At 52.6% G+C, this 129,261-nt stretch overlaps 1 protein-coding gene and 2 long non-coding RNA genes across 3 annotated transcripts; all 3 read right to left on the reverse strand.

Annotated features, from left to right (window-relative positions):
* Positions 1-13,292: 13,292 nt before the first annotated feature.
* Positions 13,293-27,113, reverse strand: LOC111937519 (uncharacterized). Its single transcript, XR_002868659.2, has 2 exons — positions 26,990-27,113; positions 13,293-13,829 (listed from the first exon to the last, which is right to left on the reverse strand). It is a non-coding gene; the product is annotated as an uncharacterized LOC111937519 (long non-coding RNA).
* Positions 27,114-39,257: 12,144 nt separating this feature from the next.
* MGAT5B (alpha-1,6-mannosylglycoprotein 6-beta-N-acetylglucosaminyltransferase B) lies at positions 39,258-104,551 on the reverse strand. Its single transcript, XM_086857736.1, has 17 exons — positions 104,317-104,551; positions 97,659-97,771; positions 78,995-79,139; positions 67,799-67,911; positions 66,655-66,728; positions 65,046-65,216; positions 64,101-64,265; positions 63,333-63,502; positions 54,671-54,802; positions 53,742-53,875; positions 52,578-52,708; positions 50,168-50,323; positions 49,415-49,561; positions 47,922-48,038; positions 41,690-41,764; positions 40,979-41,253; positions 39,258-39,877 (listed from the first exon to the last, which is right to left on the reverse strand). Exons 1-17 carry the CDS (start codon positions 104,382-104,384, stop codon positions 39,679-39,681), a joined length of 2,385 nt encoding a protein of 794 aa, XP_086713862.1. The 5' UTR covers positions 104,385-104,551; the 3' UTR covers positions 39,258-39,678.
* A 1,425-nt stretch (positions 104,552-105,976) lies between these two features.
* Positions 105,977-111,401, reverse strand: LOC111937520 (uncharacterized). Its single transcript, XR_002868660.2, has 2 exons — positions 108,229-111,401; positions 105,977-107,065 (listed from the first exon to the last, which is right to left on the reverse strand). It is a non-coding gene; the product is annotated as an uncharacterized LOC111937520 (long non-coding RNA).
* Between the last annotated feature and the right edge of the window lie 17,860 nt (positions 111,402-129,261).

Consider the following 129,261-nt stretch of genomic DNA (forward strand, 5'->3'; position numbering starts at 1 on the left):
GGAAGAAGCAAAACCAACCAAACCAAAACCTTAATCCCAATTCACACCGGTGCCTTTCACCCCCACAAGAGCCCAATGCAGATCTCATTTTTCATGTATTGGAGAATACTTGGGAAATAAATGAGCAGTTTGCTCTGAAATCCAGAGCAGGGCTGGCACAAAGGCAGTCAGGGTGATCCATCCCTTCCCTGAATTACTGAATTAATGTGAGGAACACTGATTTCTTCAGGTACATGACAGCCAGCTCAGGGCTCAGTTTCCCCTTCTGCAAAATCCCACTGCTATTTTCTTCAGAGCATGGGTGTACAGAATCATTTAGATTGGGAAAGACCTTTAAAATCAAGTGCAACCACTAACCCAGCACTGCATGACTGGGTATCAACTTTTAACTGTGCAAATCTATATAAATACATAGATATAGATATAAATAGGTATAGATATAGATGAGATATAGATATAGATATAGATATAGAGATATAGATATAGAGATATATAGATATAGATATAGATATAGATATAGATATAGATATAGAGATAGAGATAGAGATAGAGATAGAGATAGAGATATATAGATGTAGATATAGATATAGATATAGATATAGATATAGATATAGATATAGATATAGATATAGATATAGATATAGACAGATAAAGGTTTAATCATGGAAGCAGAGAATCATTTAGGTTGGGAAGGACCTTTAAGATCATTGAGTGCAACTGTTAACCCAGCACTGCATGATTTGATATCAGCTTGCTAATCTATTTTATTTATATAAAAAGGTTAATAATATAATTATATTCCATAATACAATTATGGAAGCACAGAAAAGTTAAGGTTGGAAAGAACCTTAAAGATCATCGAGTCCAACTGCTAACCCAGCACTGCAGGGCTGGGCATCAGCCTGCAAAGCTGTCTCTATGTCTATAAATGCACACACACACAGAGAAATGCTATTTATAGTGGGAAAAATGGGAATTTCTGGCTATGATGCCAGGACAGACACACTCAGAAGGGGTCACAGCATTGCAGCCTGGAGCTGCATTTCCTGAGTTAAACCCAAGCAGGAGGCAGGACAAGCAGCCAGGAAACAGTGCCTGGTTTGAGGTGACAGTGGGTGCTGGATCCCAGTGGATCCTGTGAGCCCCAGGCTTTTCCATCATTCCACCCAGACTGGGTGCAGATGTTTCATTTGGGCAGGACACCAGCTGGGGCCACTTAAGCTGCGTTTTTGTGGTTTCCCTGAACGGGGTTTTAAGCATTGCAAAGCCCCTGGTGCTGCTCAGGTTTATCCACCACCCCCTGTCCTCTCCCAGGCTCAGCATGGAGCAAACCCCACAGCAGGGCAGTCCTGCTGGCACCCAGCTGCCAGCCCCTGCTGCTGCCTGGGGACCTGGGCACAGCCAGGGGGGCAGAGGGGGCTCCTTGGGACAGGGAAATGTCCCAGCATCCTGGCTCAGAGATGTCACCTCGTCCCCTGCAGGACAGAGCTTCCCAAGGGTGGAGAGGGAGCTCAGGGGGTTTGTGCAACACCAGGGCTTTTAGCACTTGGGGTCTGGGCTCTGGGCTGGTCTTTGGGGAGCTCAGCAGGGAGTGCCAGCCCCGGCGGGGTCTGCAGGGCTGGAGCTGCAGGTTCCACGCCTGGTGTGACACACGGGGAGCCCACGCAGCACAAACCCTCCCTGCCTCTGAGTCAGCGAGAAACACGAGCACAGCTGAGCAAATACCATCAGCACACGCGCTTATTAATTGGGTAAACCTCATCTTCTGCTGTTTGCAGAGCTCTTGCAGGGAAGGTTCAGCAGCTGGGGGGTTATTCCTCCTCACCCCCCTGCTCTGGGTGCTGCAAGTCGTGTGAGGACCTTGCTGCAGCAGGAATTCAGGGAATGAAGGATGCCCATGACCCAGGCAGGCTGCATCCTGCTGCCCCCAGTGCCTCAGTTCCCCCAGTGGCTATTCCAGCCACTTCCAGTGCTGCTCTCTGCCCATGTCCCTGTTTGCCCAGCATGTTTTCCCAAGCACCAGCCCAAAGGAGGGGTGCAAAGGCAGCTGGAGCAAACCCATTTCAAAGGCTCAGGGAAACATTTGCAGCCCTGAGCATTTTCTCTGCATGCAGCACCCAGCACAGTGCTCGCAAGCACCCTCCTGCTCTTCTCTCTGCCCCCACTCCCTCTCCAACCTGAGAGCCCCTCATGACCCAAAAAGATGGACAGTGGGCTGAGAGCTGAATGGAGCAGAGAGAAAACCCTATAAAAGGTCCATGTGGCAGGTAAAACCCTATGGACTGGACTCTGACACTGCCTGGATGCCCCACAGCACCTCAGAGCTGGCAGGGGAAGCTTTTCCTGACTGTGAGGGGACACTGGACGGTGGGAGAGTCAGGAGCAGATGAAGCAGGAAAGGATGGAGATGCCAAGATTCTCTCTCCAGGAAGGTCCCACCCAAGGCACAATGAGGCACAGATCAGGATGGGTTTAGGTCAGAGCTCCCAGCCCTGAGCCTGGGCCCTGGGATCACTTCACAGAATTGTTTAGGCTTCAAAAGGCTCCAAGATCATTGAGTCCAACCTTTGCCTGATCTGCCAACCAGACCATACCACTGTGTTCCATGCCCAGCTGTTTTTTAAACATCTCCAGGGGTGGTGAATCCATCACCTCCCTGGGAAGCCCATTCCAATGCTTGGACACTTTTCCCATGAAAAAACTCCACCTGATGATCAAGCTGAACCACTGTCTCAGTGCTAAACAAAAACATTGTTAACACTGAGCTGCTTGAGCTGAGGGCTGAGCTATCAAACCTTTTTCCTCTTCCAGAGCCTGGAGATGAGGAGAGGGATCAGGAATTTCAACCCCATTGTGCCCAGGGGTGGGAGGGGGTGAAGGTGCCAGAGCAAAGGGGAGAGACAGATCCCACCTGGAACATCTTTGCTGCACCAAAAAGTGCTGTGATTGATGTAAATAACAGCCGGGAAAGTGTTAAAATGGGGTTAAAAACTTCCCCCACTGGCAGCCTGGGGCTGGCATCACCCTAGATCAGGGCAGGGACTGACTGGCTGCAGCAGGAGCATCACCCCAGGGCTTTAACAGAGCAATTCCCTCCAGGGAGAATAGCACTCACCCAGTGCTGACCTCTTACCAAGTCTCTTTTTTTCCAAACTTCTGCTTTCTTGAGTGTGAACACCCCTCAGCCCTCCACACAGAGGGAGGACGTGTCACACACCTGGGGACAAATCCCAGAGCTGCCACCTCCTGCAGCCCAGGAAGGAGCTGATCCAGCCAGGCTGCAGGCCTTGCCTCACTCCTGCAGCCCGGGATAAAACACCCACCCAGCCCAAAAACACCCACCCAGCCCAAAACCACCCCCGAGCCCAAAAACACACACCCAGCCCAAAAACACCCATCCAGCCCAAAAACACCCACCCAGCCCAAAAACACCCATCCAGCCCAAAAACACCCACCCAGCCCAAAAACACCCACCCAGCCCAAAACCACCCACCCAGCCCAAAAACATCCACCCAGCCCAAAAACACCCATCCAGCCCAAAAACACCCACCCAGCCCAAAAACACCCATCCAGCCCAAAAACACCCACCCAGCCCAAAAACACCCATCCATCCAGCCCAAAAACACACACCCAGCCCAAAACCACCCACTGAGCCCAAAAACACCCATCCAGCCCAAAAACACCCATCCAGCCCAAAAACACCCATCCATCCAGCCCAAAAACACCCACCCAGCCCAAAAACACCCATCCATCCAGCCCAAAAACACCCATCCAGCCCAAAAACACCCACCCAGCCCAAAAACACCCACCCAGCCCAAAAACACCCACCCAGCCCAAAAACACCCACCCAGCCCAAAAACACCCATCCAGCCCAAAAACACCCACCCAGCCCAAAAACACCCACTGAGCCCAAAAACACCCATCCATCCAGCCCAAAAACACCCACCCAGCCCAAAAACATACACCCAGCCCAAAAACACCCATCCACCCAGCCCAAAAACACCCACTGAGCCCAAAAACACCCATCCAGCCCAAAAACACCCACCCAGCCCAAAAACACACACCCAGCCCAAAAACACACACCCAGCCCAAAAACACCCACCCAGCCCAAAAACACACACCCAGCCCAAAAACACACACCCAGCCCAAAAACACACACCCAGCCCAAAAACACCCACCCAGCCCAAAAACACCCATCCAGCCCAAAAACACCCACCCAGCCCAAAAACACACACCCAGCCCAAAAACACCCACCCAGCCCAAAAACACCCATCCAGCCCAAAAACACCCACCCAGCCCAAAAACACCCACTGAGCCCAAAAACACCCACCCAGCCCAAAAACACCCACTGAGCCCAAAAACACCCACCCAGCCCAAAAACACCCACCCAGCCCAAAAACACCCATCCATCCAGCCCAAAAACACCCACCCAGCCCAAAAACACCCATCCATCCAGCCCAAAAACACCCATCCATCCAGCCCAAAAACACCCATCCAGCCCAAAACCACCCATCCAGCCCAAAAACACCCACCCAGCCCAAAAACACCCATCCAGCCCAAAACCACCCGAAACAGCGGGAACTGATCTGCCAAAATGTGAGTGGAGCAAAGCAAGACTTCGCTGCTGCTACCAAGATGCCAAGCCCCAGTGCCTCTCCCTCTGATGCTATTCAGCTTGACAATGTCTTTTCCAATAAACTCTCTGGCTTTCCAGGCCCTGTGCTGTCTGGCATGTAATACTTGGGCTGTTAGGAGATGTTCCATCCCCGCTTTCCTCTCCTGCTGCTCACCTCAAGGCAGCATTGGGTGTGCATGCTCCAGCCAGCCGGGGTCAGGGTGGGAGCGGCAGGGCTCTCACGGGGCTCAGAAGTACCTTGGGTTCCTCTGAGGGTGGCAGGAGACCAAAACTGCTTTGTATGAGCCCTCTGGGATGGGTGGTGCAGGAAAAAAGGATAAAATGTGTCTGGGGAGGGTTCAGCCAGCCCTGGTGACACCCCCTGAGTGCGTTTTGTCTCTGCCTTGGCTCGGTGTGCAGGGAAAGCACAAGCTGGCTCTATCTCAGACACTCATTTCCATTGCTGCTGGGGCCACGGGGAGCCTGCAAAGCCTCTGCACATCTGGGCACGAGCCTTGTCCCTGCAGAGCCCATAGCATCCATGCATGGGCAGGAGCCCTCCCAGGCTGGAGAAACCCAGCTCTGTGACTCCTGTGACAGCTCCCACGGGCTCTGGCCCCGGGGTTTGTCTGGACAAGATGTTCTGGGACACAAACTGGACAAAGGGACAGCGGCAGATGGGACAGGGAACACGTCAGGCAGTGTGGGATCAGCTTGTTCCCCACAGAAACCTGTTTGTCTTGCGAGCATCCCCTCCACATTCCCAGCAAATGCACAAAAGCTGCAGAGCTGCCTGACAAGTGATGAATTTGGCCCTGGCCTAAAAATGTCACTTGATGTTCTCCTTCCCCATGACAAACGTGCTGGGGTTTGATGGTAATCAAACTGGGGGCAGAACTCACAGAAGCTCCAAACACAGACACAGCAACCGAACTGTCCAATAAAATCTTAACCCTTGATCATCCTCGCTTTAGAGAAATCATTCACGTTTTTTTCAAGACAGAGGAAATAGAAATTCCTTCATTTCAAGCAGCTGCTGCGTGGCCCAGGCCAGTGGTGAGGCAGAGGCAGCTCAGAAGCCCTGGGGAGGGTGGACAGGGCTGGAAAACCTGGAGCAAGCAGCATCCAACCCCAACCTGCTGCCCCAGCCTGGAGCCAGTGCTGAGAGTCACGGGATGAGCCTCGTCCTGCTGATTCAATAATTGAACATGATTGCCCGCTCAGGTCATGGCCAACACCCATCACAGCAACATCAGCCACCAGGAGATTCATTTGTTAATGAGGGAGGGAAATAACAGCTCAGTTCTGCTGGCAGACATGGCCCTGGAGCTCGTGGGGCTTGCATGGAGTGAGCTGGGAGCAGAGGGCACCGGGACCAGCCCTGGGGGCTCAGGTTCCTGCTGGACCTGGTGATGGTTGGTTCTGATGTAGCACTGAGGGTTTAGGAGAGGCTGAATGGGCAATGTCCCTGTTCCTGTTCTCCAGCTCTGATTAATGGGGTTTGCTCCCTGCACCTCATTACCTGATCAGGGGGAACAGCTCAGCCACTGCTAAGGAAAAACAGTGAGCAAGCAGAAAGAGAAAAATGCCTACAATAGACCTTTGTTAATAAAATCCATGACAAGGATAATAAATGAACCTTTCCTCAGCTGTCTTTCCTGTCCCAGAAACCATCCCTTGCTCTAAAGCACCAGGGAGATTTTTCTCTTTTCCACCACTGAGAAGGTTCAGCTGCCTGGCACAGCAGGATTTTTTCCCAGCTTGGAGAAAAGCATCTGAATCTGATCTCAGAGACTGGATCCTCATAAAGAGTGGAAATCTCTGATCAGCTGCCACTCCTCATGGGACATCCAGACTGAAAAGGAATTGTTTTGAGGGATGTAGATTTGGATGTTGTGTATTAATTCTTCCTGGATGTTATCAACGTGGTAACAGTGAGGTGGCATCCAGAAGCACATCCCACATCCCTGGGCTGCAGGGGGGAATATCCCTGTGTTCTTACACAAACAAAGTGAAAACCACAAGTTGTGTTTGTATATGTGCAAAATCTCACATTCCAGTCCCTGAGCACTGGCAAGAACCTGGATTTGCTGGAGGTGTGGGCCAACATCCCAGGGATGTCACCCTTGGGGCTCTGGGATGGGCCACAAACCCCACAGACAGCAAACCCCTGGGTCTGCCATGCATTAATCAAGATGCACAGGATATTTCCATGGGAATTAATCAGCCCATCAACCACTTGCAGACAGAGCAAGGGCCCAACACCCCCAATAACAGCAGCAAACCCCTCTCACCAGCCCTGGCTCATTGCACACCCCTGTTCCACAAGCTCCCAGGCTTTGTCTCTGTTGGCACTGCAGGGACACGTCCCTCCTCCAGCCCCAGCACGGTCCAGGCCACAGCACAGTGCCACCAGAACCCAGAGCTTTCCCTTCCCCAGGGCACAGGCAGGAGAATCCACCCTGGTGCTGCAGCCCTGTGCCCCAGCTCCCCTCATCCCCCATCACTGCTGACACTGACACCAAAGGCAAAACCTGCCCAGGACCATTTCCCCCTCTTGTTTCCCACTTTCATTTTTCATTTTCATTTCCACTTTCCATTTTTGCCCAGCCCCTCTCTCTGGCAATGTGCTCCCACCGAACCGAATTTGGAGGATCAGAGCGTTTAAATCCATTTCCACAGGATGGATTTAACTGGACAGGTTTTGCTTTAAACTCAAGTACCCTCCTGGGGATTCATTACCAAAATCCATCCACTTCCCATTTGTTGCTAATGGGAGGGAAGATGAGTTTTGAATAATTAAAAGGTGACTCCTCAGTGCCTGTGGCAGGACAGAGCACACAGGATGTGCTGCTGCTCTGCCCCTGCTCCAGGATCCCAGCCCAGCCCCTCTGGTCACCCTGTAACCCTCCTAAACCATTGACCAATCCTGCAAGCTCCTTAAATATTTACTGAGGCTCCTCTAAACTATTTAGGAACCCCTACAAAACCCCAAACTATTTACAGAAACACAAACTGTGTCAGTGTTTCACAACAAAATAAATTTCTTCCTTATATCTAGCCTGAATCGACCCTCTTTTATTTTAAAAACATCATTCCTGACCCATCCCAAGCCCTGCTAAAAAGTCTGAATCCCACAAACTCCCAGCCAGCTCCTGTTTGCAGGACACGAGCAGGATCCTGGCTGGGACATGAGCAATGCATCAGGTGCACATCAAACCGAGCACCAGGGATAAAACTGAGATGAAACCAGACCTAAAACAAAAAAAAATCACAGCTTAAATCTCTTCCACATTCCGGTCTGGAGCTGCTGGATCTCCAGAGGGCTGGGCTGCCCAGGCACATTGGATGGCACTTGCTTCCCCTAACAAGGGCAGGGGGGAAAGTGACGACAAATTCCTCCAGTTAATTAAAAACCCCCACTTCAACAACATAGGAGAGCTTTTGAACTAATTTATGAGCGTTTATTCATTTTGTCCCGGCACAATCTCTGTGGAAATGTAAAATTCAGCTCCTGCATGATTTTCTCTTTGCATTGACTGGAAGGAGAAAGAACGAATAGATTCTGCTAAATTAATTATCAGCATTGATTTCTTGCCTTTTTTATATTTTTATCCCAAGACAGAGCCCTCAGTAACTTTGAAGAATCTCCAGCACTCAGGCTTGGAAAATTGATCTAGCAGTTTCTGTGAAGCAGCATTTCCAAGCTCCCCTTCCTCAAAATACACTCTAAATGTTAATTTGCATGCTCGAAAGGAACCAGGTGATTTGTCATTATATTTGCCTCTTCTCCCAGATGTAGCTACTCGTTCCCTTCTTAATTGATTTTCATATTTAGATTCAGTTCTAGGGAAAGTAATTTGGGGACTGAATTGGAGAGAGAATTAATAGCTGACAACAAATGGGAACTTGGATGGGACTTCATTAGGGGCATCTGAGTGCCCAGACTGGGCCTCTCTTCCTCCAGCACTTTCATTTCCATCATCTATTATAAATCATTATGGTGAAAAATAGCTACAGAATAGAGACTCCTTGCTGCTTTTGCAAAGCTGAAGTGAAAGCTGCCAGATAAGGGGGAAGAATTTGCAAACATTCATTGGAATAAAAGGCCTGGAGGGTCCTTCCTGGCTCCATCCATCGTTGCTGGTGGGAGATCTGGTGTGCAGGAGCAGGGGATCCCTGCAGCCAGGCCCAAAGTACATGGGCATCATCCCCAGCTGGGTGTGATGTGATGTGGTGTGTGTCCCCAGTCAGTGTGTCCCCAGCACGGTGTGATGTGTGTCCCCAGCACGGTGTGATGTGTGTCCCCAGCAGGGTGTGATGTGTGTCCCCAGCACGGTGTGATGTCTGTCCCCAGCAGGCTGTGGTGTGTGTCCCCAGCACGGTGTGATGTGATGTGTGTCCCCAGCACGGTGTGATGTGTGTCCCCACCAGGATGTGATGTGTGTCCCCAGCAGGCTGTGGTGTGTGTCCCCAGCAGGGTGTGATGTGTGTCCCCAGCAGGCTGTGGTGTGTGTCCCCATCCAGGTGTGGCCTTGGGGTGTGTCCCCATCCAGGTGTGGCCTTGGGGTGTGTCCCTACCTCTGGCTGCAGCCATCAGGGTCTGATGGGGAGGGGACAGGAGCCCAAGGATGTGCCAGGGCTTTCACAGCAGAGACCCCGTGTCCCAAGGGCACCCAGGGAAGTGCAGCCACAAAAAGCAGCATGGAAATCTCCTGGGATAATGGCACACACAGGACACACAGCAGTGCTCGAGTCCCTCCCTGCTCAGGGACATCAAAGCCAGTGGGATGTTCATGGTGGCCAAATTCCCATGAACTTTGGCTGGGAGAAGCTTGAAGCCCAAGACCCCCTGGTTCAGCTGGGCCCTCCTGCCCCTGGGACTGCTCTGAGCATCCCAGGGCAGCTCCCAGGGATGCCACAGCCCAGGAAAGGCTTTGGCAGCCTCACCCATCCCAGAGCTCTCCCAAGCATCACTTTATTGACAGCCAGGAGGGCACCAGGCAGGGCAGCAGTGCTCCAGCAAAGCAGCAGAAGTTCCCCAGCTCGATAGCTCAAGGAGCTGCACTTCCACTCCACTTCCACTTTTAACAACTGAACTTTTAAAAAATAAAAGAAAAGGCATGCCCAAACCAACCCATCTTTTAAGGAAGAACTGGGAGGTTTTTTCCACCAGTAGGTTTGGTTTTAGGGCTGCTCCAACCCTGGCAGACTGGAGAAAGTTTCATCCTCTCTTCTAAACACAGTTAATTCTCTTATAAATTAACTTACACAGTGTCACAGTACATTACCTCACCTAGGAACGTTTTTATTTTGAACTTGCTGTGGCTGATGAATGGAACAATGCATGGATTTTCTCTGGGGGTGTTTTACCCACAATGTAACTTATTTAAATACAGCTGACTGCAGAAGAAATAGCTCTTCTTAAGCAGGGCCCGGGTCGTCCAGTGAAACCCAGATAATGAAGAATGGTTTATGGCAGAACTGTTAAATCAGCAGCTCTTGTGCAGAGCGGCTCTGGGATTTCCTGAGATCACGGGAAGGTGCCAGGCAAGGTGCCATGGACCAGCAGCTGGATGGAAAGCAGGGGACACAGGGGAGTGGCACGAAGCCACCTCAAGGGGTGACAACTCTGCTGAGCTGTGACAGTGACGATGTCCCTGCCCAGCTGCTGTACAGGGAGCTGTACCCACTCTGGTGGCTGGTGTCATTTATTCCAGCATTTTATCCCTCGATGCTGTTTGTTTGCAGAAGGGGCCAGGAGGCAGAGCAAGGCAGGTTCACTCCTGGCTGTGTTTGCTTTCCCCCGTGCCTGAGCCATCAGTGTGAGCCTGGGGTCTCCCCACGTTTCCAGAGACAGGATTCCACATTTCCAGAGCAGACGTGTGCCAGGGACACCGGTGCCTCCAGCAGCCGGGGAAAGCCCTGGGCAGGGGGATAAACCCCTCAACCCTGCCCTGCTCACCAGCAGCGCCTGCCTTCGGCCTCCGCCCTCCCCCAAAGGAGAAAAGAGATGCAAACCCCATTTTACCGCTCTCTGAGTCAGGGAGGGGCCATTAACCCTTCCCCACCCAGACACCCTCCCCTGCAGGCCAGGTGCCTCCCCCAGCTGGGGTTTCCATGCTGGTCCCACCCCATCTCCTCCCTTTCCAGCCCCCCATCGTGGGGCAGCGCCGTGCCTCAGTTTCCCAGCCGTGCGCTGTCACAGCCCCGGCGGTGACTTGTCACACGGCCACAGCACAGCGAGAATCTCTGCTGAGGGAGGTGAATCCGAGTGTGCAGGGATGGGCAGAGCCGCAGCCGGGCACAGCCGGAGCATCCCCGGCGCTGTCACCCGAGCCGGGCTGGGACCGTGCCGGGCCCCGCAGCACAGCCCGACAATTCCTGCGGGTTTTCCTGCAGGAGCCGGGGATGCTCGGAGGTGCCGGGCTGCCCAAGGATTTCATGGAAATTCCCCCTGCGCTCGTCCCGCTCATGCCAGAGCCGGCACAGCCCTTTAACCTCATCCCGCTCGGCAAAGCTCGGCTTGAACCACCCCATGCAGAACTGCCCCTTGTCCGGATTATCTCTGCAGGGACCATCCCTCCCGTCTTTAACAAACATTCCCTTGTCCTCCGGTGCCAAATCTGCCCCGAGCTCCCGGGACGGGGCAGCAGCCGCCGCTTCCCAAATCCCTTCTTAATTATGAACCATGAGCGCTTGAAAACCCGACCCGAGGTGGCTGCTGTTGACTCATCCTCTCTTTAATTGCTTGCAAATATTGCACTGTCTCACAGTGTGGGTTGTAAATTACCAGCAAATAAAGTGTGGAAGCTGTTTTACAGATAATATATTGTTTCTTGGGAAATTTTGGGATTCAATGGATCTTCCTGCTGAGCTAACAGCCCCTTTCGCTGGGAATTCGGCTGTGGGGGTGCTGGGATGGGGATGCTGACCTCTGGCTGGACCTTGCAGGTAGGAAGAGCCATAAAGGGTGGGGAAACAAAAGCTGATGGAGGCATCCAGCCCATCTGCTGTGACAGTGTTGGTGCCACTCGCTGAGAGCCCCAGGAGTGCCAAACACTATTTATCAATATTTCCCAATACCCCCTAAGGTGAGTCTTTCTGAAGATTTGAACATGAGGGTTCATTAAGTGACTTCAAGTGAAAAAAGAAAAAAATAATAAAAGATGCCGTTCAGCAGTGCAGATTTCCCCAGAGGCTCCTGTTATTATCGTCTTCCCAGTTATGAGTGATTTATTCTTAATGTTCCTGGCTTGGCATACACTGCAAATCATTGTTCCCGTTGTGAATCCACTGCAGCTCTCCTGGGACGATGGGACACAGCCACCACAGGTGCCAGCATCCCCCTGCCTTCCCCAGCAGTCCCCAGGGCAGCACCCCTTGCTGGTGTCTCTTAATCCTGGGGGATTAAAAGTTATTCAGGAATTGTTGAGGTGGAATTTGGAGGTCTTTGCTGCGGGGTGGGGAAGCCTTTGGGTCACCACATCCACAGCTGGTGGTGACCCGAGGCAGGCAGGGCTCCTGCCAGCAGCCAGCCCTGCCAGGAAAATCTCCAAGAAAAAAATGTTGGAATTGCCCCCAGATTTAACCTCAGTTGTTAATTCCCAGCTCTGGACTCTGAGCGAGTCTGTCCATCACCAAAAAGCATCTTAAATCAATTCCCATCTCTGGACTCCAAGGACATCTCTCCATCACTGAAATGCACCTGGCCCAGGGGAAGGTGGTGGGAATTGTTTGGAAACCTGAGGAAAGGGGATGGAAAACAGAAAACAGCAGCCACCTCTCTGGAGAGGGGCTGAGCACCTTGCAAAATCGATGGTGGCCAAGCAAAGGAAGGAAATGGTGCCTCCCTCCCATGCCTTGAGCTGTTGGTTTGTTTTCCAGGCACAGGATCAGAATTACAGAGTTACAGAGGGGCTCAAGGCTGAGCAAGGCAGCAAAAATCCCAGCAAGGATCTGGCCCTGGCACGGGCAGGTGACAGCTCAGAACTGCAGCAGGATCTCCAGTCACATTAAAATGACAAATTTCCAAGCATGAAGCGATGACTTGGATGTGCTTTGTGTATGACTAACAGAAAATTAGATTTCACATTGTTTCTGGATCATTCTCATAGTCACCCTGGGAGGAAATGGAAGGAATTCTTTGAAGCAGAGCTTGCCCTCCCAAGAAATCAAGGTTATTTCAGGGGTTTATAACTTCCTGTCGGCCATCAAAAAACAGGAGGCAAAATCCACAGCAACCTCAAATATCCCCACTGCGTCCCTCTGATTACCTAGAAAAGGCAAATCAAGAGTTAAGAAGTGCTACAGATTTTTTCCCAGCCTTCCTCCATAACTCCACAATGAAGGATAATTAATTGATGAAGGCACTTGCTCTGCAAACTAAAATTAGCATTTTATATTTTCTTTCAGTGTGTGCAACCTGCAAATTCTCAGGGATTCCAGGGGCTGCTGCTGGGGGATGGATCCTGGGCAGGAATTGGGCAGGGATCAGTCCTTCAGGCCTTTCCACAGCAGCTCGTGGAACAAAGGAGGATTTTCCAGGATCAGCCAGTGAGTTTTGCTACATTTCAACTCCAAGTGTTCTACAGCTCCCTGAAAAGAGGTTGTGCACAAGTGGGGTCAGCCTCTTCTCCACATAACAAGCACTAGGACAAAAGGAAAAGGCTCCAAGTTGCACCAGGGAAAGTTTATTTCAATACTAGGAACAATTTCTTCATGGAAAGTGTTGTCAGGCATGGGAATCACCATCTCTGCAAGAGCTCCAAAAATGTGCTGAGGGACATGGGTGAGTGGTGAGCAGGCAGTGCTGGGTTAATGCTTGGACTCCATGGGTTTGGAGACCTCTTCCAACCTTAACAATCCCGTGATTCCACCCTGAGCATCACCAAGGAGGGAGAAGTGTCCGTGCTCTGTCAGTCCTGCATCGCTGACCTTTGGAGAGCGCTGCACATTCCCCCTGCTCCCCATCCCCTGCAGACACCTCCTCTGGGGACTGCAAAGGGAAACCACAGCTCCTGGGACACACAGGGAGGAATCAGATGGATGTTTACATCCAGGATGATGGATGGAGAGACTGAGGTTGTTTTCTGGGCTGTTCCTCACCCAGCATCTCCTGCAGAGCTGTCCCACACCAACTCTTGGAAAACATTACCAACCCCTCAGGAAAAGCCTGGTGCAGCCAGCAAACCATTTCCTCCACCAGAAATACCTGGAAGAGAGTAAAAGAAGTGGAGAGGAAGGAAGCTGTAAAGCAGAGGAAGCTGGAAGGCATTCCCAGCCTCGGCACAGTGACACTCAGGACTGAGAAGGCATAAAAGAGTATCTGGTCTTTGTTCACCCCTGGAGCCACAGCGCTGGCAAAGATGAGCAAAAACAATAAAAATTCCACCAGTCCGAGGTTTTCCTGGATGAGGGTTGAGGCTTTTCTCAGTAAGAACTCTGGATAGTGTGAAAATAATAACAGAGAGCATTTTTGTTGTCTCCAGGGAGGAAGGTGCATATGAAGGGGGTTTTCCTGGTCGGGCTGTGCTGGCAGCCCTGGATACAAAGAGCTGCCACCCTGATTCCAAGAGCCACCTTGAAGGAACACTGGAAGGAAATGTGTCCTTCCCTCCTTCCCTCTCTCCTTCAGCTAATTCTATATTTCTCTTTCTGGCTGTGCTGCAGAATAATGAACGTGGGTGATTTGCCATCAGATAAATTGCACACCATTAGCTGCCTGTTTAGAGACCATATTTCCTCTTTGTGATGAGAGCTCAATATCTTCCCAATGAATTATGACTTAGAGATCTTCTAGACCTGGACTGTAAGTACCAAGCAATTACTGCACCATAATTCCAGGGTGTAATTCCAGGGCTGTTCACCTCCCTGCTGCACAGAGTCTCTGAAACCTCCTCAGGTGGACTGCAGGAAGCTTCTCCAGGTTTAAAAGAATGGCTCCATGGCAGCTGTTCCCAGCAGCTCCCTTTTCCCTTCTCCTTTTCCCCTGCCCACCGAAGCTCAGTGGGCTCCAGGCTTGCACTTTGCAATAGGAGTGGGTTCAAATCACAGGAAAGTGGCCAAAAATCTTTTGCCTACACATAAATTAAACTCTGGTGCTGCTGCCTCAGGGTGCCCAAGCTCCCCTGGAGGGCTGACACAAACCTCCCAGCCCAGCATCCCCAGGGATGCAGCCCTGCAGTGCCAGCTCCAGGGCCTTGGGCAAACACCTCCCTGCTCAGGGCTACCTGCCCTGCTCTGCCTTGGGGTGGCTACAGAGAGCAGAGGCTGGACAGGGTCAGAGAATAAAGTGGGGATTTATTAAAGAGAATAAAGTGGGGATTTATTAAAGGCCTTCAACAGATACACCTTGGGCAGTCAAAGCCTCCCAGAGGCTGCACCCAAGCTGGATGAGGGTCATGAGTTTTTCAGGCAGAAATAAGTTTGGTCCATTTACATATCAGGGATTAATTCTCCAATTACAGCTTCAGGTAATGAAGTCATATTCCCCCCAATTCACTTTTGTTTGTACTTTTCAGGGCCTGAGGCTGTGGTGTGTCCTTGGATCTCAGGCCCAGAGGGATTGTTTTGTCTGACCAAAATGTGAGGACAGCAGCTGACACTCTGTATGGGGTTCAGAGGTATGCACTAATGCAGTGCAGGATCTGAAAAATAGAAAAGCTAAAATCCTCAGGCATCAGCACAGCAGAAAGAAAACCCTTCCTTCCCTTTAGGAAAATCTCTGTGCCCTGGGACATGAGTCCAGAGCCACATTTACATCTTTAATAGGAGCGATTATTGAGCTCTGAGCTCCCAGCCCAGAGCTTGGGGTGGTGGAACCTTCCCAAACCCTGCTGGGAGCAGGAGCAGGGCCCAGCTCTGGCAGCAGCTCCCAGCAAACAGCCTCATTCAGGGATGATGGATAATATTCATTAAGGAAGAACATTCCTGGTGAGCAATGAAACACCAGAGTAACCTCAGAACAGACAGATGGGTGGTGAGCACCACAAACCCCTGATTTACCAGAGCTTCCCCTTCAGTAAAAATTATAGAAATGAGCTAAGCAGGAAACTTCTTCATTTTCTCTTTTTTATTTTTAACAGCTCTTCTCACTCCTGACATCACTGAACCATCAGGCCTTGGAAAGTCTCCCAAAAGGATCAAGTCCCTGACAGGCTTGGTGGGGTGACCCCAGCTCTTCTTGGCTGAGGAGTTGCTTGTTTGAATCAAAATTGTTCTGTTCTCCTTAATACTTAAATTCCAGGGAAAGGACCCCATTCTGAGACAAACCAGGGCTCAGATTTTTCTCTCTGTTTTCCTTCTCCAAGAAAAAAAAGTAAAAATTAAAAAAAAATATTCTTCGCAATGAATTTCTTTTTTTGAATGATGAAGAAACAGCACAAACCTACAGGAGATATTTCAGCCTCCCAAACTGCTGACGTTGAAATGTATCCAGGAGACCATACTGTGAGTATTTTAAATAGATCAAATAACCCTGGCTTTGCAAAGGCAGATTTTTGTGTCCCAGGCCCCAGGCAGGTGGAATTCAAGTGAGTTCGGATGGAGCATTAATAGCGTGTTAATAAAGCCTCGCCAGCCCCGCTCACACTCTTCAAAGGCACTCTTGTTTTTGTACTGTAATTGTCCACTGAGAAATGACAAAACAAACAGCAATTACTGTGCAAAAGGGATTTTTAAAAAAATGATGCCAGTAGGAGCGGAGCCCGTGGAGCAGCACTGGTGATACACACACACGAAACTGCTGCCAGTTGCTGGGAACTGAAGCACAGAAGTGCCTTGTTTTCCTCTTTTCCTCTTTTCCTTCTTTTGCCTTTGCTCATTATTAGATTTTTGCAGCGGGAGCGATGCCCAGGGATGGAGGCAGATGGTGCCTCCGCAGGCAGACCCACGAGGAGATCCCAAAACATCCCAAAACATCCCCAGCTTGCCATGGGCACCGGGCTGCTCCTCTGGCATCCCTGAGCTCCCCAGAACTGCATCCCTGGACATTCCAAATAATTCCTCCTCACCCAGAGGCCATTCCAGCATCAGCCAGCGCAGGATGTGCCCTGAAACAGCTCCAGCCTCTCCAAAAAGGAGATCTGGCCCACCCTGGGGGTGTTTTATTGGCATGATGCACATAATCTGTTATCTTTATTAGCATGACCCTGGCCCTGCTTATGGGCAATCCGTGGAATTTTTTTCCTTGAGATAACAAAACCTCCTGGATCTGCTGGGCAGGAAAGTGCTGATAACAGCACAGGGCCATTTATTTAGTGTGGGATTGTTACAGGAGAGCCCGAGCAGGCAGCAGTGGGCAATTACTGTCGGCTCTGACCTGCAAATGGGGAAAAATTCCCCTTCCCGGGAAGGAGAACGAGAAGTTATGGACTGGACTCAGTGCTGTGGCAAGGCAAATAATAATAATAATTCTCTGTGCCTGGAAAGATTGAGGGCTGAAGTGTTCCCTGCCTGCTCTGCCACAGCTCTCCACCTTTACTTTTGGACTGTTTCCAGTTTCAGAGTGGTTTCTCTTTACCTGAAATACGCTTTTATTTTATTTTTAAATTAAAAATTGAGTTTGTTGTTGAGATGCACCCTCCTTTAATTTAAGCAGCTTGTATAAAAACATCAGGCAGCACAAGAGCGCTGTCAGCTCTATAAAGAAGCTTTAAAACCATGGAAGTTTTAGTGGTTGAAGGGGTGGATCCAGCACCTCCCAGCATCCCTACCCTCCAAAACTGCAGCCTAAATAAATTCCTTCTGCATTAACATATCCCAGTAATTTAGTCATTGCAAACCCTAGGAACTGGGAAAAGTGGCAAAGCTCCTTTGCCTTTTCCCGCCTGTGAACAAATCCTAAGTATTATATTCATTTTAAACCCATAAAGAGTATGAAAAGTGGGAACAAAGCACTTATCTCCCTCCTGGTGGATAGTGCTTATCTTGTTTAGGAAATCAGCTTTAAATGAAAGCTCAGATAAGCTAATTCTTTCATCTGTGGCTAGCACATTTTAAATAGTTTTATTTAGCTAATAAAACCTATTTTTGATACTGGTTTTTGGGCATCTTAAATTGATGATCAATTTCCATCTAAATAGACCATGGCACGTGGTGTGAGTCCAAACTTAATAATCATCTCATAAAGAAAAAATGCATCATTCCCTATAACATAATAAAATGCAAACACAAGAATTGCTGTAAATGTACATTAAGCTACATAATTGCTTAAGTAACCTCCCACATACAAAATGGGTTTTTTCTGTTTAGCAAAACAGAGGAGTTTTAGAAGAATCAAAGCTGCAGGTTGGTGGTTACCAATAAAGAATCAAATTATGGGAATAAATAAAACACACACATGAGAAACAAGATTAAAAGCTGGTAATTTAAACTAAGCTTTCTGCTTTGCTCATTCAAATCATCATTAAAAGAGGTGGCTGAAATAAATCATCTCTGGAGTTTTCAGCTCTCGACTCCTTGAACCGCAGGAAAAGGCTGGGAGGGGTGAGCAGCAGCCCTGGCACGCTGAGGGACTCAGCTGGAAGGGGAGGGATAGGGCAGGGGACTTCAGGATGGAGCTGAACCCTTGTGGATGACAAAACCTGAACTACAGGTGCCCAGAATGGATGAAAAAATCCAAATGACAAGAGCTCAAAGCTGCCTAGGTCACTCAATCCTCCCCAGTCCCAGCTCCATCCAACACCACATCCTTGGAAAGATATTTGTCCCACAGCTGTTCCTGAATCCCAGGGTCCAGGAGAGAAAGCTGGGATGTGGGGAGAGGCACAGAGGAGCAGCAGGCTCACGGCTGAGGCTCAGTTTGGCTGCACATCCCGCGATGTTCAGGCACTGATGGGTGACCCAGAGCCCTGGAGCTGGGAGATGAGATCCTGTCCCCACTGCAGCCACAGGATCCTCCCCTTCCCGTGGTTTTTAGGGGTAGGATATTCAAGTTTTGTGGGAAAATGTTAACAGGGTTCCTCCCAAATCAGCATCCCACAAGCAGGATGAGGTGGGAAGGAGCAGCAGGTGTGTGCCAGCCCCACAGCAGTGTCCCAGCTGGAAATCCATCCCTCCTGGGTGGGACATGGATCCACCTCCCTGCTGCCAGTGCTGTTAGGATGCTGTGGGGAGCCCAGGGATGCAGGATCCCAAAGTCCCACAGAATCACTCATAACAAGACCCCCTGGCACCTGGACCTGCCACCACCTGGGGTTTCCCACTGTGAAGCAATGAAGGCTTCACATCCCCCCATGCCTGGCTCCCGTGGTCCTCCCCACTGCTCTTGAGGACAAGGAGTCCCTTTGGAGTGGATGGAGAGAAGTCTGAAGAGAGAATTTTGAATTTTAGCAGGATCTGGGGCATCCCAGAGGGCACACAGGGTCAGGGTGGGGCTGGCTATGGCAGCATCCTGGGAAGGCACTCAGGAAAAAATCCAATTCCTTCCTGGCATCTCTGGCTTTGCCTCGCTTGCAGAGCACTCCCCAGCAAGCCAGAGCATCTTTCTTCCACAGGAAACAGAGAAGCTCAGCAAAATCTAGCAATAATGTGTTGTTTTCTATTCCACTGCTCAGCGAGGAGCCTCTGGGGATGGCAGGGAGGGAAAGGGACCTCAAAATAGCGGCAGACACTCTGTGCAGTTGGAGAAGCTTTCCAGAGCACAGAAATCCTGAAATAGAGCAAACATTCCCCTTCCCTATTCCTGTTCCAAGGAAAGGGCTCGGGTGGGAGCAGGGTGAGGTGCCCTGTGTTTTTGGGAAGAGCTCCCAGCACTGCTGGGAAGCGGCAGGAGGATTTGGGGGGCATCTCCCATTGTCAGCCAGCTGAGGGACCCCAGGGTCACATCTGGGGGAGTGGGGACACTGCAGCTCCCCCACCCACATGTGGCACAGCCTCCTGTCTTGGCATCCACTGCTGCACCCAAAGAGGCCTTTGGCAGAGTGTGGGGAGAGGCAATCTCTGAGCAAATCACCCTGGCCAGAGAGAGAAATCCTGAAAACGCCGCCTTCTTTCCTGGGAGCCACATTCCAGCAGCCAGGCTGGCTCCAGGAGCTGAGCATCTGCTGGCTTAACCGTGGGACACCAGGGTCTTGGAGGTCTCTTCCAGCTTTAATGATCCCACGGCTCGTTAGCAGCACAGGGCTGCTCCAGACCCTCCGTGCTTGGGGACAGCCGGGTGCCAGGGCCACCATGCCCACAGCAGTCACCCTGTGCCCCAGGCTGACCCCCAGGACCCCCCAGGGCAGGCAGGACCAGTCTCCAGCCCCATCTGAAACCCAGTGCCTGCAGTGGGAGCACACAGAGCTGTGCCTGCCCTGTCCCCTCCATCTGTCCCTTGCCATGGCTCCAAAAGGAGACCTGAGCTCCATCCCTGGTCCCCATCATCCTCCTGCCCCCAGGAAAGAGAGGAGATGGCTCCAGCCAGCACAGGGAAAGGTGCCCAGTAGCCAGGGCTGTGGGTGGGATAATGGAAGCATGAGGAGAGTCTAATTCCTTCTGCAGGAGCACCCTGCAGAGATTTGGTGTCTGGGAAGGGTCAGAGGCCCCGGGAGGGAGCAGAGCCCACAGCTGGGTCTCTGCTCCAGGAGCTGCTGCAGCTTTTGGTGCCTGCCTGACTCCAGCTCTGGCCACATCCTAGCTCAGTCGCTTCCAAGTTCTTCCCATCTCCTTGTTAAACCAAACTGGGCATCAGCTGAAAGCAGCAGCACCAGCACCAGATGTCCCAGGTCCCACACGAGCCTTGTTTGCCGTATGAGGCACCAGCTCAAGGCTTTCTTTGTCTTGCCAAGAACAAGTGCTAAGGCAAAGCACGGGCCTTGTGCTGCCAGGAGGTACAAATTGGCACCCTTTAGCCATCCCCAAAATAGCCCAAACTTGTTTGACATAACAAGGTGATTAAATCAGAGTGAGAAATTCTGCTGCTAGAAGCCAACAGGACACGGTGACATAAAATGAGTTTCAGATCTCAGCTCAATTAGGGGAGGGATGCAGAGGGTTTTGGGGAGGGGGGAACATCTGCAGGGGCTTCCCAGAGCTCACTGTGCCATGCCAGCAGTGCCAGGCTGGGGCAAGCAGGGGGTCTGCATGCACCCACAGCTCCGAGGGCTGGGCAAACACAGAGATTGCCTGATATGCCTGATTCCACCCATTTTCAGCCTCCCCACCTCGTCAGGGCGTGTGAGGACACCCTGCCATGGGTCAGTGATCTGCCACCCCCTCCCACACCCACTGCCCACCTGTTCTGCTGCTGCCACACTCCTGCAGGAGGGACTGGGTGTGTTCGAGCTGCTGTTAGCACAGATGGGTTGGGCTCTGTCGGCAGAGAACATTTTGGCAGAGTTTTTGCTTCTGCCTCACCAGGCAGGGGGAAAAAAGCCAGGAAGATGCTGCACAGCAAATGGGTCCAGTATGAAAGGGAGGGAATTTTCCAGGATGGTGGGAAGGACCCAGCCAGGCTCCCAGGCTGGAGCAGGAGAGCAGCTCCACAGCACAGTGCAGAACATCAGCCAGGTATGAGCACGTGGTGAGAGCTCCAGAACCCCACCTGCTCCCAACATCAGCTGTCCCAGGGGCTCCCCAAGATCCCAGGGGACATCCCTGACCCCCCAGCCCTGCACTGCTTGGGGAGACCCTCAGGGACCTGCAGAGCTCACCCAGGCCATCTGCCCCATCCCCCCGTGCAGACACTTCCAGCAGACTCCTGATGACCTTCACAGGGTTGTCTCAGCTTGGCCAGCTCTGTCTCCGATGATTTGGAGCCTGTCTGGTTCCTGTCATGCAAATGGAGGGATGCTAAATCTTTGGCCAGCAGTAATTCACAGCCAGACAGCGCAGGGACTGAAGATAACCAAGGGCTTTGAAACCCAATAGTCCCTGAACACTTTCAGGTGCTGCCTTTGCCTTTCTATCTTCAGGCTTCAGGGACAAATAACTCCTCACGATCTGTGTTCCCGGCTCCTCTCGCCTGAACTCCGGAGAAGGATTTCAGTCAGGTCTAGCACAACGCGTGGCCATTCCTCATAAAATTACTTTCATTCATTTATCTCCATTCTGCCTTTTCAAGTCCTTTCCTTGCGTGTTACTTGGGCCAAATTCCCAATTCCCTGAATTTATTATCGCTATAAAATGGTTGCCTGCTCCCCAGCATGACCTAGACACGCTCCCCACTGCGATGCTTTAAAGGCCTCCGTCTGTTCCTATGGCAACTGGGGAAGGAGGCAAGCGCTGCAGCCAGCACGGGGATGGATCCTGCTGGATGCTGCCGTCCCTTCCCGGCTGCCAGGAGCCCCCAGCCCCACCGGGGGATTCACAGGGCTGCAACAAGCAGGAACACGTTTTCCTGGGCTTTGCTGTCCCCTGCTCACCTCCTGGCGGCTCAGTGTCCACACGTGGTGGAAGGAGCTCAGCTGGTCCAGAGGGACACGGGCTGAGGCTGGGGTGGGATGGAGAGCCCGTGGTGCCATCCAGCTGGGCTGGTCACTGATGTCCACTCTGCTCCAAGGAGACACCCCACACAAACACACTCCCCTCAAAGCAGGCAGCTCTGCCCCAAAATCTGCTTCTGCAAATCCTACTGCCTTCAACCTGTTGATAGACACGGAGGCCTTTCCTTTCATTTACTGATGTTATTCTCTTTTAATTCTTTATTAATCAATTCCCACATCAGCCACTCCATCAGCTTGCCCAGGATGGGAGTGGAGCTGACAGGCCTGTAATTATCCAGGTCGTCTCATTTATCCTTTTTAAACATTGGCAGAGATCTCACCTGGGAAATCAGCGGAGCAGATTCAGTTCTTGCTTTTGACACAGACATGATTTTTTTCTCCTCCTGTGATGGGTCCCAGCCCTCAAGCTGGGGATCCTGTGGGAGCTGCCAAACCAGCACTTTGCACACTGCCATGGGCACCATCACTGTCTCCTGCAGCAGCCCAGCTTTCATTTAAAGCTGGGGAAACAGCAGGGAAGGGCTCCCCATCCTCCCTGCAGCACAGGGGCTGGTCCCTCTGCTGCTCCCAGAGCAGCTCAGCTCCAGGGAAGGCAGATCTCAGCTTTCACCACATTACACAGAGCATTTCCTGAGCACCCCTGCTCCAGGAAAGCTCAGGATGTTTCCCCCCATTTTCCAGTTTGAAAAAAGCTGTTCAAAAATGAAACAAATTTTAACAAGTGGGGCAAATTGGATTATTTCCTTCTGGAAATAAGCCAAGAGGAGCTACAGATTTTTCCACTCTGGGTGGTCCTGAGCTGATGTCCTGATGTGGCTCAGGGTGACAGCACATGGGAACATCCCCACAGCTGACCATTGGGAAGGTGAGGGGCAGTGACACTGGGACCAGCAGCCATCCCACAAGGATTCACAGCTGCTGAGCTCTCCCTGGTCCATCAAAACCCTATGAAGCTCCACAGCCTCCAAGAAAATGAGTGAAACAACTTTTGCAGGCAGCAAACAGCCGTGCCAGGGCTCCTGCAGCAGGTAACTTACAACACCTATAAATCTACGTGCAGCATCTTCTGCAGCCTGGCTGCTTTTAACACCCATCAAAAAACACTGGAAAAAGTGAAAGGAGATGGAGAGGGGAGGCAATCCTCTGGAGACGAGCCCTGGCTGCGTGCAGGGGCAGCAGCACATTCACACACCCCCGTTGCCTCTGATCCAGCTCGCCTTTGCTTCCAATTTTACACTTAGGAAGGATGCTGCTTATTCAGGCAGAGCCTTGAGCAACTGGCCCAGCCCCTGGGCTCGTGCTGCAGATGGTGCAAAGCACTGGAGAGGTTTGGGAAAAGCTTCCCCTCCTCTGGCAGCCGTGACACACTGCCAGCACAGAGGGGCAGAAAAGCCTCTGCTCGCTGCCATCTGGCAAACAGAGCTCGGGGAGCCGGGGCTGAGGTGAAGGGGAAAAGAATTTCTCTGTTTGCTCGCTTGTAGGAAGGAGGAGGAGGTTAAACCGGGGGCAAGAGCCCGTTTGCCAGCCTGGCAGGGAGCGCTGAGCATCGCTGCTGATCCCTGCTCACCCCTGCCACAGCTGCTCCCTGAGGAATGATGGAAATCCAGCGCTCCTTGGTGCTGGGAGGCACTGGGAGCGAGGGCAGGCATCACCAGACTCCATCCAGCCCTTGTTAAACCCCCTCTGGGAAGCAGCTTTATACCAGAGGATTTGTGTGGGATTGCTGCTCAGCAGCAGAAGGGTTTGTTCTGAGCAGGGGGATAGCAGGGGATGAGAAAACATGGCATTTTAAAGCCCAAGGCTGCCCGGGGCTCCCTGGCATTTCCCTCTTGCTGCTGCTTTGTAATCCCGGTTTGTGCCTCCCAGCAGGTCCCAAAAGCAGGGAGGCAAAGGGCAGCTGGATGTGTGGAGGAGATGATCCCTCAGCGAGGATGCTCTGCAGGGACTGCCCAGCACTGCTGCAAGGAGGGATGGAGGCAGCAGCAAACCCCACAGCAGCCTTTTCCTGCCAGGAAAGCTTGGAAAAGGCAACAGCCTCCAAGGAAGTGTTTGTGTGCACGGCCTGAGAGAGGAAGCTCAGAGCTGCTCCAAGGAGGCTGGAATTTGGGTCAAAGAGGAGATCCAGTCAGCTGCCTGCCTTCCCCACACCTCAGGACAGATTTGGAGGGTCCTTGGGCATGGGAAGGGATCCTTGTTCCAGGGCATTTGTGGGAATGGTCCCATCCAACACAGCCCAGGTGAGCGGAGCCAGGGAGCCCACACGGAGCTGGCAGGTGAGTGGCTCCACTGCCAACGCAACAGGGACATCTCCCTCTGAGATTTCTGAGGGTGGCATTCCTGCCCATGCTCAGGCTACCTCGGTTTTCACCTCTCCTGGCTCTGAGCTGCTTTCCAGCTGACCCTGGGGGCTCCTCTCCCTGTTTGCTGCCTTCCCTGGCCTTTCCCCTCAGCGCTGGGGTGCTCCCTGGCCAGCGACACGAGGGGATGGCTGGAGGCACCAGGGACACCAGAGCTGAAGGAAGCCCACTAGGATCCTCTTTGGCAGAGCCCTTGGCAGGGGAGGGAGTGCCCAGCCCAGCCCAGAGCAGCTCCACCAGTGCCACAAGCCCAGCTCAGTTTGGAGAACCACCCTGTGAGCCAGCACTTCCACAGCTCCCTGTTCCCTGCACGACAAACCCCACCACAGCACGCACAGGGAGCCCACTGCTGCCTGAAAGGCCCTGAAAAAGCTTTGTTCAATACCTGTGTGGTTGTTAAAAGGCCTGGCATCGATTCTCTCTGCACATCCCCACCAGCCCGGCCCTCCCCGGCCTCCCAAACCCCGGCGCTCCCTCTGAGGGCAGCAGTTTATGTAACACACTCAGTGCATCCAAACCCGGCACAGAAAGGCCTTCTGAGCACACCTAAAGCTGCTTTTTCACCAGACACAGGGCACAAGCTACTCACAGGGATATTACAGAGGGTGCCCTTTGCTCGCAGGCCCTGGCACTACCCAGCAAAATTCCCAGAAATTCGGGAGTGCTGAGGATTTAATGGCTGCAGGGACGAGGCTGTGAAAAATAAATGGGCTTTGTTTGGTAGCTTCCTGCCACTTGTGGGAAACAAAGTGGTTTCAAACACCACAGCTTTTAAAGCTGGGTATTTTTAAAACAAAGAAGTGAAGGAGATTTCCAGCTGACAGCGGAGAGGCAAGATGAGCTTGGGAAGAGCTGGGGAAGGAGATGGAGGCTTTGGAAATGCTCAGCCCTTCTTCCCTCCCACAGCAGCAGTGGGAGAGAGTGTGAGAGCCTTCAGCTTCACAGGGTTTGCACCACAGAGCTCTGTGTGGCCTTGGGTGGGATGTGACCCCCATGAATGCCACGTCCCCGAGGTGCTGGGGGTTTGTGCAGGAGCATCAAGGATTTTGGGCAGGAGCAGAGGGGTGTGTGGGGTGAGCATCACCCCCCTCACCTCAGGCTGGGATTTGGGGCAGGATGAAGAGCCTGGACCTGCAGCAGACAGCTGCTCACCTGTGGATACACAGACCAGCAGCCAGAGGAGGCATTTCCCTTATTTACAGCAACTTCCCAGGACCCCAGGTCAGAACTGAAAGTGGTTGCTTTTTGAGAAGCTATTTAGACCTCTAGAGAGGAGCACACACCATCTCCACAAATTCCAGCTATGTGGAGGGCAGCAGGATCAGAGAATATGTCCTGACCACGAATTCATCAATCTCTTCAGGAAAGAATCAATTTTTATGTGCTCGTAGCTGTGGGGATTATTGTTGACCTTGTGTGATCATAAATAGAAGGCACTTTTGGCACAGCCCCTGCTTTCATCTGGCTCCTCTTTATCTTCCTCTCTCTCTCTCTCTCTCCACTTCCCCATTTTTGGAAGGTAGCTGCCTACTTTGCACCTGCCTACAGCAATCTCCTTTGGAAACATCCATGCATCTTTATCTGCTAAAGGCAGGATCCTATCAGAGAGTCACAGAGTGGTTTGGGTTGGAAGGGAGCCGAAAGCTCATCTCATTCCACCCCCCTGCCATGGGCAGGGACACCTTCCACCATCCCAGCTTGCCCAAGCCCCTTCCAGCCTGGCCCTGGACTCTTCCAGGGATGGGACAGCTGCTCTGGGCAGGCTGTGCCTCCCCACCCTCCCAGGGAGGAATTCCTTCCCAATATCCCATCTAACCCTGCCCGCTGTAAGTGAAGCCATTCCCCCTTGTCCTGTCACTCCAGGTCATTGTCAAAGGTGCCCTTGGTGCTCCTGGGCTCCATCTCCATGGGGGACGCAGTGTTTGGGCTGACATGGGCAGGACAGGTGGGGCACAGAGCAGCCTGGCACCTGCCCCCAAACCCTCCCCACGCCCGCCTTCCCCTGCCCACAGCTCTGCTTTCTGCCAGGCTGCACCCACAGACTGATGGCCCTGGGCTGAGCTGGCTGCTGAGCTGGGAGCTGCCAGAACAGCTCCACAGCTCTCCTCTCCTCCCCAGCCCCTGCAGGAGGACAGGATCATCAGCCAGACCCATCACAACCACCTTTAACTCGCAGAAACTGAGACAACAGCAAGCCAAGGGCAGCACGGGAGCTCAGCCTGGGCTGGGGGCTCAGGGCCAGCGTTCTTTGGCTGCATTGCCATTGCTTGGCCTCTGCCTGCTCAGCCCAGGGCTGCCTGTTCCTCCTTCTCCAGCACCCACCCAACCGATGGAATACAGCAATTAACCCAGCCTCTCCCCAGTGGGAGCTCACAGCCCTCCCTGCTGCTCCAGGCAGCTTCAGAGCACAAGATCACCCATTATTGTGCATCCTCTGCTCATCTCCACCCACACCTGAGTCAGCCTGAGCTTCCCAAAACCCAGGGACAGGCTCCTCCGCAAGGCAGCTGGGGCAGGGCACTGCTGTCATGCCTGTGACCTGGGGTTTCCATCCTTCCCACACATGAGGACACTCTGGAGCATCTCACCTCATTCCTGGGAGCATCACAGCAGCTTTCAGCTCCGGGATGAGCCACGAGGCTGGATCGTGTATCCCACAAAGCCTTCCCCCTAGATCCCTCAGCAATGAGGCAAGGCACAGGTTCTGTGAAATCACTGATGGGGAAAGAAAAAATAGAAAAATATATTTTACAGACCCATCTCCTGCACAGGCAGGCAGGTCTTTGAAAGCTGGAATGCCTTGTAAAATCTGGGTCAGTTTTGTGAGATTATTTTGAAGGAGTGAAAAATCATTCTGACAACATCAAACTACCCCATTTTGGCATTTTTTTTTCCCCTCTGAATGAAGTGCCTTGGAATGACTTTTAGTTCTTTATGATCTAGTGAAGTTAAATCAAAGTCAGACCCGAATAAAACGCCCCAAATGATTGGTGACAGAGCTGTGAACTCTGTCTCTGGAGCCAGCAGGGAGCAGCTGGGTCTCTCACCAGGCCAGCACTGCCTCAGCTCATGGAGCCAGACACCTGAATCACCCCTTCCCTGTCCCCTGCTCCTCCTTCAAGCCAATTCCCTTCTCTTTCTGGACCAGAGAAACACAGACCAGGGAGTTGTGCTCCCATCTGGGGGCTGCTGCTGGACTCTATGGGATGGGAATGAGAAATGTTTGCCTTTCGGGAGAGCAGCACCCCCAGCTCGGGGAGGAAGCTGGTTACACCCTGTGCCTCGCAGGGGACACTGCCCTGTGCCCCAGGGAAGGTCCTGCTGCCCCACCACGGGCAGAATCCCCCTCCCATTCCCACCATCCCAAGTGATGAGACCCACCTGGGGACAGGGACAGGTGTGGCAGCACGGTGTGAGAGCCCTGGGCACCACCAGGATCTGCTGCTTCAGTGGAGATCCCACCTGGACCAGCCTCATCCCTTCCCCACCGCCCCCTCCCAGGAGTGACCGACCCCGACACTGCTGTGACCTCCCTGAGCAAGGGGAGGCTCTGGCTACTGCAAAGGGGGCAACGAGGCCACCCCATGGGCAGTGGGTGACCCCAGACCCCTCAGGGTGGGCAGGGAATCACCCCAGACCCCTTGGGGAGGGCAGGGGATCACCCCAGACCCCTCAGGAAGGGCAGGGGATCACCCCAGACCCCTCAGGAAGGTCAGGGGATCACCCCAGACCCCTCAAGGAGGGAAGGGGATCACCCCAGACCCCTCAGGAAGGTCAGGGGATCACCCCAGACCCCTCGGGGCTGCAGCTGCCCGGTCTGTGTGAGACCCTGCTCCTGCAGAGAGCCCCCAGCCCTCTCACGGCCACCAGCTCCAGCCCCCTCCCCGTGCAGCTCATCAGGCTCTGGATGGGAGGACAGCAGACAGAGCAGGTGATAATTTCATTTCCCTTGCAAATGAGCCCACGTTCCTTCTCCATCCCCAGCACCTCATCAGCAGAGCCATCATCCCCACCCCACTCACTTCAACTCATCCCCCAGCCCTGACAAAGCCATTCCCACCTCACAGGAGCCCTTCTCACCACCTCACTGCAGACAGGTTTGCTTACCAATGAAGTTATTACGGTTAACTATTAATATTAACGAGAACAACTTGCTTTTCCAGCAGACAGCGTTCCCTAAACCATCAGCCAGCAGCGGCTCCTGGAGCAGTGTCCATGGACAGGTGGCTCGGGATGGGATCATGCAGAGGGTGCCTTGGACAGAAAAGGGGCTTTGTGGATGTGGGGAAGGGGCTGAGGTGTGAGATGGGGGTGCAAGAGACTGGAAAACCCCAACAGGTCCCATCCCAGCCCAAGGATGCCCCAAATCCCCTCACAAGGAATATTTTATCCCATTTCCTCATCCCTCGCCTTCCTCCATTGAGGCTTTCCCAACCCCACTGCCACCCCACGCAGGATGGGGGTCCAAAATCAGCCAGCCCAAATCCACAAGCTCTGCTGAAGCTCCAGCTGCTTTCAGCAGCTGTATTTGCTGTTTTTGCTGTATTCAGCATCCCTGGGAGCTCTCCTGCTCCCCACAGACCATTCCCCATCACAGGCATTTTAAACTACACCGTGCTGGAGCAGAGTAATTAAAAGCAAGCCTGAAACCTTCCCAGGGAACTGAGAGCGAAACCCCGGCTGCAGAAAACTCCTGGAAACAAAACCTGGGAGCTCCTGAGTCCCCTCCTGGTCAGAGGACTGGATGGGGGCCACAAGGAGCAGCCACTGGGTGATGGTGTCACCTCCTGAGGTGCCACCTGCCCCGGGATCCCCCTGGGGTTAATGCTCAGACCCCAATGGCACCAGCTCAGATCCCAGCAGTCCCCAACCTCCCCGAGAGCTGTGATCCTGCCCTGCCTTGGCTGGAAATACAGAACTGAGGGGAGGGCTTCCTTCTGCTCCCCCCAGCTCTCCTCACCCTGACCCAGCCCTCTGGTGCCCCCCTGCACCCCTGAGCCCTGACACAGCAGAGATGGGCTCCATCCTGCCCCCAGCCCTCCTCCCTGCAAAACAGGGACCAGGAAAAGCCAAGAGAACCAGCAGGATTCAACCCCACTTTCCTTAATTTCTGTTGAATAATTAAACCCTGGGAAGTTAATACTTTCTGCTCAAAAAACACCAATTCCAGTGTTTGTAATTACTGTTTTATTGAAGCATTAAAAATTAAAGGGCATCCTGAGGTTACAGCGAACATGAGAGCTGTGTTCATCCCCAGCAAGGGCAAGCTGAGCTCTTGGGTACCAGCCCAGCACAGCCCCTCAATCTACCCCCAAAACCTGGGAGCCACAAGCCCTGCCCAGCCCAGGCTGCCTCCCTGAGGAGAGAACCCCCAAACCATCTCCCCTGTGGCTGTCAACACCCCCCAGCCTCCCCTCAGGGCACAGGAGTGGGGATATCAGCTCCCAGAGGAGCCTCAGGCCCCCCAGCCCTGCAGCCAGGGTCACCCCAGAGCCCCCCACCTGCAGCAGCACAGCCCAAACCTCACCTCCAACAACACTTCATGGGCTCCAGGTGCTCCCACCCTTCCTGCACCACGGCATGGGCTCACTGGAGGCCAGGCTGGCCCCATCCTATCGTGTCCAGAATAGGGAACAAGGGTGGAAAGGTGTTTCTGGTACCTCAGCTGTGAGGAAACCTTTCCTCCCCTGGGTCTCATGAGCTCCCATCGCTCTGCCATCGATCCATCCCAAGGGGAGTGAGGGTTTGCAGCCAGAACATCTGCTGGCCCTGCAGGGCATGTCTGGGCTGGGAGGATGCAATTCCCCCACCCCAGAGCAAGGGGACACGGCCAGTGCTGTGTCAGGGCAGAAAATAAAGGGTTGGAAATGCCAGGGAGGGTTTCCATGCTCGTGGAATGGGGGAGTGGGTAGGCTGGAGAATCACCAGCCCTGGGGAGGTGCTCAGAAGTGCACATGGAGGATCCATCTGCCAGCTGCTGGATGTGGGGAAAGAGGGGAAAGGGTGCAGAGCTGGGCAGGAGACCCTCAGACCCCACCACCCCACGTGTGCCAGCCAGGGCTGTGCCAGGAGCAAAGCTGGAAGGGCCAGAGGCATCCTGGAGGTTTGAAACTGCGTGGCCCAGGGAGTGTGGCCCGTGGGGAGGGTGACAAAAGCCACCTCAGGACACTCAGTGTCCCCACTGAGGACACCTCCCTCTCGAAAAGCAGAGACTCAGCCCAGGGGTGTCGTGGTCTCTCCTGCTTTCCTGAAGTCCTATTTTGGGAAGCAAAGCAAACCCAGACAGGAGATGCTTTGCTGGTTTTGGGTGGGGAGGGAGAGCAGTTCAGTGCTGTTCCCATCACCTCAGAGCTGCCAAGCCTCCCCCATCCCTCCTGCCAGCCCTCATCCCAGTCCTGCTCTTCCCTCCCAGCTCCTCTCGGGAGGTGCCCGGTGCTGCAATTCCACCCTCGGCTGCTTTAGGGCTCCTCTGCAGTTCCCAGGCCTGGCTGCTGGCAGGTTGTGTGGCTGAGAGCCAGAAATACCCAGCAGCTCTGTCCCCACCACATTCCCCCAGTTTGGGCTGCTCTCTTCCCCACTTTGGGGACTTGTTACTCCAGCTTGGCCCCCCATAACCCATGTGAGGGGTGCAGTGGGGATCAGCCCTGCTCTGGAGCACCCCCAGCCATCCCAAGCCACATGGATCACCATCCCAGCACCCAATGCCCCCAGAAACTCCAAACTGGTTTCCATGGCAGTGAGTTTCCAACGCTCTCATCAGTCTCCATGGCAATGCCTCTTCTCACTCCCCATCCAGGGCGGTGGGGCACTGCCAGGGCTCCCCAGTTCCCCCAGCAGATCCCCAGTTCCCCCAGCAGATCCCCAGTTCCCCCAGCAGATCCCCAGTTCCCCCAGCAGCTCTGCCCTGCCAGCAAGCCGGTACATCTCTCTCCAGCTGCACCGACGGCTCCTGTCGGGTACCTGAGCAGGCGGATCGGCCTCAGCTTCCCACAAACTCCAGGAGAATCCAATTTCCTTCCCTCTGCCCGCCCCTCACCCCCATCCCTGCTGGTTCCCCACTGCTGTCTGCTGTTCTGGGGCTGCCTGGCAGGTACTTGGCGCTCTCCCAAGCCCAGGGTTGCAAACCATCCCCGCAGTAGCAGAAGGAGACGAGCTTTGTAAAAGTGACGCACGGCAGATGCAGATTAATTTTATTTTACAGTCCTGCTGAGGCTTTTGAGCGAGTCACCGATACGGGACTAAAAATACCACCAGGGGCCTCGAGTTTTTATTTTTCCTGTTCAACAACACTTACAACAAAAACACCCAGCCAAAATAGCAGCTACAAAACCGGCTGAGCCCCCGGTGGGCGGTGGAGGAGCTGGGGGTGGGCAGGTGAGAAGGCTCTGCCTGTGCTGGGGCGGCCAGAGGAAGAGGAGGAGGAAGAGGAGGAGGAGGAGGAGGAGGAAGAAGAGAAGGAGCATTGCCCTTCCTCTGCAGCAGAACAGGCTTCCAAGGAAGATAACCCCAGGATCTGTGGTGCACAATTCCCTGTAGCTTTGGATGATGCTGAGCCAAATGTAAGGAGCAAAATCCTCTGTTTTCTGTGCTGCTGAATATTGGCAGTGTGATTTTGTCAGTGAATTTGTCCTTCCTGGGGTATTTAACGGAGCTTTGTCTGACTGCTGTGATGCAGCCAGGGCACTGGGCATCCAAAATTCCCTTGTGGCCATGCAGGGAGCCAGCCTTTGGGGGGAAGCCTCTCCAGGAGTTCATCTTTCAGCCTCCTGGCCAATTCTCAATAGAGCATTGGCAGCACCTTTCCCAGTGCCCAGGGAGGAGTCAGGCACTGGGGATATTACATCCCACGGCTCTGGAAGCAAAAGGTAACAGCAAAGCTGTGCTGGGATGCTCCCACAGGAGCTCTCTGAGCAGGACAGGGGTGCAGGGATGAGGTTTAGAGGTTCTGCTGGCTGGGGTTCAGGGAGCAGGAGTGAAGTAAGGAGGGTTTGGAGGCAGGGCTGGACACAACCCTGAGCTGGCCCTGGGATCCAAGGGGTCCAGAGCCTGTCCTGTGATCCAGAACAAAGCAGGAGGAAAGGGCTGCTCCCTGTCCCTGCTGAAGCCACCTGGCACCTCTTGGTTCACGTGCCCAGAAAAAGGAGGACAAGCAGATGTTCCCAGTCAGGCTCTTTGCAGCACAGAGCAGCAGTGGGGAGGTCTCTGAAATGTCCCTGCACTTTGGTTTTCTGGTAGGAGCCTGCTCAAACAGGAGCACGAGCAGCCAAATGCAGGGTGTTCTTGGAAAAGTGGTGATGATGAAATTGAGTCAGGGGGTCACTGGGTCACACAGTGGTGTCCCCAACCTGTCCCCCACCCTGGGGAGCAGCAGGGGACAATCCCCTCTCCCCAGGGGACACCCGGGTGGCAGCTCTGGTGTCACAGACACATCACTGCCCGTCCTCCCCTTTATGAGAGACAGTGCAGCTGTGGCTCGGGGGAGAGATGATCAACCATTATAACTCCTATTACAGCTCCTAATTGGGATTAACTTGGTGACTTAATTAAGTGTGGAAATCTGCCGCCTCCCACTTTTCTTTTGTGAAGTTCTTGCTCCCAAGCCCAGTCCCGGCCTGGCCACATCTGGGCACAGCTGGAAGGGCAGAGGACTGGCCCTGCTGTGTGGTGCCAATGGCACTGCTGGTGACAGCCAGAGGGGCTCCATTCAGCACCCAGCCACTGCCACAGTCTGACACAGGTGCAGGGATGGCAAAGGGTGGGCACAGGAACCAAGAGGGCTCAGACCTCAGTGCCAAACATGAACAGCCTTTGCAGAGGAACAGGGATGTCACAAGAGCCTGGGGACAGCTGAGGAACATCTTGCTGATGCCCAGAGGGTCTGGTGGCTGAGGAACCTTGCAGGTAAATCTGGTGGAACATCCTCCTTTGTTTCCAGGGCAAAGCATGCAAGGAAATCCCGGTGTGCCAGACTGGTGAGAGTGGGGAACGTGGGGCAAAGCACACCCAGGGGTCAGTGGGCAGCAAAGGTGCAGGATTGGGAATGTCAGGAGAGGGAGAAGCAGCAGTTCCAGTGCCCTGTGCAGCAGCCAGGGGTGCCTTTCCCTGAGGAAAACATTGCAGGATCCCCCCCACCTACAGCTTCTGTATGAGAGGAAGGAGGGATTTGTCTTTCCAAACAAGCTGTGGGTCTGCTGGTAAATAAAACTAGCACTGAGAGATAAAAGAAACAATGGGATGGATTCCACTGATTGATGAATGAAAAAAAGATGTTTGCCTTTACAAACAAACTGTAGGTTTGATGATAAATGAAACTGGATATTGAAAGATGAAAGAAACAATGGGGAAGCACCATAAATTCCATAAGAATTAAAAATTAAGAGGGAGGGTTCTACATTAGAGGGGAATCTCAGGTATCAGGCACTCTGGGAAGTCTGTGCCTCTCAAGTGCCTCAGCCAGTGGGGAAAGAGAGAGGGACATGGCCAGGAAATTGGTATAAAAAGGAGGCTGCATCCTCCAAAAACTGGAGAGACCCCAGGGGAATGGCCCAAGGCCTCTCTGTTTATTTGAATAAAGTTCCAGGACTCCTCTGTCTCCTTTTTGGACATGAACCTCTGGTGTTTGGGGATTCATTTTCCAGACATGTAGAAGGACATGGGTGGGTTCCTGTGGGTTCAGAGGAGACCACGGAGATGCTCCAAGGGCTGGAGCCCCTCTGCTCTGGCCAGGCTGGGAGAGCTGGGGGTGCTCCCCTGGAGAAGAGAAGCTCCAGGGAGAGCTCAGAGCCCCTTCCAGAACCTGAAGGGAAAGATGGGGACAGACTTTTTAGCAGGGGCTGTTGTGCTGAGACAAGGGGTGATGGTTTTAAACTAAAACAGGGTCATTTCAGATTGAATATAAGGAAAAAATTATTTATAGAGAGGGTGTTGAGGCCCTGGCACAGGTTGCCCAGAGAAGCTGTGGCTGTCCCTGGATTCCTGGAAGTGCTCAAGGCCAGGCTGGACAAGGTTTGGAGCACCCTGGGGAGTGGGAGGTGTCCAGGCCCATGGCAGAGGTTGGAATGAGATGAACTTCAAATGTTCCTTCCAACCCAAACCCCACAATTCTGTAATTCCCATCTATCCCAGCACTGTCCAGGCCTGCTGTGCTCCCTGTTCCATGTACAGATCCTGCCCTGCTCCCACTGCTGCACACAGCCAGACAGCTGGCAGAGCTGCTGGAGCTCCCTATTATTTTTCTCAGCACTCTCCTGAAAATTAATTAATTCAATTAATTGATTAAATAAACAGTCCTCCACGCTTGGTGGCTCTGAGCCAGCTGTGCACGGTGTCGAGCTGCAAGAGCATCACTCATTCCCAGGCTGACTTCCCACATCAGTCCCAGTGACTGCGAACTGGGGGGATCTGGGAAGGAATCAGGGATGGTGAGTGAAGGGTTGCAGTGCAACAATCAGCAAAAAGCTGCACACAAAGCTCTGGAGTGGCTGCATTTCCATGCAGGTTGTGAAGCCTTCCCTTATTTCTTAGTGATGCTGTCAGATGCTTTGAATCCTTGGATGAAAGGCACTAAATTAGGACAGATCGTTATTTCCTGTTTTCTGGTTTATATTTAGAGAGAAGCTGATACCTCTGGCAGCTCTAACATTAAAAACAATCTTCTCTCCTGTTTCTAACAGGTCTCTACTGGAACCTCAGCTCCAGAGGGTGAAGGGTGGTGGGAGCCCTCTGAGAGATGGAGAGGACATGGGTTGAACACCCAGCAGCCCTTTTCCTCTGGAATTCCAGAGCCAGCAGCCAGGGCTTGGGAATGGACAATTCATTTATTTGCTTTTTCCCTCCTGATACCCTTTTCAGGCAGCAGTGGCACCTGTGCCAAGGAGCCCTGGTTGGATGCCAAACCCCCCCCAAACATTCCCCTCTCTCCCCATCCTCCCCAAATTTAATTTCTCCCCCTCTCCAGAGGGTCTGGATGCTGAGGGCTGGGTTCTGGCTCAGCTTCCCCTCTCCTGGGCTGGGGGATGTCCCATCCTGACCCCTCCTCAGGCACCTGCAGGAGAAGCTGCTCCCTCAGCATTTCTGCTCAGCTCTGGCCATGGCTCTTGGTGTTTCTCTGCCTGCCTCGGGGGATGCTATTGAATGGGCCTTATCTCTCCCGAGAAAATATTGATCCCGAGTTTTAATGGCTTTCCACTAACGAGCCACAATGAGTGTCACTGGGCACTGCTGCTGCAGCTGATAAAAATGGGAATGCTCAGCCCCACAGCTCTGAAAAGGACTTTCTCCCCCAGTCCACGTCCCTTCTACAAGATAAAATAAAATAAAGGATGAAAAAGAAAGAGGAAGAAATAAAGGCAGAAGATTTTGCTGCTCTTTTCACCCAGTAAGTCTGAGGACAGATTTTCAATTTGTTCACTTTCTTTACAGCTCTGGATTTGCCACAGGGAGGGAGAGATGAAGGAAGGGGACAGGAGATTAAATGCATTCTTTTATTTTGGGAAAGTCATCCTAAAGGGGGAAAAAATAATATTAAAAAAGAAAAAAAAAGTAGGAAAACCCTGACATCAGGGAGACAGGACTCAATTAAAGCAAGACCTTGAAATACATGAGGCAGCAGCACCGAGCACGGGTCCATCAGCCATCCCTGTCAGGCTCCGGGGGCTGTGTGGCAGCAAGATCCATCACCTGGGGAAATAACCATGGTGCTTACATCTTCAGCAGCTCCTTGATCTGCTGATAAACCCGTTAGGGGAAATAAATGGGTTTCTCCTGCCCGGACCGTCCACATCAGGGATGCGATTTGCAGTTTTACCCGGCCGCTGATAAGCCGAGGATCAGGAAGGAAAAGCTGCTTTAAGCATTTGCTAATAAAGCCCCAGATAAGAGTGGAGCAGCCCCAGGACCTCCCCAGGCTGGGATTTTACTGCCCCAGGTTGGATTTACAGCCCCAGGTTGGATTCACAGCCTGGTCCTGCTCAGGCCCTGGGGGACACCAGGGCAGGGACCAGCCATCCTCTCCCCCAGCCCCCCTGCACGGGCAGGGCTTGGTGCCATCAATATTCAAAACAGAGCAGAGCAAAAAACCCCAATCAACTCCATAAAGAAAGTTCTGAGTGGAATTACTTAGAAGAAGAGTGAGGCTCAGAAACATAAATCTCGCTCCTGGCTTCGTTTCTAGGTAAGGAAAATGGATTTCCAGAACAATATCATTCTTTTGATACGCCTGTCCTGGTTTCACAGCTGCCAGAAAACAGGATAGGAAACAAATCCAAGACATTCCAGGAGGTTCTGCTGGCTGGATGCCACCAGAGATGCCACCAAAAGATGTGGGACAGAGATGTCCCACCCTGAGGGACCCCAGGGGCTCCCCATGCCCCCACTTCAGTTATTAAACAAACTGTCCCATCCAGCAGCATCAGAGAGTGCAGCTGACAGACAACTTATTTCATTTTGTTTGGGTTTATTCACAGTTTTGAGACCATTTCCTCTTCTTTTCCCCCTCCCAACTGGGGATTTATTCTTTCCAATTAGCTGTGGGCATCAGAACCTCTCTCACAGGGCAGCAGCTCTGCTTCCCTTCAGATCTCTTACATGCTCCTGCTTAATAAATTGTGAATTTGATGTTTGTGTCCTCAGATCTCCCTTCCAAATGGAAATGTGTCCTGGCCAGAGACCAGGCTGCTCAGGAAAGAGTTTGGAAAGGCAGTTGGGATGCCCAGTGATCACCAGGCACAGCCAGGGCAGAGAAAAGCATTTCCAGGTGACAAAGTCCCTCCAGGAGCTGCTGCTGACCCAGCAGCTCCATTCCTTGGTGCCACTGTGCCCCTGGCACACACACAGCCCCCACGTAACAGATATTTTGATGCCAATTCTGCACCCAAAAGTGATGTTAACACCCAGCACTGGCATTCCCAAGGCAGCCCAGCCTGAAGCTTGCCCTGCCATGGGGTTTTACAGACCAAGGCATGTGGGATGCCCCAGCAGCCACACTCTGGTCCCTGTTACATCCAACAGGCACAAGTGATGCTCCATCACCAACAGGCAAAGGAGAAGCTTCTTCCCCAGGCAGCCCCTCAGCACTGATGGGGCAGAGACATGACAGGCAATAGCAGAGCCTCACTCAGCCCCATCACCCAAATTTACAGGCTGACTTGAGTTCCAACAAGGTTCCAGACAGATCATTATTTCCCATGACAGCGGCGAAGGTGAGCCAGCCACCTTTTATTTCAGCCTGGAGAAAAATGCTCCTGCCAGGGGATAATTTGGGTTCTCTGCAGTGGGAGGCAGCGCTGGACTGCTGAAAGGTGAAGGCTATTTTAAAAGCAGCTGAGCAGAAACAGTGGAAAAAGCTGCCCAGGGAGCTGATGTATAACAAGCGCTGCCTCACGAGGCATCCCAAGCCTCTCAGTCTTTAAAACTCACTTAGACTTCCTATAAAATCCAGTTTTATTTTGTGTTTACAGCCCTGGGAGGTGAACTGCTGGTGGTTCCTGCTGGCAGACCCCCCGTGCCTCTCCCAGCCCAGCTGCTGCCCACCCAGCACTGGCAGCAGTCTGTGCCAGGGGATGCTTTGAGGCTGAGATGAAAGGTGCTGTGGAGCGGTGCTGCTGCTCAGCTCTGCGAAGAGAGGCTTGTGCTGCTTTTATTTAGACACACGCTGGCTGCAAGACACAAAAATTACTTAATCAATCCTTCCCCTCGGCTGGCGTCAGAGGCAGGATGGAGGCTGCCCACGCAGTTTGGAGCTGAGGGTGACAAATTGCTCTGGGATAACGGCAGCGTCTCCGTCCAGGGCAGGATGTGGCCAGGCTGACAGGGGGGGTGCCCAGAGGACACAGCACCCTGTGGTGACACAGCAGGGACACGGGGAGGACAGGCTGGATGTGCCAGGGGGTGTGGCACAGCTCCAGCGAGTGGCTGGGGCACAGGGCAGACCTCATGCACTCATCCTGCCTCTGCTCTCATCAGTCTGTGAGCCAGAGGGGACAATCCTGCCAGGGATCCTGCGGTGCCAGATCAGGCTGCCACCCCACCAGCCTCCCTCGCCAGCCACGCCAGGAGCAATCCCAGGAGCAAAAAAACATTTCCAGCCCCTGATTTTCCAGCCACAGGTTTTATGACCTGCAGGAATCTCCCCTTTCAGCCTCGCAAGCAGCAGCAGGGCTGAGCACCAACCTTACAGCAACACCTTGCCCTGGTGAGCAGCCCCACAAAAACAAACCAAACCAAAACAAAAACAAACCAGGTCACCCCAGGCAGCACCAACCCAGCCAGGGGACGTGCCAGGAGGGGAAACTTCGGCAGTAGGGGGGAAACCCCCTCAAAGCAAGAAGAGCAGCACTAAGGAAAGGGAAGAAGCAAAGAGTTCTATGGAAGATGGTTGCTTGGAGCTCACCTCTTGCTGTGCTGGCAATATCTGGGGCACACAGAGTCAGGATGTTGCTCTTTAGCTGCTCTGCCCTTGGATTCCCACCAGGAATTCCTCCCCTCTGCCCACTCACCTGAATCCCGAGCAGCCCCTGTGCCCTCACCAGCAGCTCCCACCATCCCTGGGGGGATGTTCAGCTCTGTGCATGGCCCAGCAGGGTGAAGAGCAGCCTGGAGGCTGGGGGGGATCACTTTGGGCACCTCTGCCCTGCCTGAGGTGCCCGCAGCTTTCCCAGGAGCCAGCCCCATCCCACCCTTCACTGTCCAGCCCACACTGGCTCTTCCTGGGGGTACCAGGGAATGCTCCTGGCAGTCCCCAATGTGTCCATCCAACCCAGCCACTCCCTCCCCAGCTCCACATCCACAACAGCCACCAGCATCACCCCTGCCCCCAGCAGTGCAGCTCTCTCTGCCCAAGAACTCCCACAGAAGGGCTGGGTGTGGATTCCCCTTTAATTTACCACTTGTCAGGGGGAGGGTTAAAAAAAATCAATAAATAAAACAACTTAGGATGCTTGAAGAAGATGAAAACCCTGAAACTGCAGTCTGCTGGTGGCTTGTCCCATTGCCAGAGGAGGGGAAGGGAGTTCCCAGCCCCTCTCTCCCCACCACCCCATCCCAGTGCCACCAGGTCCAGGTGGGTTCGGATGCGGTCGGACGACGCTCCTTGGGAAGAAAATGACTCCAGAGTTCAGGCCATGGTCATTCACAGTTGGCTGGTGGATGAAACAACCCCCAGAGTCCGACAGCCCCGGCTCAGCCACCGGCAGGGACCCGTCCCAGCTCCTCGGCCGCCGCAGAGTTCTGAGGAGAAGCCACGCGGTGCCGGTGCGGCAGGCGCGGTGTGGCCGGCCCGTCACAAGCAGTCCCTGCACAGAGCCACCTGTCCTTGGCGGAAATCGCGGCAGGGACACAGGCGCCGGTACTTGGCGTTGGAGCCGGCGCAGCTGAAGAGCAGTGGCTCCTTCTGGAGGTAGCACTCGTGGACGTTCTCGGCCACCGCGGGGTACAGATGGTTCATCTCGTACTCGGTGCTGTCGCAGGTGATGCTGAGCCTGGGGGCCAAGGCAAGGTGGTCAGGTCAGGTGAGGGTCTGCCGGGGGGTCACTGAAGGGTTTTTGTCTCTCCTGGGGAGGTTCCTTTGCTAAGGGTGGGGCAGGTCTTTGCTGAGCTCTGTTTGCCACCCCTTGGCTACACGTGAGTGCTCGTCACCAGCCCAACACGCCACGCAGGAAGGGGAGACCCTGGCAACTCAACCCTGTAGCCCAGAGACTGCCCCAACCCACAGATGGCTCAGAATCACCCACAAAACCCCACCCAAATCCTAGGAGCTGGAATCATTGATCCTTGTGGGTCCCTTCCAGCTGATGATGTTCGATGGCTCTCTTACAGCCCCTTGCTGACCAACAGCTCTGTCCTCTCTCTGTGGACACCTCCTATGCAGATAACACTCCCTGGAAGGGCGAGGGGATCAGTGAATGCCCACATGCTCCCCGTTAGCTGGGATTAGCCACAAAACTGGGCTGGGCATCAGCAAAAGCCCCGAGGAGCAGCAGAAATGCACAGCGTGGATTTTAACAGCCCTCCCCTCCCAGACAGAGCAGCAGCACCGGCACTGCCCTCCCACCAACCCTTCCCAACTGACAAGTCCCTGAGTTAGCTCGGTTTAAGGTCTGGAGGAGGATGTGCAGGGGGAAGGAGTGAAAGGCAGGCCCCAGCTCTAATTTATCCTATAAAAATGTCAGCGGGACGCGCGGCGCCTGCCTGACCAGCGTGACAGCACCGGCAACGCTCGCATTTTAATTGCCCAGAGAGCAGCACGGAGCCCAGTGGCAGATTTATACTCTATTAAAACTTCACCACTGTGTGTTCAAAATGCAGTTTTATAGAGAGAGACATTAAAAAGGAGAGGAAGGGGAGAGAGCATGTGGGAGGTGAAGAGGAATGGGGTCGGAAAGAGGCGGAACCGTGGTTGGAAACGCTGTTGTTGCCTGCTAAAGAGTGAAGCTGGGCCCTGACTTGGGCATGAAGGCTCATCACTGGGATTTTGGGAGGGGGAACGTGAGGAAAATGGGTGCAGGGGATGTGGGGAGCAAAGGGAACATTGTCTGTCTGGTGGCCCTCCCCACAAGCTCACTGAGAAGGCCCCAACTCACTGGAGAAACACCTCCTCCTTGTTGAGGAACCTGAAGAAGGTGGGCTCGCAGACCAGCCCGTGCCGCCGGCACGTCTCCGTGCACGTGTGCTGGGGCTCCGACACCCACACCTGCAGCGAGGCCACCGGGGGCCACGCCTGGGGAGCCCTCCCGGCGCTGGGGGACCACACCAGGTGGGTGGAGTTGGGGGACAGGGCCAGCAGGCTTGGAGAGCTTTGCATAGCAGGAGTCTTGGTCTTGGGAGACGGAGGAAGAGATGATGTGGTGCAGAAATCCTGGTGGCAGAGGAGATAATGGGTCAGCACCCTGAGATGTTAACAGCAGGGGAGGGAGGCCACTGGTGGGACAGGAGAACAATTGGGGTGATGACTTTGCTCATCAGGTTGAGATCATTTGCATGCAGAGATGGCATCTCCTGCTGTGGGGGATGAACCTCTTCTTCTCTCACCTCTTCTTCTCCCACTGCTGCCTTATTCTCTGCAGCAGAAAGGCCCTGACCCAGCCCCAGCACCCCCAGGAATCCTCCACCAACCCCCAGCACCTCTGGTCCACAACAAGCCTCCCCCAGCCCCATCTCCTGGTGCTCTCTGCAATCAGGGCACAGCCTGCACAGTGCCCATGGCAGAACAGGGATGCTCCCCAGGGAGAAGAGGGAAAGCTGGCCAGGAGGACAGAGATGGTTCCCCAGGGAGGAAAGGGATTCTCCCCAACCTGGTGCTGAATGTAGGCGTGGATCCGCTCCAGCATCCCCTCGCAGGTGTACTCATAAGGCAGGTAAGGGTCCACCTGTGAAGGGCAAGAGCAGAGCACAGGCAGCAGCTGGGGACAGCCTTGCCCTGCCCCTGAGACAGCAGAACCTTGGGCACGGCTCCCCCACCCACCAGAGCCCACAACTCTTTGGTGTCTGCCCACCAAAGCAAGCAGGGAAGAATCCTAGGGCTGGAGAAACCTCATAAAGTGATAAAGAGAGAGGAGTACATTGGGTTCAACCTACTGGTGCAAATGAAATCACTCTGTTCCACTTTAGTCTACCTTCTCTCCACTTTTAGTGAGTTATAAAATCAAATCAGTTTTCATCCAATAGGTCACTTCAAACTAAGCACAAACTGTTCCAGCCCAACAAACACTCTGCAGCTGTGGGCAAGGGTGGAGCAATCTTAAAATACAGGGGAAGAGGTAGAATTGGAAAAGATGCCAAGCTAATCCAGAGCAAGAGCATCTCGGTGCTGCCCCAGGTCTGGTGTGGCATCCTCTGCTCCCCTGACCACTCAGAGAGGAGGCTCCAGGCTCCGAACCACAAAACTGGCCAGGAAAGGGCTGTGCACAACCCAGGGAAAAGCATCTCCCTTTTCCCACTGCCATGTCACTGAGGGTTTGCTGCCCAGTGCAGGTGGCTGTGGTGGGGTGGAAGCCGTCGTCTCTGCCAGTCCCAGGGGCTTGGTGGTCCCTGCTGGCACTGCTGGGATGGGGCAGGAGCTGGGTGAGCACTGGGATGGAGCAAACACTGGTTCCCACATGGATGTCAGTGCTGTCCCTGCACTTCCACGTCCAGAACTGCTATTTACAGAGTCAGCAGTGCTCTAACCATGGGATATTTTCAGTGTGGGTTACAAAATGCTCCTGCTCTCCAGGAGACTCTGCCTGCCCTCCCTCTTCTGCACAGTGGCTCAGCAGTGTCCCCACATGAGCTTGTCCATGGCACTGTGGTGGCACAGGTTCCAGGGCAGCCAGGAACAGCCAGGAGCAGCCTGGAATAGCCAGGAGCAGCCTGGAGCAGCCTGGAGCAGCCAGGAACAGCCAGGAACAGCCAGGAACAGCCAGGGGCAGCCTGGAGCAGCCTGGAGCAGCCAGGAACAGCCTGGAATAGCCAGGAGCAGCCTGGAGCAGCCTGGAGCAGCCTGGAGCAGCCAGGAGCAGCCAGGAGCAGCCAGGAGCAGCCTGGAGCAGCCAGCCAGGCTCCCTGCCTTCAGCAGGACCAGTGCCTGCCCCCAGGCCTGCAGTGATTTTCCCCATGGGAAGAGCACTGCCACAAGGGCAGTGATTGATGTCTCCCTTCCCTCTGGAACAAATTATTTTTTAAGGAACTTTCTGCCTTGGGAAGACATATTTTACCACAGTCCCTTATTTTTCCAGAGAGATGTTAGATGAGGTGCAGGAGGTTGGTGCATGGAAGGGGCCAGTCCTGGGACCTCCTTTCCCCTTGTGCATCTCTGCAGAGCTTTTATTCAGAAGGATTATAAGCAAAACCACCCAAAGATAATTAATCCAGAAAACACTGATGCTTCTATTTTCTGAGCTCTGCACCTCCAAAATAGCTATTTCCTTTTGAAGTACCTGTCAAAACCAAGCTCAAAGGCTCAGTCTGCTGAGAACCCTCTAAGCATCTCCCTGCCATAAATATCCCACCTGAGATCTCAGACAGGCTGGAAAGCACAGCTGTTTCATCTAATTACAGATGTGCACGCTAATCAGGGCTGACACAGTGACAGGCACCAATCCTGCCTCTGAATTCCTGATGGGCTCTCAGTTAACTGGGGCAGAGCCCTCTCTAAGCAAAATTGCCTGTCTGGGTTTCAGAGCCAGGCTGGGACTGCGTGGCACAGGTTTGGAGGAGACAAAGCACCCCTTGCTCAGCATCACCAGTGCTCAGTTTCATCTCACCCCTGCTTTCATGGGGGGCCTTGCCCCTTTGCCAGGCACAATTCCAGAAGCAGCCTCGTCCCCCAGAATGCTGCAGCACCTCACACAGCCCCTCCTTGTGCCTGCACATGTTTCCAGGGGTGCAATCCCACCTCTCCAAGGCTCCCAGGGGCTCTGTGGGATCCCTGGGCAGCAGGAGTGGGCTGGAGCCCACTGCAGCCCCTGCTCCTCCAGCCCCTCTCCCTCTCAGGGGTCCCCCAAAGGCTCTCACTTCCCTCTGCTCCCCTCTCCAGGTTTTGTTAGGATTCAGCCTGCGCACTCAAGACTGAGAAAATGCCAATTTTGAGAAGATAATTGTTTAATTAAGATCTGACAGGCTCGGCCTCTTCTCAACAGCCAAGCTGTTAATGGCACTCCTCATGGGGAGCTCAGGATGTCCCCAGAGCCCTGGGAGGGAGGAGGAGGAGGAAGAGGAGGGGGGTTCTGAGGTGGGGATCACTGCATCCCACTGCAGGATGATGCTGGCATGGGAGGGAATGGAGGGGTTGGTAAGATGGGTTTTGCCATCCTTTCCTCAGGTGGGGAACACAGAGCCAGAGCTTCCCAGCCCCAGTGCTTCCTCCGTCAGCCAAGCAGGGAGTTACTGGTGCCCCATGGGGCTGCCACTACAAGAGCCCTGGGTTCAGAGCCTCCAGCTGGAAGGGAATATGAGGCCTCCTTCATTCAAAAGATAAAGAAAGAGGGGCGGAAAAAAACCTGAACGTCATCAGACAAATAAGTAGAAAAATAATGCAATTCTGTGCTGGCACGTAACAGCAGGCTGGAACATTTTAACCAGCTATTTTCACTGTGATGTTTAATGTGCCGCTCTTTCAGGCATAGTCTGAAATGTATAATTTTCCATTATAGTCCTGTATGTTTGACTTTAATATAATGAAGCCTTCTCCCTTCACTACACCAGAATATTGGGTCTATTAAATTGCTTGTGCAAGGACTGGTTTTGACAATGGGAAAAGCTGAAGGCCCAGAAAATGGTGGTGCTTGCAAACCTCTCTCCTTCTCCAGCCTCTAACCCCAGGATTAGAGACAGAATCCATCACTGGGACAAGCCTCCAGCATCACCTTTCCCAGAGGGACACCACCCCCTGTCCCTGTGCTGAGATTTCATCTCTGGGGTAGAGGGGTTTGGTGCTTCCCTGGTTTTAACTTTCCTCATAAATAGGTCAGGGATGCAAAGAATCACGGAAAGCCAGAACTGCCCCAAGTGAGATGAACAGCAGAGACACAGCCTGCCAAAAACCTTGCCCAGCAGCTGCAGGGCGACCTGGAATGGGTGTCACCTCCAAAAGGATGAGATAGGGCAGCACAAGGGCTGTTCTTGGGGAAAAAGAACACAGATTGCAAACCCCAGCCACGTCCCAAGCATGATTCAGCTCTGCCTCCAGAAGGAAGAAGTTTCTTTCAGGCAGAACTGGGTTGGGAGGGACGCCGGCTGCATCCCAACTGCTCTGTTTGCACAAAGGCAGCAGCCAGCCCTGAGCCTGGGGAGCTGTGCCAGCCCAGCAGGAGCTGTGGGAGGGCACAGCCTGCCCCGAGCTGCAGCCCTGCGGGTCAGCAGGAGAAACTGGGGTGCTGCAGTGATGCTAAAATATTGCTGAGAGCCAGTAAACCCCCCTCAGAACAAAGCAGGGAGAGCTTCTTGTCAGCTTGACCACACCAGAGTTACTGGCAGCTTCATGAACCAGCTCCCAGATTCCCAGACAGGCTCTCAGCATCCTGGTTCCCAGCCCCTGGTCCCCAGCACAGCTTCCAGCTGATGGCAAAGCCAGTTTTCCCACAAAATCCCATATCCCCAAAAATGTCTTACTGAGTTCTGGCCTAGAAGATGCAAAACATCTCTGGGATATGTGATTTTACGGTCATACGACAACAAAAATCCCCTAAATAAAATCAATTTCAGGTCACTTTTCAATTTCCAATGTTTTCATCCATCAGGGAGAGGGAAAATGTTGTGTTTCAGGTTCAATCTGTCTGAGTTGGTGAAGCAAAGGGAAATGCATCATTTCAGATCCAGCATTCCTTTCAATAAATTGGCAGGGTATTTCCAAACAAAGGCAGGCAGATGGGAAACAAAACCATAGTATTTCATTCCAGTAATTTTGAAATGAAATGTTTTGACAGAAAAAAAAAATAAATTGATGTTGGTTATTCTGAAACACAGAAAAATTTATTAGATATTCCAATAACAGAACACCCCATTTTGCCTTCAGGGGGGAAAAAAATAGGAGTCAGTAAAATAATTCCTCCAAATTCCAGTAACTGGTTGGGAACAGGACCACTAAATTGCCCAGCTACCATCTTTCTGCTGCTCCTCCTGTTAATGCCCTTGCTTTCAATTCCTGCTGTAACAAACAGTATTTTAAAGACAAGATACCCATGGACTCCTGGAGCCAAAGCCCATAATAAGGCTTTTAAACCTGTAAGGTAGGTCAATTTTTAGGCTTAATTGCCTTGACAACATCTCTAATAAAGCAGGCCTTTCTATTTAAAAGATAAAAAGGAGGTGGGGGGGAAGGAAAGAGGCTGCTGTAAGTTATTCACACTCACTGCCTGCTCTGCTCTGGGAGGATTTATACAATGTCTTTGAAACCCCAGGGAGGGGAGTTGTGGATGTTGGTGGGAAGGACCTCGTGTCACAGAGCAAATGGGGCCTCAGTGACTGGAGTTGTTCCTTTGGGGCAAATTTAGGACTCCCAGCAGCTGAGGGTAATTCCAGAGGCTGGGATGCTTCCTGGGAGGGCACTGCAGAGGGGGTCCTGATCCCAGGGTGGGAATGAGGAGAAGAGCTGAGACAGGAGCTTGATTTGGGGCAAACCCCCTTTTTTGGGTTGGGCACAGCAGCAGCAGCACACTCCAGTGAGTGCCCAGTTCTGGACACCAGCTCCTCCTGCCCAGTGCCCATCACGCCACCAAACCCTTCCCTAAAATCCTTTCCAGTTCTTTAATTTTTAACCAGACCATTAAGCACCTAAATGACCTGGTGCACATCCAGCCAACACTGCAGCAGCACAACACAGCTGCCCAGGAACCAGCACAGCCCTTTCTCCATCCTCAACCTCACCATTCTTTAATTAGTTTAACAGCACCGCAGCACCAGGCTTCACTGTTTGCTTTCTTCTCTTCTGGAAAAACTGAAAATTCCCTTCTCTCTCCCAAAACAGCTCCCAGCCTCCCGCCCACTGCAATTCCTTCACTTCAGGGCTGTCTCCAGCCCAGATGGTGGAGGGTCAAGCTCTGACAGCCTGGCAGCACAGCAGCAGGGATGTCATTATTTTTAATTTCATTCTAATCGAGATACAGGAATGAATGTGCAAAACAACAACTGTTTTCCTACGTCGGGTTTGATCAGTCTTTACAAACTCACGGAGAAAATGAGAAGAGCTGCAGTAAATCACCCTGGAGGAGGTGACATAGGGTGATGGCACAGCCACATTACCTGAATCAGGTCCCCAGATTGCCACAGGCACCCATCTCTGCAGCTTCTAATGCAGGGGAAGCAAGGATGAGCCTTCTCTGACCAGCATCACACCTGTGCCCCCAAATCCCACCCAGCACCGTGAACCCAGGGTTCCACAGCACATCCCTGTCCTCCAGAGAGGATGGCTCAACCCAGGAGCCAGCAAAATGGCTATCAGCACTTTCCTCCCCTCCAGGAAAAGTGATTTGAATAATTTGGACAGCTTGAAAGGCTCCTGTCACAGGGTGGGAGGTAAATATTCATGAGGGAGTGTTTCTGGAGTGGGCACAGCAGGAATGCTGCTTTCCCTGGGGTTCTCCCCTTCCTTACATCCCTCACAGAGGCAGCTCCTGAAGTTATTCCCATCGATTTGCTCTATCCCAAGGTAAGGATCAGTGAAATGGGGGAAAGGCAGGTGCAGAGGGCTGCAGCTCTCTGGGTTTATCTTCGTTATCACAGCAGCTCCCAGAACTGCTCTACACCTGCAGCAGCCTCAGCCCCTGCTCCCAAACCTTATCTCAGCCTCCCCTTGCTCCAGGCCTACCCACAGGATTCCCAGGGGATCCCTCAAAGGCACAGCTCTGCCCTGGGGAAACACCTACAGTGCTCCTGCCAGAGCAAGGTGGGAGCACGTGTGCCCCTGGGGCTGCAGGAAAGGATGAAAAAACCCAAAGGAGAGAGGAAAAGAAATTAATGTCTGAAAAGGAGAGCCAGGCTCCAACATCTGCTGCTGCTTGTCCAAACCCAGCAGCGGGGAGGTCACCCCAAAACTGCTCTGAGCCATACCTGGGTCCTCATGATGGTTTTGATGGCAGCTTCGAACTCCTCAGAGTTGTTGTAGTCAACAGTCCACACGTGGGGCTTCCCGATGAACTCTTCAGCATAGGGGTGTTGGGAGGACACCTGAAACACAGCAGTGCCAGCTTTGCAATCCCTGCTGGAACGGCTGCTGCTTCCTGCTGGCAGCTGGGTGGCAGAGAGGAGCAGCAGCCTCACAGCCACACTGGGCTTTAACACTGCACCAGGGAGTGCTGGAGGAAGGTTTCCTCTGAATCCAGGTGCTCCCCAACCTCAGGATGATGTGCTATAACTCCCACTGGGTTGGGATGCCCCATTCCCAGCAGCACTGAGTTCCTTTTGCAGGCTGGAATATCTCCATCTTGGTAACACAGGAACAATTTAACCCTGACCTCAGCCACTCTGTGGGTCTGGATGGTAAAAACGCACCAAAGCAGGAAAGGCCTGTGAAGGCACCACATCTCCCAGCTCTAGAAACAAGGCAGGGGGAAAATTCATTGCCACTGAAGGCTGGGCAAGTCTGGCACTGGGAGATAGCAGTGCTGGAAGCTGCATCCCCCTGATGCCACAGGCAGCCCACTCACTGGCACTCCACAGGTACTGACATCCTTCTTCTCCCTGGGCTGCCCACCCAGCTGATTTTTGGGGATCTGCCTCTTTAGTGTCAGCCCTGAGGTGTCTTTTCAGCCCTGCTCTCCCCTGGGAAGGGAAGAGAGAGGTTGCTGAGCAGAGGAGGTGTTTTGGGGGCACCACAAAACATGGCAGAGGGGCCTGAACCGCTGCCAGCTGCAGGAGAAGAGCTGTGTGGTTTATCCTCCTCATTGCTGTCCCTCCTCATTTCTTTCCCGACAGATTGATCACCTCCTTCCCCTCTGGCACATGAACACCCTGAGGCATTTCACAGCCCTCACCCCGGCTGCCAGCCGGCTCCAGGCTGAGGTACAGCCCCAGCCCCTCCCGAATGGGTGTTAACTCCTAATTCGGGGGGTGCAGGACAGCCCAGTCCAGCTGCACAGCCCCCAGCTCGGCAAGGGAGCCTTGCTCTGCATTATCCACTTTATTAATAATAAAAGAGGCAATTTTCTCAAGCCTTTAAGTTTTAAAGAGTTCCTGCTCTACTTAGATTGAATTCCCAGCCATGGGCAAGCCTGGAGGGATTTCATAGCCCTGCAGGTCCTGCTGTCCCTGTGGGCACAGAGGGATGAGCAGGGGAGCATCATCCTGGGAGCAGGGTGTGGGGGATGATGGATCTGGGCTGGTGAGGAAGGGTCTGCACAAGGCTCCTGCACCACCTTCTCCTTGGAAACCCCAAACCTACAGCAGAGCCCCTTCTCCCCGAGGCAGATCCCCAGACCCCTTCAGCAGACATCCACAGAGGAAATCTTACCGAAGGAAAAAAGCACTCTCAGTGCAGCAGCTGCTCTTCCCCAGGCTGGCCCAAGCCCAGGGGTGGCTCCATGCAGCCCCCACACCACATTTACCTCTCTGGACGTGGGTTTCCCGCGGAAGAACTCGTGGTTGAGGGAGCTGTGGGGAGGGTTGAACCGCGCCTGCAGGAAAACGCAGCCGTTGGCGATGGCCTCCAGCGGGGCCGGGCCCTCGTAGGGGAACCCAAAGCCAATGAAGAGCTGCAAGGCAGAAACACAGCGCTGCTGGGTGATTGTTCCCCACAGGGAAAGCTCCCAGATAAACCCATCAACATCCCCTCTCTGCTGCTCTGCTCCTGCACACCAAACCTCTAATGGGGTTCGATAAACTGGGCTCAAAATTCCCCCTTTTCCATCAAGCACAGCCATGGGGTGTCCAGGAGCTGCAGGTTCCTCCACGGTGCTCACAACCATCACTTTGGCCCTGCATGGAGCAACTCTGCTTTGCCAAAGCTGTTTGGGCTGGTAAATCAGGAATATTTCCTCCAGGCACCAGCTGAAGGCAACAGGGATGCGCCCACACCCACACACTCCAAGAATCTCGTTTATTTTTATCACAGCTATAAGGTGGGAAAGAAACTCCTCACCCCACTCAGCAATAAATGAATTAATGAGGAAACTTGTGCTCTGCCTGTGGACAGTCTGCAAGGAGAAACTCATCAGACACATCTTGATCTGAAATGTGTTCTGCTCGGTTCCTGCCTAATTATCCCAGCTGAGAGGCTCGTGGTTAATTATCCCAGCTGGGAGTGCCTGCAAGCCGGGGAGGAGCACAAGGAATGGAGGTCCTGGGATGCCCTCACCCACCTTTGCCTTCCTCAGCAGCTGCTGGAACTCGTGCTGGGGCAGCAGCCCGTGGTTCTTTACGAACGCCGGCACCTCGGGTGGCCTCTGTGTCTCGTAATAAACCGTGCCATGGATCTCCATGTACTTGTTGAGGATGGCCAGGAACTTCTCCTTGCCCTGGGGAGGAAGTTAGAGATGTGAACTACACCAAAGGATGGGTCTGACCTCCCCTTCACTGTTATGGGGGGGGGTTAACTCTCAAAATGCTGTCCCAGAGCACCTGCCATGCTTCAGGCAGACACACAGCAGGGCAAATTCCCCACCCTCCCCTCCTCATTCCTTGGAAACACATCCTGGACTGCCCCAGGCTCCTGGAGAGCCTGAATGGCTGCAGGATCCATCACTCTGATCAAGTTCCTGCCTTCCCTGTCCCCTTCAAGGGCAACTTCCACTCTGGAGCTGCTGAATTAAAGGCTTCAGAGGGTTCAGAAAGAAGTCTGCAAAGACCAGAGCTTGCTAATAGCCTCTTATTCCAAGCAACAAGTTCCAAGGATTTTCTCATTCAGATTTAATCCTGTTTCACCACCTGGAAAATGAAGGGGGTCATCAATTTTCTTCTCTTGGAAGCTTCCCTCCTTTTGCTCCAAAGCAGCCTTTCATTTTAACAATTTGTCCGCTGCAGATTTTTTTTGCTTGAAAAAACCACAAAGGGGCCATCCTTTGGATGCTGAATTTTCCAGGGCTGCTACATCCCCAAAAGAGCAAAGACCAGGGGGAATAAGGAGTTATAAATGGGGAATTTGAGAAAACCCTGTATGTTGCCTTAAAGCCTCCTCAAATGCTGCATTTCTTCCCTCAGCCATGGATCCCTGGAATTCTCCAAGGCTCTAAGGCTTTCCCAGCTTATTAAAACTTCAGCTCCTTTTGTGAACCAGAGGCAAGAAGTTCAGAGGGGTAGGAAATGAGAAATAAAGGGAAGGGAGGTTTAATGAAATGTTTCTAAATGTCAAAAACATCCTGCTTTGGAGGGGGTGTTTGGCCCAAGGCTGTTAAGTAAGCACCTGGCTCCAGGAGATGGAGGTGGTCTTTGTCTTTCTAGACCTTAAAATCACTCCAAATAAGGAAAGAAACCCTCTATTCCCTTTTTTATTCCATGGAGTGATAAGATGGGAAGCAGAGGCCAGGCAGCCTGGCCTCAAGGAACCAGCAAGGCCCAGTCCCAGCCTCTTCACCCAGGAATAAATGACCCCAAATATGCAGTTTGGGGAAAACTGATGGTGTTTGTGAGTTCTGACTCAAAACAGCAAATGCCTGTAGCACTCAGGGTGGAAGGAAATGTCCATTCTGGGGTTTAACTCTCTTTAGTGCCTTCCCAAATTACCTTAACTAAGCTCCAAGGAAACTTCTGGATAAGAAAGGGCGGGGGAATGGTAGAAAAATAAGACAAGATGTTGCAGTTCTCCTAAAATGAGATTTAGTGGGTTTCAGTAGGGCTTTCAGGGAGGCCCCCAGCCAGGCAGAGGCAGGGGGGATTTGCTCTCAGACCTGAGGAGTGATGGAAATCCCACAAACACCAGTGAAGAGGAGATGGTGTGGCTGGATCCTGGCTCACCACAAGCATCCCTGCTAATTAGCAGCTGCTAATCAGGAAAGCTGGCAAGGAGAGCAGGTACAGCCCCCACTGCATCAACCCACATCAGTCCCAGCAGCTCCAGAGGACCAAGCCCACGTCAAGGCAAAGTCAACTCCGACAAAAACCTTTTCTCTCCCGAGAAGAGGCGCAGAGGCAAAGCCCAGCAGCAGCTGGTGTGGTACAGTACCTGCAACTGGAGCAGCCCCAGGCGGTGCACAGAGGGAAAAATAGAAATAAATCAACAGACAATGAGAATTAGCTCCTTTTTACAGCCCTGCAAGGAAAAGCAGCTTGCTAGCTCTGGATAAGATGGGGGGAGCACCATCTGGAGATGCAGGGGGATGTTTTGGGGGCTGGAGGGGCTGTCCCTATGCAGTGACCCACCCCTGTCCCCCAGCTGCTCCAGGCTTGGGGAGCACAACCCCTTTTCACAGAGTGCTTGAAAGCAGACACAAACTATCCCCATCATAATGCAGCAATCACTGCAATTAATTAGTGACAATCATTATAATTAATTAAACAAAATCATCGATATGAAATCCTCAGCCTCAAAGCTTGCTGGGAGGAAGCATCACCCAGAGCAAGGAGCAGGGAATGGCATCCCACCAGCCTCTCCCTGTTTGCTTGGAGGCTCTGGATGTGTCACATCATTCCCCCAGGAGCGGGACAAGGACAATCCTCCACGAACACACCCAGATCTGCACCTGCACAGCTCGGGGTGAGAGCCAGAGGCTCCCAGCTCTGCCTGTGCCTACCCCTGCCTGCCTGGCTTGTCCCCACCAGCCCAAGGTCACCCACCTTCCAGATGCTGGCCTCCTTGCCGTACACCACGGCCATGCTGCTCACTTTGTTGGCCTTGATGAGCTGTTTCTCGGTCTGGTTGAGCTCCTCCGACACGAAGCCCATGAAGGAGTTGTCGGGAGTGTGAGCTGTGGGCACCAAGGGGAGGAGACACGTGGCTGGACAGTTGTTTTTTGGGATGTCCCCAGGACTGGGGATGCAGCCTGAGATGAGCCCAGCTCCAGAGTTTTGTTGGAGTATGGAGGAAAATGGAGCTTGAATCCCTGTTCAAGCAGCTCATGAAATCCAGGATTCAGCCCCACTTGAGCAGCTCTTCACACACTGAGGTGTTCTTAAGGCTGCCAGAGGGGCTTTATCCAGCCAGGAAAAAGCAATGCTTGAGTAACCCAGCAGCCGGTGGGACAGTGGGCTCTTCTCAGACCTGCACATCTCCCGTCCATGCCACAGGCTGCTCTCACATTCAGGATCCCAGCTGAGAGCAAACCAGGCTCTGTAACCAACACCACCCCAGCTGGAAGCTGCTGGCAGTGCCCTGACAGTGCTGGAGCAGTGGAAGGAGCCTGGTCTCTCTCCCTGGATCATTCTGTAGCCCAAGAGGTGGCCCAGCAGGAGCTCCCTGTGGGCAGGGGAAGAAGGAGCAGAGCCAGGGAGCACAACACTGCCCGAGCTTCACCTCATGGAGTATCTCAGACCCTCAGAACCATCCTGGCAGGCCCCCACTGATGCCTTAAGTTTTAGCTTTTACATTTCTCAGATCCTGTCCTGCATTAGGGTATAACTCTGAATTCCAAATAGAGTGTTAGTAAGCTCTCTTCACAGTTTGGTCAGACAGAACAATCCTCCCAAGCTTCAATTCAAGATTCAAGGACACTCCACAGCCTCAGGCCCCAAAAAGTATAAACAAAAGTGAATTGGGGGAAGCAAACTGGGGGAATATGACTTCATTACCTGAAGCTATAATTGGAGAATTAATCCCTGATATACAAAAATACCAAACTTATATCATGACCACCATCCACCTTGGGTGCAGCCTCTGCCAGGCTTTTGCACAGCCCAAGGTGTATCTATAAAATGCCTTTAATAAACACCTACTTTATTATTTTAATCCATTTTAACATCTAGGCTGTGCTGTAGGCAGCCTGTCCAGGCAGCAGCACTTACGGAACATGGTCATGAACTGGGTGGGCTGCAGGTTCCAGTAGCCCCAGTTGGTGCGGTAGCCGCGCAGCGTGGCGTACTCCTCGTGGTTGTAGGCCGGCTCTGTCCCGAACGTGTCGATCACCCTGACACGGCACCTGAGGAGCAGACACCCCCTGAGGACATCTGCTGTCCCCAGGAACCCCGTCCCTCGTCTGCAGCCCGAGCAGAGGGGTCCCAAGGAGCCCTTCCCAACGCTGCTCCCTCCCTGCAGGAGGATTTCCCTTCGCAGGACCCTGCCAGAATGATGAACCTCCCAAAGGATTATTAATGCCTTTCCCAATATCCTGGGAATGCTGAGGCAGGCACTACCAGCACAAGGCTGAGGAGAGAAGAGGAACAACAAGCAAGGGAAGAGCAAAACAAGCTGAATGCAAGAACAAATGCATTTATAATAAAAGCAATAACGCAGCTTGTCATTTTTCTCTCTAATAAAATTGTGTAGGATAGTGGAAGAGATGGGAAAAAACATAATAAATAGCAGGTCTATCAGCACTAAATTAAATCGCAGATTTTCCTGGCTGGTGATGTACCAGGGGACGATGACATTTGTCTTGATGCTCAAGGAGCCGGGGACAGGGCTCCTTACAGATTCCCAAGGCTCACACTCCCCTCCTTGCTGTGCCCACCCCTGGCTGCAGGAGTGGAGTGAAAGCACACATCAACACACTGCAGGCACGTGCAGGGTCTGGTCTTTCCCCAACTCTCTCTCTTTTAATGAGGTTTTATCCTAAATATGTGAGGCTCAGAATGCCTTGTGCCCTGGCAGCAGGGGACACAGTAAGGCACTAGCCAGGCAAAAATCAAACATAAAATTGGATTGGTCATTAGCATTAATCTTTGCTTGCTAATTAATGAAATGGAGAACAAGAGCAGGCAGTGGCTTTGCTTACCTGTATTTCTTAAAGGAGAGCCCCATATGCTGCTTCATCTGCTGGAGGCCGTGGTAGTCGGTGTAAATCAGGTCGAAAGGCAGAGGACTGGTCAAGGGGCAGTTCCCCCGTCCTGGAGGCACCCCTAAGTGACTGGGGAGAAGCAGAAGGATCAGCCCCCAGCACCACCAAAGGCCTGCAGCACAAACACTGCTTTCCCTGCTGAGCAGGAGCCATCCAACAGCTGCTCTTTGATGGAGGGGAACACAGATGGTTCTCCTCCCTCCGGTTTTTATTTCCCAGGCCAAAGATCTGGAGAGTTCTGGTCCCTCCCCATCTTTGCACCTGCTCCAGCTGAGTTCCTGCTCCTCCCAGATGGACTGTGAGGCACAGCATTCCCAGCCAGGGCTCACCAGCATCCCATTCACCACACACCCTCCCTTGGACCTCTCCTGTTGAAGACACCAGATTTCGTTTGCTTTCATTGCAGTCACACCAGTGACAGACTTGTAAAGCCACATCTTTCCTCTCCTCTCTGCCTGCAAGGCTCCCAGCTGAGCCTAAAGCTCCCTGTTCCCAGATCTACATCCCTCCCAGAACACCCTGGAATGTTTTTCTTATTCCACTCCTTACCCACCACATCCCAAAGCACTCTCAGCTTCTCCTTGACTCTGCTGGCAATGCTTGTCCTTGGATGTTGGGCACATTTCATTCATATTTCTCACTTTTGGTCCCATCTATGAAATAATTCCATAAAACAGGGACAGCTGGGCCCTGGGTCTCACTCAGGGGGTTTCCAGCCAGTTCCTTACAAACAGCCACACTCAGCCCTTCTTCCCTCCTCCAGTGGATAAAATGCATTATGAAAATCCAGACAAACTCGACTGACTGCAATCTCTTTATCAAGACCATCAGTTATCTCACTTCCAGGGTGAGATGTGATTAATCCAGCAAGATACAGGGCTGGTAAACCTGTTGTGTGTCTCCTTCAATTTCCAATTACCTCTGTGAACTGAAGAATCCCTCTCTCCAAAGCTGTTCCACCAAGTGTACCACTGATGTCAGCCTGACAGCCCATCTGCTTGTCTGGACCATGTTTCCTCCTTCTCAGAAAAAAAACCCCCCGTGACACCTTCCAGCTTCAGCAGGTTTCTCAAAAATCCATGTTGCTTGTACTTGTGATTTCCCAGTGCCAGTTTGCTCAGGGGCTGATTCACTCTGCAGTTTTAATGCTCTTGTATTTTGTTTTTCCTCCTAAAGATGATAATTCTTCATCCTCATAATTCCACTCACACACAAAAAGCAGCAGCATCCTCATGGAAAACCAAACTGCTGAGCTGATTTGGTCCACCCAGGCTGTCTCACTCCCACCACGCAGTTGTCCCGTTTTGTTCTCAGTCCTTCCAACAAGGCTGAGGAATTCCTGTTTCATTTCACAAGTCTGAGCTCAGAAATCTCACCCTTAGCTCCTGCCTGCCAGGACGTCTGTCTTTGTTTTCTTCTGGGCTCCTCACTTACTCCAAACCCCTCTTTAGAGATGGGAATTTATCCCAGCCATGCCTGTAGGTATTTTCTTTTCTTTAAGGAATAAAAGTTCTGCTCTGGTTTTACACTCCCAGGCTTTGAATCTTTTTTTCTCTTACTGGTTCTCTTAATTTCTCTGCATTTTCCATTCTGAACCTGAGAATTCCCTTCCCAGCCCTACCTGGGTTTATCTGTTCCTCAGCTGAAGCACAAATGGACCCACAGCCCCACAGTCCATCCTCTGAGGAGCACTTCCATAAGGTGCTCACCCCTTGCTGAGCCCTTCAGCATTTCACCTATCAGTCCCATGGATGTTTCCAGAGGAAATCCATGGCTTTCCCATCCAGGGACACAATCATCACAAGGATTTGCCCTCCAGTCTCTCACTAACATCAGAAGGGGCCACACAGGGCCAGCTGACCATAAGAAATATGATAAAGGGCTCTTGGTTGGCTTCTGTCCACACCTCCCTGTTCTTCTGAACCTGATCTGGTGGAAGATGCCCCTGTTCACTGCCAGGGTCTGGACCAGAAGACCTTTAAAAAGTCTCTCTGAACTCAGACTTTTCTATGATTCCTTTCCTATGATTCTGATGTGGTTCTGAGTCCTTGAGCACTGAGCACCAAGATCCAGCCCCATCCCAACCTGACACTGGTGAAGGGTCACCCCAAACTCCTGACCATGCCAGGGACTCCAGAAAATGTGTAAATGTGGAACAACCTCGCTGGCCAAAGCCAGGAAAAAGAGAGAATTTCAATTTAAGATGAAGAGCTGCTTTTGCAGCTGCTTCATTGCTCTTGTCACAAGGAATCTCAGCAGCAGCTCAGGGCGGCCTGGCCGGGGATGCCGCAGGGGGAACAGGTTGCAGTTTTGTCACTTTTATGCACAATTTTACACGACAGGACTGATTGGGAAGATGGCAGGAATGGAAAGGCTCTCACCTCCCACAGCCACCTCGGTACAATAAATAGGGCACCAAGGAGACACAACCTCCCGGGAAGGCTGAAGGGGAATTTTTAAGCCAGGATTTTGTAGAGATGGAATTCTAAACAACACATTTGCTCACACAATGCTGCTTTCCCCTCAGTCATCAGACAGTGATTTACACCAGCCCGCACTGTGGTGGAACCAATCCATAAACCTTGTATTTAACTAAAAATCCCCAAACCATTACACTGTGCTTGCAGCACACACCATCCTCTAGCTGGTACATGTCACACAAGCCACTGCACTACAAAATAATCTGTAATTTAAGGAAGCCCTAACCAAGCTTGACGAGGGGCTGCAGGAGGCAGCAATTAGTGTAACTCATGCTGAAGCCTCCAGAAAAGTTCCCACAAGTTGGGGAGAGCAGGTCTGACTCTCCCAGCTCCCATCAGCACCGCAATCTGCCACACATCCCCTCTCCAGGTGCTCAGGACTTGCCACATCCATTTATACTCTGTGCCATGGCTACGTGGCTGGAATAGCTCTGAGAGCTCTGAGAGCAGGAGCAGTGGCTTTGAGCAGAACATCTCTTCATTTTACCCCCTTTATCCTCCCTAAACACTTTATAACCACTGATTTTAATATTCCACTCATGCAAATCCAGCCTGCACTTCTGAGATGGGGGTGGGGGGAGAATTTTTTTTTTTTTATTCCTCCTTATTTAAACATTCTTTATTCAGGCTTTCATCATTTGCCAGTTAAGTCAACTAATTTTCTACTAAACCCAATTTCACTCATGGTTGGAGTGCAATTTCCCTGATTTTTCCTCGTGCCATGTACTATTAATGGCGCTTGAAATTACGTAAATAAAATTGATGAGCGCAAACGCCTCCTTCGCAGCCCAGGGACCTGCTCTGGAAACCACCCGATGCCAGCCCCTGGGGAAACCTCCCCTCCCAGACCAGCCAAGGGTGGTGACCAGTTCAGCACCTCTGGCTGGCCATCCAGGGGCTCATCCCATCCCCAATCCCAGATCAGAGCGTCGGCGGAGCCCTGGCTTCTCTCCGCGAGGGAGCAGCCGGAGCCGCTCCCATCCAAGCGGATGCCGCGCTCGCCTCTCCGCCAGCTGCCTCCACCAGCTGTGCCTACTCCAGAATAAATCTCCAGCAGCTTCTTGTCCTGCTATTTTCCTCTCAGAGGTACTTTAATCAGCCAGGGGACCATCCCCTCCCTGGGCACGGTGCAGGCGCTCTGGAGTCAGATGATGCGGGGTTATCTTTACATCCCATTGACCTATTTTCAAATTAACCCAACGTTTCTTTCCGCATTATCGCTCCTGGTGCTGAGAAGTCCAGCACTGAATGGATCTCATGGGCATCTCCTGGCAGCCTGGGCCAATATTCTGTATTATATTTAATTGCATTTTCTCTGCCCACATCTGCTGCCATCAGCAAAGGCTGAGAACAGAGCAGGGATCCTGTCCTCGCTGCTCCCTCACCTTTTCCATGGCTGTGAGAGCCCAGCAGGCACTGGGATGTTATCCAGGGGTGAAAGGTGTCAGAGCCAGGCCTGAGCAGATCGCAGGGGTCTGTGACAACCCAATCACAACCAACAAGTGCAAATCTAAGCCCACAAAATGAACATCCTACTGCCTGCCCTCTGCTCTTCCCCCTGCTGGAATGAGCACTCCCTGGAAAGGAGGATTTCCAAGCAATTTCAGCACCTGCAATGGTTTCACTTTTGCAAGGTGCACCTGGACTGTTTCTCTGGTCCATCATTGATCTTGTATGACACAGCCCCATGCAGGGGGGAAGTTCTGTTATCCATTTATTTATTTCCAGGACCTAGAGATGCACAGGATGGTGCCAGAACAAACACTTCTTTGTGGTTGTGGATTCAGCAAACATGAAGGAACTTCCCAGGAAAGGAGAAATCAATACTTGGATTCCTGCAGGGAGCAGCAGAAACTGAGCACTAACATGCTGGTGGTGCCTGGACAGACCCTGGGACTGTTCTGCTGTCACAGGAGCTCCAAAAAAAAGAAGAAATTCTTCCTTGTGAGGAAGATGAGGCCCTGGCAGAGGCTGCCCAGAGAAGCTGTGGCTGCTCCATCCAGGGGAGTGCCCAAGGCCAGGTTGGACTCGAGTACCAGGAGCACCTGAAGCTCTGTTAAAGGCTGAAGATTCCTCCCCACCAGTGCAGAGCTGATCAATCCACAGCCTCTCTGTGCAGCTCCATCAGGATCACACGGATCTGGCCACTTCTGGCTGTTTCCACGAGCAGTTCCTTTCTCTCCCACACAACAGCAGGACTGGTTTTGCCAGCTGGCGAGGGGAGTGAAGCCAGAGCCTGGGCATGGCGCAGGTTTTCATGTGAACAGATGCAAGACAGAAAGATGGCTTTTATCTGCCAGGAGACAATTAGAAATGTGCTTTCTGGACGTCGTATTTCCATCTGAGCTGCCCTTTTTGCAGCCTGAGCACACCTCAGTGAGAGTGGAAAGTGCAGGAAAATCGCAGCTCTTGCTGTGTGCCAGGCACTGAGAGGAGAGCGGGGGCAGTGGGAGCAGAGCCTCATCCCACCACAGCTCCAAGGCTCCATCCAGCCCACCCCAGGGAGGGTGGCTCAGCATCCAAAGCACACACTGGCCACAGCAGGGAAAGGGCTGCCAGCACCGGATACAGACACGTGCTTCAAATCCAGCGCTTTGCCAGGACCAGAATTAAGAGTCCAGAACTTGACACAGGAGCAATTAAGCTCCGGGAACACTTTGTAAAGCCCTGACCCCAAGAGGCATCAAATCCCATTTTCTTCGACTTTCTGTCCTGCTTTATGAGCAGTTAATTTCGAGGGGACCATTGAGAAAAGCACATTTCAGCGCTTTTCTGAACTCCCCAGCAGCTCACAGCTGTGCAGACACTTCTCCCCCAGCCTCTCCCTTAGCCCCAGAAAAGCAGTTGGACACGCCAACATGACCACTCCCATGGCTCAAGGACCAGGGAAGGATCTGGAGCTTCCAGGGGTGCCCCTTGTGCTGCTTCTCCCAGGGAAAAGGCTGACAGGATCCTTCCTGCCTGACCCCAGGGCACAGGTGCTCCAGAGGAAAAGCCTCAGCTTATTAAAGCTTTTTTTTTGCGGGCACAGCCATTGCTCCAAAGCGCTGCTTGTAATTTTCCAGCATCTACTCATGAGCTGCCTCATTACCAACCCAGCTCAGAGCTTTCAGGCACTTCCCACTCCTCCCCTAGCAAGCAACAACACCAACACTGGCCTGGTTTCTCACCTCCCTGAAAGCACTTTTGGGCTACCAACACAGCACCAGGGGTCTTCAGCAAGATTCAAGTGTTGGCGTTCACATTTGGGATGTTTCTTCCCTCCCTGCTTCAAGACAAGGCTCAAAATGCTGCTGGCTGCCCACCCAGCACAAATCTCAGAGAGAAAACAGCTCCTGGCTCCCCGCTCCAGCTCGGCAGTTCATTTTCCTCCTGGGAAGATGCACATAGAAACACGGAATGGTTTTGGGTTGGAAGGGAACAGATAACTCAGTGTTTCACCCCTTGACTCTCCAGAGGCACCAGAAGCAGCTCACAAATTCACTGGGGGTTCAAAGGAGAGCAAACACCTGCGCTTAGCTCAACAACAGGAGAAGAAATAGCCCCTGGTAGGACTCGGCAGTGGAATTCACAGATCTTTAAAGTCGGTAGTGGATAAAAGATAACCCAAATAAAGTGGTCCTGGAAAACCAGGGCGGAGCTCTGTGGCTGTGATCTCAGACCTCGCAGGGATATTTGGACAGTGCTGAGCTGGGGATGAAGCCGGCAGATTCCCTGAGCTCCTTATCTTTGTTTCAGGTTAGCATCAGTCCCTAAAACAAAGGAAGAACCATTTGACACCCCTGCCCCTCACTGCTGGCCAGGGAGATGTGCCCAGCACACAGGGTCACACTCCCAACATGTTTTCACCCCCAGCCCTCCATCACCAGCTTTTTTGATCAGGGCCTTACTTCCCCTCCTTCATATTCCTGATCCTCAGCACTCCTGATCCAATCCAGACCCAATCCATGCACTGCTGCATTGCAATCAATACAGATGCTAATCATGAACAACTCTCAGATAACCGCTGGCTGAAGTGTATGCAGGCAAATCTTCCAGTGATCCCTTGCCAGTGATCAATACATGCAGAAAAATCAGCTCAGAAATTTGGAGAGACAAAAAAAAAACCCAAAAAAACCAACACATCAGGAGAGAGGTTAATCTTTGCTGAATAATTTATGGACTCCAGTGAAGGCTTTGCTGGGTGGGAGCAGCTACAGCTCCCAGCCATGAAAAGAGCAGGGGTTGCCAAAGAAAAATACACAAGGATGGATTCAACGTTTCACACTGCTGGAGTAAAATATCCCCAAACCCACCCCAACACTGCTGCCTGTCCTGCTGCAGGGCCAGCAAGAGACACACAGCGTGGGAGAGGACAAATTCAGGCCCAGTCTGCAGAGGCACAAAGCTTTGCTGCTTCAGGAGGGTGCAGAAGGCAGGAGGGATAAGGAATCAGAGTCCCCGGGCTGACGCTTCCCCGTGACAGGGATTTAGCTTTGCTGCATCCCTGCAGCCCAGCTCCAGCCCTTTGTGCATCTCTGGCTCTCTGCAACCCCTCCCCAAAGCTGTGGCCACAGGTAAAACCCCCTCCAGGCTTTAAGGAAGAGCCCAAGATTAACTCTTAGCAGGCCTCAGGACTAATTACACACGTTCTGCTAAGCCTCCCAGTCACTCCTGGTCAGGCAAAAGCTTTTTCCAGCACTCCTTAGAGGCACCAGCCCAGCAGCAGGAATGTCACTGAGAGATCTGCAGGCACCAGGATTGCTGGCACCACTGGCACCCCTGGCACAGAACCTCTGCCCCTCGTGACATCCCATTAAACCATCTCTTGATGGGCTGCACCAAGGTGCCAGTGGCGACCCCCCAGGTGCTGGGCTTGGTCTCCAAAGGGACAGAGGGGATGTGGTTCCATCCCCAGGTCCTGTCTCACCCCAGCCCATCAATATGGAAGTGAGCACTTGGTGTGTGTGTCCAGCATTTGAAACATCACAAAGCCAGGCACAGGACACGTGCTCGGGGAGGTGGGGACACTTTCTGGGACACAGAGAAGGGCAAGATGTGCAGCCCCAGCCCGGCTCACACACTTCCCATCTCAGCTACAAAGGGGAAGAGATGGCATCTCTAGGAACACATCCAAATCCACGTCCCAAGAGGAGCTCTCATCACTGCCAAGTGACCTGGAAGCTCCCAGGCTTCTGGCAAAGGCAAAATACTACAGGCACAGGGCAGCTGTCACCAGAGTCACTTGCAGAGGAAAACGGGTGCTGCAAAACCACCCCGTGAGACCCCGGCAGCTCCTTCCCCTCCCTGAACAACCACCATGAGGTTTGTCATTAAAAACACAAACAAGAACCATACAACAGCAACAACACAACCCTCCCAGCCATTAGTTCCTTTCATCCTTGAGTACATGGCTATCATTTCGTACATCATTCCCTCCTCTTTGAGGAGATGCTGCCTCTTGCATTAGGACCAGGTTGGTTTTTTTTTTTAGTTAATTAGTTAGGAGCTAATTCCATTCATTAATTCGGAATGCTTCAGAGACTGAGTTGGGGGTTTTTGTTGTTTTTATCCAGGATTGTTGGGGTTTTTTCACTCCCTTTTCAGCATGGCTCATTATGTGGCCAGCGCTGGCTTAGCATCTCCCAAAGCCTGCCCAGTCCCCGAAGAAGCTTCAGGCTCTTCTTGATTTCTAAACCGTCTAATTTGCAATTTCCCTGGTAGTGGCAGGCAGGCAGGCAGGCAGGCAGGAAGGCAGGAAGGCAGGCAGGCAGGAAGGAAGGAGCCCAGCAGGGAGCATCCCTGGGGAATGGGGTGGGAAAGGGAGTTTTCCCGTGGCCAGCTCCAGGCAGGTGTCAGGGGACACAGGTGATGCTGTGTGCTGGTGATGCTCTGTGTGCTGAAGCCACAGAGCAGAGCCCCACTCCAGGTATGTCCACATCAGCTCCATGCAAAGCATCACTTCACACCAGTCCTTCCCACTTTCCTAGGATGTCGAAGGATGGGATCTCTCCTAGCCATGGTGCTGGTGGCACAGTACAGCACCAGCCCTGTCTGAGATGCAGGTGGGCAAAGAGCCTCCCCCAGCCTTTTTGGACCTGGTGCTTCCACCTAATACCTGAATGCAACCCAGCACCCACCTCTGCAGCTCCTTCAGGGAGACCGTGACCCTCAGGCTGTGTCCCAGCATGAAGAGGGCAGCCAGGATGTCAGCCCACTGCACCATCTCACCCAGAGGGCCTCCCTTCAGCACCCGCGGGCTGAAAACATCCCCTGACTCCTCTGTCAGGAAGCCAATATGGATCAAGATCTGCAGAGACAAGGAGAGGGATCAGCACTGGGGAAAGGGACAATTTGAGTTTTCCAGCCCAGAATGACTTATGGGATGAATTTTTGATTCCCTCCAGCTCCTTGGCAGGCTGTAATTACTCAGGAAGCTCAGTCAGGTGTGCAGACAAATGATCTATGTCCAATTAGCACAGGCTCACTGGTCAGAGCTTGGCAGCTCCCTCTGAGTGCCACTCTGTGTCCCAGGGCCTGGTTCATGTTCTCCATGTCCATCATAGTCTGAACCATGGGCTGGAGCTGGATTTCCCAGCACACAGAGGCCAAAGGAAAAGGTACAACAAAAACACCAACAGGAATGCCAGCAACCTCAGCTTATCCTCAGAGGACCTGTCAGACTCTAGTGGAACTGGATGCCATCTCCACCCACCAGGACCCATTTCCAAAATCCACCCCATTGCTCAGCAACACCAGTCCTGCCACATCCCAAATGCCTGTGGTAGGGTGACAGACCACCCCTACAGACCCACACACTTCCATAAACAGATTTCCTCCCAGCTGGCTCCCATCCCAGCTGTCCCCGGGCTCAGCTTCCCCCTCTGTTCCCTGAGAACCCCCCGTACGTGTTTCTGGTCCCGCTGCCGTCCCGCCAGCTTCTGCTCGAGGCGCCGCGCCGCCCGCAGCCACTGCTGGGCCAGGTGCCGGATCCTCTTCTTCATGAAGCTCAGGGACTCCTTGCCCGTGCCGATGAGCTCCAGCAGGCGAGCCAGGTCCCTCCGGAATGCTGCCTAGGGAAGGAGCACGCTCTGCATGGTGAGTGTAGGGAAAGCGGCTGCCAGAGGAGTCCCTGGGCTGCCCAGGGTATTTGTCCATCTCAGCAGAGGTGATCTGAGTCCTTCCTGCTCCCCTGGAGCTGTCACAGCTCCTCCACTTCATGTCCCAAACCCCAGAGGGATCCCACTGCGCCCAGGGCTCATGAGAGCCTGATTCCTCAGGAGAGGAAAGGTACGGGAGTGTTGGAGTGGGTCCAGAGGAGGCCACAAAAATGATCGGAGGGATGAAGCATCTGTGCTGTGGAGACAGACTGAGGGAGCTGGGGGTGCTCAGCCTGGACAGAGAAGGCTCCAGAGAGATCTTTTTGCAACCTGTCAATACTTACAGGGGCTTATAAAAAGACAAGAACAGACATTTTAGCAGGGTCTGTTGCAACAGGACAAGGAGCGATGGCTTTAAACTAAGAGAGTTGACTCAGACTAGATATAAAGAGGAAACTTTTCATGGTGAGGGTGATAAAACACGGGCACAGGTCACAAAGAGAAGCAGTGGATGCTCCATCCCTTGAAACATTCAAGGCCAGGTCAGGCAGGGCCTGGAACAACCCATTCTACTGCAAGGTGTCCCTACCCATAAAGATCCCTTCCAACACCAACCATCCTGTCATTCTATGAAAAAAACCCACGAGAGGCATCATGGCCCCGCTGACACTGATGTTTATTTCCAGCAGCCTCAACACCAATGCCTCCCCTAAAGCCCCCAGCCCAGCAGGAGCCAGGCTGGGCCCACCTTACCTGCACCCGCGGCGGCGGCGGCGGCGAGGGCACGGCCACCGTCCGGTTTCGCCAGGGCAGGGGGGGACAGAACCACTCGACCTCGCTGAGGTAGATGAGGAAGGAGCACTCGGTGCCATCCACGCCAAAAAACGCATAGCAGGGGTCAGAGGTCCAGCGGGCCCTCATCCACTGCAAGGGGCAAAGGAACACGTGGGGCTCAGGGAGGAGATGTGCCGGCCCTGCCAGCTGCCACTGCTGTGGAAAACCTCTGATCTCCGTCCCCTTTCTCTGTCTGGGGGATAAAAATGAAGGGCAGAGGGTGGAGAAAGGGCTGCAAATACAGCCACGGGCTGATGTTCACCCCTCGGTGCCTTCAGGGAATGCTGGGCAGAGGAAGAGCCAGCAGGGTTTGCTGGGGACTCCCTGGGTTTCTAGCACTGGTTCCATTCTTCCCTGAGGGCACAGCCATTGATCCCCAGGAGATGATGGGCCACAGGGATTTCTTCTGGCTGGCTTTGCTGGGGAGCTGCTGATCTCATCGCCCCTGGAGCAGCAGGGCAGGGAGACAGATCTGCCAGCAGTCCCCAGGGATGATTTCACACTGAGGAGAATAACCAGGGACCAGAGCAGCGATTTATCATCCCCCACAAAGGCTCTTGCCAGCCTCTTCCTAATTCAACTACAAAAACAAATCTGCTCAGGGACTGGTTGCTGTGCCCAATCTGTAAAGCACAGCAATCACCAGGAGGGGAGATGGGATTACAGCCTTCCACAATTGCATTACACCCTGAATTTACTCAAATCATGGAAGGAAAGGATGGCTAACACCCATGGAAGTGAAAAATCCAGCCCCCCTCCAATATCATTTTCTTATACCCTTCAACTTCTTCTCAGGGAGACTCAACCCTGCAAAAGAGTGAGCTTGAAGCAGGTTGGGAAGAGGAGGGAAAAGGGCGATGCTTTTAATTAGCTGATGTAAATGTGCTCTCTGACAAAGCCATCATGCTCTGGGCCAAGTGCCAGGCTGCATTCTGGTGTGAAGAGCAGGCTGGGTGAGGCAGGACATCCGATTTGAGATGGAGGTCCTGGACACCTGAACGAGGTGCTGCTCTGGGCAGTGCTGGGCTTGTTCCCCAGACACCAGGGAATGCTCCAGATATTCAGAGATGATGTGTCAGAGCTTTCTGCTCACTTTGCTTCTGGCATTAAACACACAAACTGCAGGCAGGGAGGGCTGCAGGCAGAGATGCTCTCACAGCTGATTCCACTGCATTCTGTGGCTTCAGTGCTTTGTACCACTCCAGCTAAAGGTACATTTGGGGAGGGAATTATTGGGGGAAAACAACCCCATTTCTGTAGCAAAGGCTGCCAGAAAAGGTTGGACACCTCCCTTGTGTTTTCTCATCAAAGCACTGCCCTGCTTTGCTTTCCACACCTTTGGCTCTGCTCTTCCTCCGTCAATGGACTGCACCTTTCCAATATTAACAAACATTCTATTCTGGAAAGCATCCCATTCCCCATTGCCCTTCCCAGTTTAGCCCCCAGGGCCACTGCTCTGGGCCCTTCCCCTCCCAGCAGCTTCCATCCCAGCCAGAGACCCTCTCCCAGTCAGGGAACCCCAACTCACCTCCACCTTCCCAGCACAGTCGGGGTACTTGGGGTCCCGGGGCACCTCACACTGATCCCTCCTGCCTTCCATCACTGCAGAGAGACAATTTGGGTATGGGGAGAGCTGGGGTGTGACAGAGGAGCAGCTAGAAATGCTGTGAGGAGATTGGGATGGGATGGGATGGGATGGGATGGGATGGGATGGGATGGGATGGGATGGGATGGGATGGGATGGGATGGGATGGGATGGGATGGGGCTGGCAGCCCCCAAAGATGTTCCTTGATGCCACAGGTGTGCTAGGAGAGAGCCCCATCCCACTGGATGGAGCAGGACATCAAGATGTGAAGCAGCTTCAGCATCCTTCCCAAATCAGAGACAAAACAGAGGAAACCACCCTGCTTCAATGCCAGGAATGTCCCCCTTCCCTAAATCTCAGAAGGTCCATTTCCAGCACTTCCCTGTGCCCTCTGCCTGGTCCAGACCCCAAGTTCCACCTATCCCCACTCTTGTAAGCAGGCTGCAGGATCTAGGGAAGTACTTGACAAGTTTACGCTGTAAGCTTGATATAAAAGCTGTCCTGCTGAGCTGCTGTCAGAAGACTCATCCCCCAGGGTGAGTTCCAGAATAAGCCATAAAGTGGCTAAAAAGGCATCAGGATCTTTTCTCCTCCCATGGTTGGGTGAATAAATGCCACCACCCCTCCTCTAAGCCCTCCTTTGCCCATCATTGAAAAGCTTGAGGTGCAAGAGGCAGTGGGAGGATCTCCTGCCTCAGCCCCAAGAACCATGCAGCCATGTGGGGAAACATCTGCAGAGCCCAGCTGCCCTCCCAGCAGTGCCACAGTGGGATGGAAATGTCTCTCCTGGTGCTGAATCCCAACCTCTGTGAATTTGGATCCAAACCACCAAATTCTTCTATCAAGGTGCCTGTGCTGGCACCGCTCCTCACCTTTAATTTCACATTTTCCCTGGCATTTATTTCTGACAGCCACTCAGATTTGTCACCACGTGTCCCCCCCTGGCAGGCACGAGTTTCCCAAGGAAGGAGCCTCAAGATCAGCCTCCATTTCTGGGACTTTTACCAAATTTGTCATGGTTGGACCTTCCCATGGGCACAGCAAAACACACAGGGGGTTTGGAGTGGGGACCCCAGGGCCACTCACCTTTCCCATTCAGGAGGCTGTTCCGGAGAATCTGATCCACCTTTATTGCAATGTCTGACACGTTCTGAGCTATGGCCTGGATCCTCTCCATCAACCCAGCTGCTGGCTGGAACCTGGGAAAGAAACCAAATTAACCCTGAGAACTTGATGTCTCCCAGTGGTGACACTCAGAGGTGCTCAGAGAGAAATCCATGCTCCTGGAAGCTGCCAGCAGGTTGAATTTAGCTCCAGGGTGAAACATGGGAATGCCTGGTGCAGCATTTAGCAGGCACCAGTCACTTTCTTCCAGAAGTTTTGACTGAAAACCTATTTGAATCAGTATTTTATACATATTCTGCCATTTTTTTTGCAGTGTGCTGTTAAACATGGATCCACCTGTGCACTTTACGTGGGGAAAATATTAAACAGACCGGCAAAAAGATGTTTTTTCTTATTTCAGATGTGCTGTGTTTGAAAATCCTCTGCTGTGATTATTTGCCTTGCAGTAGGAAAAAAAATGGAGAAAAAGAATAAAAATACAGGGAAAAGAAGGTAAAACTGAGGAGGGCTGAGGAGGTTTGTGGGCTTGAAGCAGAGTGATGAAAAACAAACAGGACACATGGCTGTCCTGAGCCAGCCCATCCACCTAAGGTGGGGATCAGTTTGTCCTCCCAAGGAACAAGTGACAAGACAAAACAGCCTCAAGTTGCACCTGGGGAGGTTTAGATTGGAGATCAGGAAAAATTTCTTCACTGAAAGTGAGGCCAGGCATTGGAACAGCCTGCCCAGGGAAGCAGTGGGATCATCATCCCTGGAAGTGTCCCACAGATCCCCAAATGTGTTTCTCAGGGACATGGGCTCAGTAGTGCTGGGTCAATGGTTGGACTTGAGGATATCAGAGGTGTTTTCCAACCTCAGGGATTCTGAGATTCAGGTGGGAGGACTTCCAGGACCCCAGCAGGGAGCTGTGCAGGGACAGGGAGCTGGGGCTGAGCTGGGGATTGCAGCTCCAGCAAAGCCCACAGGTACCTTCCACCAAGGCTTGAGGTCAGACCGCAGCAGCTCGGATAGCTGCATGTGCTTCCATGGAATCAAACCTGGAATCAACACTGTCCTGGGTGAACAGCACCACTGAACTCATCTGAGGAACACATTTTGTAAACTGAGCCCTGTAATAAGGCTGGAGGTCACTTAAAACCTGGAATAACCTGGAGAAGGGCAAAGAGAACTCCATCCACCAGCAGTGGAGCCCTGCCACTCCAATGCCTCTCCTGCCACTTCCACCACAAACAGCCACCACGTCTCCAGGAGTTATCCCAGTAAATAATTTCCCCTCCTGCAGCGTTTGGGTCGTAAGTTTTCCCTCCCGCTGCCACCGAGGTCGTTTTAATACAAGGGAATGTCACATACAGTGAGCAAAACCAAAAGGGCTACCTTGAATACTCGTGGCACAAAAAATATGTGCTGATGTCAGGTCCTTCGTGGTGAAGTTTTATGTTTGTTCTCCAGCAGATCACTGAACCCGAAGGCTGGGATTTAAAGTACCTCTGTCCTCAAGGCTAAAAAAATCCTGGTTTTATGAACCGACACTGCTTCGGCTGTTGATTTAAAGTCCATTTGCCAGCAGCGAGCAGCCCACATTTTTCCTTCTGGCATGGTTTACGACCATCAATATTCAGGCTGCATATCTCCACAGGGAGCCACTGATCTTGGGCTTTTAAGAAATAATAATTAAATGCAGAGGACACCATTGCCCCCGAGTCACTACCAACCTTTGCAGAGAATAAACCCCAGGTATCCTGCTGTAACTGCTGCAGCAGGGAGGCTGCTCGTGAGGCCCTGGGAAAATATGGGCACAAAAATAACCTGAGATAAGCTTTGCTTGTCAGCATGGCTCCGAGGAGATAAAATTGTCCTGGTCTGAAAGCTCTCAAACCCCCATTTCTGCAACCATTTTTCCACCAGCAAGCAGCCATCAGGCCCTACAGGTGATGCAGAGGCACTCAGTAAACACCTGGGATGGGCAATTTAGGAGAAAATATCACATGGATGCAGTGAATTTAAAGCCAGTGAGCCCAAACTTCTGTTTCAACAGGAAAGGATGTGAAGATGCTCTCCAGGTTTCTCCATCACTCATGGCAAGGAGAGAGGATGGGCACAGCCACGACAGCACTGCTCTCACCCTTCAGAGTACTTAAATTAGCTCACAGTCTGGCTTCTGCCTCTTCCCAGAAGGTATCACAGTCCTCACTTGCTCCCAAACACAAGGAACCAGGTGAGCCTCAAAAATCAACAGCAGCCTCAGTCCCCACCTCCTCAGTGATGACCTCCAGACCTCAGCTCAGCCAGGGCTGAGCACTGGGCAGCCACAAAAATGCTCAAACAAAAATCAGGATCGTTGTCCTAAATAAATGTTTTTTTTCCAGCTCAGCCTTGTCCTGCCTGGCAGCCACAGTGCTGGGTGATGGAGCTGGCCCAGGCTCTGTGCCAGCTTGCCCATCTCTTCTGAAGCTACAGCTGCTCCCCAAACACAAAGATTTCACCTCAAAGCCCTTAGATGCAAAATGTATTTCTGAGCATCACACTCCAGTCCCCCAAACAAGCCAGGCATCGCATGAGCATCACAAGGCTTTCCCCAAAACACAGGATTACTCGAAAATGGCACTAAAAATATCCACCACGACTCTTGGAACATACGAGAGGGGAGGGAGAAAGGTAGAAAAGTCTCTTTGAAACACAGAACCAGGCTCAGATCTCCCATGCTCCTCACCCTTGCATGTCAAACTGGCTGCCTGCAAACCCTGGTGACTCTGAGCGAGGGATTTCACAGCAGGGGAGGAGAGCCACGCTCCCAGAGCATTGCTGGGTCCCAGTGTTTGTATCTGCTGGGTAACAAGGCCATCACAGGAGCAGCAAATTTCGTGTAAGGCATTAAGGAGGTGACAAGCAGGTTAAGCATAAGTTACATTAACTATCAGCACAGCGATTTGTCACCCAGGCAGGGGATGAGAAAATAAGGCATTTAAAGGTGTATCTCCAATGTGAAAAGGTTCTGTGTGCCTCCTAGGAGGTTGATGCCTTGTTGTTTGTAACTGGAGACACCAGAGGGACAAGGTAAGTGGTTTATTCTGCTCAACAACAGCTCAGCAGAGCAGGAATATCCCACCAGGTGGTCGTATCCAAGCCAGGATGCCAGCACAGCCCTTGCCAGCCCAGCAGGAAAAAAAATCTCCTTTCTTCCAGCACCACCACTGCCCAGGGAGCAGCTTTTTGCCTTTTCCCTTTTCGCTTTTTAAATTTTTCCATAGCGACATGCTAAATGCCACCAAAATATGCTGGCACTGTGCCAGCTATTGAAACTCTACTAAATTACCACAGCTTTTCTAGAACAATTTTTTCCCTGGGACCTTAAAACCGTTTACTACAGCAAATACAGTACTTTTACTCCTAACCATCAATATAGATTTCATCTTTATTATTTTCAGATTTATATTTCCCCTTGTTGATTAAGATTCAGATCACACCGTGCCTTATAATGCTCTGTATACAGTATTCATCTCCTTTCAGAAACTGCTATTAAGATGTATCTTTCCCCACTGACAGATCATTTGCCATAGAATATAGCTGGAGGTTGGGTTTTCTGTCACTTTTTTATGCATTAATTTGGTTCCCTTCACTTTGCTCTTGTCCCCAACTCCACAGCACCAGCTCGGATTCAGCCTGTTTATCCCTTTACAAGCCACTGTATTTTTATTGCCTTTTATAAAAGTGGCATTATGAAAAGATGAATCTCTTTCTCTTTGTGTGTTGTCTTCATAATACAAGCCCTAAACATATTTGCTTGCTCATCCGATATTTCTTGCTATTAACTTGTGAAAGCCATGGCTTTGGGAAGACCAATACAGATGGAGAAAAGCAGATGTTCTGAAGATAATACATCAACAAATTCAGCATTTGCACAGAGCAGTTTACTAAAGGATTTCCACTTGCTCACATCCAGTGTCTGTGCTGCCATTTGCCTCTTCAAATATTTTTTTAAGTTTTTGCCCAAAGGCCCAAAGCAGGGCAGAAAGCAGCAGGGCTGGTGCTGAGCTCTCACTGCTTCACTGCTCTGGGGACACAAATCACATCCATCCCCACAACAGCCAGGATAGGGAGCTGAAATCCCACAGGCAGCACTGATGGCCAAGGGAAAAGGATCTTTCCTGGCCTCCTGGTTCCTGCTGCAGCTTCTGAGGTGTTGCCTGTTAAAACAGCTGGGATATCCCCAGGAGAAATGAGCCCAAGGGCATCTCCAGTGGGTCACCTTGATGGCTCAGGCTGCTCTTCCTGTCCATCCATCTGTCCCTTGGAAAACACTCAGAGTCACCCAACTCTGTGAAGTCACCAACTCGGGGCCTGGAAAACTGAGGGGTCCCAGGGCTGTGGGGAGAAGCCCTCATCCAAATGCTGGATAACTAAAAAAAGTCATTTAAATGTCCAAGAAGACGGAGGAATTAAAAGCTTTGCTCCACTAACATAAGAGAATGCAAGTAAAACTCATCCATGGTGGAGCAGCAAACATTTCTGGGAGGTCCATGCCATTGTGTGTATCTCCACATCCTCTCTGAGATGGCTTGTATCCAAAACTGCAGAAGCCAGAGCTGCCCATGTGGGAGAGGGCAGGACACAGACCCAGGGGGTTATTGGGTAGCTGATGCTCTAAAATTTGTGTCACAGTCCCTTGACACGGATGACCCCAGCACAGGGGGTGCATCAGGAGAGGCTGGGGCAGGTGCCCTGCTCAGGAGGTTGGGCTGTGCAGTTCATGTTTATTGGCCTTGTAATCCTGGATTTAATCCTCATGGCTCCAGTGCTGTTCCCCTGAGCTTGGATGAGCAGCCAGGGCTGGGACTGAGCTGCTGGTCCCTGTGGTGGGAGGGCAGCACAGCCCCTGCTGGGATGGGAAGTGCGGGGAGCGTTCCACATCCTGCCCCACTTGGGAAAGGCTCAGGCCCCCAGGGAGCAGAGCAAAAGCCCAAAGCTCTGCTTATGATCAGTTTGGCAGAAACTCAGAGTAGCATTAGAAGGAAAGGAGTGCAGGGGCTGAGGCACAGTTCTCGCTGCTTTGCTCCCCCTGGACGGGGCTCTGCCAGGTCGCTCAGATCCTCGGTGCCTTTCCTGACAAGGACAAGGATGTGACACCTGGCTTTGCACACGTGAGAAGGCCCATGCCACAGAGAAGTGGGTTTATTCTTCACAGTCTGCTCCTGACAGTCAGCTGGACGAGAAATTAAAATTAAATTAAAATATTTTTTAAAAAATCAGAGGACAGCGTTTGCTCCCAGTGTAATTTCTGGGGTTTCTGTACATCCCAATGTTTTCCACCTCAGGGTGACACAAACAGCTCTGCCTCCCCTCCACAAACACCTGAGTAAAGACCTGAGTTCACTCTGACCATGTTTGTGCTCACCCTGGGAACATATTCCAGAGAACATGGCTTGGGATGGGAGCATTCCTTGGAAACTCATTTGAAGCAAATTCCAGATGATGCATGGGCAGAGCCCTGATTGAACTGCTCCAACACCAAGTTAAATAATAAATCACATAATAAATATGGGAGCATTTAACTCACTAAACTACTTCCATTTATTTCCATTTCAGTTGATTGTGGGTGATATTTCTCACACAAATGCTTTTCTAAGAGACCCTGAGCTAACCCAAAGCCCACGGCTGCACACCCCAGGGGAGGACACTGACATTTAAGTGAGCTGGCAATAAACTTCATGAAAAAAATGATGAAAACCAGCTCTCCAACCAAACCCTGTAGGTCACCAGCATGGCCAGCAAAGTAGAACCAGCACCATTAATTAAAATATTTTATTAGTGCTATAAAATGCTTTGAGATCTTCCCCAAGCAGAACACGAAGCTGAAGCCACAAGCCCAAACCTTCATTTTCCTCCTGACCCTCAGAGCAGAACTGGGCTGAGCCACAGGCCCAGGCAGCTGTGGGTTTATTTATGGGAGCAAAAGGGATCGTGAAAAGGAGGGTTACAGGATCACCACTTTGTTGGGGCATAAATCAGATATATTTATCTGCAGGCTTGAGTAGCCTGATGCAGGCTGGGAGGAACCACCTTCAGTGAGCTGCCAGCCTCACAGTCTTGACTAAGAGGGACCTGCCTAAAAGTGAGACCAAAACCACCAGTTTTGATCAGAATCCTTGGGGCAGAGGATCCCCTGGGGCAAGATACATTCCTCAGCCCCCCATTTCCTTTGCCAGCTGTGTGTTTGGTGGTCATGCTCTGTTTAATTTGAGCAGGGGTGTTTTGGCAGCCTGTGTTTCCACTGCCAGCACTACACCCTCCCCAGACGCCCCTTTCCATCATGTCCATTCCCACCTGAGCCCATCCCTCTGTTTGCTCCCAGCTGCTCCAAAATCAGGGAACCTGATGGAGGTTAACAGGCTCTGATTTTGCTTGGAGGGTAAAACAGACACACAGGTTGGGTAAAGGCAGCCCCACGCCACCAGGGCCCCAGCACTGGTCCTGTACAGCCAGCCAAGGCAAAACCAACCACGGCACAAAACCACCAGGGACTGCACATTCACCAAGAAGCCTCATTTGCCAGCCTTATCACATTTATTTGTGATAAAGGAGCCCTCGGTGTGTCAATGCTTTGGCATGACATAAAATAAAAAATTCAATATCGTGAATAAAAAAATAAATTAAAATAAAATAAACAGAAGGCAAAGCCTGCTGCAGAATTAGGTTCAGCAAATTGAGCAGGAGCTGCTGGGGGAGGTACAAGGCTGGGAGCAGGAGGGGAGGGTGTGAGTGACCTGGGCATACCTTGGCACCTATCACCGTGCTGGTGATGCCCAGCACCATTGGGCTGTGGGGCTTTTCCATGAGGTCACAGCCCTTCTGGAAATGTGGGATGCATGGATGGACCCTGCTCATCTGCTAGCAGCACACAGCTACCTCCCTGCTATGTCTTAGAGATAAAAGCAATTTATCTCAACTGCCAGGCCTGAATTCCCCCATTTATGTCCTCTCCTGATCCTGATGGGGACTCCAGACCTGCAGGGAGTCCCTACACTGTGCCCATCCCCTCCAAGTAACACTGAAATCATCCAGGGCCAGGCTGGAGACATCCTCAGGAGCTGGCAAGAAACATCTCATCACCTCTGCCAGGATGGGCTGTGGGACCTGGGAGGAAGGTGAGGACTGGGGAGGAAGGCTCCTGTCTCCTGATGCACCCCTGCTCTTGCAGAACAACACCCAGCAAAGCCAGGCTGGACCACAGGATGGGTCTTACCTTCCCTGGGTGCTCTGAGCACCTCTCACCCCCTCCCCTTGCTCACCTGGCAGCAGGAGACCACAGGATCTGGCTGTGATTTCACTGCAGCCAGCTCACCACCAGCAACAATTCAGGAATTAATAGAGCCAGGCTGGCAGGATGCAGGAACATCATCCATTTAGTGTCATATTGCGAGACTTTTAATTACTGGGGGAATATGGAGTCATGTAATGATTACAAGAACAAATACTTAAAGTGTGTGGAAATTAACTGAGCCTTGGCAGTAATTAAGCTTGAAGATTAATCAGTCCTTAGCAAATAACAGCCTTTGCAGGCTAACCACCACGTAGGGGAGAGGGATGACCAGGGATGCCAGTGCTGCAGACCCCAGCCTCCCCCTCTGCCGTGTCCCTGTGGGATGGGGTGGGCAAGGGAAGCCCAGTTCCTGGAAAAGGGCTTCTCCAAACCCCAAGACTGCTGGGTTACGGTGCCAGCTTGGGTCAGCCACTTCAGACCCCTCCTCCCCTCCCTCCCAAGCGCTTCCCAGAGAGAGATCAACACTCCCCCTACAAACTGATGTTTCCCTTGCCCAGTAAACAGCTCTCCAGGAGGCTTCCATAAGTGCTCCTAATTTCCTTTCCCTCTGATGATTTACGAGGGTTGCATTCAATTAACAGCAGTATTGATTTTCCCGCAGCTGACTGGCAGGCTGCTCGCCCTCGTTAGGGAATCCATCCTTCCCTTCCCAGCATGGGCAGGATGCAGACAGAAGGGAGCCCAGGCAAGGCTGGAGAAGGGAGCAGCAACACTTGGGGCTCACAGGTGCAGCCTGTGTCCTTATCCCAGGCTGTGACATCCCACAGAACTGTTGGGCAGCTCTTCTAAGGGGGAGAAAGTTGGAGTGGGACATTTGGGATTTCCAAGAGTTTTATCTAAAGCAAGGGGATAGAAATGGAGGCATCTGTGGAATACTCAGTCAGACAGCCCCTAACGGAGCAAGATTTTGGAGCAATGCTCAGCTTGGAAGGCTGGGAGGCTTTCCAAGGCAGGCCATTAATTCCACCCTGTATATACAGACTTTTCCTTGCACTTTCCAAGGAGTAAAGCCACCCCGAGCCTCTGCTGGAGTGGTACAGTGCTCACAGGTTATTCCATAAAGCTCAGCAAAGCCTTCACCTCCTTCCTCTCAGCTGGGGCTCTGCAAAACCCAGCCCACCTGATTCCATTGGAGATCCAGCCTTGAGCAGGAGAGGACTTTGTAAAAACAAGTGTTAATCCACTTTTGGGCAACTGGAACCGCAAAGCCCACGCTGGCAGCTGTGCTGAGCGGGAAGAAGACGAAGGCAGTGGCCGTGCCAAGCAGGGATGCTTTGAAGACTAAAATCCCTTTGAAATTAGCACCCTTTAATTGTATTATCTTTCCCTGACAGCCTCAAGTCGGTCACTGGTGATCAAAGAGACAGAGACAGAGAGGGAAGGAGACAAGCCCTTGGAGGAATCCCAGGATCCTAACGAGGAGCAGTACCCGGGTGTTTCCGTGGGGCTGATCCAGGCCCAGGAGTCATTGCTGGGTCCCAGTGCAGCTGGAGGTGCCCAATCCCACCTCAGAACAGGGGTCCCCAGGACTGCAGCTGGTTACCCTCAGAGGGACAAGGACCTCAGCAACCAGACTCCACAGGGTTACACATCAGCTGCTTTTGGATTCCTCCTGGGATAATCAGCTCAGCTCCAGAGAGCACCCAAAGCTGTGGGATCAGCACAGAGCCAGGCTCTGCTCAGAGCAGACAGCTCTGTACCCTCCCAGCTGCCTCACACAACCCTCAAAGGGCAGCAGGGACCAGGACGAGCCAAGAAATGTCACTCTGGATGAGGCAGCACATGTGGGAGCAGAGGTGGAGCCACTCAAACCTGCTGAGAACAAGAAGAGTGTAACACTTCCAACACATCCACATCCCCTCTGGCCACAGCCCTCAGCCAGACCCAGGGCTGCAGGGAAGGAAGGGAGCACTCAGGAAATGCTTCCCAAGTGTTGGCAAATGCTGCCTGTGCTTCATTAGGGACTTTTCATTAGGGACATTTGTCACAGCAAAATCCCACCCACAAGAAAATCCCCCATGGTGGCTGCTTCCCCTGGAGATGCTCTACCCCATGAACAGATCTTCAGAGGCCAGGTGAGAACAAGGAGAGGAGACAGATGGGGTTGGATGCAGAATCAACTGAAGACAATTGATTTCTCTTTAGGGGTGGTTTATAAGGAGCAAAAGGTGATAAACCCATTGCCCCTGACTTTCCATTCCTGAAAATTAAGACATCTGTAATCTCAACCACTCAGTCCCATCTGAGCACACACACAAAACCTGAGGCTCTTTTGATGCGGGTCCATCAGCTCCCATCCTCTCTGATCTCTCCAAGTGATGGTCTCAAAGTCATCACTCACACAGCAGATCTGAAACACCAAATCCTCATCTGCAGCCACTGCTGCCAGCCCACAGAAAAGCTTTCATCTCTTGGCTCCTGGTGTAGAGAAACAATTACCACCTGAAATCACTGGTTCTTTTAACACAAGATTGGCCAAGAAAATCACTAAATGTGAGCAAGGGTCTTCCAGTGGCTGGCTGTAACAGTCCTGTCCACTCCTCTCTGTCCACTCTCTTATTGGTGATCTCATTCTCTTGGATATCAGCCAACCTCAGAACAACAAAATCCCCAGCACCTTCCATGGCTGAGGCAAATTATATTTTCTCAATGCTGGAAATGATGCTACATAAAAGGCAGGACCACGCACTCCACGGCTGCCTGTGCAGCTCTAACTCAGGTGTGCAGGTACTGTGGCAGAGCTCAGCCTTTAATTACAGGCTCACTTACTCTGTTTTCCATTACAGGCACAAAAGAGGCTCGTGAGGAAAGCGAGGCAGAGGGATGGAAATGCTGATGGGAACAGGGAAAAGCACAGTGATGGCAGGAGGTGGAGGTGGGAATGTTATGTGGATCCACAGCTCCTGTGCTGTCAGCACAGAACAGGGCAGGGGTGACCCCTGCATGTCACATCCCTCCCATCCACCTCTCCTGTGTCACCCGAGGCTCCACCTGAGCAAAATCCACACTGGCATCTTTTCCACACTGCCAGGTTTGTCTCAAGAGTGGTTTTTCATCCCTGCCCCTCCATCACCGGTTACCATTTGTGCAGCTCTTGGCCTGGCACTCAAATTAGTATCAATGGATGTTCAAAGGCTCCCAGAGCACAGGGAAATGTCTCTCTAGCTAATCAGTGTGCCACGACAGGAAGGTCTGATGGCATCTCTCCTGCTGCCAGCTGAGATGTGCATCACAGGGAGCCAGGACATCATTTTAAGCCCTTCTGCACATTTTAAACCTTGCTCAACTCCAAGGCTGAGCACATCAGCCCTGGATTCCAAACAACCACCAGCTCCACGGGAGGAGTACAGGGACAGAGCAAATGTCAATGTCCTGAGCTCAGGGAGCACATCCCACACACACCAGGTGCTGCTCCAGCCCTCGGCAAATCCCACCTCCAGCTGCACCACAGCACAGCAGTGCAGACACTTGCAGCTGCTTCAGGAAATCATGGAATCACAGAATAGCCCAAGTCAGAAGAGACCCATAAGGATCACTGAGTCCAACTCCTGGCCCTGCACAGGACAGCCCCAAAAATCACAGTGTTCCTGAGAGCATAGTGGAAATTCTTCTTGAACTCTGGCAAGCATGGGGTTGTGACCACTAATCCTAAAAATCACAGTCAGTTCAGAAATCCCAAAAGAAAAGATTCCAGACATGGCAAACGAGACTAAAAAATATCTCCCCAAGCCCCATGTCCCGCTGAGCCCCACCACCCTCACAGAGCAGCTCAGCACATTGGGGTGTTCCGCTCCTGCAAAGCCCCCACACCCAGCGCTGCTCCACAGGGTCTGACTGACCTGTCCAGAGGGAATCGTGCTTCATCCCCTTTGTGGAAGTCAGTGCTGTTCTCCAGCCTGGCCAGGATGTCCATCCTCTTCATCAGCACCTCCAGCATGTCGCTCATCCTCCGCAGCAGCCCTCGGGACTCCAGCGCTCCCATCACTGCAGCACACAGAGAGCAGCTGAGACACGGCCACGGCTGCCACTGACAGACCCCACCCCTGGCCCCCTGCCCAGGCTCCAGCCCCACAGCTGCCCGTGCTCCTGTGCTCCCCAGCCCCACGGGTGGGCTCGGTGCTGTACAGACCATCTGTCCCCTCTGCCCCACAGCCCCATCGTCCTGCCCGAGCAGGGCAAATCCCAACTCCACTTGGGCTCCTCCAGCTCAGGATAACCAGTGGTTATCTCAGCCCTGGATCCAGCCCCCTCACTGGGCATGAGCTCCTGGTTTATCCACCTAACCCAGCCTGTCCTGTGGGCTTATGGTAAACTGACTTTATTCCCAACCAAACAGCCTTTCATTTGGCACTTTTCACTGTCCACCTAGCCCAGCATCCTGCCTTTGACAGCAGCCTGCAGGGGATGCTGAAGGAAAAACATGGGAAACTAATCAAAGAGGTGGTCCTCCCCCACCACATCCTCCCAGCAGCACCGGATTTTCCTGTTACAGAAAAGAAGAAATTTTCTGCCTAAATCTGCAATGGGATGGGTGACCCAGCACTGGAAATAGCTCAAGTGCTGCATCTCCACCCCCAGCAGGAAAGGCCCCCGATTCCCAGCCCTGTTTAACACTGTTTCCTATGGGTTTGCATGGCACTGACCTGCTGCCACATGGAAAGCACAGGGGGATCCAGGAGCTCCTGGCTCCCAGCTTGATTTGCCATCTAGTGACAGGCAGCCTGAGCCCGGAGCCAGGGAACAGAAAATAAAGCTCCTGTTTCATCTCAGCTCGGCTCATTTCACGTTGGTAATAACTTAATCAGTGCATAATCCCCTGAACCTCTCCCGTTTAGCTTATCTCTGCCGTTCCACTCACATGTGCTTTCAAAGAGGCAGCACATATTTAATTCAGGGAGCAGCAGGAGCCAGGGGGACGGCACTGGGAAGGCAAGCAGCTGCTGGACATCCTGGGGGCCATCAGGTGGCTATCAGATGGCTACCAGGTGGCTATCAGGTGGTCATCAGAAGGCTATCAGGTGGCTATCAGGGTTTAGAGATGCCTCATGCACCTCCAAACAGATGCACAACCAGTCTTGCAAAGCCAGAGGGAGTTTGGGCTCCCCTATCCTGGCACAGCCAGGGCAGTGGGATGGATCAGGGCATCCCAATGGAATTGTGTGCCAGGGACAGCCCTGGCACGGGCTTCTCCTCACCACAGGAGCTGAGTGAGCAGGTGAAACAGCAGAGAGGCCTCAGTGTGGGGTCTGGGTGGTTTGGGTGTTCATACAAGAGCAGGGTATGGCCGTGGGGGGATCGGGGCACCGTGACAGCTCCTGCTGCTGCATCCATTCCATCCCCCCTGCCCCAGGAATTCACCCACTCTTCAGCCACAGCTCCCAGGGGTTGGGAAAGTTGCTTCCCAGGGAAGGCTGCATTGGCACTGCAGCTGATCATGAGGCCCCAGCCCCTCACACTCCTCGGCCAGGCTCTCGCCCCGGCGGGCGCTGGGATAACATCGGATCATTGCGGCTCTGTCAGACACCCAGCACACGAGCACAGGGTTATGAGCCAACCCTTAACCCCTCCAAGAAGCTTCCACTGAGCCAGACCTCACCAAAGACTGCCTTCCACACTTAGCTGAGATTATCAGCAGCATATTATTTTTCCTGACGCTATCTAACAAAACAGAAGAAACATTGAGAGACAAAACAATTCCTCAAAACAAGAGGACAAACCAACATTCATGAATGGAAAGTGGGCTCTTCCTCCAACATCCCCTCAGTTCCATGGCAAGAAGTCAGTGAGTTCTGCTTGAATCAGTGGGTGCCCGAGGCCCTGTGCAGCTCCAGACCTTCCTGGGTGGGTTTGGGGACACAGGAGCCACCTGTGCCCATCCCACCAGGAAGGTCCCCTAGGTGATATAAGAGCCACAGCCTGTCCCACTGAAGAGCAGCAGCACTAATGAGTCTGCAATTAAAAGATGCTATGGGGCTAAAAAAGTGGAATCTTGGAACCTGGAGCTCTGTTTTGACAAGGACTGCCTCAAACACAGCTGAGCAAATCAGGAAAAGGCACTGCCAAGGGAAATAGAACAGCTCTGACATGGGTTTAAATCAGAAAATCCACTTTATTTGTCCATAGACTGAGCCCATTCCAGTGACATCCCTCCCACAGCTGGGCTGTGTTCATGGGTTGCAGCCCCCAGCATCCTCTGTCCATCCCAGGATTGACCATCCCCCAAACAGGGATTTCTACTCAGAATTTACTCCTGCTCTGACATCCCAGCACGGCCAGCAGGTCAGAGCTTAGGCCTTAAACTCAGTTTTTGAGTGAAAGAGTGATTACCAATACCTCTTGGATGCTCCTGCACTGCAGTGGGTGAGGCTGAAGGTCCGGAAAAGGACCTGACCCAATCCCTACAGCTGGCCAGAAAGGCTGAAACCACAACCACCAGATTCCCGTGGGCAGAGTCCATCCTGGCCTGGGGATTTGGATCCCGGTTTGTCTGGGGGATCAGGTTGTGACAGTTTGCTAGGAAGATGCAAGGGTTGTGCCTGGGAAGGCAGTGGAGGTGGAGAATTCCTGGCAGTCCAGGCAAGGATGCTCGCTCCAAGACTTCATCACAGAAGCACAGCTGACAACACAGGTCTGCTCCCAAATCACTAATGAGGGGTGAGGATATTCCCACCAGGGCACAAATCCATTTCCCTGTGGATGCCAGAGTGGCCAGCAGCAACTGGAGCCACAAGCTCCAGTTCTGCACCCCACCACCAGCCTGCCCCTGACATTGTACTGCCTGAATTTCCCTGACATCTCCCCTCCTGTCACTGCCACCATCCAATTCCCAGCTGGTTTCCAGCCACTGCAGGATGCTTTCCAATAGCAAAGCTCTGAGCTTTGCTGTCAGCAGTGAGCCGAGATATTCCTTCTCAAATAAAGAAATTAAAAAAAAAAAAAAATCCCAAATACCAAGTAAAAATAGTAATAATAAAAAAAAATAAAATCCCAGATTTCTCTGCATTATCTTTTGAGGCAGCCTGCCAGAAAGCAGAGCTGTGGCAGGACACATCTCACCCAGCCCTCCCCTGGCACTCAGAGATGAAGTCGAAGCTCTTCCGCATCAACACCTCTCTCTTTCTGTTCCTGGTCTTTGTTGTTGTTGTTTTTCCAGCAGCTTAAGGAAGCTAACAACGAACTGACATTTTTGGCAATGATTATTACATCTCTTGGAAAGTGTGTCTCATTAAAACCAGAAGAAAGGAGGAAAAGTGCTGAAGCGACTCTTTTAAAAATGCAAGAGCCGGGATTAATTTGTTAACCTGAAACGGAGACTCAGACTGCCACCCAGGGCTGCTCAGCTGCCTGAGCCAGGCACGGGGATCCAGAGGGTGGAGGAGATCCTGGCCAGGACCTCAGGCTCCTCCCTAAAGCCAGCGATGAAGATCCTCATGGAGACTTTACCCACAGCACTGCAGGCAGTCAGGATAAACCCAAACCCACCTTAACAGCACAAAAACCCAGTAAACCAGTTCTGAAAAACCAGTTCTGAAAAATTAAACCATGCTGAAAACCACTTGCTTTTAAAAAATCAAAGCCACCAAGCTGCTAGTTAGAAAGGAAAAATATTCTAATTTCCCCTGATAATCAGCAATGATGGGACAGCAAATACAAGTAAACTCCACCGACAGATTAATTGGAGTTTGTTAAAGTATGACAGGGTTTTGACAGTTTTCCTGAGTGGCAGCCACGCTTTCCAGGCAATCACTGAACTGACAGAGGTTTTCATAGCAGCACTAGGAAATAATGATTGCAATCAATCATATCTTACCGGATTCCATGAGACACGCTGGTAAACACAGCAGAGGGAGGAGAATTATTTATGGGCCTTCTGAAGAGCACACAGCTAAGTAATTGGATGAAATCAGGGGAAAAAAGGAAAGCAGCCCCTAAGGGTGATGTCTTGTGGAAGAAGGAACAGCTTCTCTGTGAAACCAGTGGAATAGTCAACAGCCAATATGCTCAAATATGGATGGGTTGAAACCCAAGGGAATTCATTAACGATGCACTTGTCTTTAAGATACCTCCTTGGAGTGAAAGCAGCAGTGAGCAGGCGTCACCCCCTGCCAGCACCTGCCACTGGAACCTCCAGAACAGCAGCCAGGATGAGCATTCAGGGGAGTTTTGCTGCGTGTGCCAGCCTGAATTCAAAGGTGAAGTTCAGCAGAGCTCAATGATCCTTGTGGATCCCTCCCAGTTGAGGATATTCTGTGTTTCTACCATTCTCTGACCATGCAGGAGTGGAGAGCAGCTGAGAAAGGAGCATCCCTAGTGCAGGGGACACTCTGCTGAGCAGTCCAGCACAGGGCTGGGACAAGTGAGGGTGATGTGAAGTGCTGCTGGCAAAGCCCAGGCCGCAGGGAAAGGAGCAGACAGAAAGGAGTTTCCTTGTGTTTTCCACATTTTGGGATCCTGAGCATCCTCCACCGCTGCTCACTTTGGGAGCCCTCTCCACCCAGCCCTTCCCAGCACGGATGGAGTGTGCAGGATGCCACCCTGTCACACAGGCACAGAATGTTTTTAAAAGGAGTTAAACCCCTCAGGAAAATAAAAAAGAGCACTTTGGGTCATGTTCTCTTGTGCTGGTTTCAGCTGGGGTGGAGTTAATTTTTTTCCCAGTGGCCGGTGTGGGGCTGTGTTTTGGAATTGTGCTGAGCACAGGGGTGATTTTACAGAGATGTTTTTGTTGTTGCTGAGCAGGGCTCACACAGAGCCAAGGCCTTTGCTGCTTCTCACTCTGCCAGGCTGCTGAGGAAGCTGGGGGTGCTTGGGAGGTGACACAGCCAGCACAAGGGACCCAGACTGACCAAAGGGATATTCCAGACCCTACAACTTCATGGTTGGGGTAAAAAAATGGGGGAAGAAGGAGGAAGGGAGTTCTGGCATTAGTTAGTGGGTGGTGAGCAATTGTGTCATGTATCACTTGTTTCTTTCCTTTTTGTTATCATTATAATTTACCATTATTAATGCATTTTCCTTTTTTTTCAATTAATAAACTTTTCTCAACATACAAGTTTTACTCCAATCCTTCTCTCATTCCAGAGGGATTGACAGAGTGGCCTTGTGCTGCTTAATTTCCATCTGGGCTTAAACCACAACATCCCTTTAGCCACTTGGAGTGACTGAAACCTCCCTGGTGGCATCCCTGGGTCACTCAGCCCCATCCTGCTCCAGGAGTCTCCCACTGCTCAGCAATAGCTTGTGCTGAGAAGATGGGGGAAAAAAACACATTTCCACCCAAACCCAAGTTATTTCAAGTGCAGCAGAAGCCTCCCTTGCCCTCCTGTGGGGAGATCAAGGCACAGCCTCAACCCCCATCTCCACAGACCCATGTGAAGAGCACCAAAGCATCTCCCTGACATTTAAAATGCAATCCCACACTGTATTCCCAATATCCATAACCTGGCTGGTTGTTGTTGGTCCCCTCCCTTCTCAGACCTGTCACAGCCCTGCCTGGCCATCCCACAACAGCAAATCCCCTGCTTGTCCTGGAGCTCAGAGACAGTGAGATATTGCTTATGTCCATTGAAAATACCAGCTGAATTAATTTCAATCTAAAGCATCATTTGCTTTGGTTTTCTCCTTTAAAGGACAACTCCAGGCTGTTTAAACCCCTCAAAAGGGCAGCACAATCTTGAAAGATTTATTGCTGAGAAAGCTGGAGGATCTCCAGTGGGGTAGAGGCAGACCCAGACCTCACTGGCAGCTCCTCAGGGTGGTACCTGGGGACCCCATCCTCCCATCAGGGCACTCACCCTGGCATTTTCCCAGGGAGCAAAGCCCCAGCCCTTCAATTCTCTGCCCCTCTGGTGTTCCTCTATTTACTTTCACCATCGATTTGGATTCAAGCAGATTAAAAGACCAAAGAGCCAACTAGCCAAGGACTAACTCTGACACATAATCCATTGCAATCACAGCCCAGAGACACAGCTCTAACTGGAAACAACAGAGCCCAAGGCCAGGCTCAGGTTGGCAGCAGTGGCCACCTCCTGTCTCCATCCCTTTGGGGAACCTGCTCCAAGGTCCCTCGGGGTGGCTGCACCCCCTAAGGACACCCACTCCCCAGCATGGGCTGCCAGCAAACCCACCCACAGGTGCCATTAAACCGCTACAGATTTATTAATTTCAGTTATGCAGAGATAACACAGACCTGCTCAGGCAGCACCCCAGAGGAAGAGAGCACCGGGAGCCTCACAGGGAGCTGCCACACAGCTGGAGAAGCAGCTCAGGAGCTGTGGGTGAGAGCTCCAGCTGCACCATCGATCTGATCTGCTCCGGGAGCGCCGGCAGCAAAGCGGCTCCCTGGTAATCAGCCAAATTAAGCAGCCTTAAGTCACTGGCTGGTAAAGTGGATTATGTCCCACCTGCCTGCTATCACCTGCTCCTGGATTTATCCATCCCCTGTCGCACTGCTGTGTAAATGTGCAGCCCCAGGGCTGTTTTCCCTCACTCTCTGCATCCTTGGGCAGGCAGAGCCTGTCACACACTCTGTCCTGCAGGACTGGTTCCACATCCTGGCCAGGCAGGACCTGACCCAGGGCTCTGTCGTGTGACAGCAGCAATTGCAACCTTTCCCTGGGCTCAGGGGATCCCCTGCTTCCCTGCAGCCCCTCACAGCAGCAGTGCCCGGGGTCCATGGCAGCAGGGGGACAAATGTGGGAGCCAGACCCGGCTGTGGGTGGGAATAACCCCGTTCAGCCCCAGAAATCTCTCCTGCAGGCCTCACCCCCACAGCCAGGCACTGCCCTGCCCATCTCGCTCCCAGACTGTCACAGCAAAGCCACGTCCTTGGGATCCACGGGCAGCAGCTCCAGGAGCAGTGAGCTGCCCCTCTGCTCCCTCCTGCAGCCCCTGCAGCTTCTCCTGCTGGCACAGTGCCCCAGGAGGGCTCCTGGAGGAGGCTGCTCACAGGAAACCTCCCTGAGGTGTCCCTGTCCCAGCCCCGCTGGCTCTGGGGTCTCCTTCTTCCCTCCTTCAGCTGCAGGAGCCCGAGCTGAGCCTGCAGAAGAGGGTCCTGATGCTTTTCCAGCCATCCAGCTCCCCCTGTCCCTCCCATCCCAAAGGAAAGCCTGGAGGAACAGCCTGCAGCTCCACCCAGACACGTCCGCTCCCTATTTCCAGACAAATGAGAAAAGGCAGGAAAATGAACAATACAAACACAGTCGCAGTCAGGAGCGTTTCATTGCTGCAGGGGAGAGCCCAGGGCTGCTCCCCCAACTTCTATTACTTGTTATCCCACCTTACACACACCAGAGACCTGATGTCCCCCCTGGGACGTGTCCCACGAGTCCTGCCATGAGCCATCACTGCAGGTAAAAGGAGCTGGATCATCTCCTGTCCCCCACAGCCCCCAGAGATGGGCTGGGGGAGTTGGGAAGCTGGGGAAGAAGAGATGAATACACACAACCCCAACACAAGCTGCAGTTCAGCTTTTATTTGTTCTAATATATCCTTTAACACATCTTTCTTCCTCCTTCTCATCCCCCCTTTCACTTTTTTTTTTTTTTTAAAGCAGCAGCAGGGAGTTTTTAGCTGCTTCTCTATTGCCAGCCAGCAGTATTTTAAATTGCATTTTAAGCTGTTCTGCAGCACTTCAAACACCTCACACTGCAGGACAGGCTTCCAAATTACAAGATTAACATCGATTTTAAATTGCTTCCTAAAACAAAAGGGCTCCAGCACAGGGATGGATCAAGGGCAGCTGCTGGAGCAAAGCCCAAAGGACACCAGAGCTCGTGGGGCATGGCTGGACCCACACTGGGGTGGATGCTGTTGGGACTGGGGGCAAACTGGACCCTGGATTTGCAGCTGAGATCCCCAGTTTCAGGTGAAAAGCAGCACACACAGGTCCCACGGGACAGGGACAGCCCCAGAGTGACTCCACAGAGCCACGAGCCAGGGACCAACCTGCATTTGGGTTCCTGGTGTTTACAGGAGGCTTCTCTCCAAGGGCACCAGCACCTGACTCAGCTGCTTCTCCTCCTAATGGTCCCCATTGCTCATCCAGGGAAAATTGTACTGGTGCCCCATGGACTGCAGGAAAGGAAGGATTGCACCCAGCATTTGCATAGCCCAAAACCAGGCACTGGGAGGCTCCAGGAGGCTCAGCACCACCATCAATCCCCCAGCCCTGCACATCCAGTGCTCGAGCCCACAGCCACACTCACAGCTGCCCCAAAAGGTTCCGCTTCAGAAACAGCAGAACTCACTCGTTTAACACTTCTAAAATGATCACCCTTTCTCCTTCAGCCAAAAAGATTGGCTGAACAGTGTTGGGCATCCTGCCACTTTGCTTCCAGGGGCAAATAAATCATCCCTTTCCTCCAAACCCATCAATCTCCAGCGAGCCCAGGGGCCAGATCCTCCAAGCAGCAGCAGAGCCCAGAGCAGGGCTCCCAGAGCTGGGGGGCATTGGCAGAGCTGCAGGATGAGCCTCAGCTAATCTCTGCTCAAGCTGAACCGAGCCCTGCTCTGTCATTTAAGCCAAAGAAACAAATAAATCAATGGGAAAACCCAGCTTTTACAGAGTCTGCTATGGTTCCCACTGTGCTAGTTTTATTTTCTGAAGTACCTGCTGCCTCCCAGGCTCAGGATGACTTTTGATTTAGGAGTGAAAAGGAGTAATAAAAACATAAAGAGCCATTAACATTCCTCCTGGCCATGGTGGGGTATTGGCTCATCACAAGTTGATGGAAATGCCATTTGACTTCCTTATGAGCTATAGGAAATCAATTAATTGATTTAATCATTCCCTGGGTGTCCCTGCTTACGGAGATAACAGAGTGCCAGGGCAGCAGGATGCTGCTCCTGCCTCCTCCAGCATGGGGCCAGCAGGGAAGGGGCCAGCACACATCCCTGCTCCGAGGTCCTCATCACTGCTGGCCCAGTTCAAGACGTGTGAATTCACACTTCCATTTTCCAATCAGCTCGGTGGCATCATTTTTTTATTTTCTTTAGGCCTGCAGGCAATTCAATTCAGAGCAGTAATTGCATGAAACAGGCACTTCTTCAGGAAGAGACATTTTCCCAGGGTGGATTAAGCCTTTACCACTACAAGAGCAGCCCTGACACTTCTCTTTACCCCTCTGTGCCCTGCAAAGCATCAATCTGCATTTTGCTCCCCCAGCACATCCCCACACGAGTGGGCAGGAACCCCCAGTGGCATGTGGAACCCCAGGGATGCCTTTATTTTCATTATTTCAACAGCTCTCACTTCCCTGCCTGCAATATCGATTTAATAAGGGCAGTAAAGTTCTACACTTCCACTTTAAACTCCCTTTCCAGGCGTGGGTTGAGAATGGGAGCGCAGTGCACGTAACTTTGGTGCAGAGCTTGGGGCTGGACTGAGGACACCAGCAGAGGAAGGAGAGGCCACAGGATTTTAATCAACCCTCATTTTCCCCACCCAGAAAAAATAATGGTCTGCTCCCAAAAAACTGCAGATGAAGGACACCCCTGTGCTGGCCCTGGGGTTGCAGTCCCAGCACGGTGGAGCTGATGGCACTCGTGGGTGTTGTGTCACCTGCTTCAAAGAGTCCTTGGAGCAGCTGAGCCCCCAGCAGGAGCTGGCAAAAGGCAATGTGTGGGGCAGAAACCTCTCACTCTGCATCTGGGCTCTACCTGGATTTGGTGTCTCCCCTACCTCCCTTCTCCCCACCAATGCTTGGACAAGGAAGGAAGAGAAGGGTGGGAGCTGCCGGAGCTCGGCATTTCCAGGGGAGCCCCAGAGCCAACTCTGCTCCAGAAGAAATCAAAAGCCCATCAGCTCCCAGCAAGCTCCTCACCATCAAAGGAGATGCTCCCAGTGCCAGCCAGCTCCACTTGGCACCAACCAGACAACTTCTTACAGCATCAGCTAGCTGCTCCAGCCTCCGAGGATTCACGGGCTGGCTTTGGAAGGGACAGATGTAGAGAGGATGGAAGAGAGCCCCAAGCACTGCTGCCCAGCATGCTCCTCCACAGGGCTTCCCCCTGGCTGGCACCAGGAGAGGCTAATCCAGCCCTGGATGCAGCAGCAGGAAGATGAAGCACTGGGGATGTGCAGGATCTGCAGGTCCCTGCTGGTGCTGAGGAGGTGACACCACACTCTGACCCACCTGGCACCTGGAAAAACAGCCTGGATAACAACCCCACAGGCACTGAGGGGAGAGTGGATGGGAGAGGCAAACCTGTCTTATTTGCTTCTTCCAGAAGCAAACTCTGGATCCAGACCCTGAGAAGAGTCTCATCCCTTCTCCTGGAGCAGCATCCCGAGCACCGCTGGCAAGGCACACTCCAGCATCCGCTGATCCTGACAAGCTGCTTACAAGCGCTGCAGTTATCCAGGGCTGCTCAGCAGACAACATCAAAACATGACACCAGCAGCCCGGGAGAGGGTTGTAACTCACTCAGGAAGAAACTGGGAATAATTAACGCCAAGTTTGGTGAGCAGAGCCCGCCTGACTCCCTCCCTCGCCCGCCCGTGTCCCCTGTCACCATCACTTGCTTACACGAGTCTTCACAACTGGTTCTCCTGTCGCCTCTGCTGAGCATTAAAGGCAGCAAGATAAATTTATAACTCACATGACTCCTTGAAAGCAAAGGGAACATGAACATCCCTGGAACTACACGTTTTGGGCCGTGTCTCAGGGAGGCAGCAGCCCAAGCCCTCGCTCCCGGGTGCTCTCTCCAGCCAGAGCAGGTAAGAAAAGGGATTCCCAAAGCCACAAAGCAACTTTTGTGTATTCTGCCCAACCCAAGCTCCTGTCAGAAGATCTGTGTGCTCTGCCCAGAGGCAGACTGAGATCTGTCACAAGTGGCAGTGACCCAAATTTGCAAATGGGTCCTGAAAATGACCTTTCCTGACAGAGAAAGAGGTGAACACATCTGTGTTTTATTTTAAAGCTCTCTTGGACTGAGCAGCATCTCAGTGCAGCTCAGCTGAACCGAGCTGTGCCCTCCTCTGCTGTCAGCCCTCACAAGGACAGAGTACACAGTGGGTCAGGATCATGGATACCTCCAGATCTCCTCCTCCTCCTCCTCCTCCTCCTCCTCCTCCTCCTTCTCCTCCTCCTCCTCCTACTCTCCCCAGCTGACTGCGAAGGGGGATGACAGAGTAACTCAAGCTCACTCTGATCCTTAGCAAATCCGAGCCTGACCTTTCTGCATCCTCTGTGAGAACAAATGGTGATGTTACCTGGCCATGCTAACCCAGCTGGGACGCTGCTGGAGCAGAAGGAGAAGCAGCAGAGCCAGGAGCAGGAGCAAAGGACCCCTCTGTGGAGATCATGTAGGTTCTCACATTTCTATTTGGGCTCTCTGCTCTACTCCTCAGGGAGCAATGCAAGGCATTGAAATAACATGAGATCCCATTGCTTCACGGTGCTGTGGCTCTGAAATGGTGAAAATGCCCTACAAAACCCTGAGCAACCTTCAGCATTATCATCTGCAGCACAATTCCCACCCCTCCACATGCCTGCCCTGGAGAGAAACAGAAGCCACAAATACCAAAGCTTACAGCTGTGCTGCACAGCCCTAAACATCTCCCTCTCTCCTCTTCTGTGTTCACTGATGGAAAAATTAGCTTTAAGCAGGTGAAACTCTAGGAACTGGAGCAAGTGACAGCAGCAGGAGAGGCTGAGCACTCCAGGAGCTGGAATACTGAGAGGGTTTGAGGAGGAGAGGGCAGGATTCCTGCCATCCCCAGCACAACATGCCTTGATTGCTGGCCCTGGATCTCTCCTGAGAGTCCTGTAGCCCAACGTGGCAAACCAGAGCCATTCTGACACCACAAGGAAGCCCAGTGCTCAGCTTCCCCATGGTCTGCATGTGGGACAAGACACCAAGAGCTGGCAAGGGGAGGCGTCCAGAATTTTTTTGTTGTCCACATTTATTTTTATTCCCTCCAAAATGAACGTAAATGACCAAATCTTTTTGCAGCAGAAGTTGTTCTTTGGTGACCTGTAATTCTTCTGGGTCACAGACCACAGGAAGTCCCTGCAAGGGCTGGTGCACTGCCCACCTCCAGATGGATTCCAGGTCGAGTTACCATCGCCCAGCTGCAATGTTCCAGTGCTGCAGGACTGGGAAAACCTCTCTTCTAGCCCACAAGCTGCTTTTCAGGGTCCATATCCTGCAGCCTTGAGATCAGACCCCAAAACAGACTCACAGAATGACCAGGTTGGAAGAGAGCTCCAAGATCATTGAGTCCAACCCAGCCCTAACACCTCAACTGAGCCATGGCACCCAGTGCCACATCCAGTGTTTTTGTAAACACATCCAGGGATGGGGACTCCACCACCTCCCCAGGCAGACCATTCCACCACTTTATCATCCTTTCTGTAAAAAACCTTTTTCTAATATCCAACCTGTATTTCCCTTGGTGCAGCTTGAGGCTGTGTCCTCTGGTTCTGTCAGTGCTGCCTGGAAAAAGAGACCGACCCCACCTGTCCACAGCCACCTTTCAGGGAGTGATGAGGTCACCTCTGAGTCTCCTTTAATCCAGGATAAACACCCCCAACTCCCTCAACCTTTCCTCACAGGGTTTGTGTTCCCAGCCCCTCACCAGCCTCGTTGCCTCCTCTGGATGCCCTCAAGGGTCTCAAGGTCCTTCCTGAACTGAGGGCCCAGAACTGGACACAGCACTCGAGGTGTGGCTTCACCAGTGCCGAGCACAGGGGGAGAATGAGCTCCCTGCTCCTTTGGCCACACCATTCCTGATCCAGGCCAGGGGCCATTGGGCTTCTTGGCCACCAGGGCACGCTGCTGGCTCATGTTCAGCTGCTATCACCCAGGTCCCTTTCTGGGCACTGTCCAGACACTCTGTCCCCAGTCTATAACATTGCAAGGGGTGTTTGTGGCCAAAATGCAGGACTCGGCACTTGGACCTATTAAACTTCATCCCATTGGACTTTGCCCATCCATCCAACCATTCCAGGTCTCTCTGTAGAGCCCTCCTCCCTTCCAACAGATGGGCACATGCTCCCAGCTTAGTGTCACCTGCAGATTTACTGATGAAAGACTCAATACCCTCATCCATGTCATCAATAAAAATATTGGACAGATCTGGCCCCAGCACAGACCCCTGAGGGACACCCCTGGTCACTGCCCCCCAGCTGGATGCAGAACTGTTCTCCACCACTCTCTGGGCCCAGCTATCCAGGCAGGTCTAAACCCAGCACAGAGTGCTCCTGTCCAAGTCTGGGCTGCAGCTTTTCCAGGGAATGCTGTGGCAGACAGTGCCAAAGGCCTTGCTGAAGTCCAAATAGACACATCCAGAGCCTTTCCTGCATCCACCAGGCAGTCACCTGGTCATAAAAGGACCATAAAAGGTCAAACACAACAAAAAGGACAAAACACATCTCAGCAACCTAGAACAAGGTTCAACAGCCTTGTAGAGGCTGAGCTTCACCCCTTCTATTTTCCAGCTTGTGCTCTAAAATCAGCTCTCCCCCACCCTTGTCCTTCCTTCATCCCCTTCCCACTGATCCTGCTCCCAAAGTGGTGGAGGAAACATAACATGGGAGCCCAGTTGTGGTCAGCCACAGGAAACCAGCTGGAGATGCTGCTGGGAGCACACTTTGGGGTGGGAAAAGGCAGGTGTTGAGCTCAGCAGCTGAGCAGCAGGAAACATCTGGAAACAGGTTGAAAAGACAGTTATGGGAACAGCAAACACACAACTCCAGCCGCTCAGCAAACCCCCACTTCCCAAAGGCAGCAGGATTCAAGGACCTCAGCACCAGAAACACTGCTGCAGCAGTTCTGCAGCACCCCAAGCACAGAGATACCTGTGAACTGCTTCAAATGCTTCTGTCTAAGTCCCAGCAAGGTCAGCTGAAATCAAACCAGACCCCTCTTGCAAGAACCAGCAGGAGGGCAGAGCTCAGCTCCAGCCATTTTAGGATATCAGGACCTGTCCTGCACCTCCCCTGGGTTTGCAGCAAATTCCTCCAGCACCTCATACCCAACCCTGCAGGCATCAACAGCAAGAGGACTCCAAAGGCTTTTGATTCTTTACAGCAGCTACAGCAGTTGCAGGCAATATTCCAGCCACATCTAATCGTGTTTTAACACTTAATAACCTATTTTCCCCCATTAATCCCCCGCAGCAGCAAGCTCCACCAGCAGATGTACATCCCACCAAATCCAGCCTGGGGCACAGCCACAGGCTGAGGGACCATGGCCAAATCCCTCCCAGCACCATGATTAGAGAATTTGGTACTTTTTCAGCATCAGCCTCCTGCCCCCTGACTCCAGCAGTAAAACAACCACAAGAAAGATGCTTGGGGGAAAAAAAGGATCAACAAACACATTAAATTCTAAATAAGAGGAAAGAAGAGGGAGCAGAAAACTCAATCTCTTGAGTCTAGAGACCTTCCCAAAGCATCTCCCACATTCAAAATTTATAGACTTCTCTGTTTCCCTTTTCTATCTACATCTTTGTTTGCAGAACAAATTCTTTCAGTGGCCATTTCAAAACAAAGGAACCTTTGTCTGTGTTTACTTGACAGCAGCAGATTAGGATAAAATAAGTTGCATTTCAGAAGGGTTTTTTTATTTATTGTTAAGATGCAAAGCCTCTACTGCAGCGAATCACCAAGCAGAGAATCCATCTGAGGAATGATTTCTGGCACACACCGAGAAACTTGGCTTTTGGAGAGAACCTCTGAGAAAGGTATTCACATAGAAAAATCAAATTTTAAATGGGATTAACTTCTGGACTGTGACATTATCCATTTCTCCTTTTCATGCTCCTGCCTCACATCTATGTTTATTTTGGTTATGATCGGCTGCTCTCACAGTTCAGGAGCCAGGAATGCTCTGGGCAGGGCTGGGGCATTTTCATGTCTCCCTTTGAATTTCAATAGCTGAGGCTCAAGGCTGGGCTGGGCAGGCCACTCAGGGAGAGACAGGAACAGCCCCAGCCTAAACTGGACCAGGGACCATGAACTTTAGCATTCATCCACAACCCAAATGATTTTTTGGATGCAGATGATTTTAAAGCAAATGATTTTTTGAGATTCCCCCAGCTCTCTGCAGCCACCCCAGGACAGGCACTGAAGGGCATGGGCAGCTTTCCCTGCACAGCTGAGTCTGGCAGGGCATGAAACAGCCACAGAAGCTGGGATCAGCCCCAGGAAGGACTGCAGGAGCTGACATTCACTCATCACAAGCCCACCCCATTTATGCTCCAGCCCCACTGCAGAGCAGCTCACCCCAGAGCACACAGAGGAGGATATCAGCAGCTTCTCTGCAACATCCATCAAATATTGAATAATGCTCCAAAGGGCACTTCAGGAGTCCAGGTGGAGCAGGGACCAGCAGCAGGGACCAGGCTCCTTCCCCACCAGGAGCCCATTCCCAGGAAACACTCAGGCCTGGGCATGGCAAACCTGAGGCCATACACCCAGGAACTCTTCCCAAGCCACTGGCCATGAACCTGTCCAGGTTTGTGCAGATTCCCACTCCTCATCACACCAAGAGCTCATCAGCCCAGCACAATTAGCCTGCTCCTCTGAGCTCGCCTCCAGCCCAGCACTGTGTGCTTAACAGCAGCCGTAACCGCCAGGAATATTTCCTGAGTTTCCCTGGGATCCAGAACACATGTTAATTAAATGCCAGTTTGTTATTCAAACAGACCTTTGGAGACTTCACAGCACTAATAAGCAGCACATCCATTCCTGCTCCCACCCTCCCCACTTGGATGTTCACTCCACGCTCCTCCAGGAGCTCTGCCTCCCCTCGGCCAGAAGCGACCTCTGGAGTTCCCTCCTCAGCCTCCTGCTCCGAGCAGAGGGGCTCAGACCTGCCCACAGCCCCACATCAGCTGGGTGTGCTCTCAGAGCCTGCAGGGATGGAGATTCTCCACCTCCCCAAAGGCTGTGACTCCCCATTTCCCAGTGCACCAGGGAGGCTGCCCAGGCTCCATCACCCTTCCTGCCTTTGCCATGGCTGGGATAGTTGGTTCTTCCAGCCATCAGGTGCTGCCCCCAACAGCCACAGCCTTTCACAGGTGACAGGGGGAGCTCTGTGGTGACATTGGCCAGCTCCTGACCAGCACATTCCCTGAGGCCTTGGTCCCACTCTGCCTTGAGGTTACTCACTTCTGGCAACAGCTACATCACCCTGGGGCACAGGCAGTCCCTACAAACCTGTGAGACAGAAGCTGGAACCCCAAAAGCCTGGACTGGGTGTTAAAGGGTGAGAAAAAGCCTCTCAGGTTGTGTCTGCCAAGCTTTGGGGACAAAGAACACAACCTTCCTCCAGCATCTCCCTCCAGAGACAGGAGAGAGGATGCTTTGTGTTTGAAACCAGTGTGTGAGGCCATGAATGAAGCTCATCTTCCCCAATAAGAAGCACAGCAACTGCCAAATGTGCAGCAATTCATCTGGAAGCAATAGTTTGTTTGGCAAAGCCACTGAATATAGGAGAAAAAATTGGATTTGCATCGAATTTTTGAGCTTTCTAACAAAGCAGGACTTGCCTTACCCAGTTAGAAAGCTAAGAGACCAAAACCTTGAAAAATTAGAGGACATAGGTCACAATTTATTTCTTTTCTTCTTTAAATGAGACCAGTCAGGCATCACCAGAAGCAACATTCAACCTGCACCACCTCAGAGCAAAGCAGCATCTCTCCCAGACAGCAAGGCCAGTGCTCACAGCCCTCAGCAGAGCCAAAGAGCATCAGGCAAGAGGGTGAACCCATTTACACACTTTGATTTAACCAGCTGAACCCCCAAGTGTGCAGGATTTGAGGTGTGAGGGCTTGAAAAAGGAGATTTGTTTTGACCCAGCTCCATTGCTGACACTGCTCCCAGTAAACCAGAGACAGGCCAGGATGCAGTCAGTGGGTTCAAAGGTCTGGGTTAAATTGATGACAAGGATAAAGATGGGAAAAGCCACTCCAAGGCATCCAGAAAGGGGGTAAAGAGCTGAATAATGGGGTTTTTGCCATTATTTTACCCCAAATTTAGAGCCCTCTGGGGTAACCCTAGGTGCTTCTGCAGGTTTCTGGAAACCTTTGCTGCTCTTTGCAGCAGAATGTGTGCCACACCTCAGCTGGCCCCGCAGTTAATCTGTGTCTCTGCCTTTCTTTCAGCTCTCTACAAACTTCAAGGACACTGGGGCTCCTCTGGGACAGAGGGCAGCTGGAACACTGACACCTTGATTTTAAACTCAACAATCTTTTCAGGACCCATCTCCTCAAAAGCCAGGTCTGAAGAAGGTTTGGAGAAGAGGGTGGTCTGGGGGCTTCTGCCCACTCTCCTTGTGCTGTTTCTTATCCCAAGAAGGAAGAAATCCCCTAAAAGCAGACTTCACTCACCAGCCATCCTGGAATGTGTGCTTGGCCTGGGGACAGGAGCACAGAACACATCTTCCCCATGGGGACACGTACCCTGACAAGTGCAGAAACATTGAAAAGCACTGACCCTGCCAGCACTCCAGGCTGAGGTCACCAGGAACACACCAGTCCTTGGAAAAGGGGTTTAATGGAGCTGGTGATGGGAACAGAAGGGGAGGATCAGCCACCATGTCCTCCATCCACAGGGAGAACAGAAATCCAGCGGCCACAGACTGCAAATCCACCTCTTGGAAAGTTAACTGAGGGCTTTAACACCACCCAGCTTCTGGAAACCACCACTTGATCCCTCTCCTCCTGTAGGGAAGCAGCAGTGCCTCAAGGAAAGGATTTAATACTCCAAAATCACATCCTAGGTGAGGCTGTGGAGCTTAGATCATTCCATGTTTTTATGGCATGGAGGAGGAGAAGACCACGGTGGCCTGACCAAGCCCATCTCACCCTGCTCAGGGGAGTTCAAGCTGGGCAGTTCTCTCCAGTTTCAGTTGACTGGAATCTCAGAGGAAAGGTCAGGGGAAGCTCCATCCATGGCACAGTGTCCTCCCAGAGCAAGGGCAGGACCTGACTGTCCCACCACAGACCTGTCTCCTGAGCTGACTTCATGTCTCGCCAAAAAAAAATACAACGTAACACACACTTGCTAAAAATCAGAATATTCCTCTTCTACATGCCAGTATCTGCACAAAACCACAAAGGGCCTTTATTTTCTCTTCCTAAGGAACAGTTTCCACTCCCTGCAGACCACAAGTGCTCAAACCCACCAAGATCTCCAAACACCTGAGCCAAATGCTCCACACATCAGCCCAGGGGCAGCCCACAGCTCACACTGCTGCCAGCTGAGGGTCTGATCCCGCTGCTCCCCCATTTTCTGCTGCAAGCCAGGGTCAGCACCCACACTCCAGCATTCACCCCAGTGCCTCACACCTCTGGGCATGAGCACAGCCAGCTTGGAGCCACACAGCAAGAGAGGCCAGCAGGGCCCTGAGCCATCCTGGTAATCCCAAAAAGGGGCCAGGAAGGACCTGTGGGAATGGAAGATCCAAGCTCCATCCTCCTGCATCCCTGGCACTCATCAGCTCAGCCCTGGAGCACCTCATGGGACAGGCCGGACACGGGGCCGCGCTCACCTTCGGTGCGGATGGTGAAGGGGGAGTCCCCCAGGCGCTTGGCTGAGAACTGCCCTCCCAGGGACGTCATCAGGAAGCACAGGGTGAAAAATCCAATGCCCAGCACGAAAATCCTGCGGGAGAGAAAGCAGAGCTGGAGCAAGGTGTGATGAGGAGCCACCTCCTCCCTCCCGGGCCAGCCCCAGCACCCCCTGCCCCTGGGGTAATCCATTCACACGGCAGCAGGAGAAGCTTTGGGTGTCTGGGACAATCCCAGCTCCATCCCTGGGGCTCACCTCACCCAGCCCAGGCAGGGAGCATCTGTGCAGCCCCAGCCCCACCTCACCCGAGCCATGGCCAGACCCTCATGTGCTCCACAAAGGGCCCAGGGTGCTTCTGCCCAAACCCTGGCACTGAGCAGGGGGGCTTTGCCTGAGAACCCCCCCAAAATCCCTGCAGCCTGCTCCAATGGGCAGGCCTTGAGGAATCCTCCTCTGCACTCAGGGGATTTGCAGGGGTGGATTTGCATCTTCAGTGGGGAAGCTGAGCCAGACCACAGCTGGCCATACAATGTTCCACTGGGTCCAGCCCAATAACCCAGACCACAGGAACCACTACAATAAACAATACCTGTGTTCCTCTGGGAGAGAGGAGTAAAGAGAGACCTCTACCTTCCCTTCCTCCCAAAGGATCTAAAAAAAAAACCCTTTCAGTTTTTTAAATAAAGCCTTTTGTTCCCCTGTAACTAGGCCACCGGCATTGTCCTTGTGTCCCCTGTGCACTATGGGGCATAGAGGGAACTGCAGGGCAGCACTCATGTGCCCTGGGGCCATCCCATCGACACTTTGTTCACCAGGGAAGGCAGGGAAGGGGCTCCCAGGGGACACACGTGGCAGGGTGTCACCTGCAGGTCACCTTCAGGGAGGACCAGGAGCTCCCAGCACTGCTCCTGCTCAGGCCAGATTTGGGCCAGTCACTCTTCTGGGGGCGGAAGGGCTGAAGGCAAGAGCTCTGTGCCAGCCTGGCTGTTGTGCACCAGGGAGTGTAAAGCAGAGTGCTCTGTGCCAAGGGATGGATGTTTGGCCTCCTTCCACTGCTCAGAGATGCTGCCATCATCCCTGAGACTCCGTGGAGGTGCCGGAGCCTCCAGCGGACACACGGGAAAAGCCCTGGCAGAGCCACTGCCAGGTGTCAGTGTGACAGCTCCCGGAGCAGCAGCAGCATCTCAGCCACCAAACCCAGGGGAAATCTCGAGGACGAGAAGGAGAAAAGACAACCCCCAGCCAGGCTGGTGAAACAACAGGTTTGTCTTCCAACAGGTAAATCCCATGTGGGACAGGGAGCTGAGGAAGCCCTCGGGGCTGCCCGCTGCTATCGCTGCCTCTCAGCATCCCTGAGCCAAAGGGAAGCAAACCATGGGGGACAGGAGCCTCCAAGCTTCCTTTACAAGCTCACAGCAACCTCCACAGGGCTCAGGAGCTGCACACAGACACAGCACAGCCACCCAGGCTTTTCCAGGTGCAAAGGAGCCCACAGCCCTCCACCTAAGCATTCCTATGTAGCTAAAAAGGCAGAGGAGCAGGAACCAGCCTTCAACTGTGGGCTATAGCACACCAGCACCACAATTATCTGCTGCTGGAAAGGGCTAACAAATAAAGTGACCTGCTTCAAAACCCTCGTTAGTGACTGGAGATGTTGTGGAGAACTCAAATACGGGGTCAAGCAGCTCAAGAGGGGCTGGGCTTCCCCAGGGAAATCTGGTGGAGGAGCTCCCAGGGCAGCTCCCTACTGTCCCAGCACGGCATGGCCAGGCTTTCCTTGCCTGGAAAGACCCCTGGGCAAGACATGGCACTTACAGGAGATCCCACAAGCTCCCTACCTCCATCCAGGCAGCTCTGACGCTGCTGTCACACAGAGAGCACACACCTGAGCCCCAGATCCAGGGCAGCCTCTTTCAGCAGCAGCCAGCTCAAGAACAAAGGGTTTTCTTTGCCTTTCCTGAGGAGGATCAGCCTTGCTCAGAGCAGACAGGGCCCTAACTCCTGCCCATCCCCATGGATCAGCCCTGCCCCATCCCTGGTGGATCAGGGACACCTGGCCATGGGCTCTGGACAAGCAGCACAGCACAGCTCCCCATCCCCTTCTCACCTCCCACCTAACCAAGAGGAAAAGCAGCACCCTGGGCTTGTCAGCACAAATGAGCCTTGCCAGCAGCACACTCAGCACCAGCACAAACACTCCCTGACAGCCAGGCCCGAGCTGGCCTGCCAGAGCTGACCCACCTGGGAAAGGGGATGCTCAAGCACATCACTGAAAATGCCTGACATCTCCGTGCAGGCGTGGACCAGCTCAGGTCCCTTTAATTTCCAAATGAGCTGCCCCTGGAGGGGTGGAAAGCAGTTTCCACACAATATATAAACCACTGTGCACTAATCCAGGCTCCCATCCCTAAAGGTTTGGCTACAGGCACAGCTGGTGAGCCCCACAAGCAATAACCAGTGGAGCAGAGCCACCCCCTCCCCAGCAGATGCTGATGAACCATCGAGCTGTGGAATCTGCACTCAGACACGAGCCAGACCTCAGCCCCCTCCCCAAAGCAGACCTGGGAGGATTCCAGAGAGCCGTGGTCCAGCTCCAGCAGGGAGGTGATTGTGGAGGCAGCAGAGCGTCCCTGATGCTGCAAAGCAGCGTGGTGTCCCATAAATAGCTTGGAGAGGGGGTGATCTGGGGACATTAGTGCACTGCCATTATCACAGCCTGAGCCCAGTGCAGTGCTGGGTCTGGGAAAGGCTCTCAGGAACACACTGGAGGGGGTGGCTGCACCCAGCTTGACTTTGGAGGGCTGAATTTACCCTTAGGGAGCACTGTGTGCCTCGGCACTTCCCTGGCAGGAGAGGACAGCAGCAGGCTGGGGAAGAAACAAGCTGAAGGGGGTCAAAGCCCAAACAAGCCCTGCACCCCAGGGCCCTCCCTGGGAGCACATCCTGGTACCAAACCCAGCCATGGCCCTGTCCTGCTATCCCCTCCCCCCAGAAGCATTTCAACAAAGCATCACCTGAATAAATACTCAGACCTGATGCTGCTCTCACACCTCCTATTGACAATATCTTCATCATTATGCGAGACCTTGTTGACGCTTTTTAATCTTCATAATTATAGTCTGGCAAGGAGAGATCATTAAACACCAAGCAGAAAGAAAAAGGAGAAGGGAAGAAAAAGATACAAAGGTGATCTGTGCTTTACCATCTCCCTAGGAAACTAAATCTTTTTCATTTTGACTGGATTACAGAGAGCGTAGGGGAGATGCAAGATGCTCTTTTCATAAAAAACAACAACAACAACAAAAAAGGGAATTGGAGCCTTACTGGAATTACTGTCCTTGGGAGATCCAGCCCAGAGCAGGGCTCCAGGGAGCAGGGAGGGTGCAGGGCTGGACCCTCAACCTGAGAACCCCAACTCCTTTGCTTTTGCTGATGTTTTCCAGGTGAATAAAAATGCCTGGGCCAGAGTCAGCTGAGTGAAAACTCCTTATACAGAAAACAAATTTACCACAAATAGATAAAACATACCAGATCCCAGCACTAGGTCCTCTTCCCCAAAATCAAGACTAGCTCCCTGAAGACTATGGAGTTCCAAGGACCAAATAGCATCTATCCTGCACGCTGGCTTTGCCTGTCATCCAATGTCACGTTTAATTCATCACTCAGGCACAGTTCTGGTGCCAAGTCCCTCTCCACATCTTCCCCAAACTGAAATGTTCACAGTTCTGGGCTCTGGCTCAGTGCCCAAAAGAGAAGAAAGCGAAATTCCTCAAGTCTTAAATGAAAATTGGAAGTGATGCCCCAGTCATGGAGGATTTTGGCCCATGGAACTGAAAGCTGGGTGTGACCAAGAGGGTCTGAGTGCTGAGTTGGGATGTGATGGGGGGAGAAAGGCCAGCAGCACCCAGCAGGATGGGACTGTGACACTGGGAATGTGATACTGGAACCGTGCTCATGGTGCCACATCACCCAGCAGGGACCCACAGGGAGAATCCTACACAGGTGCAGGGGGAAACCAAGGGCTACAGAATCAGGTTACATCTTTTATTAGACAAGTGTTCAGCTCCCAAAAGCTGAGCCACCATTCCTACCAGCACAGGTCAGGTTAATAAATGATCCCTCTCCCTCAAACCTGTTTTGCTGGGAGCCCAAGAGGGTTGTGCTGCTGTCAAACTGATGCTCAGCCATGGGCACCGTGATCCATGCAGGGGACCAAAGTGAACTCTCACACTGACCACTGTTACATCCCACAGAATGCCTGGATCTGGTTTCCAGCTGGCAAACAGAACTACAGAGCCAAGAGCTGGGTGAGCTGGACAGAACTCCTCGGTGAATTCTTGCCCGGATCCAGCACCATCACAAACGAGACCTCCTTTGCTGCTGAGATGAAGTCAGAGCCACCCTTGGACACTCTTGTGGTTTTCCAGACTGATCTGCTCCCTCTCCCCTTCCCTTTCTGCAGGCATTCTCCCAGCTCAGGGCTCTGCATTGCTTTGCTAAGCGTGTCTGGAGGGTGGTTAATGAAATGTTTTGGTGCACAGGATCAGGTTTCCTGTGTGCTGTTTGCCGATGGCACCGCTCCTCCTGCTCCTCCGATGGCTGCGATCCACATCAGGCAGGGGATTGCACCACGGGATTCCCAGAGCAGTGAGGCTCTGCCCAGCCAGCAGAAGAGAAACAATTTCCAGGACCCCTCCTGATTGCCAGGACCTTCTCCCACTCCTGGAGGTTATCCCTGACCCCCATCAGCCGAGGATGTGGGGTGCTGACGTTAGGGGAGCAGAGCTGATTAGCAGCGGGTTATGGCTGGAGCTGGGCAGTGCCAACACTCACCCACGCTGGCATGGGAGCAAGGTGACACAGGACTGTGGCATGGGGGGGTCACACTCAGCATGACAGCAGCATGGAGGAGGTGCAGAGGTCCTGGACACTGTGGGACAGTAAGGAGAGGGTCTTGGGAATTCCTCCTCTTGCACAGGGGGAGCCTGGCTGTTAACAGCAAGGTAACCCCACTGGTTCCAGTGGCACCAATACTGGTCTGTACTGGTTGGAGAGCAGAAGCCAGCCCAGGGCACACAGCCAGGGCAGTGCAAGTCTGGACACCAGAGACCATCACAAACCCCTCATCCAGCCATCACAAACCCCTCATCCACACACATCCTCATCCCTGATGGGACTTCGTAGTCACCCTGTGCTCTCCCACCCTGACCCCAGGCCACTGCTGGAGATGGGGTTCCCCTGTCTCAGGGGCGATGCCCAGGGCACAGGGCTGTTCCAGCCAGTCACTTCCTCACTGTGGAATTCAAACGCAGTTAAGAAAGCAAACAGCCAGGCAAGGAGCGTTCCCCGGGGTGAGAGTGCCCTTCTCGCGTCTGTCGCGCTCACTCCCGGCTCCACTCGGAGCAAGCCGGAGCCTTGGGAACCCTCACAGGCTTTGTGGCATCCCCTTGGCCAAGTTCCCCAGTCCCAGGGCAGTGCCGCGGCATCCAGCAGCAGAAATCGCTGCAGGCAAGCAGATCCAAGCAGCTCCCGAGTGTGAGAAGAGAAAACCTTTTCACACCTGAGTGCAAGCGAGCGGCGTCAGCCCAGCCCGTCCTCCCTGCGCCGGGCAATAGCCTGGGCTAAGCAAAAAGGCAGCGAGCAGATCCTTGCTCCAGACCCCCAAACACAGCGGGGAGTGCTGGAAACCTCACCCCACCTCGAGCTTCGTTCCCCGGCACGTTCCCCTCCATCCATAAGGGGTTTTGGTCCCTCTCCCCATCTAAACACCAAGGAACTGCCACCACCTTGTGTCTCAAGCTCAGGAGCAGCCCAAGCACATATCCAGGGAAGCGAAGAAGCCGGAGAGCAAGGGCTGGAGAGGGGAAGCGAATGTTTGGAAGCAAAAATGGGGAGTTACAGCAAGGGGAAAAGCAATGGGTGGGTACGGGTGTGCTGGAGCCGGAGGGGTTCGGGTTTGGACACCTACCCCAGCCCCACTGCCAGTTCAGGGTGGGTTTCAAAATTTCCAACTGCACCAGCAGGCTTGAACCAGAGGAACCGAATCCCCCCGAGTATCAACATCTCCGAGAACGGTACTCAGAACGGTACCAGCGGCGAGCAGCCCTGCGATAACCCCAGAGGCACCGGCGGTGGGGTGAACCTGCCCCAGCGAGAGCCGCACGCTGCCCCGCGGGCAGGACCTGCCCGGATCCCTGCACGGCCGGCTGGGCTGGGTACACCTGCACGCACAGCCCCCAGGGACACAGCCACAGCCCCCAGGGACACCCGGCCACCACAGCCCCCAGGGACACCCGGAGCTGGCACAGGGACACCCGGCCACCACAGCCCGCAGGGACACGGGCCAGCCACAGCCCCCAGTGACACCCGGAGCTGGCACAGCCCCCAGTGACACCGGCCAGCCACAGCCCCCAGGGACACCCGGAGCTCGCACAGGGACACCCGGCCACCACAGCCCCCAGGGACACCCGGAGCTGGCACAGCCCCCAGTGACACCCGGAGCTGGCACAGGGACACCCGGCCACCACAGCCCCCAGTGACACCGGCCAGCCGCATCCCCCCGCACCGAACGCGCTCCGCCGGCCGCTCCCCACCCGCAGGAGCCGGGCGAGGCGGCCAGAAGGAAACACCAACTTTACCTAAAGGGTCTCAAGGTGACGAGGCATCTTCTGACCATTATCTTGCCATCCGCGTTGACAGTGATCATCGTTCAAAGTTGCGGGCAGGGGGCGGCCCCGCACCCCCCCAGCGGCAGCGAGGGCGGCAGGAGCGGGGCTCAGCGGGCGGGGGCTGCGCGGGGGCACCGGGGGGACACGGCCCCCCTGCCCTACCCTTGCCCCTGCCCGCTGCCGGCCGAGCCCATGGCCGGGCCCCGGGCTCCGCTCCGCGCACCCCGCGCTGCGGCTCCGCTCCGCCCCGCACCGCCCCGCGGAGCCTCCGCCGGGCTCCGCCGGGCTCCGCTTGCCATCTAGCGGCAAGCCGGCCCCGCAGAGGGGGGGTCAGGGCAGGGCGGCAGGGGAGTGGGGGTGCGGCAGCCCCCCCGAGGTGAGGGGATGGCGTTTTGAAGGGAGGATGGCCGGGTTTGGGCGGAGAGGGCGGCAGCATCCCCGCGCAGGTGACATCCTCCCGCGGCGGGGGGACCTCGGGAGGCAGGGCTGGCCCTTTGGAGGGGACAGCCAGATCAGAAACGCCACCGAGCACCGTGCCCGGGTGGTGTTCGATTTGGAGGGGTTTAGGAGCAGGACAAACCTCCCTTGCGGGGAAAGGCGGGTCTGGAGTCTGGCAGCACCAGGCTGCAGCTCTGTAGCCCCATCGCTCTGTTTTCTGTCTGGGGGGCACAGTCACGGCCCACGATGTGGGTCCCCAAATTCCCCGGGTATTTCAGGGTACCGCCAAAAGGACCAGGGCAGTGTCCTTGGGAAGACAAAGAAAGGGCCATGAGAGCTGAAGCAGGAGAAGCAGTGCTGAGCTCAGCAGAGGTGTTTCCAGCTCTCCTGTGAAAGGTGGCAAGCACAAAAAGCTTCCCAAAAGTTGGGATTTAAAGGAGCCAAGTGTGCACAGAGCCCAGAGACGCCCCATTTCCAACCCCAGCCAGGATGGGTGCACCCCACTGAGGGTGAGGGACGGGATGCAGCACTCTGGGGTGGGCACAGAATGGCTGGAAGGACAATGCTGTCCCCCATGTGCACTCCTGACCAGGCTACAGGACAGGGCCAGGCTGTGCTCTGGGGGGCTGTGGTGCCAACATGCCACGCTGGCCATGTGGCTGCTGCCCCTCTTTGCACTGGACACCACCACAGGTACCATAAAGCACAGGTGACACTGGGTGACATCTGTCCCTTTGCCTTCCCCACATTGGGATGCTCTCCCCCCATGGTCTTCCCCAGCCTTTCTCCATCCCATTTTCCTCCAGAGAGAGAAACCCCCCTGCAGCCCCACCTGCCTGGCCTGGCTTAGTGATCCCTCCTCAAGTGCTGAGCAATTCCAGTGCCCTCCCAGCACCAGCCACTCCCTCCTCTACAAACTAACCTTGATTGTGCACAATCCCAGGGTTTTCCCGTGGGGCTGATGATGAGGAAATGCTGCTGTGATACTGCGTTTCCACAGGCATCCCATGTGCTCACACTGCTTCCTTCTCCCCGGTGGAAACCAGGGGTGGCTTTGGTCACCTCCAGGGAGCCTAAGCTGCAGCAGCACCAGCCACAAGTGAGCTCAGGGACAGCAACTGGAAACTTACCCCAAATCAATTTTTTATCATAAAACAGCACTTTTTTTCCAAGCAGAAGTGAGAGGCAAAACTCTGTTCTCCAGGACTTCTTAAATGCAGAAGGATTTTTGTGTTCATCCACACTTTTCATGGGCAGGTGACAGGGAAGGAGTCATTGTCACACGGGGCAGGATCCCAGCAGGATGCAGACGGACACACAGACTGAGGATTTGTGTGGCTCAGGAGCAGCACAAACAAACCCTCAGGTCATCTTGGCAAGGACACCCTTCTCTGAAGCCCATCCTGTGGGGACCTTATGGACACAGCCAGGCAGCCCCAGTGCATGGGCAGACCCCAGACACCAGCTGGGTGCTCGGTCCCTGCTGTTTTAGGTGCAGCTGGGAACATCTGGCCTCCTCTGGATTCTCCAGGAGGGGAGCAGCAGCCTAATGAAGGTGCCATGGGGATCTTGCTACCCCTGATTTCCTGCCTGCTCACTCCATTCCCATCTCCTGCTGCTCTGACAGGAATTCTTAGTCCTCACCTGAGAAGCAAAACCACCTCAAAATCTGGTGCTGCCCTCCAGAGCCCGGCACCAGCAGGAGGCAGAGCCCTTCATTCCAAGAACTTCTTTTTAAGATCAGCTCAGCTCCATAGGGCTGGAAACCTTCCTAATGCACATAAACACTGCATGGAGTGGGTGGTGGAGCAGCCAAACCACCTCCTGGGGTGTGCCAGGGTCCAGCTGTGCCTTCCCGAGAGCCTGGGGTGGGGGGACAGGGAATATCCCACCAAGGAGGGCAGAGCAGCAGGGCCCAGAGTTCCAGTGAGGGGTGAATTCTGTGGGATGGGAACCTCTGACCTCCAGAAGGATAAATCCAAGGTCCTTCTGTGCATCCCACAAGCTCTGGATTGTGCCAGTCCAGCTCCTCCCTGAGGCCACTGGCAGCGGCTTCCCAGCAGGAAAATCTGGGGTGTGGCAAGGCACCACACATTAATTATTTAAGAATTAGGGGTGAGTGACATTGAGGGGAGAAGGGACCAGGGAGGAGATGGTGTCCTCCCATTCCTCCTTCCAGAGCTGATCCTGGGCTGGAAAACTCCCCCAAAGGGTTTGGCTGGTCCTGGACAGGCAGAAGGCAGCTCAGACACTTTGGCTTCTTCCAGGTGCCTCCTGAACACTGACCAGGAAATTAAAATAAAATAAAATATAACATTAAAAATAAAAAACCGAAATAAAATATAAAACACAAAATATAAAATATAAAATATATAATATAATAATATAATAATATAATAATATAATAATATAATAATATAATAATATAATAATATAATAATATAATAATATAATAATATAATAATATAATAATATAATAATATAATAATATATAGCAATAATATATAACAATATATAGTAGTATATAATAGAATATAATATGAAATAAAATGTAATATGAAACACATAATATAAAATTATAAAATCTAAAAAATTAAAATAAAATAAAATAAAATAAAATAAAATAAAATAAAATAAAATAAAATAAAATAAAATAAAATACAGAAATCTGCTCTTGTCTATCTCCATGCACATCCTGGCAGGGTGCTGGGGTCAGCAGCAGCAGTCAGAATTACTTCTGCCACTCCCAATTCCCACCAGAATCCACCATGCAGGATCCATCACAGGGACAGGAATGTGGCATTCCCCATCCCCCCAGGGCACTCATCCCTGAGGAGAAGAGCTGCAGCAGCCAGTCCTTTCCCTGTGATGCTGCTTGAAACAAAAGCTTAATTAACTACCAGCTCGATGTCTGTTTAGAGGGATAAATCTAAAATCCAAGGATGGTAATAAAGTAGTGAATTATCTTCTTCGGCAGCTGAGAAGCAATAGCCCCAAAAATCAATATGCTGAAGTTATAGTGTGCACACACACACACACACACACACACACAGAGGTTTGTTTGTTATTCCGAATTCAGCAGCAGCAGGGAATGGAGAGAACCAGCCCAGCAGCCAGCTGGCCCAAAAGGAACCAGTTTTACACCAGTTTTTACACCCAGAGGTGGAAATGGAGCATCTCTGGTGCAGGCTCCAGGCTGCCCCTCCACAGCTCTGCCTGTAACTGGGGCAGGGCCAAAGCTCCAGCTCTGACACCAGAGCATGCTCTGGGAGATGGGACTCATCCTCCAGCACTGGCCCAGTGTCCTGGTTTAGGGCAAATTTGGGAGAAAAACTCCAAATGGGATCCCCTTCAAGCTGCCCTTACCCCCCACAGGTTTGGGAGACATAAACCTTCTTTGAGAGAAGTGGAAAAATCTGTTTGTTTGACAAGCAAAGTACTCACAAACTTGGAAAATGAATCTTATTAAACAATGGAACCTCTCTCTGTTCTGAAGAGGTGGCAAATTCAGAAGTTCTTGTCTGGGGGCAGCTCAGCTCAGTCTCTTATCAGCCCCTCCAGGCTGGAAAATGCCGCGGCCCGGCCCCGCTGGGCCCAGGCCTGAGCTCCCGGGCTTTGCCTGGGCCTTCAGCCCAGAGCAGGGCCCAGCAGCTCCAAGAAAAGGAAAAGCCACAGTCTGGGGAATCTCTCTGCCTCAGCTGGCTGAAAAACAGCCAAAGGAGAGCTGTGTCCTGCTGTCCCTGCTGCAGACAGCACAGTCCAGGAGCACAGAGCAGTCAGTGCTGTTTGTGCAAACAAACTGCGGCCTCTTCTCTCCACCTTTGCACTCAGAACCGGCCTTAGAGGGGCAGAACTTAATATCCAGCATAAACAGAACAACTGGGGGTACAAGCATCATAAAATCACCCTAGGACACCCAGCAAAAGGCCTTGGGAATTTTCAGCTGATCCCTGGTAACTGTGCAAGCCCGAGTCCCACAGCTCCCCAACCTGCCGTGGCTGCACAGAACCTCCCTGGGTCACCACAGCTGCAGAAAAAGGGTTATAAATGCAGGGGAGCTGTAACCCACCAGAAATAAAGCTTAAAATACATTCTTGTGAAGGTCACAGACACACACTCATCACTGCTCAGCTGGAGCACCTCCAGACAAGCCACAGTGACAGGATTTACCTGGGCTTCACCTGGATCATGTGCTGGGGATCCAAAAGCACCCCAGGACCCTCCAGAGACTCCCCACTCCAGCCCAGGACTCTCCTTCAACCCTTTCCAAAGCCTGGGGGTTGGGTCTGCCCATGTTTCATCTTGGAGCCTTCTCTCAAGCCTCAAGCTACTTGGTCTTCATGGAAAAATAATGATCCTGGAGGGGGAGAATCACAGCAAACGGTGGAGCTGTAATGTGCCATGACAAGCCACTTCCTTAAGTCCTCCCCACGCACAGCCTTGCCCTTGAGATAAGAGAGATAATTTGATTTCGGGATCTGCGATGCCCAAATGCTCTGGGCGTTAGGATCACTCAGTCACCGTAACTTCTCTGTCCCCTCCAGGCGACACTGCTGGGGACAGGGAGCTCTTTTATTGACACGAAACCACTGGGCTCCAGCGCTGGCTCAGCCTCAATCGCTGCATTCACGCCTCTGCCCATCTCTGTAGCAACAAGGCAGAAAGGCTCCGAGCCCGGGCCCGACCTCCTGTGCCACTGAGCATCACCAGCTAAAAAACAGCTAAAAAACCCTAAATTTGCTCCTCTGTTGGTGTTTGGAGAGAACAGCGGCAAAAAGCAGGGAGGGGATGGCAGTGTCCTAAAGCCACCTTTGCATCCCCATGCACAGGATGCTCAGGAGCTCCCTGACACTGCTGAAAGGGACCAAGAGGTGACAGCAAAGAGTCTGGGCACAGCTGGCCTTACAGTAAATGTGCAGTAAATGTGCAGTAAATGTGGGTGCTGAAGATTCATCCACTAGCTTAAAGTCCCTGTGACTGCAGCCTGCAGAAGATGATTTCCCTTCAACACTGGAAATCCAGAAGCACTGCTCAGTTAACACAGCAATGAGAGGGCACCTGACACTGCCCTGGGGGATTTACCAGTCATGAAGGTCCCAGAATCTGTTCTCTGGTCCATGGGGCTGCTCTCTGCTCCCCAGGGCTGTTCTCTGGGACAGTTCTTCAGCTCACAGGGCTGTTCTCTGACCCCTCGAGCTGTTCTTTGACCCCTGGAGCTGTTCTTTGGTCCCTGGAGCTTTTCATTGGTCCCTGGGGGATGTTCTCTGATCCCCAGAGCTGTTCTCTGGAGCTGTTCTCTGGTCTCTGGAGCTGTTCTCTGGTCTCTGGAGCTGTTCTCTGGTCCCTGGAGCTGTTCTTTGGTCCCTGGAGCTGTTCACTGGGGCTGTTTTCTAGAGTTGTCTGTTCCCTGGAGCTATCTGCATGGCTGAGGTCTCAGTGGGGTGCAAGGTACCAGCAGGCAGACACTGATCTCAGTCCTCTCCTACCCTAGGAAGGCAGCTGGGAGCCCGATGATGATGTTCAGCACTTCTGCACGACCTGAAGGCAGAGCCAGCAGCATCCCCGGGGGCAAATCCGGCAGGGTTGGAGGCTGGTTGCAGCCTGGAGCCCATCTCCTGCTGGGAGCATCCCCTGGGGAGCAGGGGCAGCAGGATTGCAGCCCTTGGATCCCAGGGATGCTGCAGCCCCCAGTGCTGGCAGCACAGCCCAGGATACGTCCTGTGCTCAGGTACCTGCTGGAGGGGCACAGCCAGGTCAGGTGTAACACACGGGATTCTCCAGCTCCCGTCAGCACAGGGCTGTCAGCGCTGCCTTGCACGGGGAATTTGGGAAATTCCTGCTCTTCCAGCCCGTCAGCACTGTGAATCCTTCACTTCCATTAGCTGCTAATTTGCTAATGCAGCAGAGGAAAATAATCGATGTAAGGATCACTCCTCAGCTCCCAATAGGATTATGTGTTCTGAGAGCAGCGGGGAAGCTGAATTTCCCTTTCTCTTCCTGCTTAAATAAACTCATGCATTTTCCTTACTATGTTAATTAAACCCAGCAACGACCCCGGCTTCACGAGAAGCAAACACAAAAGGTGAAAGGAGAACCTGGCCCAGCTTTATCGGTCAAGAAGGGCTCCCGGCTCGCCGACTGCAAAGGGAGATGCTCAGAGGAAACACGAGCAGCAATTAAAAATTAAAGAGAGATGAGATGTGTGCAGACAAGGGAGGTGCATTTGGATCGCTGCAGTGCATTAAGGAGCAGCTCCTGACCCCCCCGGGGAGAACAATTCCCTCTCTGGGCAGCTCTGCCCAGCTCCATCCAGGCAGGGAAGAGGCAACAAAGAAGGGACCGAGCCCAGGGTAAAGGAGAGCAGCAGGGCAGGGTGGGAAACGCTGAACCACTGCTCCTGAAGGGGACTGAGCATCCTTCCTCCCTTCGGGCGAGGTTATTTGAGGAGAAACACCCCAGAGCACGCTCACCGGGAAGAGGAGCAGGAAAAAAGTCAGGGAAAGAGTGAGCCCCGAGGGCTGGATCTGTCCCTTTGCTGGGCAGGCTCCTCAGAGCTGCCAGTTCAGGTTTGCCTCCCCCGTCACACTCAGCTGAGCACATTTCCCAGCCCGCTGCGGTCCCAGGAGGACAATACATTGCTCAGCCATTGGATTAGCATCGAAAGAACAAGAAAAATCCTCTGCAGGAGCCTCCCAGCCACATTAGCCCGTTATCCTGTGCTCCTGCAGCAAGTGCTGCCTCCCCAGCCCAGGAGAGCCCCGGAGCTCCCCCAGCCTTCCCATGGGATAAGGATGGATCCCATCCCCTGTGGAACAAACCCGCTGATCTGGTGGCATCACTGTGCATGGTGTGTTTGAGCTCAAGGTGAAAAGTGCTTCACACGGGGCTGGGAAGAAGGGAGAGCTCAAAGCACCCCAACAGGATCCCCTATCCATGATGTGAGCAATCCAGGGCTCACATCAACACCCCAAAATGAGCCCAACAGGGCACCCACAGCCCCTGCAAGAGGCTGGGGAGTGCCAGAGCTGGGAGCCACTGCCGAAAGCAGAGGAGTGCTGCAGCAGGAGGAAGGTTTAGCCAAATTAAGAGGGACAGTATATATCAAGCTTTGGCTCTAATTAAAGAAAATCAAGTCAGGGCTGAGAAGAGCAGGAGCTCTCCAGCCTTTTAAGAGATTCCATGCAGCTTCACGGTGCTCACAGCCCTTCCTGACAGGGTTTGGGAGCAGTTTGTGCCTGGGTGCCCCTGAGCCCGAGCACCCAAAGGGGAGCTGAGGATCGCCCACCCCATCCCTCGGGGCCCATCAGAGGGGACAGAAGCGCCCTTGTCCCAGTTCCCCCCAGCTGCTGGTGCCCCCAGGCAAAGCCCTGCTCCTGCTGAAGCACAAGGCCAGTCCTAGAGCCTGGCAGTGGGAATCCCCCCACCATGGGAGCCAGAGCCATCGCAGATGGGGAGGGGAAGCGGCCCCCGGCTGCTGCGCTGCTCATGAACACAGGTGGATTGTCCACAAGCACACCATTCACGTGTGGAATTGTTAAAGTCCAGTTATTAAAATTATTGAGGAATTCCTCAGCCTGAATTAAGGTGCAAACGAGACCATATGCCAGTGACAGTAGTAGGGATTTTATTTAATAGCAAATATGAGGGAAAGAAAAGGGGAAAGAAAGAAGTAGGGAAAGAGGAGCTTGGGGAATGTGGGCAGGAGAGAGTGAGGTGAGATAGACTAGGTAGAAAGTATCATCATTCCATGAATCCAGATGACACTCCATTGATCCTCCTCTGGTCTTCTTGGTGGTGAAGGTCTCCCCAAAAAGCATAGAATAATATGTTAATATGGTTAATATACACACAGGCCAGGTAGAGAAATCCAGGCACCTCCCTGGTGGCGAGTTTGCCCTTGTCTTTTACAACAGACTCTGGGTTTGTTCCATCACGTGCAGTCCTGTGGTTCAGGAGTGACTCTGAGGGACACACCAGGGAGCTTTTGGTGGATTTAGGCACCCCCTCAGCTGCCTCTCACATGAATGTCCCATGGATTCCCGGGATTGGGGGTTCCACAGCCAGTTTGTGCAAGGGAGGATGGGTTCACTGCCCCTGAGCAGAGGTTACAACACACCCAAACTTCCTTCCCCCACCCAGGGTAGAGGGGAAATCTGTACAAAGCTGCTCCCAGCAAATGGGTCTGTAGGCTATGGCCTCCCCCACCCCAAAGCAAGTCAGAAATGATCCTTGGTGTGGCTGCTGGGTCAGGTTCACACTCTTTTCCTTGTTTCCTTGTTTGTTACAGGTGATTGAAGAATGGGTTTTCTCTTTATCCAATCTCAGCAGTTCCACTTTCAGTCCAAAGTTCTGATCTTCAGGGAGGTTTCTCTGGCTGTAGCTTCTTTATACAGCTTTAGTTGTAATGAGCAAACCTTCATATTGGTGTTTGAGGCATGAACTATTTCAGTCTGTGACAGGTGTCCCCACAACACCAACACCAGCACCTCCCTGCCCTCATTTCTCTCAGGTAACAGGGAGAGGGCTCAGCCTGGGCTGCTGCTGGTCCCTGGGGCTGGCAGCAGGAGAAGGGGGCACAGGCTGCCCCTGCAGTGAGGAGCTGAGCCTCAGCTCCCTGGGAGAGCTGCCTTTTGGGGACCCTGGGGACACCTCTGTGCTGGGGACCACAGGATCAGCCCCCAGCCAAGGCCTTTCACTGCCCTGTTTTGGACACAGCCAGGAGAAGAGCAGGAGAGCCCAGCAAAGCCCAGAGCTCCCTGGGGTGCCCTGTGAGGACATCAGGAGCCTCCAGCTGAGCTGGGGGTCCCTTCCTCCTGCTGGGCTTCCTCCCTTCAGCCACTCCTGGCACAGAGCCCCTGCCCTGCCCTGGCTGATGCCCAGCCCAGCTGCTGGAGCAGATACAGGACCTGGGCACATGTGGCTTTTGTTACCAAGATCCTGGGAGCCTCCAGCTCCTTCCTCACCCTGTCAGCCCCATTCAGAAGGTGATGGCAGCTCCAGGCACAGCCCCAGGAGCTGGTGGTGCTGGGCATTGGTAGGGGATGGAGCTACTGAGGGCTGAGGAGGAGACACCAACCCACAGAGCTCTCCAGCTCAAGGCAATTCCCTTGGGTGCCCACCAGCCCCAGCTGTGTTAAAAGTTGGTATATCAGGAGGCTGAAAGTGGGAGAAGTCTCATTTTGCAACCCCATCTCTGCCAAAAGAATTCAAAATTGATCCAGGAAATCCTAAACTGTCCTGAATTATTCAAATTCATGATGAAACAAATGGAAAGCCCCCAGCTATGGGCTGGGATCATGCAATTAGACTGTTAGAAAATAAACCTCTGAAACCCTCAGACATTCAAACCCAAGAGACTACATGAAGAAAAATGTTCACTTTTCACATCCGAGTGGAAATAATTTTAGATTTTTATTTTTATTATTATTTTGTAAAGGAAATGAGCATATTTCAATCCAGTCAAGAGTGAAATTGAGTTTAACAACAAAGCAATTTCTATTAGTGGAGACAGAGGGGGGAAAAAATATGGATGAATAGGAAACTCACAAAGAAATGTGTCAGACAATGGTGGAATTAGGAATTAGGAGACATTGCTTTACTGCTGATAATATAAGCACATAATGATCTACCTCATCCCTAATGTGCTCCTTTCCTGGAACAACACTGTAAAATCACAACAGTGGAAAAGATTGGGGTTTAATTCTGCCTTCCATCCAGCAGGGGAGGGAAAGGGGTGCTGTGCTTTGTGACCTCCATTAGGGCTGGTCCCTTTCTCCTGTAGAGCTCCTCCTCTTCCCATCCCATTCCTTTTCACCTTCTCCACTCCCTGCTGGTGCTTCTGGGGACAGGCAGCATCCAGATGTCCTCTCCTGAGTGTCCTCATCCCAGGCCACACAGCATCACCACGGCTTCTCTCCCAAGGTGTCGCTGCTCCTCATCTCAGATCAACTCCATTGCCAAGGATCCAGGTCATTTGGTTAAAAATTTAAAGTTTGAATAGTCTTAAGCATCAAATCTTAAAGCAATTACACTGCCCTAAATCTTTATTGGCTTTAAAGATTAACTTCTCATCTCCAACAAGGCAGCTCCACTTGTTTCTGCTCAGCAGGACCACAATTTGAATATGGAGACAAAGGAATATTGATCACACCCTACATTGCTAAATGGAATTTTTTGTACCTCTTTCCTTCATTTCTCTTTCTTTTCTGTAGTTCTCCTGCAGACAAGCCAGTGAAGGTGAACTGCTGCAGGAGCTGAGGCTGGAGCTGCCAGGTGCTCTGTCACAGAGGCAGGGAGGAATGCAAAACTCAATTTCCAGCGAGTCCTGTTCCCTTTGAAATCAATTAGGCGGCTCCCGAGGCCCTGGGTTGAAAAGAGACGGACGGAGGCAATCAAGGGGAGCAGCTCTTGAGTAAAAGAGCAGTAAAAGCACAGAGCAATTCCCTAAAACGCTGCTGATCCATCAGCTAAGAGGGTCTGTGAAGGAAGGCAGGATTTGAGCAGCTGGTTTTGTACCAACCCTCCTTCCCAGGGCACGGCTGGGACACGTGGCCAAAGTCACCCCAGTGCCGTGGGACAGGTGTGACACAGCACGTGCTGGCTTTTCCCTGGACCCAGATGTGTCCATTAGGGACAAGACCTTATTCCCAAAGGGAATTTGGCCCCATCGTGGTTCCACTCCTTCAGTGTCCCCCTGGCACAAGAGGGACCTAGAAAGTGGCACCACAAGGAGCACACAGTGGCATCTGTGTGACCCAGAGGGGCCCTGGCAGGGGGAAAAGCCAACAGAGGACAGGCAGCTCCTCAGGGAAGGATGGTTGGAGGTTTTCCCTCTCCATTTCCTTGCTTGGGAGGGAAGAGCACACTGCTGGCAGAGCTTGTTCCCATATTTACCCACATCAAAGCTCTCTCAGAACCTCTGGCTTCCGAATTTTCAAAAGGAAGAGGAGAAAATCAGAATCAGCAAACTGAGGAGCAGTTGGAGCTGCACTTGGTCTTAAAGAGGATTGATAAGTCTCCTCCACACCAGTAAATAACCAGACTTTGTTCCTTGCCCAGAGGTGGGAGCATCCCTTCTCCAAACACCTGCAATAAGACACTTGCAATTACTGCTTTGTCTCCTGGAAACTAGTAAATAATTCAAACAACCCTGCTTTTTTTCTTTTTTCCCTTTTGTTTTTCATTTTAATTAATCCACATAGAATTTTGTCCTCCAAATACAATCACAGCAGCCCAGGCACAGCCAGCAGAGGATCTCATTAACCAGCTTCCCAGCCAGGTCCTGCAGCCATCATTAATAGAGATTTCACCGAGCGAGGAATTAATAAACCCTGATGGCAAGCGAGAAGGGAAGCACTCTGGAGCACATCAGCCCCTCCACCTTGTCCCTGGGGTGGCTGGGGGGCTGCCATGCTTTAGGGACAGCCAAATCCTGTCTCCTGCAGCCAAGTGCCACCATCCTGTCAGTGCTGGTGGCCCAGGAGGAGGTGCCAGGTTCAAACGGAGTGAGTGAGTCAGGAAAGCTGGCTCAGCACACGCAGGTCACTGCACAGCCTGGTGTGCAGCTGTTGGCAGAGTCCAAGGGTGTGTTTTCACAGAGCTCTGCTAATCCTTCCTCCCTCTGCTCGCACCAGGAGCAGCCGTGTGCCCGGAGCGCTGCTCTGGCACCAGGAATGGCTCTCACCTGGGGGTGGCTTTATGGAGTGCAGACACACAGGCCCCTCCAAGTCCCTGCCCTGGGAGGAGAGAGCAGGATTGGGCTCCCCAGCACCCCAGTGTGGGGTAAAACCCCTTGTCCAGCTGATTTGGGGGGCTGGATCCTGCCTCAGTGCTCAAACCCACATGGTCCCTGTGCTCATGAGTGTCTTGTGTCTGTCCATCCGTCCATCCATCCATCCATCCATCCATCCATCCATCCATCCAGGATCTGCTCTGGTTGACCCTTCAGGAAGAAGAAAGCACCTCCTCCTTGGAGAGCCCCCCATTTTGGGGGGTCTGCATGGGATGACTGACCGCACGCATGGACACGAGGGACCCCTTCTCCTGAGGGATGCTCCTGTAGGAAAATGCCAACATTACCTGGACTAACTTGCAGAGGAACCTGTCCCAGCCACATCAGGCTGGCACCACACCTTCTTCTGCCCTGCTTTTCCCTACCTGAGCTTTCTCCTCCCTGTCCCCCAGCCCCGGGAAGCGCCGTGCTGGCTGCAGGAGGCTGTGATTCACTTCGGCTCCACAGCTTCTCTGCCTTCATCAGCTGCACTTAGATAAACAGCAGTACATCAATAAACAGCTCTAATTAGAGGTGTTAATAGCACTGGGAGCTGGGGGAAAGCACATGGAGGCAGGAGGGAGAGCAGTTGGCATCCTGAGGAGAGAGAGGGGAGGAGCTGGGAGACCTGGGATGCTCAGGACTTTCCCCTTCTGCCCTAGGGGGGCTTGGCACACACCCCACGGGTGGGACAATCGAGCTCCAGGAGCCCCATGAAATTGCCAGGGAAATAGCCCCATCCTGATTATCTTGAATAATTTATGCAGATGCTGCCGTGCATTCATATTTTATGGAAGTCTTGCAAAGCCGTGGATATTCACAACAATTAATTCGCTCCCTTCTAGAAATCTGTCAGTGAGGAGTGCTGGGGGCTGGAGAGGAAATTACACCTCAGTTCCCTGTGGTACTGGGGACAGGCACGGAGCTGATCAGGGCAGGCACATTCCCAAGGCTGGGTTGTGCCCCTCCATCCCAGCAGCCACCCCCCAGAACCTCCTGGGGACAGCCACCCCAGGGCAGAGGGGACAGGGGACACTGGCACAGCAGCACCGCTCCCACCGTGACCCCACTCCTGCACCCACCACCACACAGCCCTCCCCAGCCCTGATTCCCCAAGGCAAAGAGGCTCTGTGGCCCCTGGAGGGACTTGGGAAGGGTCAGTTCGCACTCCCTGTGCCCAGGATCTGTCACACAGTGATGCTGAGCAGGACAGATGGGCAGGAGCTGCTCCCAGGGGTTCCTCTGTCCCCTGATGGATACAGACACGGGTTTCCCCTGGGCTGCCAGTACCTGATGGTGGGCTGGGCATTCCTGCCAGCTCCAGAACTCCCAGTGCTTTCCCAGCAGCTGTCTCCCTGGAAACTGGAAGCAGGAAAGGGCATCACGTCCCTTTAGGAAAGGTGGGTGGACAAGCTGTGCAGCAATTCCTTCCAGGAAGGGGGATGGATGAAAGGCCCTGGCTCCTCTGCTGCCCAGCTCCAGGCGTGTCTCTCCTTCCCAGGGATCCTCCAGGCTCCCCAGTGCTCCACATTCCATCTGCTTTGGGGTCAGGAGGAATCAGTGCCTGGATTCAAGGCTGACAGTCACTGCAGGAAAAGTTCCACTCTGTTGTGGAGAACCAACAGAGCAGGAGGAAGAAGGAGCAGGTGGTGGATAGGGAGGAGGAGAACAGATGGGAGTAAGGGGAAAATTTGAGGAAACCAATAAGAGGTTCTCAGAGAGTGCTGGAGGAGGATGTGGCCTCAGGGGAGCCTGCCAGGACCCAGCAGAGCAGAAAGTCAATGATATTAAAGCAAAGACACTGGATATTTTCATTCCCTGCAGCTCCTGCTCCTCAGAGGAGAGCGAGGATGTCTGAAATGCAAGCAGAAATTCAACCAGAGGCACTTCAGTCTGCTTGTTCAGCCTGTAAAACACTGGGCAGCAGAGCAGGGACATGGCTCAGAGGGGACAGAAAGGGCTGGCACGTGTCCCCAGCCAGCCCCAGTGTCACACACCCCCACCCTCTGCTTCTGCTGTTTGCTTTCCCTTCAGGGACACCCCAGGAAACCTTTGCTCAAGCCCAGCTGCCTCTGCCTGCAGCACCCATCTATCTCAATTAGTGAACCTTCCCCAGGAATGGAGCAGAGGCCTCAGCTCCTGTGAGCAGAGAGGGGGGACACAGACAAACAGCCCCTGCCAGCTGGGGGTGGCTGCTCTGAGCCTCACCCATCACACACTGCCCACATCCAGCCTCCCCACGCCGGCCAGGGCACCAGCAGCACCCCAGCACCAGAATCAGCTTTTTGCTCTGCCAGCAGCAGCTCCCAGCCCAGGGAAGGAGCAGCTGTGGACACAAAGGCAAGCAGGAGCCTGGGGCTCACCCAGATCCTGCAGTTTCTTCCAGGAGCTCGCATCAAGCTCAGTTAGAGCTGATGGTTTGTCAGGAGAGCCGCTCCTGGGAGCAGCTGTGAGGCTGCAGAACTGGCATCTGCTGCACCAGGGAGATTCTGGGGGCAAAAGCTGCTGGTTTAGCTCTGGGTGTTCAGCACAGGGTCACCCTCAGGACTGCAGAGGAGGCTGCAAGCCCTGCTGGCAGCAAGTTGAGAAACAGGTGGGGAGAACACAGCTCAGCTCCAAAACCACAAATGAGCCTCGCTTTTTAATCTTTTCCAGGGAAATGGCTTCTCCAGTTTTTGTCTGGAACAGCCAATCAAACCCAAGGAGTTGCATCCAACTGTGAGGGGAAAAAAGAAATCCAGCTCTATTAAATATTATGAAAGACACCTTGACAGTGTCCCCTTAATGTAATTAAAAACCTATTTAAAGGCATGCCAAATGTTTACTAATTAAACAAGCACTTCATTCTGTAGCCGTAATGAAAAAAGTAATTGGGATACTTTGAGCAAATCCCAGGTTTTTAAAGAAATAATTACTTTATAGAAAATTAGTTCCTAAATTAAACCATTCTTTACCTGCTGTTACTCTGGCTCTTTTTCTCATTTTTGTGCAGTTGAATCCTGAAATTACCTGGGACAGGTTTTTATCCTGGATAATGAATATTTCAAAGGACACAGGAAAAAAGAGGAAAAGTAGGAAATGCTCAGCCAAATGTTAATTTGGGGCTGGTGAACAAAGCGTGGCTCGGTTGGCACAGACTGAGATGTGGCTGACAGATCTCCCTCCCACCTCCCCCCTGCCACCCAGCACTGCCACCGAGGCAAACCAGGGCCACCAGCTCAGGTACAAACGTGGGCCAGCCCCCTGAGCTGAGCACAGAGTGAACTCATCCCCTGAGGGGGGAGAGGTGGTGTTTGCCATCCTTGGAGATGTCTAAAGTCCCACTGGAATAGTCCTGGCACGCCTGCTGGTGGTGCAGCAGGACCAGACATCCCTGGCCAGCATTGCCAGGGGTCCTGTCCAGCCCCAGCCCCTCTGGGGCTCTGTGATGCCCAGCCTGAGGAGCAGGAGGGATGGTGGTGTAGGACCCCAGCACAGCCCTGCCTGCAAACCTGGGCTCCAGGCTCAGGTGCCATCAGCAGTCAGGTCACACCTCTGGGCCCTCCTTGCCAAGAAGGGCCCCCAGCTTAGATCAGATTCCTCTGAGGTGGGACTGTCCCCCTGGTGACAGCTACAGACCTGACACACACCCTGAGGGCTCCCAGGTGCTCCAGTGTGACCAGGCTGAGGTCAATGTCCAAGCAGACATTGGAGCAATCTGCACATTGGGCCCTGCTCTGGTGGAAGTGTCCCTGCCCATGACAGGAACAAGATCATCTTTAAGGTCCCTTCCAACCCAAACCATTCTGTGATTCACAGGCAGGGGGAGGGAAACCAAGCTCTCCCACCTGTGTCCTTAATGAACATCCATCACAGGAGTTCTTTCTGTCTCCTCCTCCTCCTCCTGCAGACTCTCTCCAAAGCAATCCTAGCCAAGACAAGGCCCCCATTTCCACACTGGAGCACACAGCACTAAATTTAACGTGGCTCCATGAACCCAACTCTTGTTTTCCAGCCAAGGTGTGCTTGCCTCAGCCTGCCAGCTTTACCTGGCACATCTCTGAGCACGAGCCCACTAATCTGAGGTGACACCAGGCTGGATCCAGAGAGAGGCAGCGAAGGCACACGGTGACCAAACATCTGTGCAGGAGGCAGCAGGGGCTGGCTCCCAGCTGTGGGGCTGCAGGGGCCTGGGAGAGCAGATGGAAAGTCTGATTGCATTTGCTGATAATGGATTAGGAGGCTTTTCTTGGATCTCCACTTTCTCCTGGTTAGCCAGTTCCTTGAGGGGCTCTGCAGGGAGGTGTTACAAGAGATTTATTAACAAGATGAAGTGCAATGCCAGGAAAAGCTACTCCTGCACTTTCCCTCTCATGTGCATGGGCTGAAACCCACCCCATGTGAAAGCATTCAGCATCCTTCCTCCTCCAGCAGATCTGCTCCTTCCCTCCCAGCTGCTGTTTCACCAGAGCAATGGGAAAATGCTGCTGTCCTTCCTCAGCCACCCAACAGCCTCTAAAATGTCCTTATGTGCTAACAACAGCAAATATAAGCACCTTAAAAGCAAGGGAAAATAACCTGTGGGGAAGTGCAGCTTGTCCCCAGCATCCCCAGCCCTGTCACAGCCTTTCCCCAGGGCCAAACTCCTCCTGGCTGCTCTGGCAACAGGGCACAGGCTCCCAGCTCCTCCTGGGAAGAGGAGGGATGGAGAAGAGACTTTGGAGTAGCTCCAAGGGTGTGGGTGTAAGGGGAAAGACTGGGTTTAACACCCCCAGGGGGTGTTGGGGAGCTGGCTCTGACTGGCAGCCAGGCTTTGGCACAGCTTCTGGAGAGGAGCTGGATGCTCCCTGCTCACCTGACAGCTCCCAAAGGTAACTGAGAGCTTCCAGCAGCATCACCTGCTCCCAGCAGGGCACAGACACACAGACCCCTCCTGGGTGAAAAGCAGATTGTTTGGGCTGCCTGGAGCCAAGGGTCACATCTGGAAGCCCTACCTGGGCTGTTCCTGCAGGGATTGCTCCCAGCCCAGGGACTGAAACTGAAGGTACATGTTGCTGGCCTGACTAATCCATTTTTACCTGTTTTCCCTTGAGCCTGATCCTCCAGGCACTGATGCACCTCACACTGCCCCAGACTGGGCTGTTTTAGCAACAATCCCACCCTGCAGCTGAGAAAGCCAAAACCTGTCTGTCTCGGGTTGCAATGCAAGATGTAACCAAAATTCTGTTTCCATCTGTTAAAACCTGGTGGGGCAGTGTTCTTTATCTCTTCCATGACCCATCCCTCATAACTCCAGGGAATATTTTCTGTATATGGGCCATTGAGTCTCACTGCAGGACTGATAAAATTCCATCATCCCACTGGGAGATGCTCCACCCTGGATATAATCTGAGACCTGGAATATCACAGCCTTTTTCCACTGGATTCCCAGAGGAGAGACCAGACCCATCTACAGCACTGGACCTTCAGAGGAAAACTCCACCCTTCTACAAGATCACTGCTTCAACAGAACCACATCTGTCACTCCAGAACTGCAGCCACCATTTAATGGGACTGCTACTAACACTCTGACACCACCAGGGTGTCAGGTTGAATTCTGACTCTGTCAGTGGGTTGTTTGTTTTGTTGGTTTTCTTTTTATACTACTGCATTATTTCAATTTCCTCAGTAAAGAACTGTTATTCCTATTCCCATATCTTTGCCTGAGAGCACCTCGATTTCAAGACTAGAATATTTTGAAGGAGGGGGGTTACATTTTTATTTATTCCAAGAGAAGTTTCTGCCTTCTTCAGCAGACACCTGTCTTTTCAAACCAAGACACTGTCCTCCTAAGGCCAGCAAAGGAGCCAGGATTAGAAATCCAAAGCTCAGCTCACCAGACTGACCCACCTGGACCACACAGGGACACGGACCAAGGTGACACTGCTGACCCTCTGGGACAGAGGTGACCACAGGGGCAGGGAGGGTGAGAGAAAAAGACACAAACTAAAGGAGGAGGCAGAGAAGAAGCAAGGAAAATAAAGGAGGGAGAGAGAGAGAGCAAAGCAGGTGAGCACAGGGGTACAGGAGCCTCCTGGTGCATGGTTATGCTTCACCACAAGCGAAATAAATTAGCTTTTTGTGAGAGGAAGGATACAGAGCACACCATCACCACGTGTGGGAGCCTGACAGCACCTCAGAACCCTTATTCCAGGAGAGCTGAGAGATTCACCAAGTGCTACATCAGAGCAGTTCTGCTGCTGTGAATGAACCCCTGTCTTGTAACCTTATCTCTATCCCTGAGGAGTGGTGTTGGACTGTCTGGTCCCTGAATGCCATTGCAAAACCCAGCACAGGTAACCCCCAGGGACAGAGCCCTGGATCTCCATCAGCTCGTGGGATCTCTGCAACAAACGAGGCTGCAGATGGAGGAGTTACACCAGGCTGCACAGGAGCTCTTCCTGTGTCTGCTGTCAGACCCAAGGATGAAAAATTAACTCGGCAGCTGAGCCACAATTCATCTCAGCTGGCTGAGGGCTGCCTTTGCAGCCTGGATCCAGGCTCAGGCACCACTCAGCCTGGCCAATTTCCTGTGCTGATGCTTCACCCGAGACCTGGGCAGGACAGAGCCATTAATTACAGAGGCTGCAGTTGTCTTTCCTGTAGATAAGGGGGAACCAAACGCAGGTCAGGAGCTGCACGTGCCCAACAGGGGAATGAACTCTGGCAGCAAGTGCTGCTCAAGCCAGCCTTGCTGGGATGACACGAGTGCTGTGTGCTCAGCCAGCCCAGCCACACGTCTGGCTTGGGTGGAATACAATTCCCTGGGGAGCAGGGATCCTGCCACGCTCAGGATTTAATTGCCAGGAGCAGCCAGTGAGAAGAGGCTTCCCTGCTCTCCCCAGGCTCTTGGGAGCTGCTGATCCCCACCCACTCAGCTGCAGGTGCTTTGTGAAGGAGGTCAGGAGCTCCCAGAGGCTCTGTGCCCATGGAAAGGGACAGGATGGGTTCCCACCGTGCAGCTGTGACATCCCCAAGCAGGGCAGGGAGCTGGGACCTCACCTCCCGCATCCAAGGCCCAGCAGGGCCCCTGTAACTCCCCTGCTCCTGGGCTGGCTGTGCCATCACACTGGGAGGGTCAGAGATACAGAGGTCACACACAATAACCCCAGCCAGGCTTCTGTTGATTCACTTAAATACAAAAACAGCACAAAGTGCCTCCTGTTCCACCCACTATCCTCAGAGGATAAAGAGACTCGCCTTCCTGAAGCAGCAGCATGAAGCTGCCACACCACAGAGGGATTTTCCAGGATGAGCCTCACCCTCAAATGCCTGATCAGACCAGCATCGTGCCCACCAATTCCAGCTGGCCATGAACTGCTCACCAAAGCCACATCTCCTCATCTTTTCCTATGTTCCTCTCATGCTTTCCCTCTCCAAACACAGCTGGGAGGATTTGCTCCAAAGCCCAGTCCTCCCCAGCAGAGAGCAGGTCAGCTCCACAGCTCTACCAGCTCTTCCCTTGGTTTCCCACCCGAGCTGACCCAAGTCCAGGACCTGCAGTCTCCAAAACCACCCAGGGACAGCAGCTCCTGCTGCCCCTGGAGCAAGGAGTCACCTTCACACAGCTGGGTACTGCTGCACCCAAACCTGTTTGGTTTTAAAACCTAAACCTGTTTGCTTTTAGGGGTTTTTTACATAGATTAATAATCATACAATCAGCAGCTCAGGCATTACCACAAGATGAGTATTTTGCTGGATTTTCTGGTTTACTCCTCACAGGGGCTCCAGCTGCTCCCCCAGCCCAGCAGCAATTCCTGTGACCTGTCAGCAGAACAGGACTGTTCATGTTTAGTGCCTCAAAGCAAACATCACTTCATTCCTTTCCTTTTGCTCTGTACAAAACACACTACAGAGGACTCAATTATAAACTAAACCCATCTGCCATCTCTGCTGTGCCACACCAAACAGCTTATTAATGAAAAACAATTATAATTATTGACACAGAGGTAACCACAAACGCCACCAGAGCAGCTTGTGTTTGTGAGCAGCTGTATCCCACAAAATACCCTGTTCTGGGCACTTCAGGATGCAAGACACCCTTTGCACACCCACAGGACAACCTGACTTCATTCAAGCCTCTTCCTGGATCCCAGGACTGAAGAATTGGCTCACATCCCTCAGCACAAGGTCTAAGAGCCCTTCTGCTATTTCTGTGGTCATTAATTATGACAACTGGGTCTCTATCAGGGTTTTACAAGCTGGAAGGTACAAAAGCTAATTAACATTGTGCTCCTGGTCCTCACAACCTCCCAGCTGAGCCACGGCTCTGCCAAAAGCCTTGCTGGAGAGAAGGAAGGGGAGGAGAGGGAAAAAAAATAAAAAGAAAGATAGAAAATCATCTTGGCTCCCAGCCCAAACCTTTCTCTTTTTAAGATGCATTTCAAGAATCTGCTGGCTGGTAACTTCCCCGAGTTACAAGGGAGGCTGCTTGTCAAGAGCTGACCTGAGCTGGATTTAACTGGGAGCCAGTTGGAAGGAGATCCAAAGGGCACCTTGGGAGGCTCCTGGAGGGTGGCAGAGGATGGCAAAGCCACCACACGAGCAGAGAGCACCCTCTGCAGCACAGCCAGAGCCTGCACTGGGCTCTGGTTTGGGTTGGAGAGCCCTGGGCTCTTCACAGCTCCAGGGACAGAGGTGCTGACTGGGGATTTAGAAACTGGATTAGCTGGGAGCAACCAGCTGTTAATCCCAGCTCCTCCTCTGAGGCTGCCTGTTGCCTTAGGCACAACCACTGCCTTTCTACTTCAAAATTCTCCTGCTCTGCAATATTTATTTCCTGCATGAAGTTGTTTTTTGGGGGGAAGGAATATATTAATAGAGGAAAAACAAATCAAATCTTCTCCAGCAGTAGAAATATTGACCAGCTTCCACATCTAAGTATTATCAATACCCTAAACCTTTAATTCCACCAGAAACAAAACAAGTCCATTTGAGAGTTTCAGTCAATGACTTGGGAACATTATCATTCTTGCAAAATGTAGCCCCTCAGGAGAATATTGACCATCAAACTACACTTTCAGCTGTTTAAAACTGCCCAGGGCCTTCCCACTCCTTTGTTCCACAGCCTGAGCACCTGCCACCTTACGGCTTCATCAGCAGCTGAAAAGAAGTTTAATTTTTAATGGAGGAACATGACCTTTCTTTCCCCTCCAAATGATGTGACACATGTTCACAGAGAGGAGAACCAAGCCACAGCACGGCACGCTGTGAGTTCAAAAGGCAGAGGAGACACAGAGAGCTCAGCCTGTGCTCTGCACAGGGCTGGCTCACAGCTCCATCCTCACAGACAAGCTTTGCTGATCCCTCAGTGTTGTTACCTATCAACACAGCATCATTTCAGAACTCCTGCTTGCCTGAATATGAAAAACAATCCTCTTGTTTTCCTCCTGCATATTTTAGCACTCCCCTCTGGTTCCCACCTGGTTTGTTACCAACCCCTCCTGACCACATGTTGCTACAGCCTTTGGCTCCCTCACAAACTGCAATCTTTGGCTTTGATCCTGCAGTGAATCCAGACCCACAGTGGGGGTGAGCTGGTGTTGGAAAGCCAGGAAAGACCATGTGTATATATATATATTTTTGCCTCCACAGTTCAGACTGGGGTGTGTAGAACTGCCCAGTTCACACCCTCAGAACCCTTTCCCCAGCCCAGCCACCAACACCAAGCAAAACTTCCCCTGCCTGGTGAAAGAAAAAGCTCATAGTGGGTAACAAAAGGGTCTGGTTGTCCATGACCCTGTGTCAGGAATGGATCCATCAGCCTGGAGCTCCATCCACAGCAGAGCCACTGAGCCCCCCAAGCACACCTGGCTACCAAGGCAGGTTGAGCTGCCCCACACCTGAGGCAGTGCCACCCCCAGCAGGGGCACAGGCCCAGGGTACCCAGACAAGCATCACAAACACACCAGGATGTCCCTCGGCACAAAGGTGCTTTATCCAGGAAAGAAGAAGTCTTGAACATGAACTTTTCAGCCTTGAAGCATTTCAAGCCATCCTCCCCTCGCAATCCCTGATGATTTATTTGTTTGCTGCGCAACATCATAAACATTTCTACCAGCTAGCAGACTTAAAATCCAACTGCTTTCTGCATGAAGTGAAGCTCAGTGTGCATGATGCCCTCTCCTTCCCTTGGAGCTATTTTCCTTCCCGTGTCTGTGGGACTGGGAGCGTGGGCAGGCTCCGTCCCACGCTGATCCCGCTGAACGCCCGCGGCTGCTCAGCCCCGTCCCCGCCAAGGACAGCCCTTCGTGTCCCGCTGACACGTCTGAGAATCAGCAGCATTAGGCTCTTGTGAAGTATAATTATTTATAATTATTCATAAATGTCATCAGGATGTGCCTGTGATCGCTGCTCTCTCTTTGCAGCGGGGTAAGGGTGGCAGGTGAATGCAAGTGCTGGAACGCTCATTTTTCAGGCTCACTCGTGTCCTGTTTTCTCCAGAAGTTCCAATTACAGGTTCCTGTTGAATCCCAGCCCTGCAGGGAGGAAGAGCAGCCACTTCCATGGCTGGGTCACCTACACACAGAGAAAACACAGAAATGGAAGCACCAGCTGAAGGTGTTGTGTTTGCCCAGTGTGGAGCCTGGCACAGGAACACACCACACAGGGGTCACTTGTGTCCCTCACAGATATTGCACAGAACAGCTATAATGGGAAGAAAGGCAGCTTAACAAGGTTGGCCTGCAAATTTTAGATAAGCATTTGGAGAAATTCCAGTGAGGGAAAAGGCTGAGCACTCCCTGCTGTCCTCCAGCTGCACTTTCCTCCATCAGCCACGCATTGGGAACAGAGCAGGGACACTCCAGCAGCAGCTTCTGAATCTCCCCACTGCCTCTGCTTTCACCCCCAAGACCCAGCTCAGAGATATTTCCAACTGAGAAAATACCTCCTCAGCACCAGCACTCAGCTGTGGAGCTGTGAAACAAATACTCTGTCAGTCACAATTTTGTGAGCACAAAACAAATAATGATGTATGGTGGCAAAGCTCCTTTCATCAGCTGATTACACAGATAATAACCTGTTTGGTTTTTGGTGTTCTGGGGTTTTTTTACACAGATTAATGATCATAAACTCAGCAGGTCAGGCATTACCACAAGATAAGTAGCTTTGACAACAAGCACTGCATTTAGAAAGGATGCTTAATTGAAGCTAATTTCACTAAGTGACCTTAAATAGCAATTTCCTTTTCATATGACAGAATGACTAATTTTATTTTTTTTTTCATTTAAGGCACAAACCTTCTATTTTTTCCTGCCTTCATGATTAACTTTGAAGTGCAAACTCCTGAATGTCCTTTTATCTGTGTCTCTTTTAACTGTGCACAACAAAAGTTAACCTGCAAGGTTATTTTCTATTTGTTCACATAAAGGATTGCACAGTCAAGTATTGAATACAGATTCTTTCCCCCAGAAATCAGAATGCCAAGGCCATCCAAAGATGACACTGGTGAAACCACAGTGGATTTTGGCCCATCTGCAAATTACTGTGTCTGGAGGGAAAACTGCAGCAGGCAGAATTCATCTGTACTGGCCTCTTCCTTGTTACCCTGAGAATCTTCACCTCTGCAATTGAATTATTTCACGTATTAACCAGCCAAATGAGAGGCAGCAGAGCTGCTCCCTGCTGCTCACTCCATTCCCCTCAGCTGCAGGATGGACCTGCACTTAATCCTGACTTTTAGCCTGGACAAAGCCCTCCACAGCCACATTTAAATTTAGATAAACAGGACACAAAGCACTCCATTTTCTGACTGATTTTCTGGAGTCTTTCAGACAGGACAACTTGAGCTGAAAGGAAAGTAACTGAAATCCTGGGAAAGAGTAGTGGAAAAGGAAACAAACAAAAAAAGCCACAAACCAACATTTAGACATTTCTCCTCTCAACAACAGCATTGTTTCCTTAAGATGGGATCTCAAACAGGACAAGGGAACAGGCCCAAGGCTGAAGCAGCCACTGATTTCCCTGGTGTGTGTCTAAACCACGATGAAGCATTTCCAAAGCACCACTTAGCCCAAATCAAACACTTCCATTTCCCTGGGCTCCTTTTACAAAGCACTTCCAGGAGCCAGAGGTTCAGGCTGTGTCTCCCTCTCCTAAAACAGCAACAAGAACAATCCCCACAACTTACAGAGCCTATTAACAAAAACAATGTCTGTAATTGGCTTTTATTGGCATGGCTGTGCCGATGAAAGGAGTCACTACACTCACTTGAACCCAGTTTCCACTGGGGACAATCATTGTGTAAGCTTCCCACCAATTCCAGCCCCAGGACACCTTCCAAAGGTAAAAAGTTCCCACTGTTTAGACTTCTGCACAGTGTCAAAACATAAATAAAAGAGAAAGGAGTGATTGAAGGAAGTCTCTCAGCAGCTGAGATAACCAACTTAAGCAGTATGAGCTAAATAGAAATCCCAATTTCCAATGCACAAACTCAGTTGAACAAAGCACCCCCTTCATGTGCCCCCTGAGACTAATTCTCACTTCCAGATTTGCTCTTTATTGCGTTTTAAGGATGTTTTCCCACTCTTATTGGTGCTTCTCTGTGGTACTAACACAACCTCTGAAGATAAATTTATCAGGGCACCATTCTGAATTTATCCATGAAAATCACAGTAGTCTCAATCTTGCTTTTGAACCAGCATGGTCATATCAGAAGGGCAAGGTCCTTGTAAAGCAGCAAATTTCCC

The sequence above is a fragment of the Cyanistes caeruleus genome, chromosome 19 (assembly GCF_971803275.1).
Source record: "Cyanistes caeruleus chromosome 19, bCyaCae1.hap1.1, whole genome shotgun sequence".
Lineage (NCBI taxonomy): Eukaryota > Metazoa > Chordata > Aves > Passeriformes > Paridae > Cyanistes > Cyanistes caeruleus.

Coding starts and splice junctions, on each gene's coding strand:
- MGAT5B (XM_086857736.1), bottom strand. CDS start 104,384: ATGATCACTGTCAACGCGGATGGCAAGATAATGGTCAGAAGATGCCTC. Junction 97,772..104,316: donor GTCACCTTGAGACCCTTTAG/GTAAAGTTGGTG, acceptor TCTCTCCCGCAG/GATTTTCGTGCTGGGCATTG. Junction 49,562..50,167: donor AGCTGCTGAGGAAGGCAAAG/GTGGGTGAGGGC, acceptor TCTGCCTTGCAG/CTCTTCATTGGCTTTGGGTT.